The sequence below is a fragment of the Chiloscyllium plagiosum genome, unplaced genomic scaffold (genome assembly GCF_037043375.1).
Source record: "Chiloscyllium plagiosum isolate Xiang-an unplaced genomic scaffold, Cpla_swu_hap1 HiC_scaffold_48, whole genome shotgun sequence".
In the NCBI taxonomy this organism is placed as follows: Eukaryota; Metazoa; Chordata; class Chondrichthyes; order Orectolobiformes; family Hemiscylliidae; genus Chiloscyllium; species Chiloscyllium plagiosum.
Window position 1 is genome coordinate 45,239,646 of NW_028270186.1, and position 144,179 is coordinate 45,383,824.

The following is a 144,179-nucleotide window of genomic DNA, read 5'->3' on the forward strand; positions in this document are numbered from 1 at the left end:
AAGGAGAGCATTGGCCCATCAAATCCCACCGACCATCTGAAGAACATCCCACCCACTGCACTCCATCCCTGTAACACTGCATTTCCCATGGCTGATCCACCTAGTCTGCACATTCCTGGACACCATGGGCAATGTAGCACGACTGATCCACATAACCTGCACATCTTTTGACTGTGGGAGGAAACCAGAGGACCCACACTATCGTGGGGAGAATGTGGAAACTCCACACAGGCCGTTGACCAAGGCTGGCCTCTGACCTTGTACCTGGTGCTTTGAAGCAGAGGTGCTTCAATCCCAATATAAATCAAAACAGATGATCCCTGCTCATTGTCACATTGCTGTTGGTGTAGCCTTGTGCTCAGAGAGACATCCTGAGGTTCAGAAAGTGGCAATATAAATTCAGTCAACTCCAGCCCAGTTATTGTGGTTAACCCCAACAACAACATCAATACTCCAACATTGTCATCATGTACAAGGTCCACTCCTGATTCTGATTAAGAGTAACTGCAGAATCAGAGTCCTGCAGTGATGTGTGTACTCTACCCCACACGGAGCAGAGGGATGACCCCTTCCCTGTGTGCACTCACTGGTCTCTGTCATGTTGAAGATGCAGCAAATCCCTTGTCACACTGAGAGGTAAACAACTCCTACCCAGTGTGAACCCTCTGGTGTATCAGCAGGAGGGATGAATCACTGAAACCCTTTTCTCACACTGAGCATCTGAATGGCCTTTCCCCAGATTGGGCTCACTGGGGTCTCAGCAGATCAGAAGACTGGGTGAATCCTTTCCCACACATGGAGCAGGTGAATGGCCTCTCCCCGGTGGGAACGCACTGATGTCTCTGCAGGAGAGAGATTTGAATGAATCCTTTCTAACACATGGAGCAGGTGAATGGCCTCTCCCCGGTGGGAACGCACTGATGTCTCTGCAGGAGAGAGATTTGAATGAATCCTTTCTAACACATGGAGCAGGTGAAGAGTCTAAATCCTCTGTGCCCTCTCTGGTGCCTCAGCAGATTGCAAGAGTGAGTAAATCCCTTCCCATACATGGGGCAGGTGACCAGCCTCTTCCCAGTGTGACTGTGTCAGTGAGTGTCCCGCTGGGAGGGGTAAGTGAATTCCTTCCCACAATCCCCACATTTACACAACCTTGCCCTGGTCCTATCACATAGGTGTCTTCCCAAATCACATGACCAGTTAAATCCTCAACCACATGCACAACACGAATGGTTTCTCTGGGCTGGGAATGCTGCTTTCCCCTTCCGTATTATGTATAATGTTCGGGACCTGCGGAATTGGGTGTGTTAAATGTGATGTTAAAGCTGAGTTTCCCATCTGTGAACTCTCTCTGTAAAACAAATTTATCTCCTTCGTAACTACAGCTCCCAACACCAACTCTCCCTTTAGTTCTCCTGAAATTCTAAATTTGGACTAATGCAATAATGTGGCTTTCTCTCACTTGTTTCTGAAAGTAAATTAGGATGATTTTGAATAACTGGACTTTACTAGCCAAACTCGTTCCTACTCTATCATATACGACTTTTAACCCATGGGAAATGTGTTACCAGCTTCGATGACCGTTATAATGCTCTGACCACTTCTATGGAGTCTGTATAAGTTGATTCTAACAATTATCAATAGATTGTATCTGAACAGGATGCCCACACAACAGTAGGCGCTCTGACACTCAATGCCCGTAAGTTAAGTTATTTTTCTTAAAGTCCCATATGTGTCTGGCAATCTGGCAATACAATTGAAGATAGTTTATATAATAACCTTACCGTCTTAATTGCCAATTCCAATCCATGAAGCAGTCAGTAACATTCCCCAGTGAATTGAATTCTATTAGCAGCTGTTAGAAACGAAAATCGCTTCTCAATAATCGCTCTAGACAAATTCAGGAAAACAAAGTTGTGGAGCGGTGGTTGTCAGGGGAATCAATGCTGGAATAATCCTGTCCAGACTCTGCCACGGGGTCAACAATCCGAATACTGGAATTGCAGTGGTCCTGGTCCTTATGAGGGCGTCCCTGGGGTAAAGGAGTTGTGGGATGACGTTGTGAGGCAGGGAGGGCCTGCTCCAGATGGCCTATTTTGGATATGCGGTAATCAGGCATATTCCAAACTGCCCATGGGATGGGCTGGAGTATGCTTCCTGGGTCTAATAAGACCTGAATTCTTCCTATTACACCGGGAGGAAGGCGATGATTTGGGAGTTAAACTCTTTGACTCCCTGCGTAGGTCGCCAAGGGATATCCAAGTCGGTGATTGGGGGGATGAGTGGCCACCGGCCCATATTAACAAGTCAAGTCTGCAGAGTTGGGCACCCTTGAAGAAAAGGCGCGCTGAGGCTTACAAAGTCTCCCATTATATACAGTACAAGTCCATCCTCTCCTTGGCTCTAACAAGCCATGAGGTTCACATTCTTAAAAACATCATTATTCTTATCACAAAGTCTGCAACAAATGTCTCCAGAGTCTCTAAAGTTGTTGTTTTTCTCACCCTGTAGTCTTATTAGTCAAAGACTTATTCTTCTCTGTCTGTGCAATCTGTAACAGATGTCTCTCGAGTCGTTTCCCTATCCTGGAGTCTTATCAGTCAAGGACTCATCCTTCCCTGCCTGTGTTAATGGTTTCATCAATCAAGGGCCTGTTTGTTTTTACTCTGCTCACAAATTGTCAGCATTCTGCACAATTTAAACTATTCTACTTTTGAGTATATAAAATGTTCTAGAAAAGAAACAAAAGTTTTGTCTTTTATTATAGATCAGTCTGTGGTCCAGGCACATCTTAAAGTTTAAACCGAAATTACCTCTCACAATTCCACCCTTTTCTTTCTTTAAGATGTGCCTGACCAAGATAAGCCCCCCCTCCCTCAAGGGCCCGGGAAATCCTTGGTCTTTCGCAGCAACATCACTTTAAGTTCCCGCGTCCCATGTTGTGGAACCACCACTGCCTGGAGTCGGGAAATATTTTTCTGAATTAAAAACTGAATACAGGGAGTTAGGCAGGGTAATACGAGAAGAAGAATCATGCCTCCCCCAACCACCAGCAATGCCGTGCGCCACCAGCTACCACCTAGGAGACCATCCCACCATCCGATGCCACTAAGAGGACGCCAAGATTGTACTGGCACATGGGCCAATTTCCGAATTTCATCGGAAATTTTCAAAACCGCTTTACCATTATCGTCAATTTCTAGACAGCAGTTTGTCAGGTTAAATTTCCCGCGCACACCCCCCTCCGAGGCCAACAGATAATCCAAGGCAAGTCGGTTTTGATATATAGCAGCCCTCATCTGATCTTGCTGCTGAGCCAACAACTCTAGGGCCAGGGCAGTCCGGTTAGTAATGACCTCTACGACTGCTTGGAGCCTGATAATTCGATTTAACATATAGATAGGAGTACGATATCCCCATGATCCGTCCTGTGCCCACGTAGCCGGCCCGTAGTATTCAATAATCCGGGCCGGTGGCCACTCATCCCCCCAATCACCGACTTGGATATCCCTTGGCGACCTACGCAGGGAGTCAAAGAGTTTAACTCCCAAATCATCGCCTTCCTCCCGGGGTAATAGGAAGAATTCAGGTCTTATTAGACCCAGGAAGCATACTCCAGCCCATCCCATGGGCAGTTTGGAATATGCCTGATTACCGCATATCCAAAATAGGCCATCTGGAGCAGGCCCGCCCTGCCTCACAACGTCATCCCACAACTCCTTTACCCCAGGGACGCCCTCATAAGGACCAGGACCACTGCAATTCCAGTATTCGGATTGTTGACCCCGTGGCAGAGTCTGGACAGGATTATTCCAGCATTGATTCCCCTGACAACCACCGCTCCACACTCTTTTCATGCCATCGGAAGGGTCAGCACTTAGCTCGTAAGAGGAGGAATCAGAATGTAACCGAATGCAATTTTGATGATCTCGGTTTGCAATGTACCAAGCAATATTCTCAGGCCACCATACTCGCGTGGTTGCATCCAATGTATTCTGACAGGGGCTAATCCCTACCTTCACGGTCCCCTTGCCTTCAATACAGAACTGGCCCTCAGGGCTGTTTGTCAGTCTCCACCCCTGGCTTTTTCTGTCGTTGTCATGAGTCCAAGTGGTTTGCAGCAATTCCCCTATGTCTAAGCTTTGACCAGTCCACGGCCATTGTTCCGACATATGCGGCCCCCCACAGACCCAGCAATTGCTAACATTTAAAACAGTGGCTATTCTAGAGGTGAGATCAATAAACAGGTTTTGTGTAACATCAGGGAGTTCAATCTTTCCTTCTACCTCTGCGTATACAGATGGCACTTTAGGGAGCACGACCGTTCCCTGACGGTCTTGCTCTTTCCCCAACCCCCGATCAGTGATCTGTATCTTGGTCTCCTTGACTCTGTCAACCTGCTCCCTGAGCAACACGGAGGATAGGTCCCACCTCCCAGTTTTGCTAATACACACCCAGCGGTCATTTATAGGGCATCCATGGATTTTGCCACCGTATCCTTTATTATATATCTGATAATAGGGTCTCCCATCCTCCCAACATTCATGGCGTGCACTCACATCGTAACACCTATCGTCCACATAGGAATGGGACACAAATGATCCCGAATAGATTCGAATCCCAAGTCTTACTGTAGTTCGACATTTGTCACATCTCCCCTCACCCTCCCCCACATACAGGAGTAAACTGATCAATATCCCCACCAATACAGTCCAAGTAGAGTTCATTATTGCTGTCTTTTCAGTTTTACCGACAACGGCTTGTCCCCTTGCTCGCACGTCCAGGTGCTTTCTTCTTCAGGCGGAACAGGCCCCTTTATCCTTGATGTGTGGACCCACCCTTTTTCTTTCGTCCGAACAGCTGCTTCAGTTGTTAATAGAACCAGGAACGGTCCTTCCCACCGCGGCTGGAGCTTTTCGGCCTTCCAGGTCTTAACAAGTATCCAATCTCCGGGCTCCACCTTATGCAGGAGGAAGTCGAGCGGCGGAGTCTGAGCCAGGAGACCTTTCCTCCGGAGTTCTGCAAAAGAACGGGATAAGGCCAGTAAATAGGTTCGGATAAATACATCCCCCCCTTGTAGAGTGGGACATCCATCAACCTTACTCCAATACGGTAATCCGAACAGCATTTCATAGGGGGAAACCCCGACATCTCGGCGAGGTGCCGTACGTATCCTCAATAGGGCAATGGGCAGGCACTTTGGCCAGGGTAACTTAGTTTCTAACATCAGCTTAGTCAATTGGGTCTTGAGCGTGCCATTCATTCTCTCAACTCGACCCGAACTCTGAGGATGCCAGGGTGCGTGGAATTTCCATTGGATACCCAGGGCAGTACAGATCAAATGGTGTAGCTTAGAAATAAAATGCGTCCCGCAGTCGGAGTCGATAGATTCCATTATGCCATATCTCGGGATTATGTTCTCTAACAACAGTCGGGCCACGGTTGGTGCATCGTCTTTGGCAGTTGGGAAAGCCTCTACCCAGTGAGTGAAATGGTCCCTACTATTACTAGCAGATATTTCCATCTCTGTACTGGGGGTAATTCTGTAAAGTCGACTTTGATCCTCTGAAATGGCCTAATCGCGAGGGGCTGACCACCGGCTGGCATAGAACGCATGGCCTTCTGATTAATACGCCGGCAAGTGGGGCATCCGACTACCTCTTGTTGGGCTAATGTGTATATCCCCCTGCATACATAGTCTCTCAGGATTGTATCACACATGGCTTGCACCCCCCAGTGGGTCTGATGGTGTAATCGGTGCAGAATACCCCGGGTGATCTGTTTGTTCAGTACTTGTCTCCCATCAGGAACCGTCCACTTCCCGTTAGTATCTAGCCGGGCACCCAATTGATCCATTTTATCAATCACCCCCTGGGTGAAGACGGGTTGTTTCGCGAGCCCTTCCCTCAACGGTATTAACGTTAACAATTGGACGGATTTTTCGACCGCTGCCCGCTTGGCTTCCTCGTCTGCCAGCCGGTTTCCCACCGCTTCCGGTGTCGACCCCTTCTGGTGACCGGGTACATGGACTACTGCAAGTTCCGCAGGTAACGCCAGGGCTTCCAACGTTAGGCTGATCATTTGTTCGTGAGCTAATTCTTTTCCCCGGGATGTTATCAATCCTCGCTCTTTCCAGATTTTCCCGAAAGTATGAACGACTCCGTATGCATACTTTGAGTCAGTATATATGGTTCCCACTTTCCCTTCCAACAACTTCAGGGCCCTCTGGAGGGCGTACAACTCACAGGATTGGGCTGACCACTTCCCGGGCAGTCGTCCGGACTCAATCGCCCATTTCGTTGCACCATCTATGACAGCATAGCCACTGTATCGTACTCCACTGATGCACCGGGAGGACCCGTCGATATACAGTTCCTGTCCCTCACCCAGCGGGGCTTCTTGCAGGTCCTCTCGGCTCTTGGTCTGCAAGTCCACAAATTCCACACAATCATGCTCCTGTTCCCCATCTGCAGGACGTCCGTACAGAAACTGGGCTGGGTTGCAACTGAGATCTTTTGCAAAATTGAGATCGTTCCCGGTCATCAAAATCGTCTCATACTTCAGGATGCGAGAGTCTGTTAACCAGCGGTGAGCCTTTTGAGCCAGTATGGTACTAACCGAATGTGGGGAGTATACTGTGATCCTTCCTCCAAAGGTAAGTTTTCGGGCCTCTTCTACTAACATTGCCGTAGCTGCCACTGCCTGTATGCAGGTCGGCCATCCACATGACACAGGGTCTAACATTTTTGACAAAAATGCAACCGGCTGATGTTTCCCTGCCCGCAGCTGAGTAAGCACACCCTGGGCTATTCCGCCGGCGCTATTGACATATAACTGGAACGGTTCCTTCAGGGTGGGTAAAGCCAATACCGGAGCTCGAATCAGTTTATTTTTAATAATATTAAATCGCTGCTCCTCCTCATCTGACCAGTCCACCTTTTGTCCTTCTTGTCCCAGTTTGTCGTACAAAAATTTTACTAAAGTGGTGTAACTTTCAATCCATATCCGGCAATACCCTACTAGTCCCAGGAATTGTCTGACTTCCTTCTTCGTCCTGGGTATTGGCATACCCGTAATTCCTGATATTCATTCTGGCGTGATACGGCGGTGCCCCTTACTGACTTGATGGCCCAGATATCTTACTTCTCGCTCCACAAACTGGAGTTTTGTCCTGGAGACGCGTAGACCCTGTTTCTCCAGGAAGTTCAGCAGGGCAACGGTGTCTGCTCGTACCTCCTCTTCTCTTGGTCCTGAGAGTAAGAGATCATCGACATATTGGAGCAATTGATTCTCCGCGTTACACCGAAATCCTCCTAAGATCTGCTCCAGTATTTGTCCAAACAAATTGGGTGACTCCGTGAATCCCTGCGGCAAGACCGTCCATCTTAACTGTCGTTTTCGTCCTGTGAAGGGATTCTCCCATTCAAAGGCAAAAAGGTTCCGACTTTCTTCGTCAAGGGGGCAACTCCAGAAAGCATCCTTCAGATCTATTACGCTGAACCATTCATGTTCAGGGGGAATTTTACTCATTAACGTGTAGGGATTAGGTACCACCGGGTATCTAGCCTGGACTACTTCATTCAACCCCCGCAAGTCTTGCACCAGCCTATATGTCCCGTCCGGCTTCCTCACAGGGAGTATTGGAGTATTGAAAGGGGACATGCATTCCTCCAGTAGTCCATCTGTGATTAATCTTTCTCTCACAGGTTGTAACCCCTCCCGTCCTTCCATAGCAATCGGGTATTGTTTCCTTCTTACCGGGCCTCTTCCTGGTAACATGGTGATTTGGAGAGGTTTGATGTTTAGACCCCCTCTGTTCCCCTCTCGGTACCATACTTCCGGGTCTATTTGTTGATCATCTTCTTCAGTGAGGGCGAACAACCTTACCACCATTTCCCCGTTATTTGGTACCGTTCCGATCCCTAGTTTGACCTGCAAGTCTCTTCCTAACAAATTAAACCCCGCTGATGGCAGTAGAAGGAGGTCTCGTTTAGTAGTTCTGTTTTCAAACCCAATTTCCACGTCCTCCACCACTGGGACTTGTAATTTCTGTCCTCCGATTCCAGATACCCCCATAACTTTTCCTCCTGCTCGGGCGCCGGGGGGTATTTGGATTATACTTGATCTTTCGGCTCCCGAGTCCACCATAAATGTGATCGCCGATCATTGGGGCCCTACTTTCAAGATGACCAGGGGTTCCTGTCGATAGTCCTTTTGCCCCAAGGGTAGGAACCCCCGACCTCCCTAATCTTCCTCCATCAGGGCGTACGACCTCACCTCCCGCTTGTAGCGGGAGCACTCCCGTTTAAAATGTCCCTCTTCATTACAATAGTAACATCTGAGTATCCTCTTCGTTTCCCTGTCGCGGTCTCGCGTTCCTCCACTCTTCCTTTGTTCCGGCCATGGTTCTCTTTTCCTCTGCTCTTGCCACGACTCTTCCCTTTCTTGTTTCTGCCACGGCTCTCCCTTTTCCTTTCTTCCAGCTGTCATTTGTTGCACCGTTTGCATCATTATCTTTGTCGCCTTCCTTTGCTTCTCATCGTCCCTTCTCACAAACACCTTTTGCGCCTCCCGTAGTAGTTCACTTAAAGATTTACTATCCCAATCATCCATTTTCTCTAACTTCTTTCGTATGTCCGGCCAGGCTTTTGATACAAACTCTACCCGTATGAGTTGTTGCCCCACGTCCGTCTCAGGGTCCACCCCAGCAAACTGCTGCAAATTCTTCCTAATCCTGTCTAGGAAGTCCGTAGGGGTTTCCTCCGGGTTTTGATGATTACCAAAGGCCTTGGTAAAATTGTGCCCCTTCGGGGCTGCGTGTCTTATTCCTTTTATCCAATATTCCCGCATGTCTCTCATGTTGCGCCGTCCTCCCTCCGTGTTCTTATCCCACTCGGGGTCGGTGAGAGGAAACTTCTGCTCCCCTCCTTCTCCCCCCTCTCTCTCCCAGACCAAGAGCGCAGCTTGTCGTATCATCTGACGCTCCTGGCTAGAGAACAATGTTTTCATGATGGAACACATCTCTTCCCACGTGTAAGTATTCGGACCCAGGAACTGATCCAATTGTTCAGCAAGTCCCATGGGGTCCTCTAGTAGACCCTTCATCTCCCTCCTGAAATTCCGTACTTCAGTACTCGTCAAGGGAACGTTCACATATCCCGTCCTTCCCTCCTCGCCCCCCATGGGCACTTCCCGGAGTGGATTCATTCTTGCAATCGAGACAGGGTTTTGTCTGTGACCCTTTCCAGCTTGAGATCTGGTCTGTACCCCTGAGGTAGTTTGTGATTCCTCCCCATTTTCTTCCCCTTCCCCTGAATCGTCGTCACCCGAAGGAACATTTTGTGGGGCAGACGGGGTCACGTAGGGCGGCGGTAAGTGATCTAAAGGGTCCCATTCTTTCTGCCCTTTCGAGTCTTTATTAGTTACCTGCATTTGGCAAGATACCGTAACCGGTAGCCAACAAAGGGCATAATCACTTTCTTCCAGATTAACATCAGGTTTTGAATTGACATATAAAATGAGGGCTTGCCGGACCCAGCCTTCGTCAGTACCGAATCTAGGCCACCACACTGAGTCGCCCTGAATAGGTTTCTGGGACCACTTTTGACAGTATTTTACCATCTTCCTTTTAGATTTTCCCTTTCTTCCACCCTGATCCCAATTATTTAGCATTCTCCCTAACGGACTATCGTCAGGTACCCCGGGGTATGTGTCATTGTCCCTGTTTAAGCCTACCTTTCCCTTAATCGCCTTAGATCCCTTATTTCCCATTTCCGAGGACTTCGTATTTTTCCCGTGATAATCTATCACAATGTAGCCAATTCCCGGACCTTCAGTCCCGTGATCGCCCAGGTTCCTTTGCAGGCACCCCCGGTCTTTGGATTCCTGTGTCCTACGTCTCTGTGACACAAATCACAGGCACCCCGTATGTACACGTTCCTCCTCAAACACGGTCTCTGCAAAATCCCTCACAGGCGAGCCCCAGTCTCTAGATTCCTGAGTCCCACGTCTCTGTAGAAAAAAAATCCACAGGCACCCCGTAGGTCCCCAGTCCTCCGGAAACACGGTCCCCGCAAGTTTTTTCTTACCTGGGTTCGAAATTACTCGATCGTTAACCGTCCCCACTGCCTCGGGTACACCCCTCCTTTGTTTTCCTGAGCCTCCCGGATATCACTCGCTCAAGCCGCGCGGGGCGACAAGCAAGGAATCAGGGACTGCCGAACTCGGCAGGGTGCACCTTCTCCGATATCCTTCCTCAACTCCCCTTGCGGCCGGAGTGTTGATCCCGGATGACGAGCCCCCAAGTTGTTAGAAACGAAAATCGCTTCTCAATAATCGCTCTAGACAAATTCAGGAAAACAAAGTTTTATTAACAAGTCAAGTCTGCAGAATTGGGCACCCTTGAAGAAAAGGCGCGCTGAGGCTTACAAAGTCTCCCATTATATACAGTACAAGTCCCTCCTCTCCTTGGCTCTAACAAGCCATGAGGTTCACATTCTTAAAAACATCATTATTCTTATCACAAAGTCTGCAACAAATGTCTCCAGAGTCTCTAAAGTTGTTGTTTTTCTCACCCTGTAGTCTTATCAGTCAAAGACTTATTCTTCTCTGTCTGTGCAATCTGTAACAGATGTCTCTCGAGTCGTTTCCCTATCCTGGAGTCTTATCAGTCAAGGACTCATCCTTCCCTGCCTGTGTTAATGGTTTCATCAATCAAGGGCCTGTTTGTTTTTACTCTGCTCACAAATTGTCAGCATTCTGCACAATTTAAACTATTCTACTTTTGAGTATATAAAATGTTCTAGAAAAGAAACAAAAGTTTTGTCTTTTATTATAGATCAGTCTGTGGTCCAGGCACATCTTAAAGTTTAAACCGAAATTACCTCTCACAGCAGCTTTGTCCTGTCAGGAGAGATTGAGGATCATGAAGCTGTCTTCTCTGGAGGACTGAAATATGAAACACTTGAAATGAACAAAATTCTTCAAGAGCTCAATAGGATAGATATAGGACGATGTGCACCCTGGCTGATACGTCTTGAATGAAATAAGCACTAACTGCGGTGTCTTTACACAGCATCCCTTTTAGCTGCATAAATGTTCATGATTTATTTGCTGCGCTAATTCCATTCTCTTATTGAATCCCATTTGTAACTGCTGTAATGTTGGTTGCCATGCAAATTGGTAACATTTGATTCAATCTATCCTGAAACCTCTCTGTATCTGTGTCTCGCTTTTGTTCACCAAGACCCTCATTCAATCTGACCTCTTTACAAACCCTGCCCTGATATTTTCCTAGAGGGCTCAGAAATTAAATGTCCACAGAATTGTTACTGCACAAAAGGAGGCTGATTGGCTCATCAGCTCTCCAAAGGATCACCTCACCGAATGCTATTCTTCTACCTTTACCCCATAAACCTTTCCATTCGTCCTCTTCCAATAACTGTTCTGTTCAATTCTATTCTCTTCATTATACCTGGCTCCCATTGTACTCTTTGGCAGTGCATTCCTGACCATAAACTTTCTCTGCATGAAAACACTTTGTATCGTGTTACATGTGCTTCTTTTGTCAATCCCTTGACATCGGTGCCTCCTCATTATTGATTCTTTCATGAAAGAGAGCAGTTTCTCCTGGTCTACTCTCAATAGATCCCTTTTGGAGGTATCTTTACCCAGTATCCCTCGGGATGGTGAATATCATCTCTCCCGGTCACAGGAGACCAGTGCGAGACCATTCAGTTGCTTTCACTGTGGGGCTGGGTTCAGGACACCATCCAGCCTCACTGTACTCCAGCAAATATACACTGGGGAGAGACCATTCACCTGCTCTGAGTGTGGGAAGCAGTTCACTCAGATATCCAGCTTGATGAAACACCGGCGAGTTCACAAGTAACCACAGCGATTGGATTTATTTTGTTTGTTCATGAGATCACGGCATCACTTGCTGGGGCAGCATTTGTCATTCATTCTGACTGCCAAGAAGATGGTCCAGGGTCAACCCCATTATTCAGGGTCTGGATTCACATGTAGGCTGGTCAAGGTCAGAATTAACACAGTTTCCGAGACCCAGTGACATGAAGAGGGAAAACACTCAGACACTGACCAACCCATCTGATTGTTAACTCAGACAGAAAGAAAGATGCACATTTAGATAGCACCTTTGATGACCTGGGGCAATAAAACATGCTTCCATCCCAATGATTTCAACCACAAATCTCTGAAAACACAGGCACAAAGCTTCCTACTTGTACCAGGTTGTCTCTCAGCCTCCTCTTGAGAAAAGAGTTTTAAGCTGTTAAGACTTTCCTGGTGATTATAACCTCTATGTTCCTATAAGATTTGTGACTGAACCTTTATTTTCCTGTTCCTTGTGAGTGATGCCAGCAGCAGAAACAGTTCCTGACCTGTGCAGGTTTCGATTGGAGTATTTGTATTTAAAAATTCATTCTCACCCTCATGTACAGTGTGAAATTGCTGCAAAACAGAAGGAAGGGATTGAGTGAGAACCCACAGAAACACAAAGGCAGCGTGTGTACCTGAACTGAATGAACCTGGCATGAGGAAAACATGACGACAATCACAACTAGTTTGAATCACAGAATCTCGTAGGTGCAGAAAGAGGCTATTCAGTCCATTAAGCCTGCAATGAACTGCTCTCCCACCCTCCCTCCATAACCTCTCATTTACCATGGCTAACCCAACCCGCTAAACCTGCACACTACAGGCCATGTTAGCACAGCCAATAGAGCAAACGTGCACATCTGTGGGAGGGTCACAGATTACATCCAAATGCTAGGAATTGTGGATGGAGCCTCACGAGTATTTGACTCTGATTTTAAAATTAAAATCTGGGGGAAACTGCAACCAGAAAGATTTCCAATTATCTCTGGAGGAAGAGAATTCAAAACTCGTGCCATTGACCCAGGGAACACAGTGAAGTCACAGAGGTCTGGGAACCATCAGAAATGTAACAGATTGTGAGCAAGGTGGGGGTGAGACAAGGACAAACAGACAGTCTGTCACACGGGGGAAGGCAGGAGAGATTAAACAGCAGAAATGGTAGTCCCTCAAGGCCACAGGGAATAGAGTTCGGGCTGGGATTGAAACTCGGAAACAAGGTGTGCAGCTGTCAAAGAAATACATTGAAAAACAGATAATAAGAACATAGAGGGCAGAGTTCGCAGTCTGAAATTGTTGCTGTCAATGGTGAATACAGAATGCTGTAAAGCCTGGATAGTTCTATTACAGCCAACACATACAGGATGGGCCAAGTGGCCGCGATCTGTGCTGCAACTTTCTGATAAATTTATTCCGACATTTGGATATCAAGACTAATGATGCTCATAAATTCTCAAATTCGACTTGAGTTTAATATGCTGGAGAAATGTCAAATAAATCACATTGATCCCATTCTGCAGACTTTAGTTCGCAGCCCTGCATGTTCCAGCATCTCAGTTACATCCATAACCTTTTGTCCTAATGTGATGCTGGTTACTGCCTCTGCCACCCCATCAGTGACTCACCATCTCCGAGTGAAATGAAGTCTCCCCTCCCCTTCTTTCTGAGAATTAGTTTCAATCTAAAACCTTCAGTTTCTGACCTCTCTGTTAATGAATAGCTCCTCCCTATCCACTCGATCTGGATTCTTCAGCATTTTATCACTTAAATTAAATCTCAGCTCATCCTCCTCGGAAATCATCCCCAGCCTATCCAACTTTTCCTCAGAGCAGAAATTTCCAATCGGAGAAACATTCTGATCAATCTCCTCTGTACCCTCTCTGGTGTGATCACATCAACCCTGGAATGTGGGGATCAGAAATGTGTGCAGTACTTTAGCTGTGGTCAAACGAGTGTTCCTGACATTTCCCGTGTCACCTCCGTGTTCTTGTGGTTGTCGCTCAGACAAGAAGTGTCTTGGATTTCCCACATGGAACTGGATGTGCACTTCATGGGGCTGGAATTCCCTACCATGTGTTTATTTGTTAACTCATCCTAAATTAACTTCAGATTAAAACAAGATTATCAGCTACCCACCAGTCAACTTCTTCCATTATACTCAAGTCACCTTACTTGTTAAAAATTTCTTTAAAATTATTACTATCTAAACACAACAGGCTTTAATTTGCTGATCAAGTATTCAGATGTCTCCACTGTTACAATCACTTGAAGATTATCTTTACCTTCAGCTACATTTGGTGAATTGAACACTGATTGTAAATATATGAATATCAAAAGGACTTAAGTTTTATGATAATTAATCCAGTCTGACATTCTTGTTGGTTAATATCTTGAAGAGAACTGTCCTCAGAACTCCAGCTGTGCTCTGACTTCATTCACAACTGGATGTGGCTGGACTGCAGATCTTAGATCTGTTCTGTTGTTTCCCGGATTGCTTCACTCTGTCTATCACTTGCTGCTTCTGCTGTTTGGAACACAAGTAGTCCTCTTTGAGAACTTCATCAGGTTGACACTTCATTTTTAGGTATTCATGCTGCTTTTACTGTAAATTTTGTTGGAGTATAATTTTACTGCTGTTGGTGGAAGGAAAGAGCTAAACTCTTACACTGTCGGCCCCATACCCAAGAAGCTACATGCAGTATCATGAACACTGAAAGGCCAAGACATGAAATACGAGCAACACTGTACAATGATGCAGGATCACAACTGCAGCAAGGGGAGTTTAAGATCCAACCCGACATAGGAGTATGGAAAGAAGCAGCTGATCAGATTGTCTCATTCAGAGTCACAAAGAGACTCTGTGAGATTATTGTGCTGTTGGGGGTGAGATGGAGGAGGTTGGGGAGATGGAGAGCCCTTCAAAAGAAACTAATCTGCCTGAGAGTTATGGGATTGACTTGATTGCCATACATTTAACAGAAAGTTAATTGAAACTGTTTTTATCAACAATAGATAACAAGGCATCAGAAACAAACCCCAGAATACATGGTTGAGAGATGGATGTCAATAGCCCATCAACATCCAACTCTTGCAATGAATAAAGGAAAATGAAAGTCTCTACCCAGTGTTAATCTGTATGTTCAATGATGTTGTGAACATTTCCAAAACTAAGTTCTCTATATACAAAACTTTATGAACTGCCAAAACCATTGTTCATTACTTGGTGTGAACAAGAGAAAAAAAATCCTTCACCTTGTGGTTATGAGTAAATTGACTGGTGTCTCAGCAGGATGGATGCCTGAGTGAATCCCTTCCCACCCTCCCCCCCCCCCCCCCCCCCCCACCCCCAACCACACACTCACAGAGCAGCAGAGCAGGTGAACAGCTTCTCCCCAGTCTGACTGGTTTGGCCAATTTCCAGGTGGGATGGGTAAAGAATTCCTTTCTGGCATTCCCCACATTTCCAGAGTCGGTCCCTAGTGTGGCTTCACTGGTGTTTTGCCATTTCAGACAAATGCTGGCAGACTGTTATACACACCGTCACACCCCCTCCCCTCCCCCACACCCGAACCCAGTATAAAACAGTAAACATTATCTCCTGCTGTGGAGGGACAGCCTGTATTAGTCTGTGTAGGAACCCTGAGCAGATTTACCTCAATGACAATTTAATCGGTGACCAGAGCAAGTTAAGCAAGTCCAAATAAAATGCATTATAGCACAGAGAGAGGCCCATCAAATCCAAGCTGGCTCTCTGTAGCAGAATCCCATATTCTCGCTCCCTATACTTCCCCCAAACTCTGCAAGTTTACTTCCCTCAGATCGGATATAATTGTTTTTATCAATTATTCATCTTCTCCTCTGCCTGCACTACCATAATAGGCAGTATGTTCTGCATATTTCCAGCCAATACAGACAGCAGAAACACTGGCTTATCTCCCACTGTCTCAAAGTGGGGGTGGCGTTTTTGCCAGTTTGATGGTGAGTTTGGTGTTGGAGCGGACGGGGGTGGAGGTTTTTGTTGGTTTGATGGTGAGATTGGGGAGGCGCAGTGGTAGTTTGGCGCACTGATCTTTACACCGCTGAGGCTAAACGCCAGCTCACGGACACCTTCTCCTACTGCCCCCTTGACCATGACCCCACCACCCCCCACCACCAAACCATCATCTCCCAGACCATCCATAACCTCATCACCTCAGGAGATCTCCCATCCACCGTCTCCAACCTCATAGTCCCACAACCCCGCACCGCCCGTTTCTACCTCCTGCCCAAAATCCACAAACGTGACTGCCCCGGCTGACCCATTGTCTCAGCCTGCTCCTGCCCCACTGAACACATTTCTGCCTACCTCGACACGGTCGTGTCCCCCTTAGTCCAAGAACTCCCCACCTACATTTGGGACACCACCCAAGCCCTCCACCTCCTCCATGATTTTCGCTTCTCCGGCCCCCAACGCCTTATCTTCACCATGGACATCCAGTTGTTATACACCTCCATCCCCCATCATGAAGGCCTTCAAGCGCTCCCTTCTTCCTTTCCCGCCGACCCAATCACTACCATTCCACTGATACCCTCCTTCGACTGACTGAACTGGGTCCTCACTCTTAACAACTTCTCCTTCCAAACCTCCCACTTCCTCCAAACCAAAGGAGTAGCCATGGGCACCCGCATGGGCCCCAGCTATACCTGCCTCTTCGTCAGATATATGGAACAGTCCATCTTCCGCAGCTACACTGGCACCACCCCCCACCTTTTCCTCTGCTACATCGATGACTGTATCGGCGCTACCTCGTGCTCCCACGAGGAGGTTGAACAGTTCATCCACTTTACTAACACCTTCCACCCCGACCTCAAATTCACCTGCACTGTCTCAGACTCCTCCCTCCCCTTCCTAGACCTCTCCATTTCTATCTTGGGTGACTGACTCAACACGGACATTTACTATAAACTGACCGACTCCCACAGCTACCTAGATTACACCCCCTCCCACCCTGTCCCCTGTAAAAACGCCATCACATATTTCCAATTCCTTCGTCTCCACTGCATCTGCTCCCAGGAGGACTAATTCGAATACCGAACAACTCAAATTGCCTCCTTCTTCAAAGACCACAATTTCCCCTCCGATGTGGTCGATGATGCTCTCCACTGCATCTCCTCCACTTCCCGCTCCTCTGCCCTTGAACCCCACCCCTCCAATCGTCACCAGGACAGAACCCCACTGGTCCTCACCTTCCATCCCACCAACCTCCAGATACATCGTATCATTCTTCGTAATTTCTGCCACTTCCAGACAGACCCCACCACCAGGGATATATTTCCCTCTCCACTCCTATCAGCATTCAGGAGAGACCACTCCCTCCGCGACTCCCTCGTCAGATCCACAACCCCCACCAACCCAACCTCCACTCCCGGCACCTTCCCCTGCAACCACAAGAAGTGCAAAACTTGCGCCCACACCTCCCCCCTCACCTCCCTCCAAGGCCCCAATGGATCCTTCTATATCCATCGCAAATTCACCTGCACCTCCACACACATCATTTACTGTATCCGCTGCACCCGATGTGGTCTCCTCTACATTGGGGAGACAGGCCGCCTACTTGCAGAACATTTCAGGGAATACCTCTGGGACACCCACACCAACCCACCCAACCGCCCCGTAGCGGAACACTTTAACTCCCCCTCCCACTCCACCAATTACATGCAGGTCCTTGCCCTCCTCCATCGTCACACCCTGACCACACGACGCCTGGAGGAAGAGCACCTCATCTTCCGCCTAGGCATCCTCCAACCACGAGGGATGAATGTAGATTTCTCCAGCTTCCTCATTTCCCCTCCCCCCACCTTATCTCAGTCCCAACCCTCGGATTCAGCACCGCCTTCTTGACCTGCAATCTTCTTCCCGACCTCTCCGACCCCACCCCCTCTCCGGCCTATCACCGTCACCCTCACCTCCTTCCACCTATCGTATTCCCAGCACCCCTCCCCAAATTCCCTCACCCCTACCTTTTATCTCAGCCCGCTTGGCGCACTAGTATCATTGCTGCAGTAGGGCTTATGCCCAAAACATCGATTCTCCTGCTCCTCGGATGCTGCCTGGCCTGCTGTGTTTTTCCAGCACCACATTTTTCAACTCCCGCTGTCTCAAAACCTTACATCTGATCTTAATTCTTATGCCATCACCTATCGAATACAGATATTTTTGTCTGCTATATCTAGGTCTGTTGTAATCTTATACGCTCTATCAAAAATATATTCTACATCTTCACTTCAAAGAAAATAGCAATTTCTTCAAATCAATCCAGTGACAGCATTTTCTTCATCAGTGAACTACTCCAGTAAGTCTGTACTCTATACTCTGAAGATCACTCATATCCTTCATTGTTGATGTCTATTTTGTTCCACAAATCCAGACGACGCAAGTTTTCTGCACAACAGCAGTAGCTTTATTATTGGACAGCCGGCGAGAGCTTCAAAGCATCTCTAAAGTAGCTGAGTGTCTACTTGCAGAGGCTGTTCTTCCTGAATCTCTGCCTTACCCACAGAGACAGTATATTTAATAGGAATTAGACAAAGGCATATCAGTCACATGGGAGATTGTCAATAGATAGTTTAAAGTAGGTAATTATGACCTTACAAAGCTTGATGAATGACGATGTCCTGTGATAACGTGTGATGGATTACAGAAACTGATTATCGTATTGTTCATGTTTATGTGTTGATGGGAAGAGATTAAGGCAGAAGGGTTCTTCCTTCAGTTAATGGGGGATTCACTTATCTATGCTCATATGGAGGGGAGGTAAGACAATGGACCGGGAGGCAGTTTAACAGGCTTGTGCCCAGGACTCTCAGTCTTGTCTGGCAAGGGCCAATTCGTCTGTCTGGGGATATGGTGGAATCCACATGTCCTGAAAGAGAAGCAAATTATGGAACTGGCCCCTCTGTGGTATTTTAACTTCCTCATTCTGATCAGGAATCTGTTGACCAGAATTGGATGCAATGATTGTCTGTGACCTAACTAGAGCTTTGTCAAGGGTTAGCATCTTTTCCATGTATAAAGTTAAAAATCACACAACACCAGGTTATAGTCCAACAGCTTTAATTGGAAGCACACTAGCTTTCAGTGCGATGCTCCTTCATCAGGTTTACTAGATTAGATTAGATTACAGTGTGGAAACAGGCCCTTCGGCCCAACAAGTCCACACCGACCCGCCGAAGCGCAACCCACCCATACCCCTACATTTACCCCTTACCTAACACTACGGGCAATTTAGCCAATTCACCTGACCTGCACATCTTTGGATTGTGGGAGGAAACCGGAGCACCCGGAGGAAACCCACGCAGACACGGGGAGAATGTGCAAACTCCACACAGTCAGTCGCCTGAGGCGGGAATTGAACCCGGGTCTCCGGCGCTGTGAGGCAACAGTGCTAACCACTGTGCCACCGTGCCACCGTGCCGCCCTGGTGTTGTGTGAATTTTAAATTTGTACACCCCAGTCCAACACCGGCATCTCCAAACCACATTTTTTCCGTGAGTTTGTTATCATTCCCCCATTAATGAAGCGGAGCATCCCATATGTTTTCCTCAAAACAATTTATGTTCTCTCTCACCTTAATGATTTGTACACTTTGTTCCCCATTCCTGCTGTCACGCTCTCTGTTTCTGTGCCATTTAAATGATATATTCCCTTTCTACATTGCTTCTCTCAAAATGCATCAACTTACTGTATGTTCTAAAGAAGAGACATATTCCATTCAAAATATTAACTGTCACTCCATACATTCTACCGCCTGGAAAACAGAACAGCACAGCACCGGAATAATCAGCCCACTATGTCTGTGCGGATCATGATGCTATTCCAAACTAATTCAATCTCCCTGTATATGATCCATATCCCTGACAACCCATGCCCGCTTATGTGCCTGTCCAAATGCCTCTTGAACGTTGCGATTGTTTCTGCTTTTACCGACTCCCAGGAGAGTACATTCTAGTCACTCACCACCTTCTGCTCAAGAAACTTGTCTGACACAGCTTCCTTTAAACTTGCAAAGATGTTGTTGGAAATGCTCACCAGGTCATGCAGCATCTGTGAAGAAAACTCAGTTAATGTTTCGGTTCTGGTCACACTTCAACAGAAACGTTAACTCTGATTTCCCTTCACAGGTGCTGATAGAACTGCTGAGTTTTTTTCCAGAAACTTCTGGTTTACAGCATCTGCTGTTCTTTCGGTTTTCATTTCCTTTGAACTTGCCCCCTCTCCCCTAAAATCTATGGCCTCGAGAATTTATCATTTCCACCATGGAAAAAGATTCAGATTATTCACTCTGTCTGTGCCTCTCGGATTATTCCGCAGCCACTGACTTTCCAAAGACAGCAATTCAAGATTTTCCAACCTCTCCCAATCCAGGCAACATCCTGGTAAACCTGTTTCCACTCTCTCCAAAGCCTCCACATCCTCCTTATAATGTGGTAATCCAAACAGCACAAAATACTCCAAAGGTGGCCTAATGCCAGTTTTATATTCACTCCCCTGACAGAAGAAAGCTTTATTCCTGATGAAGGGCTTTTGCCCGAAACTTCGATTTTACTGTTCCTCGGATGCTGCCTAAACTGCTGTGCTCTTCCAGCACCACTAATCCAGCAGAAGGCAAGCCTGCCATCCACCTTCTTCACCACATTCAGGGAGCTGTGAACTTGCACCTGAAGATCCCTCTGTATCCCAATGCTGCTCAGGGCCCTTCCGTTTAGTGTACACATTCCTCTTACAATGAGCCTCCCAAAATGTATCACCTCACACTTATCTGAATTAAAATCTGTCTGCAATTTCTCCACATAACCTTCCACCTGCCCTCTTCCTTGCTGTATCCTTTGACAACATTCTTCATGTACCATGTACCATCGACAAACTTGCTAATTAAATCGTTTACATTTTCAAACTAATCATTTATATACATTACAAACAACAGATGTCCCAGTTCTGATCCTTGTGGAACAGCACTAGCCACAGACCTCCAGCCGGCAACTTGCCCCAGCACAACTGTTGTTGGGAGAAATATCAAAGAGGAGCCTTCAGTTCTGTGCTGTGCAGCATGACCAATGTTTATTCAGAGCTTACTAACGCATGATGGGAGAGTTCCCTCTCTGGCTCCCCCAACCAAATCCAGCATTCTGCTGCATTTCCTTCATACGTTCCGGTAATATATCCCCCCTGACCCAATCTCCTGGGTTTGGGATGTCAGCTTGGAGGTTTCTCTGCTCCCTTTTCCAGTTTCTGATTCTCTACCGTTCTGCAACTTCCCCTCTCAGCTCATGCAGTTGCTTATCCAGTTCTTTCACAAATTGTTTAACCCTATCCTTACCATTGCACATCTCGAGCCCTCCCACTGCCACGCCCTCTGGTAGCTGCATAGTCCATTCAGTCACTAATTCAAAGGTAAACAGTCCTGTTTCCTTTGCTGGGGTTGCCCTCAGTTTCATTGGGATGATGGGGAGTACTCTAACCATCCCTGCCTGTCTCTGTCAGGGCCTTAGTCAGACTAGCTGTCTGTGTCTGCTTCATTCCTTCTGCTGTACCTGAGCACTGGGGGTGGTGTGGGAGATGGGATTTCTGTTCAGTATCAAACAGGGCACAGATGTGTTTAACTATGTGTCCCTTGGTCAGAATCTGCAGGGGAATGCTTTCACTCACTGCGTAAACCTATTTATTAAGATCCAGCAGGATTTCCTTCCCTGGGCTTGGGATGGAGGTGTATGTAAAATCCATCTTAATTATTCCCATGTCTTTCTGGGTCTCAGCTGCTCGATCCACTTTACCCTGATTGCTTTCTCTGGCTCACACAGTGTACAGACTACACACCTTCGACAAAACCTCTCCCTGTTCCAGGTCACCCCGGTAGTAGGTCATCTGATATTGCATGTATCCTGCCCAATATGGTTCAGCCTATGATATGTTTTTAATAATGTTTGTCTTATACAGTGTAGTGGCACTGCTGGATCATCCAGACTCTGTCGTGTCCTATTATTGCCCCATCCTTTTCCTGTTCCTGTTTCTCCAGTTCTGTGACTGTTTCTAAGAATGTCTTTAAACTTTCCTTTCTCGCTTCTGTAGCTACTGTCACTGCCACTTCCCCAAATGTCTGCACTGTTTCAGTCAGTATTTTACCTGCCTTACCCACATACTCACTGCTCTGTTGGTGTGGAGTTTCTACTTTTGTGAGCTCTAATCTTCATCATTGTTGCTTCACTGGGAAATTTAGCTGTTTCCACTAAGTCTCTGACCTGTTCCTCATGCTCTATGTGGCCCCCAGAGGGTGATGTACCCTCACTGAGCCCAGGCCAACACATGGTCATGAACAATGTCAAAGGCATGCTGTGTACATGTTTCCTCCCTGTCCTCTGGCTAATGCCAGTGCTTCTTTCAGGGCTTTCGATGGCTCTACCAATTCTGGATATTACTTACAAAATTCCCACAGTAGTTAAACAATCCTAAGGTTTGCCTTACGCCCTTCACGGTGTGCGGGTGGACAGTTTTAATATCATAGTTTTTGGTTCTGCTGGGACTGTCCCCTCACGCTTCATGATTTGATCTCCCCAGTATGATATCCCTACCTCCCCAGTTGCACTCTCTGTGAGTTAATTTTAAGCCCAGCCTGGATGACCTGACCCAATACTCTGTTTAATATCCAGAGATGTTCTATCTCACCGACTGAGGTGATAAGGTGTTGGTAAGATCAATTTGACTAACTCCATCAGCCATATACCGGTGGGATATACTGGAATATTGTGGGATCCCTGAGGTAACTGGATCAAGGTGCACTGTTTCCTCAGACAGCTATCCGGCTTCTGTCAATTAGTAAGGGATACTGTCAGTCTGATGATTCTCTACTTCTCTCAATCTGTTACTATCACAATTACTGCCTCCTCAGCCCCAGCTTTAATGGGATCCTGTTTGTGTGGGGAGTGAGAGGGCCCTCAATCTTTACAGGATCTACAGATAATAACCCACATTCCTGTTTGGGTTACCCACACCGCTGAGTGGGTCCTAGCTGTAACTCCCAAGATTCCCTGACTGTCCCACTCTCCCTGCAATTCAGCTACTTTGGTGATGTCGCCTCTTATTTTCTTCCTGTCCCATTACTGGCTGGAGCGTCCCTATGTTATAGTCCAGGTCTCTACATCAATAGTTGCTCCTAATTGTTCTAAAATGGCAACTCCCAGAATGGTCCTTTCCTCAGTTTCACACTCCCATATCTGAATGTATTTTGTTATATTCCTGATCTACATCAGGATAGCTTCCTCCAGCTTCATCCAGCTTCCTCAGTTCCCACTCCGACTGCTCTCATTTTAGTAATTGAAAGGGTGAGGGGTAAATCCATATCAGTAACTGATATAGATGCTCCTGTGTTAACATCATGTGTTGCTCGAGCCCTAACAGCGTGTCAATAAATATTTATGGGCTATGCATGTGCACACGTGAACACAGGCCACACACAATGTGAACACCTATCTCCCTCTCTCTGCCTACGTTCCTTGTCTATATGCCCTTTTCTGCTTCCCTTGCAACATTGTGAGTCTGGTTCCCCTCCCTGTACTGCAGCTATTCCCTTGTGTTTCTGAGTTTGCCTCAGCTCTCATGGCCCAATTCAGAATTTGTTTAGAATTATCTCCCACTGGGAGTCCCATGTTTATAATTACAGTTACATGGGGTTTCATGTCATCTTTTAAATACATCAAACAAACTTCATCATCACAGGTTGACGTTTGGTATTCCCCCGTGGTCCTTATACACCTCAAGCTTCCTCTCTGCATGATCCTCGATATTACCCCTGGGCCCTGAGTCACTAAGGTTATTTTAGCCCATTCAGCCTGTCCCCTCCCCAGTGTGTCCCTGTAATATCTGTAAATGCTGGGAGCCACTGATCGGCTGTGCACTGGGGGGAACTGGCTCACACCCCCACCCTCTCATTGCAGCAACAGATTCTGCTGTACACGTCAGGGCAGCTTGGCCTGCAAGGTTTTGGCCTGACATCCTCATCAGTGAGATTGTGTACTTCAATTAATTCATCCATATTCTCCCAATAAGACCCATGATAACAATTTCTCTATCAGGCTGGGTGTTCATTCACCAACATCTGTCATTCAGCCAGGTAAACAGTTCAGGTTTAGTTTCTGTCAGTTCCCTTTGTTGCCCCCTCCTGTCTGTCCAAGTTTGAGTTTTGATGCCAGGTGGTGCCATAGACACGGCCTTCTGGACTTTACAGGGCGGTGGGTCATCCCACCCAATGCCAGCCCTCTCTCTATACATAGAGTCATAGAGACATAGAGATGTCCAGCATGGAAACAGACCCTTGGGTCCAACTCGTCTCTGCCGACCAGATATCCCTACCCAATCAAGTCCCACCAAACCTTTCCTATTCATATACCCATCCAAATGCATTTTAAATGTTGCAATTGTACCAGCTTCCACCACTTCCTCTGGCAGCTCATTCCATACACATACCACCCTCTGCATGAAAAAGTAGCCCCTTAGGTCTCTTTTATATCTTTCCCCTCTCACCCTAAACCTATGCCCTATAGTTCTGGACTCCCCAACCCCAGGGAAAAGACTTTGCCTATTTATCCTATCCATGCCCCTCAAAATTTTGTAAACCTCTATAAGGTCAACCCTCAGCCTCCGACACTCCAGGAAACACAGCCCCAGCCTGTTCAGCCTCTCCCTATAGCTCAAATCCTCCAACCGTGCAACATCCTTGTAAATCTTTTCTGAACCCTTTCAAGTTTCACAACATTTTTCCGATAGGAAGGAGACCAGAATTGCACGCAATATTCCAACAGTGGCCTAACCAATGTCCTGTACAACCGCATCATGACCTCCCAACCCCTGTAATCAATACTCTGACCAAGAAAGGAAAGCGTACCAAAAGCCTTCTTCACTATCCTATCTACCTGCAACTCCACTTTCAAGGAGCTATGAACCTGCACACCAACGTCTCTTTGTGCAGCAACTCTCCCTAGGACCTTATCATTAAGTGAATAAGTCCTGCTCAGAATTGCTTTCCCAAAATGCAGCACCTCGCATTTATCTGAATTAAACTCCATCACCACTTCTCAGCCCATTGGCCCATATCCTGCTGTAATCTGAGGTAACCTTCTTCGCTCTCCATTACACCTCCAATGTTGCTCTTATCTGCAAACTTAGTAATTGTACCTCTTATGCTCGCACCCAAATCATTTATGTAAATAACAAAAAGTAGAGGACTCAGCATCGATTCCTGTGGCACTCCACTGGTCAGAGGCCTCCAGTCTGATAATCAACCCTCCACCACCACCCTTTGAGCCAGTTCTATATCCAAATGGTTAGTTCTCCCTGTATTCCATGAGATCGAACCTTGCTAATTAGTCTCCCATGGGCAACCTTATTGAATGCCTTACTGAAGTCCATATAGATCACATCTATTGCTCTGCTCTCATCAATCCTCTTTGTTACTTCTTCAAAAAACTCAATCAAGTTTGTGAGACATGATTTCCCATGCACAACGCCATGTTGACTATCCTGAATCAGTCCTTGCCTGTGTTGGCTGTCATAGAACTACCCAGGCTTTACAGCATTCTGTATTCACCAATGAGAGCAATAATTTCAGACTCTGAATTCGGCCTTTCGTGTTATAACCTGTTTTTTCATTGACAGCTGCATACCATGCTTCCTTATTTGTTTCCCAGCCCTAACTCCATTCCCCGTGGCTTTGAGGCACTACCATTTCTGCTATTTAATCTCTCCTGCCTTCCCCCGTGTGACAGACTGTCATTTTGTCTTTGTCTCACCCCCACCTTCCTCACAACCTGTTACATTTCTGATGGTTCGCAGGCCTCTGTAACTTTCACTGTGCCCCCCGGGACAATGGCACGAGTTTTGAATTCTCTTCCTCCAGAGATAATCGGAAATCTTTCTGGCTGCAGTTTCCCCCAGATTTTATTTTCAAAAACACAGCATTTGCGTCAGTCAGGTATATGTGAGAATTCATCAACAATTCCAAGCATTTTTATGTAATCTGTGTGCTCTCCCACAGATGTGCAGGGTTGCTCTATTGGCTGTGCTAACATGGTCTGTAGTGTGCAGGTTAGGTGGGTTGGGTTAGCCATGGTAAATGTGGGGTTATGGGGATAGGGTGGGAGAGCAGGTCATTGCAGACTCGATAAGCTGAGTAGCCTCTTTCTGCACCTCAGGGGTTCGAACGAGTTGTGATTGTCATCACATTTTCCTGATGCCCGGTTCATTCAGCTCAGGTACACATGCTGCCTTTGTGTTTCTGTGGGTGCTCACTCACTCCTTTCCTTCTGTTTACATCAATTTCTCACTTTAGGTGAGGCTGAGAATGAATTTGTAAATACAAATATTCCAACCAAAACCACTCACAGTCAGGACCTGTTTCTGCTGCTGCCGTCACTCACAAGGAACAGGAAAATAAAAGTTCAGTCACGAAACTTACAGGAGCATAGAGATTATAAACACCAGGAAATGCTGAACAGCTCAAAACTCTTTTCTCAAGAAAAGAGGAGGCTGAGAGACAGCCTTTTACAAGTAGGAAGCTTTGTGTTTTTGTGTTCAGAGATTTGATGTGGGAATCATTGGGTCTGGAGCATGGTTCAATGCCCCAGGTCATCAAATTTGCTACCTAAATGTGCATTTTTCTTTCTGTCTATCTGTCTGAGTTAACAATCAGGTGGACAGGTCAGTATCTGAGTGTTTTCCCAAATCCCTGATTGAATCTTCCTCCCCCACAATCTCAGGTGCCTCACCACTCACTGGGTCACGGAGAAACTCTGCCGTTACAATGAGAACTGTCTTTGCTGTCGCCTCTCCTCGTGCTTCCGCTTAATCCCCACTTCCCTTCATTAACTCCCAGCTGCCTCTAGCCCACCCACATGGGCATGTTAAAGAGCATGACAGGAAAATGGATTAAACCGAGAGTTCAATAGCCAGACTGAAAGAGGAAGAAGGAAATAAACCGGGTTTGTGGATCCCAGGGGATACAGACTCCAGGCTGGGTCCTTTGTGGGCATTCCCGCAGTAATACGAGACAACATTCCATGATGAAAGTTAAACCCGGATGGCAGGAGAGGGAGCCACTGAACATTAGCAGGTTTAGCTCAAACACAGAAGTTTTGTTCAGTCAGTAAGTGTGTTAGACATGGAAGTGAATTGAGCAGTGAGGGGAAATGTTGCCGAAAGCTGCAGATGGGCAAATTTCATTGGAACAGGAGGAGGCTATTCAACCCTGCAACCCTGCTCTGCCAATCAATAGATCATGGCTAATTTCTGGCCTAACTTGCAATTTTCAAAACTCTCCAAACTCATCAATAAACTCCTCTGCAACAGACAAGACCAACATATAAAAACGAAACATCTGCAAATTCTGGGAAATCAGGAACAAAAACAGAAATTGCTGGAAAAAATCAGCAGATCTGGCAGCATCTGTGGAGAGTGAACCTTTGGGTCCAGTGACCGGTCAGGTGACCACCTGCAGCTGATCTTTCTGCCTTTTCTGCAACAGACAAGATCAATATTGAAAAACTAACGATCTGCAAATGCTGGTAAATCAGACACAAAAACAGAAATTGCTGGAAAAATTCAGCAGATTTGGTAGCATCTGTGGAGAGTGAACCGTTGGGGTCAGGTGACCAGCTGCAGCTGACCATTCTGCCTTTTCTGTAACACTATCTGGAACAGGTTGTCTGTGAGAGGGGGATGAGATTGTCAATAACAACTGAACAAACAGGAGGGCATGCTCAATTAGAATAAAACCCATTTTGAAAAAAGTGAGGACTGCAGATGCTGGAGATCAGAGCTGAAAATGTGTTGCTGGAAAAGCACAGCAGGTCAGGCAGCATCCAAGGAGCAGGAGAATCGACGTTTCGGGCATGAGCCGTTCTTCATTCCTGAAGAAGGGCTCATGCCCGAAACGTCGATTCTCCTGTTCCTTGGATGCTGTCTGACCTGCTGCAGTTTTCCAGCAACACATTTTCAGCCCTAAAACCCATTTTGGTCTTGCACTTTTAATTCAACTGCAAATATTATTCTTTATCATTTCCAAAATAGGATAATAGACCATAAATCAACTCTTAATGTCACTGGGTCTAGGAAACTGTTACTTCTGACCTGGTCCAGCCGGCATGTGAATCCAGACCCTGAATAATGGGGATGCCTCTGAACCATCTTCTGGGCAGTTAGAATGGATGACAAATGCTGCCCCAGGAAGTGATGCTATGATCCCACGAACAAACAAAATAAATCCGATCACTGTGGTTACCTGTGAACTCGCCGGTGTTTCATCAAGCTGGATATCTGAGTGAATTTCATCCCACACTGAGAGCAGGTGAATGAGCTCTCCCTGTTGCGTATTCACTGGAGTACAGCGAGGCTGAATAATGTCCTGAACCCAATCCCAGAATGAGAGCACCTGAATGGTCTCGCACTGCTCTCCTGTGACCGGGAGAGATGTAGTCACTATCCCAGGGTATGGTGCGTAAAGATATCTGCAAAAGGGATCTAGTGAGAGTAGATCAGGACAAATTGTTCACATGCATGAAAGAATCAATAATGAGGAGGCACCGATGTAAAGGGATTGACAAAAGAAGCACATGGGACATGAGACAAAATGTTTTCATGCAGAGAAAGCTTATGGTCAGAAATGCACTGCCAAAGAGTGTGGTGGAGTAAGGTACAATGAAGAGGATAGAATTGAACAGTCATTGGAAGAGGATGAATGGGAAGGTTTATGGGGTAAAGGCAGAAGAATCGCATTCAGTGAGGTGATCCTTTGGAGAACTGATGAGCCAATCAGCCTCCTTTTGCACTGTAATAATTCTGTGAACAATTAATTCTGCGCCCTCGAAGGAAATATCAGGGCAGGGTTTGCAAAGAGGTCAGATTGAATGAGGGTCTTGGTGAACAAAAGTGAGACACAGATACAGAAAGGTTTTGGGATGGATTGAATCAAATGTTATCAATTTGCACAGCCACCAACATTACAGCAGTTACAAACAGGGGTGATCAAGAGAGTGGAATAAGAGCAGCAACTAATTCTCAAACATTTATGCAGCTGAAGGGGATGCTGGGTAAAGATACCACAGTTAACGCTTATTTCATTCTAGACACACCAGCCAGGGAGCACATCCTTGCTGTCTTTATCCCATCGAGCTCTTGAAGAAGTTTGTTCATTTCAAGTGTTTCCTTTTAGATACTCCAGAGAAGACAGTTTCATGCTCTGCAATCTCTCCTGCCAGGGCAATGCTGCTGTTAGAATTCAATTCACTGCGGTTTGTTACTGGCTGCTTCATGGACTGGAACTGGCAATTGAGACTGTAAGGTCACTGTATAAAATATCTTCAATTGTATAGCCAGATTGCCAGACACATGAGGGGCTTCAAGAAAATAAATCTTAACTTACGGGCATTGAGTGTCCATTGTGTGGGCATCCTGTTTAGATAAAATCTATTGATAATTGTTAGAATTGACTTGCAATGGCTCCGGCAAAGTGGTCAGAGCATTATGGCAATAAACTTCCCCTGGGTTAGAACTCGTACATGATAGAATAGGTGTGGGTCCTTCTTGTAAAGTTATTCAAAATGGTCCTAATTTACTTTCAGAAACGAGTGAGAGAAAGGCACATTACTGAGGTCAATGCATTAGTCCAAAATTAGAAATTCAGGAGGACTGAAGTGAGAGCTGGTGTTGGGAGTTGTAGTAATGATATGGAGAAATTTTTAGTTTTACAAAGAGAAAGCTCCACATGGGAAACTCAGCTTTAACATCACATCAACTACAGGGTCGTCCAATTCCGCAGGTCCTGATCCTTATCGGTAATATGGAAAGGGAAGCAGCATGCCTAGAACAGAGAAATCATTCCTATGCTCTGCATGCAGTTGAATGTTTAACCGGTCATGTGATTTGCGAAGACACCAATGTGACGGGACCAGGGCTAGGGTATGTAAACGTGGGGACTGTGGGAAGGAATTCGCTTACCCCTCCCGGCAGGACACACACCGACAGTCACACTGGGGAGAGGCCATTCACCTGCCCCATGGATGGGAAGGGATTTACTAAATCTTACAATCTGCTGAAGCACCAGAGGTAGCACAGAGGATATAGACCCTTCACCTGCTCCATGTGTGAGAAATAATTCATTCAAATCTCTCACCTGCAGAGACATCAGTGCATTCACTGGGGAGAGGCCATTCACCTGCTCAATGTGTGGGAAAGGATCCACTAGGTCCACTGAAATGCTGAAACACCGAGCTCACTCTGGGGAAAGGCCATTCACTTTCTCACAGTGTGTGGGGAGAGATTCACTCAAATGCATCATCCCCCGAGACCCCACTGAGCCCACACAGGAGAGAGGCCATTCAGATACTCAGTGTGAGAGGGAATTCAGTGATTCATCCTGCCCCTGAGACCCCAGTCAGCCCACACAGGGGAGAGGCCATTCAGATGCTCAGTGTGGGAGAGAGGATTCAGTTATACATCCTGTCCCCTGAGACCCCAGCGCGTTCACACTGGGTAGGATCGTCTCTGCGTGACAAGGGATTTGCTGAGTCTTCAACACGACTGAGAGCCCAGTGAGTGGACACAGGAAAGTGGTCATCCACCTGCTCCGTGTGGGGTAGAGTTCACACATCACTGCAGGACTCTGATTCTGGAGTTACTGTTCATCAGCGTCAGAAGTGGACCTTGTACATGATGACACTGTTGGAGTATTGATGTTGTGGTTGTTAATCACATTAACTGGGCTGGAGTTGACTGAATTTATATTGCCACTTTCTGAATTTTGGGATGTCTCTTTGGGCAGTAAGTCTCCACAAACAGCAATGTGACAGTGAGCAGGGATCATCTATTTTGATTTAAATTGTGATTGTAGCACTGCTGCTTCACAGCATCAGGCACAAGGTTGGAGTCCAGCCTTGGTCAACGGCCTGTGTGGAGTTCCCACATTCTCCCCATGATAGTGTGGGTCCCCTCCAGTGCTCCGGTTTCCTTCCACAGACTAAAGATGTACAGGTTAGGTGGATCGGTCGTGCTAAATTGCCCACAGTGTCGAGGATTGTGTAGACTAGTGGATCAGCCATGGGAAATGCAGGGTTACTCTGGATTGGTCTGGGTGGGATGCTCTTCCGATGGTTGGTGGGATTTGATGGGCCAATGCTCTCCTTCCACACTGTCGGGATTCTATTCTATGATTGAGGATAAAGGCTACACAGCAGGGTGTCCTTGGAGAAGGAGCATGTGGTGTGTATCAATGTTCTCAATGCCTTTAGATAGAGGTGGGCACCCCTTTATCTCCAGCCCTGCCCCCTCACCCCCAACTCTACTTTGATTTCGTCCTTTCCCACTCTGCCACTCGTAATGGTTTGCTTTGCCCATAATGGGCTTTGTTTATAAATATTCAATTTGTTATTCAGGTGGTTTACTGCTATAATGGCGTAATGATGATTTTGATGGTGGGAGGTTGCTGTTATAACACTTCTGGGTCGGAGAAATGGGGAAAAAAGAAAACTCCACAGCTCACAGAACGAGAACAGAAAAGCAGTTAAATCAAACCAAAGGTTCAGTCAGGGGGGGAATATCTCCCTGGAATTTGAGTAACTGGAAAGTGATGGTGTCCGGGAGTCGTCGGGATTTTGTTTTATACGGCGTTGAAATTTTAAAACTGTTATATTCAGATCGTTTTGTTTCTTTTCTTTTCGTTTCATTTATCGTGGAATAAACTCTTACATGTTTTAAAACCAAATTTACAAACTTTGCATTAAAGACAAATGTTAAACAAAGTCCATCAAACCATCCCTCACTGAAAACTGATGTGGAAGTGCAATCTCCTGGAGAGTCCCTGTCCTGCCTACTCCTTCCTACCCAGGCTCCATGGTTATATACAGAGCTGGGAGATAGGGGCAGGAGGGGTCTTTCGGCTTTTCAATCCTGCGCTACCATTCAATGGGAAACAGCTGACCATCCAGCTCAGTCTCCTGTTCCTGCTGTGTTCCAATCCCCTTTGATGCCTTTACCTTTAAGAACTATATCTAAGTCCTCCTTTAGCTTCATTGCCTTTTGTTCCAGTGCCGTTGCTGAGTTACTGTGTGGGTATAGGCAGGGGTAATGTGATGGTTCTGCCTCCTGAAGCATGCACTCAGCATCCCTCATCATCCTGCAGTAACAATCAGGTTTCAGTAAAGAGAGATAGAAACCATTTCCAGCATATGGGCATCACTGGCTCAACCAGCATTTATTCCCCATCTCTAGTTGCCTAGAGAAGATGGTAGCGAGCTGCTGTCTCGAACCAATCACAGTCCATTTGGTGCTGATAGACTGACAATGCTCTGAGGGAGAGTGTTGCAGGACTTTGGCCGATTGACTCTCAGTCTTTGGTTCGTCAAATGCTGGTTAACTTAATCACAATCTGCACATGATTTTGAGATTTCAGTCTGTGAATCTTTACCATCTAGCACCCTGTATAAAGGAATATGTACAGATTAGAAATTCAGAACAGACAATTCTCGTTTCTCTGGAACATATTTTTCCTTGTCTTTCCCTAAACCTTAACCCTGCAGCCCACTTACTCTCTCCCTCCATTCTGACTCTGCTACCCCCTAATGTACACCCTCCACATTCTCATGGAGTTGCTGATAAACAGATCCATGCCACCACTTCCCGTCCCTGGTTAGACTCTGCACCCTTTCTGGGTTCACTTCCTTTCCCTTCAGTTGCTGCAAGTCAATAATGTAACAGCAGAATGAAACAAAAGGAAACAGACAGGGAGGTGGCAGATCCTGGACAGAAGAGGAACCTTCAGTCTGGGAGAATGGGTTAGATCATCCTTGGTTTCCCATTGGTCGATTCCCAAGCATTATGACGCATTGGGGATGGAACTTGGTCCCACGTGGGTGTGGTGACACCTTAACTCCCCGGCAGATCAACACTAAAAGCTGATATGTTACTCCTCCAGCCAATCACAGTGTGAAATACTTTCCGCTCGGTACCCCAAAGCACATGCTCCAAAATCCGCCCACATTCTGTACATGTACAGTGCCGGGTTTCCCCACACACGTGTGGTCCCTGCCTCAGGGACTGTGGGAGTTGTAGTCCCCAGGAAGCTACTTGAGCCCTGTCTCTGGAAAGTGAATGAAAAGTGTGGGCTGGAGGGTGTTGTCTATCAAATCCCCATTCAGACACACAGGACATATGGGCTGTCATTGGGTTTCATGGAGACATACGTTTCCACAACCTGATTTCTGACGTGAGGAATATAGATTCAGCAAATTGGGTGATAGAGAGGTTAATAAGGAGGAGCAGATTTTAAGCAGAGGTAGCTGAGTGGTCAGCACTGCTGCCTCACAGCGTCAGTGACCTGAGTTTGATTCCAGCCTTAGGCGACTGTGTGGAGTTTACACATTCCCCCCCATGTCTGTACGAGTTTCCAGCCGTGCTCCAGTTTCCTCCCACAGTCCAAATATGTGCAGATTAGGTGCATTGCCCATGCTAAATTAGAACATAGAACATAGAAGAATACAGCGCAGTACAGGCCCTTCGGCCCTCGATGTTGCGCCAATCCAAGCCCACCTAACCTACACTAGCCCACTATCCTCCATATACCTATCCAATGCCCGCTTAAATGCCCATAATGAGGGAGAGTCCACCACTGCTACTGGCAAGGCATTCCATGAACTCACGACTCACTGAGTAAAGAACCTTCCTGAAGAAGGGCCTGTGCCCGAAACGTCGAATCTCCTGTTCCCTGGATGCTGCCTGACCTGCTGTGCTGTTCCAGCAATAAAGTTTCAACTTTGATCTCCAGCATCTGCAGACCTCACTTTCTCCCCGAGTAAAGAACCTACCCCTAACATCTGTCCTCTACCTACCCACCCATAATTTAAAGCTATGCCCCCTCGTAATAGCTGACTCCATACGTGGAAAAAGATTCTCACTGTCGACCCTATCTAAACCTCTAATCATCTTGTACACCTCTATCAGGTCACCCCTAAACCTTCTTTTCTCCAATGAAAACAACCCCAAGTGCCTCAGCCTTTCCTCATACGATCTTTCTACCATACCAGGCAACATCCTGGTAAACCTCCTCTGCACCCGTTCCATGCCTCCATATCCTTCCTATAGTATGGCGACCAAAACTGCACACAATACTCCAGATGCGGCCGCACCAGAGTCTTATACAACTGCAACATGACCTCAGTACTCCGGAACTCAATTCCTCTACCAATAAAAGCCAGTACGCCTTATGCATTCTTCACCGCACTATTTACCTGGGTGGCAACTTTCAAAGATTTGTGTACATGGACACCAAGATCCCTCTGCTCATCCACACTACCAAGTATCCGACCGTTAGCCCAGTACCCCATCTTTTTATTACTCTTACCAAAGTGAATCACCTCACACTTAACTACATTGAACTCCATTTGCCACCTTTCTGCCCAGTTCTGCAGCTTATCTATATCCCGTTGTAACCGGCCACATCCTTCCTCACTGTCTACAACTCCTCTGACTTTCGTATCATCCGCAAACTTGCTCACCCAACCTTCTAACCCCTCCTCCAGGTCATTTATAAAAATGACAAACAGCAATGGTCCCAAAACAGATCCTTGCGGAACACCGCTAGTGACGGCACTCCAAGATGAACCTTTGCCATCAACTACTACCCTCTGTCTTCTTCTAGCCAGCCAACTCCTAATCCAAACCTCCAACTCACCCTCAATGCTATACCTCCGTATTTTTTGCAGTAGTCCACCATGGGGAACCTTATCAAACGCTTTACTAAAATCCATATATACCACATCTACTGCTTTCCCCTCGTCCACCTCCTTAGTCACCTTCTCAAATAATTCAATAAGGTTTGTGAGGCACGACCTGCCCTTCACAAAACCATGCTGACTATCCTTGATCACATTATTCCTATCCAGATGTTCATAAATCCTATCCCTTACAATTCTCTCTAAGATTTTGCCCACAACAGAAGTGAGACTCACTTCTCAGAAGGAGACTCAGAAGGAAATTGTCCAGTTTCCATGCATGTGCTGTTTAGGCAATTAGCCACAGGAAATGCAGGGTTACAGGGAATTGGTGGGTCTGACTGGGATGCTCATCATAGGGTTGGTGTGGACTCTGCACTGTAGGGACTCTATTCTATTCTCATGAAGAAGAATGTACTTATCTCAATGTGTTGTGAATCTGTGGAATTCCCTATTCAAAATGAGGTGGATGCCAGGGCAATGAGCAAATTTAATGAAGAAATACAGATTTTAAATTTGCAATGAGTTGAAGGGTGAGAGAGAGCAGCTGAGACCGAGGTGAGCTCAATGATCACCGTATTAAATGGTGGGGCTGGTTCAAAGGGCTGCATTCCCTCTCCTGTGCCCAGTGCTTATCTTCTTACGGTAATAACTGAAAAGGTGAATCCAAAACTGACCACCTTCGCCAAAGGAGATTTTCGGGAAAAGTAGGATAGTCAGGGGGATTAGCATTTCAAACTTAGAAGATGAGGAAGCGTGTGGGAGATAATGATTTTGCAATTTTAAACTGAGGGGAGACAGTGATTTATGGTTTTAGATTGTGTAGTAAATTCACACCATCCAGAATACTCTGTTGTGAATATCTATCCTGTACTTTATTACAAAGCCAAGGTCTCTGACAATGAAAACCAAAACACCCAGGTAACATCGTCTCACCTCGTAATCTGATAAAAGACTTGTGATAAGTCTGGTCAAATTTAGAATACAGTTGGAAAGCGGGAAGAATAAATCCAATACAGATTCTGTGCTTAAACAAAGGAGACTACAATAGGATGAGGAGGCAGTTGGCTAATGTAGACTGGAAGCAAAGACTTTACGGTGGGACAGTTGACAGACAGTGGAGGAATATCAAAGAATTTTTCATTCTGCTCAGCAAAAGTATATATCAGTGAAAAGGAAGGACTGTAGGAAAAGGAGTAATCTGCCATTGATGGCTAAGGAAATAAGGGAGTCTATCAAATTGAAATAGAAAGCATACAAATTGGCAAAGACCAAGGAGAAACTAGGAGATGAGAAAAACTTTAAAGATCAACAGAAAGCTAGATGGGATTGGGGGAGAAAAGTGATGAGCAGCTATCCCCAGGGCCAGAATAGCAGTTTACACTGCTAGAGGGGAACCGATTGTGTGGGGAACATATGGCCTCTGTAATTGTTGAAGCACTTAACTGTTACCATAGAGATAATCCTGATCAAGTTACAAATCCCAGCACACTCCTAAAGCCTGTACTTCCAAATAAACCTGTTGGACTATAACCTGATGTTGTGTGGTTTTTAACTTTGCCCACCCCGCTCCAACACCGGCTCTTCCACTTCATAATCCTGACAGATAACCCCACTGAAACTGAAGTGCCTATCATTTACCTGACTGAGCCACAGGGCCGTGGGGGAGGGGCATGTGGTTTAACCACAAAGTGTTGAGCTGAACTCGACTTTTAACTGCCATTGCCATGGAGATAATACTGAGAGACAGCGTCCATTCAAAACCACAAACCACAAAGGTATAAGAATGGGAGCGGCACATCGGACAGGTGGGGAGTTACCTGATGCTGCCTGGAGGTGTTCTGCATGTACACTATCCAGGTAACTGCTATGTCTCACCAATAAAGACTCAAAGAAGACCTCTCAGAGTTCTGTGCCTAGTTATTCCTATCCAGCAAGGTTCAGGAATATGAGTACACAGCAGTCAGTCTTCACAGTGGAGGATACGAAGAACATGCCAGTAATTGATAAGGAAACTGAGGAAGGTGAGAACCAAGAAACAATCATTATCACGAAAGTGTTAGAACTGGGCAATCTAATGGAGCTAAAGGTAGACAAGTCTCTTTGCCCTGATGGAATACATCCCAGGGTGCTAGCAGAGATAGCAGGAGAAATAGTAAATATACTTGGAGTCAGAGTCCTACAGCAGAGACAGGCCCTTTGGCCCAAACTGGCCCATGCCGACCAGAATGTCCATCCACGCTAACCCCATTTCCCTGCACTTGGCCCATCTGCTTCTGACCCTTTCCGATCCATGTATTTGTCCAAATGTCTTTTACATGTTGTTAATGTACCCACCTCAACCACTTCCACTGGTCCCTTATTCCATATACATACCACCCTCTGTGTAGGACTGTTGACCCTCAGGTTCCCTTTCATAATTTCTCCTCCGACCTTAAACTGATGTCCTCCACTCCTTGATTCCCTGGGAAAGAGACAGAGTGCATTCACCTTACCCAAGCCTCTTATGGTCTTATATACTTCCAGAAAAGATCACCCTCTATTTCCACTGCTGTAAACAAAAAAAAAATCCTCGCTTGTCCAACCTCTCCCTATAATTCAGACCCCTGAGTCCTGGCAAAAATTCTTGTAAATTTCTTATGCACTTTTTCCAGTTTAATAACTGAAACGTACACTGCACTCATCACATTTCCAGTGTTTCCCCATGGCACTGGAACCGACGTGACAACGCCAATGGAATACAAGCCATGATCGATAATTAACTCCTTCACAACAATCCTGTTTTCATAGCATTTTTCATGCTGCAGGTATCCTTGTGTCTTTCTGGTTGCATGGTTAATTCAAAATTTGTCCTCATACAAAACAAATCTGTAGCTTAATTGTTCCTGGGAAATGTGCCATGTTTCTTCAGACTTTTAACAACAAATGAACTCTCTCTCCACAGTCACCACACTAACATGGACTTGGCTGTGTCTCAGTAATTTTTCCAGACACACTGACATTTGAAATATTCACCCATGGACAGAATACACACCTTTCCTTCCACATGAAAAGGCCAAATGATATTCAGATCGGCACAGATCAAGTAACTCTCAAAACGGAACGTGAAGTTCAATTTGAATTTCTCATCCACAAATCCGCCCTTTCAGAACCCTACAACAGAGAAAACAGGTCACCACCGTTAACACAGGATGGAAATTCATAAGACAGTGAGAGTATTAAATTGAAGGTTCTTTGTTCCCCCAAAGCTTTAAATCTCAGTCTCACAATTGCTCTCTTATGTGAACTGAAATCCAAACCAATCTCCTCACGCTTTTCCTCCACACCCAGTTCTCACACACACTCTCTTCTCTTTGAAATCAGCTTCCTCGCTCCTGCCTGCAGACTAAGAACCAAAAAAAGGTCTCCTCCCACAATCCAAATATGCGCAGGTCAGGTGAATTGGCCATGCTAAATTGCCCATAGCGTTAGGTGCATTAGTCAGAGGGAAATGGGTCTGGGTGGGTTACTCTTCTGAAGGTTGGTGTGGACTGGTTGGGCCGAAGGGCCTGTTTCCACACTGTAGGAAATCTAATCTAATCAAATCAATGAGTCTGACTCGGAGCCTCCTGGATGTTGGTGAATCCTTCCCCCACCTCCCAGGTTTCCTTCCTGGTCAGAACCAAACTGATTTTTTTGGCCCAATCTGGAACATTTTATTTATTTCCCCCCACACGGACCCTCTGATGAGAACCATCCTGCACACACTGGCCAAGTCATATCTGATTGAACTAAGATGAACCAAATTAGAACTTTAATTGCAGGCCCATCTGTGTTCCTTTCCATAACATTCCTGAATCTTCACACGAGTTCTGATAACTTTCTGCAAAATGCTCCCCCCACTGATAGCCGACCACTTGTCACGATATCAGGGGCAGGGGCCATTTCCCTGGGTCCTGTTCCCAGAGGGAGGAAACTGCGAATGACAGATTAATCCCACACACGCACAGCCTCCCTCCTGGCCCTGACCAGCCCTGCACATACACCAACAATTGGCCAGAACTGCGCCCGTGCACTGGTCTCCCCTCCGACAGCACATGCTCCAGATCACACACGAAGCTGGGTGATTGACAGCAGCTGCTGCCCAATAGGGTGGAGGGGGCGGGGCTGGAGATTGTAAACAATGAATGAATGTGGATGACACTGGGGGGTGGACAGGTCAGTGAGGGACAGGATCAGTGCAGCAGTAGGAGGGGACCCTGGACAAAGTTAGCAATGGGAGAATCTGACAGGAGAGAAACTACAGGAAGGTTCTGTTTGGAGGCTCAGGCAGGGACAGCTGGGAGACAGTATGGCCTGGCGGCTTGGGCACGTTTTCCAATCAGCCTTTTCAAAGATGCTGTTATTCAACTCTGAGCCCGATCCTCCTGGTTCAGAGGTAAGGACACTACCACCATTTCCTGGTGGGCTAGTGGAAAGAAGGGAAGATTTTCTCAATCTCTCTCACATGGAAACTCCATGAGCTCCTCCCACTTACTGTTTATGGTGGGGATGGAAACAGAGCAGATGGGAGCGGGGTTCGGGATATAGGGACTGCCTTTCAAATGGAACTTACCTGTGTCGGTTATATTAACATGACTCAATACACAGTCACCAACACAAACCTGGTGTATGAGAACTTTATACAGAATATTAACACTCATAACTGGGTGATACAGATCCCAATGTACAGAGTTAAGTCCTGGATATTAATAACGGCTTTGTGTATGAGAAATCACGTCTCATGAACTTGAGTCAATTTTTTTGAAGTAACAAAGAGGATTAATGAGGGCAAAGCAGTGGAAATGATCTACATGGACTTCAGTAAGACGTTCAACATGGGAGACTGGTTATCAAGGTTGATCTCATGGAATACAGAGAGAACTAGCCATTTGGATATAAAACTGGCTCAAAGGTAGAAGACAGATGGTGGTGGTGGAAGGTTGCTTTTCAGATTGGAGACCTGTGACCAGTGGGGTGTCACAAAGGATCGGTGTTGGATCCACTAATTTTCATAATTTATATCAATGATTTGGATGTGAATATAGGAAGTATTGTTAGTAAGATGACACCAAAATTGGAGGTGTAGTGGACAGTGAAGAGGATTACCTCAGATTACAACGGGATCTTGATCAGAGGGTCGAATGTGCTGAGGACTGGCAGATGGAGTTTAATTTAGATAAATGTGAGGTGCTGCATTTTGGGAAAGCAAATATTAGCGGGATGTATACACTTACTGGTAAGGTCCTCGGGAGTGCTGCTGAACAAAGAGACCTTGGAATGCAGGTTCATAGCTCCTTGAAAGCAGAATTGCAGGTAGATAGGATAGTGAAGAAGGTGTTTAGTATGCTTTTCTTTATTAGTCAGAGCACTGAGTATAGGAGTTGGGAGGTCATATTGCGGCTGTACAGGGACATTGGTTAGGTCATGCTTGGAATATTGCGTGCAATTCTGGTCTCCTTCCTATCAAAACAATATTGTGAAAGTTGAAAGTGGCCAGAATAGTATTACAAGCACGTTGTCAGGGTTGGAGGATTTGAGCTACAGGGAGAGGATAAATACATTGTTTTCCCTGGAGTGTCAGATGCTGATGGGTGACCTTATAGAGGTTTATAAAATCAGTAGGGGCATGGATAGGGTAAATACACAAGGTCTTTTCCCTGCGGTGGGGAGGAGGCACAATGGGAGGTGGGAGACAGAGGGGGGAGACCGAGAGGGGAGGGTGACCGTTATTTTGTAGATCTACAACACAACCCTGTTCCTGTTTTCTCCGCATCCACTTCAATCCCTCTGAAGGGCTCAGAACAAGTGCACAGTCCCTGGAAAGTAGAGTTTCAGGGTGATCAAGTGCTGAAGGTTGTATTTGGGACGCTGACCTTTATTGGTCTGTGCACTTATCAATAAATGGACCTGGGTTCAGTTCAACTGTCCTGGATTCATGTCTGTGGCCACAGACGCGCCTGTCACTGACCCTGACTAGTGGATCCCCTGTCACTACAGCTCTGCCATTCTCCTTCCTCCCGTTCTGTGCAGCGGAGCTATCTGTGGTGTCATGTCATCATCTGTTGCTGATTTCCCCTGAGAGTCCACCCCCGTTATAGAATCCCAAGCGGTGCACAATATCTGTTTGAGAAGCGGAGCGATCAGTGGAGAGTCCTGCACTTCCTTCCTGAGCCTCTTACTTGATCTGATGGTCACCCATTCCCTTTCTGCCTGTGCAACCCTCACCTGCAGTATGATGAACTCACTAAACGTGCTGTCCATAACATTCTCAGTATTGCTCCACAGTGAGTCCACTCTCAGCTCCAGGTCTGAAAAGCAGTTTCCCGGTAGTTGCAGATGGGCAGTCTTCCTGCACACATTGCCGTCACGGACACAGGAAGTGCCCCTTATTTCCCACATTGTGCAAGAGGAGCACACCACTGGTCTGAGGTCTCCGATCACAATGTCTCTCTCGTTTCAGTTAGTTACTCCCATTAGGAGAATTTAAATGAGCTAGTAACCTTCCTTCTCTTCAAACATTTCCATTATAATCAAAAGTCCCGATGTTTACTTAAGCTGATATTTTATACTTTAAAAACTGTTTTAAAAAAAAACTCAGCAGGTATCGCTTACAACTTGGCTGTTCCCATTGGGACCATGTGAATTTCTGAATGGCCTGCACTAAAACTGAAGCTGTAGTTCACATTCTCCCTGTCTCCCCTCGCTCTGTTTACAACCAACTCCAAAACACTCTCTTTAGCCAATCAGCACCCACAGTGCAGCCCTATCATTTTCATTGTCTGCTCATACCTACATTGCCCCAGCCTCCTGTACTGTTCTAATTCATCTCAATGGGAGCTCAGGAACAGCATCTCATCTCTCAATTCAGCCCTTTGTAATCCCAGAGTCAACAAGGACTTCAGCAGTTTCTGAATGAACAGACAGTTGTCAGAACCTGGAACATTCCACCTGAAATGGTGCTGGAATTTGAGTCCATAAGGAATTTTAATGAGAAGTTTGCAGGAATTGAAAATAAGGAGTTTACAGATTAACATCATGAAGTGGGTGATTGGGTCTAAATCTGACAGTTCCTATAAAGAGACGAGGTGTAATTTGGATAAATCTGTGCTCCCTCTCAGGCCAATACCTCCTTCCACAGCTGCAGGGCCCAGAATTGAACACAAACCCCAAGGGTGATCCAACCACTAATTTGAACATCTTTCTGCTTTTTGCTTGAAATAAAAACCAGATACTTTCCCACAGACAGAACAGACACACCTTTCACCTTCCACAGTCAAATGCCAATGGTATTCAGATCCTGATGACCCTGCTGACGGTAGAATATTGCTTTTGGGATCCCTGTCTCAATTATTCTCAATTAATATCCTATAAAATGAATTGACAAAACAAAACTCACAGTCAGTGCAGGCTGAACAGTAAAGACAAATATTTCTCTTGGTATGTGTTTGATGTGTAAATGCTCCTCTTGAAATCACCCCGCCCCCACCCAGGAAGAGGACATGTCTATGCGCCTCTCTGTACCTTGCCCCCAATAAAGATGGCAGCCATAACCCAGGACCTATCACCGCCTGAGGGCCACAGCCATTTTCCCATTTGCTGTAAACGTGGGACCAAGAGTTTCTAATTCAGGCCTAACTACCTGTACAGAGTGTAATTAAACCCTCCCAGTCTAAACCGGATCCAACTCCCCTTTCCCGTTTCCTCCTCCTGCACACACCAAGGGTCATTCTAGATCCAGTGACCCTTCCTCAGAACTGACGGCAGCTGGGAAAATTAGAATCCCTACAGTGTGATAACAGGCCATTCGGCCCAACAAGTCCACACCCACCCTCTGAAGCGTTTCTCAACCAAACCCATTCCCTGACCCTCTTATTCTACATTTCTCCTGACTAATGCACCTGACCTATACATCCCTGAACACTACGGGAAATTTAGCTGGGCCAATGCACCTAACCTGCATATCTTTGGAGATAGGGATATAAAGAGTAAATAATAGGTGGGGATGGAGCCCAAAAGAGTCAGTAACATTTGGAAAGACAAAGGAGTGGATAACAATCTGCCTGGGAGGGTGCATAGCTGTTAATGGAGGGGACAGGAACCTGTGTCTGGCAGCATCTCAGTGGAGGTGCTGGAAATGGCAGCTGATGATCTACGTTCTGCTGCAAAACAGACCCCGAGCTTCCAGTTGCCTGTCACTTTAACACATGAGTCTGTTCCCTGGCCAACATCTCTGTCTCATGCTTACTGCTGTGTTCCAGTGAAGCTTGATGCAAGCTGGCAGAACACTCCAAAACATACCAAAACACCCCGTATTTCAAGGACTGCAATTTCCCCTCCCATGTGGTCAACAATACTCTCCAGTGTATCTCCACCACTTCCCACACCTCTGCCATTGAACCAAACCTCTCCAACTGCAGCAAGTATAGAACCCCCCCAGTTCTCACCTTCCACCCAGATACAATGTATCATCCTCCGCCATTTCCACCACCTACAATCAGATCCCACCAGAGATATATTTCCCTCTCCATTCCTTTCAGCATTCCACAGAGACCATTCCCTGTGAACTCCAAGTCAGATCCATGCCTCCCAACAACCCTACTCCCAGCCCCTTCACTTGCCAATGCAAGAGGTGTAAAACCTGTGCCCACACCTCCTCCCTCACTTCCAAAGGACCCTTCCACATCCAGCAGAGATTTTCCTGCACATCCAAACAACTCACCTATTATGGCCTTTGCTTTCGATGTGGTCTCCTCTCCACTGGGGAGTCAGGACACCAACTTGCGGAATGTTTCAGGGAACATTTCTGCAATGCATGCACCAACAAACCCCACCATCCTGTGGCCGACCACTTCAACATCCCCACCCACTCCACCAAGGACATGCAAGTCCTGGGCCACCTCCACCACCAAATCCCAGCCACCCGACGCCTGGAGGAAGAAAACCTCATCTTCCACATTGGGACACTTTAACCACAGAATCAAGGTTTCCTCATCTCCCCTCCCCTGCCTTATCCCAGATCCAACCCTCCAACTCGACACCACCCTCTTGAACTGTCCCACCTGTCCATCTTCCTTTCCAATTATCCACTCCACCCTCTCTCCAATACCCTCCACCTACATCTACCAATTGCCTTCCTAGCTCCCTTCCCACCAACCACACACATCCCTCTTATTTATCTCTCAGCCCTCTTACTACTCCCCCTCCCCCACCAATCCCGGTATTCCTGATGAAAAGAATATGCCCAAAATGTCAATTCTCTTGCTCCTGAGATGCTGCCTGACCTGCTGTGCTTTTCCAGCGCCATACGTTAATGCAAGCTGGAAGAACAACACCTCATATTCTACTTGGGGACCCTGCACCCCTCTAGCCCCAGTATCAAATCCAATAATTTTAGGTCCTGAACTCTCCAATTTCCTCACACCCTAGCCTTTTAACCCACATACCAGGCCTTGTTATCGCATAGCCTACCATTACACATTATCTATGGTTAGCCACTAACTGTCCCCATAAACAGTTATTCACCCTCCCCCAGCCAGATCTTTATCCACTCCTTTGTCCAACTGCTCCCATCTCTTTGGACTCTATCACCACCTATCATTTACTCCTTAACGCCTACTTTCTGCATATAAACCGACATTTCTTTTCAGTAACATCAGTTCTGAGGAAGGGTCAGCAGATCCAAAATGTTAACTCTGATTTCTCTTCACAGATGCTGCCAGACCTGCTGAGCTTTTCCAGTACCTTTTGGTTATTGAGAGAGATTTACAGCATCTGCAGTTCTTTTGGTTATAATTTACAAGGAATTTCTTATTCAGGTCTAGCAGCCTAAAACCGTGCATTTATAAACCCTCCCAGTCCACAATAGCTCCATTTCTTCCCCAGACTTTGCAGTCTCTCCCATTCCCTTCACACTCACTAGGTCCCCCCTCACCGTGACACTGTGCCTGCACAGCTTATGGCCACGTGTTGGCCTGCTGGACTCACCCCAATTCACTCCCATTGGCTGGAGGATGACGCCAATTCTTCTATTGGTCTGAAGCTGCTGTCAATCACCCGGGCCCCATTGTGACATGAGTGGGCTCCTCCCAAGGGCATCGGATGCTGAGGGGTGACCTCATAGAGTTTTATAAAATCCTGAGGAGTGTGGATGGGAAAAATAGACAAGGTCTTTTCCCTGGGGTGGGGGAGTCTAGAACGAGAGGGTGTGGGTTTAAGGTGAGAGGGGAAAGATTTAAAAGGGACCCTAAAGGCACCTTTTTTCACACCGAGATTGGTGCAAGTATGGAATCTTCTGTTCAGGGAAATGGTGGAGGCTGGTACAATTACACCACTTGGCATCTGGATGGGTATGTGAATAGGAAGGGTGTAGAGGGATACGTGCCAAGTGTTGGCAAATGTGACTAGATTAGTTTGGGATATCTGGTCGGCATGGACCAGTTCGACCAAAGGGTCTAATTCCATGCTATAGGTCTCTATGACTCTGTCCTGGGATGAGCTTCATCATTCACAGTGAATGGGGCAGTAACACAGAGCATAGGGGTTTGGGGCTATTCAGCCCATTGGGGCTGTACTCTCTCCCTCTGAGATGGTACCAGTCTATCCCAACTCACCTCCCATTTGTCTGTAGCCCTCCAAATCCTTCCTTAAAAAAGTTAAAATTCTAAATTTGTTTTGACAATAACTACTGAATCTGCATCCAGCTCTCGGTCAAACTGTTCCAGATGATCAGAACTTAGTGAGTAAAATAATCTTCACATTTTTAACCTGCATTATTTGCCAGTTACCTGAAGGTAGTTACTAAAAATTGTGACATTAATAATTTCTCCCTCTGTCTCTCTGTAAATTAAATATCCTGGAAACAAATCTGCTCCTGGTCGAAATCACTGCCTAACCTTCTCAGCTCCAAGGAGAATTATCTGATCTTCTGTTAACTCTCCATAAAAGAGAAACCCATCTTAATTTTATTAGTGCCATAAAGATGTACAGCAGAGAAACAGACTCTTCCATCCAACTTGTCCTTGCCGACCAGATATCCTAAATTAATCTCATCCCATATGCCAGCACTTGGCCTATATCCTTCTAAACTTTTGCTAATCACATACAACATCTCAAAGGCATAATTGGGTAATTGTACCAGCCTCCACACTTCCTCTGGCAGCTCATTCCATAAACGTACCATGTTCAGCTAGAAACATTACTCCTTAGATCCCTTTTAAATCTTTTCCTGTGAAGCCTGTGCCCCCAAGCTTTGGACTCACATATCCTAGGAATAAGACCCTGGGATTTCACCCTATCCATGCCCCTCACAATTGTATCCGATGCTCCAGGGAAAACAGCCCCAGCCTATTCACCCTCTACCTACATAGCTCAAACCCTCAACCCTGGCAACATCTTTGCGGATCTTTTCCGAACCCTTTCAAGTTTCACAATATCATTCCGATAGCAGAGAGACCAGGACTGAAAGCAGAATTCCAGAAGTGGCTGAATCAATGTGCTGTGCAGCCGCAAAATGGCGTCCCAACTCCACTACTCAATGCACTGACCAGTAAAGGCAAGTACACCAAACACCTTCTTCACTACCCTGCCTATGATTCCACTTTCAAGGAACTATGAACCTGCACTCCAAGGTCTGTTTGTTCAGCAACTATCCCCAGGACCTTCCCATTAAGTGTATAATTCCTGCCCTCATTGGCTTTTCCAAAATGGAGTATCTCACATTTATCTGAAATAAACTCGATCTGACAATCCTCAGCCCATTTGATTGAAGTCCCATTGTACTCTGAGGTAACCTTCTTCGCTGTCCAGTGCACCTCCAATTTTGATGTTTACTGTAAACCCACTAACTATACCTCATTTATTCACATAGAAATCGCTGATATAAATGATGAAAAGCAGTGGACCCAGCACCGATCCTTACACCATATTGCTCATCACAGGCCTCCAGTCCGAAAAGCACTACCCTCTGTCTCCAACCTTCCAGCCAATTTGTATCCAAACAGCTGGTTCTCTCCGTATCCCAAGGTGGCTAACTCGCTAACCAGTCTGTCATGTGGAACCTTTTTGAATGTCTTTCTGAAGTCCAAGTTAGTGATTTATGTACAAAGGCATGCTGACTATCCCTAATCACTTCTTGCCTTTCCAATTACATATAAACCTGTCCTTCAGAATTCCTTCCAACACCTTGTCTGCCACTAACTTCAGACTCCCCAGTTTATTGTTCCCTGGCTTTCCTCATCACCTTTCTCGCAACACCTCACCTGTGGCTATCAGTGATAGAAATATCTCAGTGAGGGCCTGGCAATCACTTCCCTAACTTCCCACAAAGATTTGGGATACACCTGATCAGGTCCCACAGATTTACTCAGCTTTATGTGTAAGACATCCAGTACAACCTCCTCTGTAATATGGACAGTTGTCAAGTTATCACTATTTATTTCTCCAAAGTCTCTAGCTTCCATATCCTCTTCCAGTAAAAGCTGACATGAAATCCTCAGATAGTATATCTCCCACCTTCTGTGGTTCCACAGACAGCCTTGTTGATCTTTGAGGGTCCATATTCTCTGCCTGGTTACTCTTTTGTCCTTCGTGTTTTGTAGAATCTCTTTGGATTGTCCTTAAACCTCTTTCCCCCCAAAGCTCTCTCATGCATGCTTTTTGCCCTCCTGTTTTCCCTCAAGTGTACTCCTACTGCCCCAAAACTCCGAGGGATTCACTCAAACCCAGCTGTCTGTACCTGCCATATCCCTCCTTCATCTTTTTGACCAGACCCTCAATTTCTCTAGACACACAGCATTCTCTACACCTACCAGACTTGGCAATAACAGGAACATACTGTCTATGTTCTCTTGTTGTCTCATTTTCACAGGCCTATGGAGGCAATGGCAGATGAGGACATGGAAAGAGTCATTCTCAGTAAAGAGGTAGTGTTGTGAAAGATAACAGCCCAAAAGTACATGGGTCTCCTGGCCATGATGGAATGCATCCCAGGGGACTAAAAGAGATGGTGAAGGGTCTATTGACCTTCCTTGCTAGAGGGATGGTTATGCTGCAGCTGTACAGGGTGCTGGTGAGGCCACACCTGGAGTACTATGTACAGGTTTGATCTCCTTACTTCAGCAAGGATGTACTGACACTGGAGGGGATACAGAGGAGGGTCACTAGTTTGAGTCAGGATTTGAGAAGGTTGGTGTATGTGGAAAGATTGTATAGACTGGGACTATACTTGTTGGGATTTAGAAGAATGGGAGGTTGTATTGGAAAAAAATAAAATTAAGAAGTGAATAGATAAGATAGAAGCAGGGAGGTTATTTCCACTGGAGGGGGGGGGGGGGGGGGCGTCAGCCGAGAGAGCATAGCGTCAAAATAAGGGGGTATCTGATTTAGGACAGAGTTGAGGAGGAACTTCTTCAGCTAAAGGGTTATGAATCTGTGGAATTCCCTGCTGAGTGCAGTAGTTGACATTATCAACTCGAATGCCTTTAAGGCAAAATGTAGATTTGCCAACAGGAAATGAATTAAGGGTTATGGTGAGGGAGCAGGAAAGTGGAGCTGAGGCCATGAGAAGCTCAGCCCTGACCTTATTGAATGGCAGTGCAGGCGTGAGGGACCAGATGGCCTACTCCTGCTCCTATTCCTTCTGTTCTTATGTTCCCACTTTCCAGCCGTCCCTTTACCTGGGGGTTGCAAAGAAATATTGAAATTTCTCGCCTTGTACCGTCAAAATTCACCTTTGTCCAACTTCGAACACCAACTTTTAGATCTGGTCTATTATTTTCTGCAACTATTTTAAAAGTAGTAGAATTATCGTCAGAGAATCCCAAGTGTGGAAGCAGGCCATTCGGCCCATCACATCCAGACTGACCCTCTGAGCCTCCTATCTTACCCCTGTAACGCTGCATTTCACATGGCCAATCCCCCCAACCTGCACATCCCTGAACAATATGGGCAATTCAGCCTGGATTATCCACACAACGTGCACATCTTTGGACTGTAGGAGGAAATCAGAGCACCCGGACGAAACCCACACAGACAACCTCAATAAGGTGATCATCCTGTTCCTATTTCCCAGTTCCACCCAAGTAATTTCACCGGGCGAACTCCCATGAATATCCTCCCTAAGCACAACAATAATGTTATCCCTAATCAAAAACACCATTCCACCTTCTCTCTTATTCCCCCTTTCTATCCTTCTTCTTACATCTATTCCCTGGAACATTAAGCTACCTGTCCTGTCCAACCTAAGCCACGTTTCTGTAATACCCACTATATCCCAATCCCATGTTCAAAACCATATCTTAAACTCATCTGCTTTCCCTGTCAAACCTCTTGCACTGAAATAAATGCAGTGCAGTGCTATCAAAAGGACAGACTGATGGGCAGAGTGGATAAGATGGCCCTGTTGGTGAGGGATGACGTTCAGTCCCTTGCGAAGGGGGAGACACAGAATCAGGAGATGTAGAGTCAGATTGGAGGGTGGCTAATGATTAGATTAGATTACTTACAGTGTGGAAACAGGCCCTTCGGGCCAACAAGTCCACACCGACCCGCCGAAGCGCACCCACCCAGACCTAACACTACGGGCAATTTAGCATGGCCAATTCAACTGACCTGCACATTTTTTTGGACTGTGGGAGGAAACCGGAGCATCCGGAGAAAACCCACGCAGACACGGGGAGAACGTGCAAACTCCACACAATCAGTTGCCTGAGGCGGGATTTGAACCCGGGTCTCTGGCGCTGTGAGGCAGCAGTGCTAACCACTGTGCCACTGTGCCGCCCTAATGTTGTCCCACTTTTCAAGAAAGGTGGGAGAGAGAAAACAAGGAATTATAGACCGGTTAGCCTGATGTCAGTGGTGAGAAAGATGCTGGAGTCAATTATAAAAGATGAAGTTACAGCTCATTTGGAAAGCAGTAATAGGATTCGTCAGAGTCAGCATGGATTTACAAAAGGGAATATACTGACTTGGATTGAAAATTGGCTGGCTGACAGGAAGCAAACAGTAGTGATAAACGCTTCCTTTTGGAATGGCAGGCAGTGACTAGTGGGGTACCACAAGGTTCGGTGCTGTTTACAATATACATTAATAATATAAATGAACATATTAAAAGTAATATTAGCAAATTTGCTGATGACACAAAGCTGGGTGGCAGGGTAAAATGTGAGGAGGATGTTATGAGAATACAGGTTAACTTGGACAGGCTAGGTGAGTGGACGGATGCATAGCAGATGCAGTTTAATGTGGATAACTGTGTGGTTATCCACTTTGGAGGTAAGAACAGGAAGGCAGATTACTATCGAAAAGGAGTCAAGTTTGGTAAAGGGGAAGTACAACGTTATCTAGGTATCCTTGTACATCAGTCAATGAAAGCAAGCATGCAGGTACAGCAGGTAGTGAAGAAAGCTCACTGCATGCTGGCCCTCATAACAAGAGGAATTGAGTATAGGAGCAACGAGGTCCTTCTGCAGCTGTACAGGGCCCTGGTAAGACCGCACCTGGAGTATTGTGTGCAGTTTTAGTCTCCACATTTGAGGAAGAACATTGTGGCTATTGAGGGAGTGTTGGGTAGGTTCATGAGGTCAATTCCCGGAATGGCGGAATGATCACATGTTGAAAGATTGGAGCGACTGAGCTTGTATACACTTGAGTTTAGGAGAATGAGAGGGGATCTGATTGAGACCTCCAAGATTATTAAAGGGTTGGACACTCTGGGGACAGGAAGCATGTTTCCAGAACCAGAGGACACAGTTTAAAAATAAGGGAGAGGCCATTTAGAACAGAGTTGAGGAGAAACGTCTTCACCCAGAGAGTAGTGGCCACATGGAATGCTCTGATCCAGAAGGCAGTGGAGGCCAAGTCTCTGGATACTTTCAAGAAAGAGATGGATAGAGCTGTTAAAGATAATGGAATCAAGTGTTACAGAAATAAGACAGGAACAGGATACGGATTGTGGATGATCAGCCATGATCATAATGAATGGTGGTGCTGACTCAAAGGGCAGCATGGCCGATTCCCGCACCTATTGTCTATTGTACCTTGTCAGTCCTACCTCATTCTGTGCCTTGCCCTTGCCTGCCTTGCCTGTCTAACTTCTCAACTGTACCAGTCTCAGACTTACCTCCTTTCTCACTACCTCTTTAGGTTTACCCCCCACTCCCTCACTGGTTTAATGCCTCCCGTGTAGGACTAGCAAATCTCCCTGCTTGGATATTAGACACCTTCCAATTCAGGTCTAATCCATCTTTCTTATGCAGAGATTCCAATGATCCAAAAATGTGAATCCTTGTCCCCTGTATCAGATCCTTGGCCACGCATTCATCTGCCGTACCCTGCTAGTCCTATTCTCACTAGCATGTGGTACCGGGAGTAATCCAGATATTACTACCGACAAGGACCTGCTTATTATCCTACAGGCTAATTTGATTAGATTAGATTACATTACAGTGTGGAAACAGGCCCTTCGGCCCAATAAATCCACACCGACCCGCCGAAGCGCAACCCACCCATACCCCTACATTTACCCCTTACCTAACACTATGGTGTAATTTAGCATGGCCAATTCACCTGACCTGCACATCTTTGGACTGTGGGAGGAAACTGGAGCACCCGGAGGAAACCCACGCAGACACGGGGAGAATGCGCAAACTCCACACCCGGAATTGAACCCGGGTCTCAGGCGCTGTGAGGCAGCAGTGCTAACCACTGTGCCACCGTGCCGCCCACACTTTGCTATATTCTCTCTTCAGGACTTCATCCTTCTCTCTTACGTCATTAGTACCAATGTACAGCGACCTCCCACTGATCATTCTCCCCTTTCAGAATACTCTGCACCCTCAGAGCCATCCTTCACCCGGACAGTAGGGAGACACCACCCCATTCTGATGTCTCACTGTTAGCTATAGAAACTGCAGTCTGTACTGCAGACGAGAGAGCCCCCTATCACCATCGATTGTGTGGAACTGGATATACCTCACATTACACTAGATAGATCTATTACACTAGGAACTTGGCTGTCAGTGCGATAGTCCCCTGAGAGTCTGTGACCCCCGACGCTTTCCAAAACAATATACTTGTTTGAGATGGAAATAACCACAGGAGACTCCTGCACTACTTGCCCTCCACTTCTCCCTTTCCGAGAGGAAACCCATCCACCTGACTGGATCGGCAGTTTTCCTACCTTTCTGAAACTGCCACCTATCACACCCCCCCGGCTCCAGTAAGTTCTTCATTACCTTTAACCATCGCTCCATCTGATCCATGAAATCCTACAGGATTTGCATCCTCACTTCCTGCAGACAATCAGGATCACTGAAACTTTCCTTAATCTCCTACATCCAACAGGAAGAGCACATCACTGTACAAATGGCCATCTCTGCACCTTAACAGTCCACAGACCCAGAAAAAGGCACACAGTCTTACAGCTTTACAAAACACTACTCTAGAATAAATTAGTACCAATATTTTATATTAAAAAACTTAATCAAAGTATCATAAGATGTGTATTTAAAGAAATAAACCATCACCCTATTGAATGTTGTAGCTTTACTAAAATAAAACAGACTAAGATTTATCTTTGAAGAGACCGAAACCCACTGAGCTGTGAGTCACAGATGAACAGCACTAAACAGAACCTTCGCTCAAATTTATCCATGTCGACCAGATATCCGAACCTCATCTTATCCCTCTTGCCAGCACCTGGGCCATATCCCTCTAAATCTTTCCTATTCATGTCAAGTATCCAAATGCCTTTAAAATGCTATAATTGTCAGCCTCCACCACTTCTTCTGGAAGCTTATTCCATACACGCACCACTCTCTGCGTGAAAAAGTTGCTCCTTAGTTCCCTTTTATATCTTTCCCCTCCCACCCTCAACCTATGCTCTCTATTTCTGGACTCTCCTACTCAGGGAAAAGACCTAGTCTGTTTACCCTATCCATGCTACTACTGATTTTATAAACCTCGACGGAGGTCACTCCTCAGTCTCTGATGCTCCAGGGAAAGAAAGCCACAGCCTTTTTGCTCTCTTCCTGCAGCTCAAACCCTGGCAATATCCTTGTAAATCTTTTTTGAACCCTTTCAAGTTTCACAACATCCTTCCGATTGACGGAGAATATTTGCACACAATATTCCAAAAGTGGCCTAACCAATGTCCTGTACATGACCTTCCAACGTCTATACTCAATGCTCTGATCAATAAAGGAATGTATTCCAAACACTTTCTTCAATATCCTATCTACCTGCAACTCTACGTTCAAGGAAATATGAACCTGCACTGCAAGATATCTTTGTTCATCAGCACTATCTAGGAATTTGCCACTAAGTGTATCAGTCCTGTTAAGATTTGCTTTTCCAAAATGCAGGACGTCACATTCATCTGAATTAAATTCCATCTGCCACTTCTCACCCATCTGAACAACCTCCTTATTGTAATCTGAGGTAACCCTCTTTGCTGTCCACTATACCTCCAATTTTGGTGTCATCTGCAAACTTACTAACTATACCTCCTATGCTCATATTTAAATCATATATATAAACGACGAAAAGTGGTGGACCCAGCACTGATCCTTGCGAGACTCCACTGGTCACATGCCTCCAATCTGAAAAAACAACCCTCCACCACCACCCTGCCTTCTACATTTGAGCCAGTTCTGTACCCAAACGGCTTGTTCTCCCTGCATTCCATGAGATCTAACCTTGCTAACCAGTCTACCATGGGGAAGCTTGTCGAGCGCCTTACTGAATTCCATAGATCATGTCCACCTCTCAGCCCTCATCAATCCTCTTTGATACATCTTCAAATAACTTAATCAAGTTTGTGAGACATGATTTCCCACGCACATAGTCATGCTGACTATCACTAATCAGTCCTTGCTTTTCAGAATACACGCGCATCGTGTTCCTCAGGATTCCCTCCAACAACTTGCCCAGCATCAATGTCAGGCTGACCGGTTGATAGTTCCCTGGCTTGTCCTTACCACCTTTCTTAAATAGCGGCACCACGTTAACCAACCTCTAGTCTTTCGGCATCTCATCTGTGATAATCGTTGATACAAATATCTCCACAAGAGGCCCAGCAATCACATTCCCAGCTTCCCAGGGTTCTAGGGTACACCTGATCAGATGCTGGGGATTAACCAAGCTTTAACGGGTTACAAGACACCCAGCACATCCTCCTCTGTAAGATGGACATATTCAACATGTCGACATCTATTTCCCCACATTCTATATTGCCCATGTCCTTCTCCACAGTCAACACAGATGCAAAACATTCAGTTAGTATCGCTCCCATCTCCTGCAGCTCCACGCATAGACTACCTTACTGATCTTTGAGGAGCCCTATTCTCTCTCGAGTTACCCTTTTGTTCTTAATGTATTTATAAACACCCTTGGGATTATTCATAACCCTATTTGCCAAAGCTATCTCATGTCCCCTTTTTGCCCTCCTGATTTACCTCTTAAGTATACTCCTACTGTCTTTAATGCTCAGGGTTTTTGGGAATTTTTGGATTGGAATAAATGCAAAATATTACATCTTGATAAAACAAACAAGGGCAGACTTACACTAATTAAAAACAGGGCCTCGAGTAGTGATATGGAACAAAGAGGCCAAGGGGTTCGGGTCTTTCACGTCTGTGTCACATGTAGACAGGGTGGTTAAGAAGGTGCCGAGCACACTTGCCTTCATTGCTCAGACCTTTGCGTACAAGAGTTGGGACATTATTTTGGATGTTGGGGAGGCCTTTTCTGGAATTCTGTGTCCAGTTCTGGTCATGCTGATATCGGGAGGACATTATGTAGTTGGAGCGGATTCAGAAGAGATTTACCAGGATTTGATGGGAATGGATAGTTTGAATTATAAGCAGAGACTGGATAGGCTGCGACTTCTTTCACTGGCGTGCAGGAGGCTGAGGAGTGACCTTATTAGATGTTTCTCAAATCATGGAGGGGTGGTATCAGTAATGTGAACAGCAGGTGTCCTTTCCAGGAAGGGACGCGATTCAAGACTGGGTACATACCTTTTAAGGTGACAGCACAACAGCTTTAAAAAGGCGTTCGGGAACTTTTTTTTTATTTTTGTTCAGATAATGGTTTATGTGTGGAATGAAATATCAGAGGAAGTGGTAGTTGTGAATCAAATTACAATTTTAGGGTGGCACAGTGATTAGTACTGCTGCCAGGACCCCAGGTTCAATTCCAGCTTTGGACAACTGTCTCTGTGGAACTTGCACATTCTCCCAGTGTCTGCATGGGTTTCTTCCAGGGGCTCCAGTTTCCTCCCTAATGACAGAGCAGCTCTATGGTCTGGTAGGACAATGCTGCCTTTACCTTTTACACAGCGATGCCACTGTGTCTCTGGGGTGGGGAGAGGGAATGCTGAAGGTGGTGGATGGGACACCACTCAGGCACAGTGCTTTGTCCTGGAGGATGTTCACTTTCTTTAATAGTGTTGGGGGGTGCACTGATGCAGGCAAGTGGAGAATGTTCCAACACAATCCTGATGTGTGCCTGATAGAGAGCAGACAGACATTGGGGAATCAGGGGTTTGGGGAAACTGAGGTGTTCTCCTTGTAGCAAAGGCAATTGAGAGGAGCTGTGACAGAGGGGTTTAGAAAAGTTACCCGTTATAATAATAAACCTTACACCCATCAGCTCATTATACAAGGATTACAGGACACACATTAAAGGTTTGGGAAGATTCAAAGGAGAACTTTTATGTAGCAAATGGGATTTGGATGGAATACAATACTCACACACAATGAGAATATCCAAGTCCTGATGAATTGAGTAATTCAATCAGAGTTAGGTGTTACAATGACTGAGATTACCATCTGAATGTCCACCTGTAGTATCCTGTAATACAAGTTTATAAAATCCATCACTGTCAGTTCAGGTTAGAAACTCGCACCATCCCCTCCTCCTGGCCCAGGATGACTGGACACATTACCCCTTGTGGAGGTCAGCAGTCAGTTCAGGTTGAAATCTATGTGGGTTTCTAGGAGTTTCCACCTTGGAATTTCATGTGATTGAACAGGGCAGATCTTTGACACATGGGACAGAATATTCCAAGAGTCAGTGAGATGTGGAGAGCAGGATTTGCTTCTTTTTTTTTCCTTCCGTGCTGCCGCTGTGCCTCATCAATAAGACATGGGGGGTGAAAGGCTCATGCAGTTCGATGGGCAAGTTTTTTCCATTCTGACCAATGGGCAGCAAGCTCCTCCCATAGAGTATCTCTAAAAACAGAGCAACTCTGCATGCTTCACACTGCCCAGTGCTCCCAGTAAATGTTTAGAAGGGGGGAGGGGAACTCCTGGAAAAGGCATAACTGTAAAGTCCTAAGAGATTTGTGAACAGAGAGAGATGCACAGGAGAAGGGGGCAACAAGTTGCCAGATGGAGTATAATTTGGGAAAATGGGAAGTTGGTCATTTTGGAGGGGATAATAAAAGAACAGAGTGCTATTTAAATGGTGGAAACTGTAGAAAGCTGCACCACAAAGGGACCAGGGTAATTGTGCAGGAAACACTGAAAGCAGCAGATTCTGGGTCAGTCACGAATCAAGGGTTCATTTCAGATTCATCAAGTTTAAGGTAACACCGACACGGGTAAGGGGTTTCAGTAGCAATGGAGCTGGGGTGAGGTGGAGACAAGCAACATTTGAGAGTTTGGAATTCCTGGTGTTTGAGATTGCGTAGATGTCTGATCAGAAGGTCACCTTGGGGTTACAGATATGACAGCAAAGTTGTGAAGTCTAGTTCTATCTCAGACTGCACCCAGTGAGAGGGAGGGGCTCAGCAGTAAGGGAAAGGAATTTGTAATAGCAACTGAGGGTAATGGATTTAACCGTAACAATGTCTCTTTGGAGGAAATTGCAGTGGGAACGTGATAAGCAGTTTGGTAACTGAGTAACAGTGGAGCAATGGAGAGGGATGGTGGGGAGGGAGAGCTGGGCATTGTCAGTGTACATGTGAAACCTCACACTGTGCTTTTGGACAATGTCACCTCCTGGCAGTGCGTAGGTGAGAAACAGGAGGGACCAAGGATAGATCCTTGAGGGACACCAAATACAAGAATTCAGAAAGGAAAGGGAGAGTGGAGATGGAGCAGGATTTACAAATGATGGTGAGGTCAAATGTTAGTTTTTTTTTTGCAGAATGGATGAGAAGAACATAACCAGAAAAGACAGACAGACAGAACAAGGAACAATACCTGTGAATTGGCGAGGGGGAGTGATGAGGAGGAAACAGAATTGGAATGTCTGTAGTTTAGTGAGACTAGTAAAAGATCAAGGTGAGCTCTGATAATGCTTGACAAGAGACTGGAGAAAGGTGTAAGTTTGGGACAAAAATCAGGAACACCATGTGAGGCAGTTTGTCTCGGTGGGCTAGTGGGAGGGAGAGAAGCAGAAGAGGCAGCTGATCGGATTGTCTCAGTCTTAGTGACAGAGAAACTCAATGTGCTCCTTGCTCTTGTCGTTGGAGGGAAGGATGAAGGAGACAGGATGATGGACAGTGTTTTACAAAGAAACAAAACCAGGGTTAGTGATATTTAAAATGAGTGAACAAACCTAATATATTTAACTTTTATCCAGAATATTAAAATGTACAACTGAAGTCCTTGCTCGCATCCCAGCTCGGCAGACGGTGGAATCTGAATTCAAGAAAAAAATAACTGGAATTAGGAATCTCCTGATCTCCATGGAACCATTGTCAATGGTGAAAATAATCCTGACAACCTGACAGCAGCCCATCCAGCTACTCACTGTATTAATCACTGCAAAGTCTCAACACAGGAATGAAACTGGATGGACCACTTGGCATCTAACAAGGCATTAGGAAATACAACCACAGAATCAGCCCTCTCGACTCTGCAACATTCTGCTCACTAACATCTGGGTTTTTTTGTGCCAAAACGTGGTGAGCTGTCTCACAGACTAGTCAAGGAACAGCCTGACATAGTCATACTCAGAGTAACCCCTTACAGATAATGGCCAGACACCACCATCACCATCCCTAGATAGACAGTGTGATGATGGAAAAGCACAACAGGTCAGGCAGCATCCGAGGAGAAGGAGAATCGACGTTTCGAGCCGAAGCCTTTCATCAGCCTGACCTACTGTTTTTTTCCAGCACCACACTCTCGGCTCTGATCTCCAGCATCTGCAGTCTTCACTTTCTCCTGAAATCTCTGGATATGTCCTGTCCCACCAGCAGGACAGACCAGGCAGAGGTGATGGCACAGTAGTGTATACACAGGAACCATTTGCCCTGGGAGTACTCATGGACACCAGGAAGTCTCATGGCTCCTGCTGATTACCACGTACCGTGCTCCCATGGCTTATGAATCAGTGCTCCTCCATGTTGAATAACACTTGGAGGAAGCACGGAGACAATAAAATGGTGACAAGCCTACTCTGGGTACAGGATTTCAATGTCCTCCACCAAGAGTAGCTCAGCAGCAGGATTACTGACTGAGCTGGTCGGGTCCTCAAGGACATAGCTGCTCAACTGGGTTTGCAGCAGGCGGTAACGGAACCAGCAAGAGGGAAAAACATAAAAGATCTTATCAGTATGAATCTGCCAGCTGCAAACGCATCTGTCCATGACAGTATCGGTAAGAGCGACCATCCCACAGTCTTTTTGGAGACAAAGCCTCACCTTAAAGTTGAGAAAAACCTCCATTGTGCTGAGTAGTACAATCACCGTGCTAAATGGGACAGATGTAGGAACTCAAACTGGATCTCTCTCAGGCACTGTGGGACAACAGCAGCAGCAGAACTGTACTCCAGCACAATCTGTAATCTCATGGGTTTGTACTGATAGCTTGTGCTCCAGAACTTGCCACTCACCAAGCTACGTACCGCTCCAGCACTGTCATCGACCGACAATGTGGAACATTGCCCAGGGATGTTCAACACAAAAACACAGGGCAATCCAACCCAGGCAATTTCCCTCTGTCAGTCCACACTCGATCAGCAGTAAAGTGATGGAAGTAGTCATCAACAGGGCTATCAAGCAGCAGCTGCTCAGCAACAGCCAGCTCAGCGACACTCACTTTAGGCTCCACCAGGGCCACTCAGCTCCAGATTGTGTTACCGCCCTGATTCACAATCTGGCAACCAGCTGAATCCCAGAGGTGAGGTGAGAGTGACAGCCCAGTCCCACTCCAAGATCACTAATTCTAGCTGGTTCCACCCTCATCTCAGCTCATATACTGAAACTCTCATCCATCGTGTGTTATTTCCAGACTTAATTATCCAAACACACTCCTGGCCAGCCTGTAATCTCAAGAAAAAAAATGAAAGGTCTATCGTGCACGTGCTCACTTCTCCCCAAACATGTTCATCAGTCAAAAGGCTCCTATTCACAAGCAACAACAATTTAAAATTCTCATTCTTGATTTGATTCCTGGCTGTAATCATCCCTAGCTCCCTGCACCACACATTCTTTGTCGAGGTCTCAACCCATTTTCTTTGAGACTCCCAACGATTTGTTAATTCATTACTTCAACTGTGTGGCTGATTCTACAGTTACTAAAGCAACATGGTCTGGAATTTGCAGAAAAAACCTCACAGGTCTGCTTTCTACCTTTAAGACATCCCTCAAAACCTGCTTTTTGGCAATGCTTTTGGTCACCTGACCTAATATCTCCATCTCTGGCCTTATATCTAAAGTTCTCAATAGTATTTTTATGAAATTATAAGTATGACAATAAAACTACAAACTGTTGTTGATTTGGACATTATCTTCAGATCTTTACTGTTGCTGTAATGAATAATCTGTAACATCTCTTACCCAACACATTGTGGGAGCACCTTCACCACACAAACTGCAGCTGTACAAGAAAGTCAAACATCACCCTGTCCCCAGGCAACAGGGCTTTGGCATTAATCACTGGTATCTGTGGAAGGAGAAACACAGTTGATGTTTCAGGGAGTGCAAAATGGATTCCAGGGAATGAAAAAGAAAAAAGTAATCTGATAATAGAGCAGCACATGGTCAGGGGCTGGGCCTCAGTCAAAAACTCATTTACAAAGGGTCTATAAAAGTAATAATACAGTAATAAACAGACCAAAAATACACCCATGGTTCGAGACTGAGGAAGCTAGATATTGACAAAGTGGTCATGAGGGAGCCCAGAGGTGAATCAGAGCTGTATGGGCTGATGTGATCACAATGACTCTCTACCAGAGAAAGGCTGCACATGCGCCTGGCTGCACCTTGCCCCCTACAAAGATGGCGGCCGCGCACGTGTCCAGTGAATCGTTGTCCCGAATAAAGATGGCGGCGCTCACTCAGGCCTGCAGCCGCGCTGAGGCAATTCCCCATTTACTGCAAACACGGGACTGGGACGTTCAAATTTGTATTTTCCGACATACACAATTTGTTTGTAAAACCTCTCCGCTCATGGCAATACAGTTTTTCTCCCGTTTCCCTGTTTATTTCTTTCCTTACCGTATCCTTTCTCTCCATAACTTCCCGAGCATTCATTACAGCGACTCTGCGCCGCGCGCGAGGGTGATCACATGATTTAGTTTAGCTCCGCCCTTCATTCACGTAGATTGGTTGGAGGACCAACATCCCGCCAGGTCATCCAGGTCCGCCCACCGTCCTTTCATTGGTCCGGTGCTGACATCAATCACCCGGAGTCCCTTTGTTGGCGAGAACATGTGCAGTGTGCCCTGCTTTAGCTGATATGTTGGGTCATGTAATGGGAGAGTTTACTGAGGGTAAGAATTCCCTTTGTGTGAGCTCTGCAGTAGATTTCCTCTATTCATGGAGGGAATTGCCTTCCTCGTCATGACTGAATAGCTATGATTGATGAATCAATGCCATCTGAATCAGTACATAAACACCCCATTTTCACAACATCTGAGATCTTTAGCACATTGTATCACGCTCTTCTTTGGAAACAACAAAAAAAAACATAAAATGGAGCCTCCAGGAATCGGAGCAGGAGTAGGGCATTCATTCCCTTCAGCTTGTTCCCCCATTCTATCAGATCATGGCTGGGCCAACCCAGACCTCAACACCTCTTTTATGCTTGATCCGCATAGCCCTCAACTGCTCAATATTTCAAAAATCTATCTGCCCTCTTTTAAAATAATTTGAAATAGAATCATAGATTCCCTACTGTGTAGAAACAGGCCCTTCAGCCCAACAAGCCAAAACAACCCTCCGAAGAGTACCCCAACCTTTCCCCTCCCACATGTAACTTTCACAATTGTTTGGGTGAGAAAATTCTACCCATTCAGAGAGAAAAAATTCTTTACTTTTTCTAAAATGAATGTTCCCTTATGTAATGTCCCCTGGTTTGAGACTTCACTGGTGCTAGAAGATCTAGTCAACATCTACTCTGTCAAGCTCCTCAGAATCTTGTTTCCATAAGATCACCCCTGCTTATCTATTCTTGATAGGTCAACCCTTTCGTCCTCGAAGCACCCAAATGAATCTTTTTTGAATGGTTTCCGATGTTAGTTTATCCTTTATTAAATATGGGAGCTAACATTGTATACAACACTGCAAGTGAGGACTCACCAACAGCCAGTGTGGTTAACCAATCCTCAATCCATGCTAATACATTACGCCGATACCATGAGCTCCTAAATTGTGCAAATAACTTTTATGTAGCACCTTATCATTTGCATTTTTAAAATCCAAAGACAGAACATCATTGGATTGCCCTTTATCAGCCCTTCTTGTTATCTCCTCAATGAACTGTTGCAAATTTGTCAAATATAGTTTCTCTTTCACAAAACCCAGTCTACCATGTTTAATGATAAGCTTTCCTAAATGTCCTGCAATTTCTTACTTAAATATTCTGTAGATTCTTTCAGTAGATTTGCTAAGTACTTAAATCCATGCGGACTCTGCCCAATCCTGTCACTGTTCAGTAAGAAACTTGACTGTACTCCAATGTAATTAGTAAATGTATCTGTATTTATTTTTAAAAATAGATTACTTATAAATGCTGGACCCATGCAATATCAATAAATTAGTGACTCTGAATTTGGGTTATAATGTTTTTTTCAGTTAATTCCTTTTCGTACTGTGTTATGCAGACAGCACCAAGTGAACACTCTTAATTGTGAGTAACTTTGAAAATAATATAATTGAAAAATGACATCCCAAAATGCTGCCTCATTATTGTGCAAGGAGGATTTTGCATTCAATAGTTTGCAGATAAAATTGAACAGCTTTTTGCTGCAATTTGGCCAGACTGCAGGTTACACCAAAGTGGCAACTCTGCTCTCAAATTCTTACTTGACACTGCCCAAGGCGATACTGATGGGACTTCACTTTGCCATTCTTGTTCACCAGCTTTATTTCCAGGTTTAATTCTATAATCATTCTAGAGCTTGTAATTTTAGACAACTTCTCTTTTAGGTACATATGTAAATATCATCCTGAAATGTTGCACTGAATGGTACCAAATTTGAAATTAGTCTCTAATCTGATAGTAACGTGCTTTGACCCTTCTACGTATGTATTGGCATAAGTTTATGCCAGTTATTTTTCTGAAGCCTGTGATTCCTGATGAAGGGCTTATGCTTGAACCATCAACTCTCCTGCTTCTCGGATGCTGCCTGACTTGCTGTGCTTTTCCAGCATGACACTTTTCGATTCTGATGTCCAGCTTCTTTGGTCGTCACTTTCTCCTTTGAGTAGATTAAACCAAGAATAATTTTTGTTGATCGAAGTGCAATAGGAACCAATTCATGAAATTCAGATATCTCACATTTACCTTAACAATGTGAAGGCGAAGACATTACTAAATTATTGTCAGTAATTGAAACCGTGCTGACAAACTTGTGCAGTATCAGTGCCTCAGCTTTAGAGTGTTCCCAGATATCGCGCAGCTGCAGTATTTTGTTTTGCACTCAGCTATATGTATCAGACTGAACTGAACCTTTAGCAAGATGTGGGATGTTTCCCACACATTTTGTTTAAAAAAGCAAAGATTATGCTCTAAGATTTAAATGTTCAATCAGGTTTAATAAAAATCCTTCTAAAAATTGAGAGTTTGATTTCAGCTCCTTTAAAGAGGCATGTTCTCAGCCTTCAATTTTGTGACATGTGATCATTCTTTGGTAAAGGTGGCTGTGTGCAACACTGCAGGATGTTGTGCTGAAGTGCCTCATTGGGTGGATGAGCTTTATTACTGGTGTAATTCGGCTAATTTTGAGATGGAATGTTACTCTGAGTTAAATCTTGTTTTTAAACTGAGGCGTGCTTCTGTAACTCAAGTGTGGAAGCTATGCTCATGTTTGCAATGAACCTTTCACTTTTGGAGATTAGTATTTTCCGATCTGTTTTGTAAATAAAGTTCACTATAGAAAGCACAGTGCTGGAGAACCGCAGGCCCTGCAGCCTCTCTGAGGGGGGAAAAAAACATTGTAAGTTCAAAGTTTCATGACCATTTGTCCGTTCAGATGAAGAGTTAGTGAACTTGAAATGTAACATTTTTTTCACTTCACTGATGCCCTCAGAACTGCTGAGTTTCTCCAGCACTTTGTTTCTGTGGTTCAGATCTCCAGCACCTGCAGTTTATTTTTTTATACAGTTCCTATGATTTGACTTGGGGAGCAAGAAGCAGCAACTGTGATACACGAGGATAAAACTCCCCAACCATGGAAAACAGTTCTTTATACTTTGCAAAACACAATTGTAAATAAGAAATGCAATTAAGCTAAGTGCAAGGTGACATACCACCGGCCTTGTCTCAAACTTGCTACTCACCTTTGAGGACTAATCTGTCAGAATGGTGTTTGCTCACTTCCTTTGAGATCACAGTCCACAAATGTCCAGTTCCTGGGCCAGGCCAGGTTACCACATTGCAGTGGGGTGGGGAGCTTTGTGTCAGCCTGAAGTTTTTGTTAAGAGCAACATTGCAGGTTGAAGTTGACGGTTTTGACTAGTATTGAGTCATCAAACTTGGAGGAAATCCTTCCGAATGTATTGATTAACTGGATTGAGCCTGTTTACATGCAGCCCTGTTAGTAGTGCTGTAATATTCTAAGTTAAGAATCACACAACACCAGGTTATAGTCCATCAGGTTTAATTGGAAGCACATTAGCTATCGGAGCGACGCTCCTTCATCAGGTGATTGTGGAGGGCACAATTCTAAGGCACAGAATTCATAGCAAAAATTTACATTGTGATGCAACTGAAATTATGCATAAAAAAAAATCACAAACCCTGTTTTTAAAAGTTGCATTCCTGACAATGGCCCACCCAATCACTCACTGTATTAATCACTGCACAGTCTCAACAAATGAAGGAAACTAGATGGACCATATTACATCTCCCAATGCACTGGAAAGTACAACCACAAAGTCAGTCCTCTTGACACTGCAACTTCTGCCTCACTGTGGGCCAAAAACAGCAGCAGAACTGTACTCCAGCCCAATCTGAAAACTCATGGCCTGGTATATCCCCCACTCAACCAATAACATCAAGCCAGGGGATCAGCCCTGGTTCAATGGAGAACACAGGACGACATGCCAGCAGCAGTATCAGTACATAAAATTGAGGTGCCAACCTGGTGCAGCTACCAAACCTGCACGCCAAACAGTGCAAGCAACACCAAATAGAACTATGTGATCCCACAACCACTGGATCAGATCTGAGCTCTGCATTTCTGCCACACCTCGTCATGCTTGGTGATGGACAATTAAACAACTCACTGCAGGAAGCATCACAGATATCCCCATCCCTACAGACAGAAGGGTCTCAATCATCCATGTAACAGATACGACAACAGCATTTGCAGCAATCTTCAGCCAGCAGTGCCAAGTGAATGAGCTTCCTCATTGGGCCCTGACACAGATGTGAATTGGATTAGTTGAAAACTCATTTCAAATCAGATCAAGAAATGGACAAATAGTGTAAAAGCTCTGGGCCCTGCCAGCATTGTCGCAATAAGACTAATGGCTGTGCTCCAGAACTTGCTGCCCACCAAGACAAGTGCTGCTCTAGCACTGGCATAATATTCTCCATCTTTAGCCTTTTGTCAAAAGTTCTCAATAATGTTTTTGTGAAATTAAAAACATATTGATTTTTACCGGTATCTTCTACTCTTCACTATCGCTGAGTGAATAATCTGTTCTGTCTCTTACCCAACCACGTTGTGGGAGCACCTTCACCATCCAAACTGCAGCAGTACAAGTCGTCAAATATTACCCTCTCCACAGGCACCAGGGCTTTGGCATTGATCACTGGTACCTGTGGAAGGAGAAATACACATGATTTTTCAGGGAGTGCAATATGAATTATAGAGAACGAAAATGGTGCAGAATTTGGCTGTTAGAAATAGAAGGAAAATTTACTCGCTTATTGGAAAAAAGAATTCTTGACTATCAAAGATATTGTGGGAAAAAAAACCTGATAATGAGAAGCATATGGTCATGAGTTGGGCAGCAGTAGACAATTCATTTACAAAAGGGACTGTGAACATAATAGTAAAATACTAAACAGAACAAAAATACACACGAGACACTGAGGAAGCAAGATAATGAACAAATGGACATCAAGGAGACCAGAGGAGAATCAGAACAGTGTTCACTTTTATGATATCACAGTCAGAGATGACTAGCACTGAAACAGACTCTTTGGTGCAACCGTCTCTGCCAACCAGATATTCTAACCTAATCTATTCCCATTTGCCAGCATTTGGCCAACATCCCTCTGAACCCTTCCTATTCAAATGCTTTTTAAGTGTTCCAATTTTAGTTGCCCTTTAGGCTCCTTTTGAATCTTCCTCTCTTAACCTAAACCTATATCCTCTAGTTCTGGGCTCCACGAACCCAAGGTAAACATCTCGTCTATTTATGCTATCCACGCACCTCATGATTTTATAAAGCTCTATAACATCACACCTCAGCCTATGACACTCCAGGGAAAATGGACCGAGCCTATTATGCCTCTCCCTGCGACTCAAATCCTCCAACTCGCAACATCCTTGAAAATCTATTCTCAAACCTTCCATGTTTCAGTTCCTCCTTCTGATAGGAGGGAGACTAGAATTGTAAACAATATTTCAAAAGTGGCCTAACCAATGTCCTGTTCAGCTCCATTACTCAATGCTGTGACCAATAAAGGAAAGCATACTAAACAACTTCTTCACTATTCTATCTACTTTCAAGGATCTATGAACCTGCACTCCAAGGTCTATTTGTTCAGCAAGAATCTCCAAGACCTTACAATTCAGTATGTGTCTTGCTCTGATTTGCTTTTCTAAGATGCATCACCTCACATTTATCTAAATTAAACCCTATCTGCCACTCCTCAGCCCATTGACCAATCTGATCAATATCCCATTGTACTCCGAGATATCCTTCTTCACTGTCCACAATACCTCCAATTTTGGTGTCATCTGCAAACGTACTATCTGTACCGCCTCTCTTCACATCAAAAATTTTTAAATGAATGACGAGACATATCCAGAATAAAAAGCATCCATTTCCCTGGGTTTGAATGTGCTCTGTGTAAATCCTGCCCCATGACTCTCTATCAGGGAGAGCTGCACATACACCCCTCTGAACTTTGCCCCCGACAAAGCTGGCGGCCGCGCGCGTGTCCAGTGAGTCGTTGCCCCGAATAAAGATGGCGGCGCTCACTCGGGCGGGATCGCTCGATGAGGCATTTTCCCCTTTGCTGCAAAAATGGGACTGTAAGTTTCAAATTTGTGTTTTCCGATGTGCACCAAATGTATGTAAAACCTCTCAGCCCATACCAACACCATTACCCTCCAACTTCCTGCTGTTTATTTCTTTCCTTACCGACAGCTCTCCAGCCACACGTCCTGAACATGCGCGCCGACGGCGTGGATAATCACGTGGTATAGTCTAGTCCCACCCCTCATTTACTCTGATTGGTTGGAGGACCAAGTCTTCCAGCTCTGCCCCTGTCTTTCTATTGGTCTGCTGCTGACATCAATCACCCGGGGCCCATTGTTGGTTGGAGCATGCGCACCGCTTTGTTGCTTCTGCTGCTGTTCATAACTTACGAGAGGGACAATGTTAAAAATCACACAACCACCTGATGAAAAAGCAGCAAAGTTAGTGCTTCCAAATAAACCTGTTGGACTCTAAAGTGGTGTTCACTAAATTATAATTTTGTCCATCCTAATCCAAAACCAGCACCTGCAAGTCACGAGTGAGGGAGGAATGCATAATATAAGAACAAAAGAACTAGGAACAGGAGAAGGCCGTCCTGCCCTTCGAGCCTTCTCTGCTGTTCAACAAGATCATTTTGTGGACGCAGAACCATTTACCCGCGTTCTCACCACATCCCTTAATTGATTATTTCTTTTTTAATAAAAATCTACCTTAGTTTTAAAAACGTTTATTGAACTAGCATCAACTACTTTCCTGTGCAGTTAATTCCATAGTGGTTAAGAAGTTCCTTCTCAATTCAGTGCTAAATTTGCTGCCTCTAATCTTGAGATGATGCCATGTTGTCCTCGCTTCACCTGCCAGTGGAAACATTCTCACTACTTTTGTTTTATTCATTCCATACATTATTTTATATGTTTCCATTCTTCTGAATTACAATGAATATAATCCTGTGGGATATAGGTGAAACAGTGTTTTACTGTCCTCCTGCGAACATTGAACAGCAAAATTGAGTACTAACTTCAGTGTATAATTGTGGGATTTAGATAAATAATTACTAACTTTAGTATATAATTGTGGATAATTGAGTAACTTTAGTGCATAATTATTCTTGCAAATAATTTCTTCCATCATGATAGTTTAAATAATTTACAATTTCAGTAAAAGAGCTGAGATAGCTGAAGCGCATAAACTAGGCAAGAAAAGACATATTGTTAAAATGTATTTAAAAGGACTGGAATGTACCTATGAACAATAGAAGATGTTACAAGCAAACAGATAAAGTGAAAAGAACATCAAGATCGAGGTTTAGCAAAATCTCCCTTATGTCAGCACTTACAGAGGGGAGGGTCGCCAGCTTGGATAAGGGGAAAGTAATAATGGCAGAGCGCACCTGGGTAGTGGCAGAACGCAATAAGGGAGATTGATAGGTATGAAGACCTATGAGGTAAACGGGGAATACCGAAAATTAAAACTGTATATATTGTAAAGCAATCCCTGAATGTGTGTGCCCACTGGTCACCCCTTCTTGCAAGAAGGTTCCAATAAAATTCGCTGGTTCAGATTTTGACTAGGACTGAAATTTATTATACTGTGAGTTTTATTTCTCACAATCCCAATCTACTCAGTCTCTGTTAAGCCAACCCTCTCAACTCCAGAATCAACCTAGTTTACCTCCTCTGCACGCCCTCTAGAGCCAGTATATCCTCTCTCACGTAAGGAGATAAAAACTGCATGCAGTACTCCAGGTGTGACCTCACCCAACACAGCTGGAACATAATCTTTACATTTAAACACAATCCCTACAGCAATGAAGGACAAAATTCCCCCATTTGCCTTCTGAATGGATCGTTGTACCTGGTGACCGACCCTCATGCAGAAGGATACCCTGGTGCCTCTGCATAGCAAATGGTGCAACTATTTAAAAGTCAAGTAATAATCTTTGTAATGTTACTCCAAACAAACAGTATGACTTTACGTTTATGAACATTGTATTCCATTTGCCAGACCATTTCCTACTCGCTCAATGTATCTATGTTCCTCTACAAAGTTTCACAGTCCTCCGCACACTTTGTTCTGCTACTCATCTTAATCTCATATGCAAAATTTGACACCCTACATGTGGTCCTCAACTCCAAATTATCTGTATCAATTGTATATATTTGCAGTCCCAACACTGATTCCAGAAGCACACAACTAGTCACTGATTGCCAGCCAGAATAATACTCATTTATCCCCACACTTTGCTTCCTTTTATTCAACCAATCTTCTATCCATGCTAATACTCTACCCCTAACACCATGCACCCTTATATCATGCAACAGCCTCTTGCACAGCACCTTGTTGAAGGCCTTTTGGAAATCCAGGTACTCCACATCCATTGGGTCCCCGTTGTCCACCTTGCTCGTAATGTCTTCACAGAATTCTGAAATATTTGTCAAACATGACCTGCCCTTCATGAACCCATGCTGTGTCCGTCCAATGGGACAATTTCTATCGAGATTCCCTGCTATTTCTTTCTTGATAATACACCCAAGCATCTTTCCCACTCCAGAGAATAAGCTAACTGGTTTATAATTTCCCATCTTCTGTCCACTTCCTTTTTAAAATAGTGTCGTCACTTTTGCTGCTTTCCAATCTGCTGGGACTGCCACAGAGTCCAGTGAATTTTGGAAAAGTATTGCCAGTGCATTTGCTATTTCTCCTGGCATCTCCTTTAGTTCTCTGGGATGCATTCCATCAGGGTCAGGAGACTTTTCTATCATTAGAACAATTACCTCCAACAGTCAAAACTAGCTGTTCCATAATAATGATAATTTCCAAATCCACACCTACCGTTGTCTCTTTGTTAATTACTGGCAAGATATTAGTGTCCTCCATTGTGATATCCAATAACTAAATGCTTCTTCTCATTTTCCAAGGGACCAACATTTACTTTAGCCATTCTTTTCTCAAAATTATTTATTTATTTGTTATTTATATGAAATTTTGCTCTGACTTTATAGTCTGTGCTAGTGTATTTTTCTCCTGTTCTATCTTACTATTTTTTCATAGCTCTGCTGTGGCTTTCTGTTGACATTTAAAGTTTTCCCAGTTCAAGTTTCAGTCTGTTTTTGGCCACTTTGTATGCCTTCTCTTTCAATTTGATCGCTTTCCTTAGATACTCATCGCAGAGTATGCCTTTTCTTACAGTCCTTCCTTTTCACTGGAATATACCTTTACTGAGCACTTTGTAAAGTGTCTTTGAAAGTCTGCTGCTGGTCATCAATAGTCCTACCATAAAATCATTGTTTTCAGTCCACTTCATCCAGGTTCTCCCTCATTCCATTGCAGTTCCATGTGTTCAAGCACAGGACCCAGGCCTATTAGATTTTACCTTCACACTTGCCATATCTATTCTAAATTCAACCATACAGAGATCACGTCTTCCAAGAGGTTCCATAACTCTGAAGTCATTAATCATTCCTGTCTCATTGCACAGGGGCCAGATCTTGGATAGCCTGCTCCCTTGTCAGTTCCATTTCATACTGTTCAATGAAACGGTCACAGATACACTTAACAAACTCAAGGCTACCCTGACTGAGCTGGTTCAACCAATCTACATGTTGATTAAAATCACCCATGATAATAGCCGTACCATTTTTACAGGCATTAGTTATTTCATTGTTTATTGCCCATCACAATGTGATGTTATTATTTGGTGACCTACACACTGCACCTATCAGTGACTTTCTTGTTATAATTTGGAATGCATCATTCCTGTTTCTCCTAATGTACGGCAATAACAAAAACTACTTGCTTTGCATGGAATCTTTCAGAATGGCAAATCTCCTAAGGTGCTTCATGGATGATCAAAACATTGATTAAAGAGAATGATTTTAAAATGCATCTTAAAAGGAGGATAGAGAAGGTTAGGGAGGCTATTCCACAGTCTTCTGGCCTTGACAGCTCCAATTCTGGAGTGATGCAGATGGGGTGGATTGGAAAAGGAATGTCTAAAGGAAAATGGAGGAGCACAGGCAGTGCAGATGGTCTTAAGGACAGAGGAGGTTCCAGACTGAGTCTGCCTGTCCGAGGGTATGGCTGCCTCATGAAGTTTGAAGCTCTGCAATGGGTCCATGCATGTCACATTAGTCGAGGAGAGTATAACGGTGGCTCAGAGAACTTTTGATGAGGACAAGTCTCCTGAGGTAGTGTGGGCCGAGATTAAAAACAGGAGAGAAGAGGTCACACTGCTTGGAGTTTTTTATAGGCTTCTGCAGAGTTCCAGAGAGGGGGAAGAAAGGATTAGCAAAATTATTCTGGGTAGGAGTGAAAGTAACAGGGTGGTAATTATGGGGGCTATAACTTTCCCAACATTGACTAGAAATGCTATAACTTTAGTATGTCTGATGGATCAGTTTTTGTCCAATGTGTGTAGGAGGGTTTCTTGACACAGTATGTCGAAGGGCCGACAAGAGATGAGGCCACATTGGATCTGGTCCTTGGTAATGAACCAGACGAGGAGTTTGATTTAGTTGGAGGTAAGCATTTTGGAGAGAGTGATCATAATTCAATTACATTTAGTTTAGCATTGGAAAGTGATAGGTACATGCCACAGGTCAAGATTTATCAATGGGGCTGGGGCAATTGTTATGCGATTCAGCAAGAATTAGGATGCATAGAATGGGGTAGCAAAATGCAGGGGATGCAGACTATTGAAATGTGGAGCTGGTTTAAGGAACAGATATTGCGTGTCCTTGATAGGTGTGTCCCCGTAAGGCAGGGAGGAAGTGATCAGGTAAGGAAACTGTGGCTTACTGCAGAAATTGCATCTCTTGTTAAGAAGATGTAGGAGCTTATGTGTTGATGAGGCAAGATGGTACAGATGAGGTGATGGAGAAGTACATATCAGCTAGGAAGGATTTATAGAGAGAGTTAAGAAGAGCAAAGAGAGGACACGAGCAGTCTTCAGCAAATAGAATAAAGGAGAACCCTAACGCATTCTATAGGTATGTGAGGAATAAAGGGATAGGGTAGGAATAGGACCAATCAAAGACAGAAGTGGGAAGTTGAGTGTGGACACAGTGGAGATCGGAGAGGTGCTAAACGAACATTTCTCATTGGTTTTCATTCAGGAAAAAGGAAATATTGTGGAGGAGAAGAACGAGGTAAGAGATGTTAGACTGGAAAGGATTGAGGTTAGTTATGAAAAGATGTTATCAATTCTAGAAGGAGTGAAAGTAGACAAGTCCCCTGGGCTGGATGGGATTTATCCGAGGATTCTCTGGGAAGCTAGGAAGGAGACAGCTGAGCCTTTGGCTTTGATATTTAAGTCGTCATTGTCTACAGGTTTGGTACCAGAGGACTGGAGAATTGCAAATGTTGTGCCCTTGTTCAAGAAGGGTAGTAGAGATGACCCAGGTAATTATAGACCAATGAGCATTACTTCTGTTCTCGGAAAGATATTGGAAATGATTATAACGGATAAGATTTATAATCATCTAGCAAACAACAATTTGATTTCAGATAGTCAACATGGTTTCATCAAGGGCAGGTCATGTCTCACAATCCTCTGAGTTTTTTGAGAAGGTGAACAAGCATGTAGATGATGGTCAGGCAGTTGACGTGGTATACATGGACTTCAGTAAAGTCTTTGATAAGGTTCCACATGGTAGGCTGTTGGAGAAAATGCAGCGACATGGAATTGAGGGTGATTTAGCAGTTTGGATTAGAAACTGGCTTTCTGAAAGAAGGCAGCGAATGGTGGTTAATGGAAAATATTCAGCCTGCAGTCCGGTTACTAGTGGTGTGCCACAAGGATCTGTTTTGTGACCACTGCTGTTTGTCATTTTTATAAATGACTTAGATGCAAGCATAGGTGGATGGATTAGTAAATTTGCAGATGACACTAAAATCGGGAGAATAGTGGTCAGTGTGGAAGAATGTTACAGGTTGCATGGTGACATGGATAAACTGCAAAATTGGGCAGAGAGGTGGCAAATGGAGTTCAATGCAGCTAAATGTGAGGTGATGCACTTTGGGAAGAATAATAGGAAGGCAGGGTACTGGGTCAATGGAAAGATTCTTGGTTGTGTGGATGTGCAGAGGGATGTTGGGGTCCATGTACATAGATGTCTGAAAGTTGCCACCCAGTTGGATAGTGCTGTTAAGACGGCATACGGTGTGTGAGGTTTCATTCATAGAGGGATTGAATTCCTGAGCCACAATATCATGCTGCACCTATACAAATGCTGGTGCGGCAATACTTGGAATATTGTGTGCAGTTCTGGTGCCCATATTTCGGGAAGAATGTGGAAGCATTGGAAAAGGTGCAGAGGAGATTTACGAGGTTGTTCCCTTGTCTGGAGGGAAGGTCTTATGAGGAAAAGTTGAGACTTGAACCTGTTCTCATTGGCAAGAAGGCCAAGAGGGGATTTGATAGAGACATACAAGATGATCAGAGGCTTAGATAGGGTAGACAGTGCAGGTCTTTTTCAAGGATGATGACATCATTGTGTATTAGGGCGCAGAACTACAAATTGAGGAATGATAGATATAAGACCAATATCAGAGGCAGGTTATTTATTCAGAGTGGTTAGGGCGTGGAATGCACTACCTGCTAATGTAGTTAACTCAGCCACATTATGGAGATTTAAACAATCCTTTAGATAAGCACATGTGTGATTTTGGGATAGTGTAGGGGGTTGGCCTGAGAATAGTTCACAGGTCGGCGCAACATCAAGGACCAAAGGGCCTGTTCTGCGCTGTATTGTTCTATGACTATAGTGCTACAAGAGATTTCTGATGTCTTAAACAGAGTGACAAATCTTGTATTGTGGGCTTACAAAATGTCACTGATATCTACCAAACATGTACGAGGTAGGATCTGGGCAATAAAAAGATGCTGCAACAGGAGGGGAACAGGTAACTCCATACAAAACCCTACTCCTTCTCACCTCTTATCACCTCCAAAACCGAACGCCTTTCAGAAAAGCACCTCTATCTCCCACCACAACACTTTGACACACAATTGTGGTATTTGGCTGTGCACTAGAAGGAGTGTAACAGTCTGAACTGGGACCCACTGGGGCCCTGAAACACTTGGCAAAGACTAAAATTATCTGAGCATTGAGAGTCCCACCATATTGCATGGGTTTTGTTATTGTTTTAGTGCTGTTCCGGACTTCCCTTGTTTTTCCTAATGAACCTGTTCAAAGATGTTATTACAAACCTGCACAAGTTGTGAATTAATCTCTGGCCTCTCGGTCCAAGATTCAGGATATTTTCACCGCATCAGAAGGCATCGACTCTAACTTCCCTTGTTCCTTAATGATTCTTTTGCTTGGCCAGTTGAATCAACTCTGAATTGGGAGGAAGGGGCGGAACTGGAGAACCGAGCAGCGTCCGGTCTTCCAACCAGAGTGAGTGAGGAGCGGGGCCAAAGCATTCTCGGCGAGTGAACGCTTCAGGATTGGTCTGAAAGCAAAGTGTTTTGCACGATTGATCGTTCTCACTACATGGTACAGCGTTAAACCTCTCTCATAAATCTATGTGACATTTTAAGAAATAGTTGGGATGTAAATCTGATAACATACATATTTCCAATCGATTTACACAACTCGAGTAAGAAACTTATTTTCAAATTCCCAGAACGATTGGTAATTTATATACCTGGCCGGTATGGTTGAATTGGAACGAACAATTTATTGGCAAGCTAGACATGTCTATGACTGTAAGTCGACAGAGCAATTGTTAATGACTAATATTTCACCCATGATCCTGTGCAGATAGGAATATTATATATCAACTCACCGATAACCTCAGACGCACGCGCAGTTTGGTTTCTATGCAGAGCATGCGCAGTGTCACATTCGTCATGACAGAGAGAGACATGGAGCTGCTTTCTCCGGCAGCGGCTGCGATCGGCTTCAGAGAGCGGCGCTCAGAGCCGGTGTGTGGGAGCCTCGCTGGGAGAAAGGAGCGGAGAGATTTCACAAATCCCGGATACACGTTAAAAATAACTCGAAAAAGACCCTCCAGGCCCGGGTAAGGAGGCGGCGGTCCCTGATCAGGGAAGCGGCCCAGGTTCACGGCCGCCATTTGTTTGAGGGAAGAGGGAGCGCGGGCCTCAGGGCCGCCATCTTGAGAAGGTCAAGGTGCAGGAGGGCGGGGCTCTCGGGGTCTGGAGAACAATCAGAGGAAAGGGAAGACCCATTGTTACTGATTAATCCCACGGACACAGCGTCACTGGGCGGTCCCGCAGGAATATCCTCTCTCAGTCCTGCTGGGATGGTTCACCCAGTCAGAACCAGCAGCTCTCCTCCTCTCTCAGCTCCCCTTCTGTCCTTCCTGCAGCATCTGTCCCCTGGAACATTGAGCTGCCTGTCCTGTCCCTCCCTCAGCTGTTGTTTCTGTAATATTCCTGTCCCATCTTAGGTTACTTCACTAAAGACATGAATGCACCCGATGGATTTTTCTTAACATCAGCAATTGTTTAATACTCATTTACAGGTTTTTAATTACATCGTTTTTGAAGCATTTACTTCACATTCCATCATTTGCAATGGTGGGATTTGAACCTGTGTCCAGAAAACACTTGCTGAGTTTCTGGATAAACTGTCTCACAATAATGCCACTAGGCCATCACTTCGCCTGCTCACAGTTTGTATATCCCGGTGCAACATGAATCAAAACCCTTTCTTCCTGCACAATTGTTTGACCCGGCACTCTGGTGATGTGACTCAGTACCTCTCCATGTGGTATCCCTCACTGTGTGGCTCTGATTGCTGCCTCTGTCAGCGTCTCTCACTTTTGAAGCTACTCCAGATCATGAGCCAACAGAATTCTCCACTCCAGAGAGATGAGGCAGCACAGGTCAGGAATGGAGACTGGGATTTTCCAGATCTCTGTGGGTTCCGTGCCATTCTATATGTGTAACCCTCACAGCATCAGTCTAATTTCCCATTCTGCCTGTTTATGTGTCTTCTACATGTACTCTTGGAGTTCCTGACTCAATAGACTTGCCAACTGCTGGTTGGAACGATGGTTGGTCAGCCAGAAAGAAAAAGTCAGGGAGGTCGGGAGTCTTCAATAAATCCTGGTCCCAGGTAAGATCATTCCAGTGCACAGAGCAGAAAGTAATTAGGGGGATCCAACCATCAGCTAACAAGATATGACATAGAGAAAGTGCTGGAGGGGGAGCACAGTACAGACACACCCCAGGCTCAATCACCACGCCTGCTGCAAGTTTTATAATAATGAGACAGCGTCGGCAGTTCCCAGTTATCAGTCCATGCCTGTGCTTTCTTAGGGAGCATCAGAACAACTGAGGGGAAAGCAGGCCTCCCACGCGACGGTGGTAATGCTGCCTGGGATCTTTCTGTTCCCTATTCCCTCTCCAACACTGTATCTATGGCTTGTATTGAGGACCAGTGTCTTCAATCATTCTAACTCCTGTAACAGTTCCTATCTCTGTCATCTCCTCCCCTCTCACCAATTATTTCACATATTTGAAACCTCCAGTCCAGATGACCATCCGTATCGCTGTAACTTGCTTCAGTCTCTACAACATGCCTTGTCTCGATAGTCTCCTCCTCCAATAACTGGGGACATCGGGTCTGTTTCTGTGCGGCATGACTCTTCGGCCGAGGTTTCCTAAATGGAATGAGTTGCATTTGCCTGTGTTTGGCTCATATCCCTTCAAACCTTCTCCTTTCCATGTACCTGCCCGAGTGTCTTTTCCATGTTGTAATTGTACTTGTTTTTACCATTTCCTCTGGCGGCCCGTTCCGTCTATGCACCATCCTCTGTGGATAATGTTGCCCCTCCGCTCCCTCTTTAAATCCTTGCTCTCTCACCTCACATTTATGCCTTTAGCTTTGGACTCACCTACCCTCGGCAATTCACCTTACTTAAACCCTGTATGGTTTCATAAACCTTTATAAGGTCACCCCGTGGCCTACTCTGCCCAGGAGAAATATAGACGACAATGTTACCAATATCTCCAACTCATGTACTCAATGTTCTGACCAATGAAGACAAGTGTGCCAATTGCCGCTTTCAACACCCTGTCGCCCTGTGATGCCAGTCCAAGGAATAATGTAACTGCACCCCTTGGTCTCTCCCTTTTCTACAACACTGTCCAGGGCCCAACCATTACCCGTGTTAGTCTTCCCTGGTTTGTCTGAACTAAATCCAACACCTGAATTAAACTCCATCTTTCATTCCTTGGCCCACTGGCCCAGTTGATTAACATCCCCTTCGATAACTATATTCCCTGCCCACTCTTCCACTAATCTTGGTATCCGAAAACATACTAACAGGGACTCCTATATTTTCACTCAAATTGTTTATGTAAGTGGTGCACAACAGTGGTCCCAGCACCAATCCTTACAGCACACTGCTGGTCAGAGGTTCCAGTCCAAACAACAACCCTCTCCCACCACCCTCTGTCTCCCACTGTCATCCCATTTTGTTTCCAGTTGGCTAGCTCTCCCTGATCCCTTGTGATCTCCCCTTACTAACCAATGTATCATGTTACACCCTGAACAAGGGTTTGCGGAAGCCAGAAACAACGTCTGTTGCTCTGCCTTCATCTATCTTCTTGGTCACATCTTGAGCAAACTCCAGTCAAGTTTGTGAGACATGTTTTCCCACGCACAAAGCCATGCTGGCTGTCCGTAATCAGGCCTTATCTTTCCAAATGCATGTAAGGCCTACCTCTCAGAATGACCTCCAACAACTGACCCACCCTGATGTCTCGCTCATCAGTCTGTAGTTCCCTGGCTTTCTCTTGCAGCCTTTCTTAATTAATGACGCAACATTATAATCATAGTCAGAGTCATACCGCACTGTTCGGTTAACGCTAACCATACTCTTCAAACGGATCTCATCCCACCTGCCTGTTCCTGGATCATATCCCTTCAAACCTTTCCTATTCCTGTACTAATCGAAATGTCTTTTAAACATTGTAATTGTCCCCATGTTCACCCCTTCCTTGGGAAGTTCATTTCACACACAACCCACCCTCTGTGTAACAATGTGCCTCTCGTGTCTTTTTTTTTAAATGTCTCTCCTCTAAACTTAAAAATATAGTGCCTTGTCTTGAAACTCCCCTGTCCATGGGAAAAGACAACTCCCATTAACTCTATCTATCCCCCTAATGATTTTATAAACTTCTATGAGGTCATCTTTCAACATTCAGGTTTCAGTGAAAAATACCAACCTATTCAGCCTTTCTTTATACTGAAGCCTTTCGTACCCAGCCACATCCCAGTAAATCTTCTCCCAACCCTTTCCAGCTTAATAATATCCTTCCTATAACTGGGCGACCAGAACTGGACACAGTATTCCAGAAGAGGACTCACCAATGGCCTGGATAATCTCAATGCGACTTCCCAACTCCAATATCCAAAGGACTGAGCAATGAAAGCAAGTGAGGCAAGCACCTTTTTTGAAACTATCCTGTCTCTCTATGTTGCAAACTTCAAAGAATTATGTAGCTGAACCCTGCATTCCCTCTGTTCTACAACAGTACCGAAGGTCTTGCCATTAATTGTATAAGTCCTGCCCGTGTTTGTTGTCCCAAATGCATTACCTCACATTTATTCAGATTGAACTCCATCGACAGTTTTTCAGCCGTTCACACATTTCATCAGGATCCCTCTGTGATCTCAGAAAACCTTCTTCACTGTCCACAATGCCACCCTCCAGTCTAACAGCCTATCACACATCGCTCTCTATGGTACAAATATCTCTGCTCGGGGCCCTACAATTTCTTCACCAGCTTCCTACAATGTCTTGAGATACATTTGATCAGGTCCTGGGGATTTATGTACCTTTGTGTTTTAAACCCTCCAGCCCTCCTTTTCTATAATGTGGACTCATTTCAACACTTTGAGTCATAGAGATGTACAGCACGGAAACAGGCCCTTCGGACCAACTCCTGCATGGCGTTTCTAGTCGCATTTGCCACAATTTTGCCAATATCCCTCTAAACCCTTGCTATTCATACACCCATCCCCATGCCTTTTAAATGTATTTCTATCAGCCTCCACTATTTGCTCTGGCAGCTTATTCCATCCACTCTGCGGGAGCTAGTTGTCCTTTAGACCCCTTTGAAAAGTTTCCCTCGCCTGGGGAAATGACCTTGTCTATTGACCCTGTCGATGACCATCATGATTTTAAACACCTTTTATCGGTTAACTCCTCAGCTTCCCAGGTTCAACTGAAAACAGCCCCAGCCTATTCAGGCTTCTCCCTGAAGTGCAAGCCCTCCAACCCTGGCAATATCTTTGGTCATTTCTTCTGAACCCTTTCATGTTCCACGACATCCTCCCGATGACATTGAGACCAGAATTGCACACAGTATTCCAATAGTGGTCAGGCCAAACACTGTTTTGTTACCTGAGTGCCCCAGTCTTCATCCACAGTAAGTTCCAAAGTGAAATATTTGTTTCGGATCTTGTAGTTTCACACATCGTTGGCTTCATTGATCATTAAGGATACCGGGTTTGTCCCGAACTCTTCTTTTGCTTTTAATACACTTGTCGAGTCTCTTTGAATTTTCCTTAACTTTCTCTGCCAAAGCTATCTCGTGTCCCCTTTTTACATTCCTGATTTCCATCCTAAGTGTATTTCTACAGCCCCGATGCTCCTGAAGGGATTCCCTTGAGTCAGCCAGTTATACCTTACATGTGACCCCTTTTGTCTTGACCACAGCCTTGAAACTCAGCCAGTGTTTCCTAATTCTGTCAGCATTGAGCTGCACACTCACAGGAACACGCTGGCGCTGAACGCTCCTTTTATCTCGGTTTTACAATATTCCTACTTACCAGACTTCCCTTTATCTGCAAATACCCTCCCCAGATCTACTTTAAAAATTCATGTCCAATACTATCTTGCTCCATTGAATAACTTTAACTGGTGGACCAGGCCTGTCCTTTTCCATCGCTATTTTCAAACTAATACAATTGTGGTAACTTTCCAAAGTGTTCCCCCACTAACACCTCAGTCCCATTCCCTACCTTGTTTCCCAAGGGGAGGTCAGGTTTAGCCCCATTCTCCAGTTGGGCCACTTACATAATGACTGGGAGTTTTTGGAAGACACTTAACAAATTCCTTCCATCCAAATGCTTAGCTTAGTAGCAATCCCAGTCCAGGTTTGGAACAGTTAAGATCCCCTATCAATACAACCCTATTATTCTAAGAGACATTTGAAATCTCCTGACATATTTGCTCCTTCATCTCCCATTGCCTATCACTGTAGTACGACCATAGAAAACTAATGACCAATTTTTATTTCTCAGTTCCACTAATATCGCTTAACTGGGCGATCCTGCATGAATACTCCCTCTAGGTACTGCAGGTAATTTTTCCCCCAATCAAAAGCACCAGCTCTCCTCCTGTTTTGCCTCCTGTTCTATCCTTCCTGTAGCATCTGTCTCCGGAACATTGAGCTGCTGGTCCTGTTGCTCCCTCAGCTGTGTTTCTGTAATACTTCTGCTATCCCGATCCCATGTTCCCATCCATGCTCTGGGTTCATCTGCCTTATCTGTCTGGCCCTTTGCATTGAAATAACTGCAGTTTAATCCACCAGTTTTCCCTCATTGTCTGCTATGTTCTTGCCTGCCTTGTCTACTTATATTGTTCTCTTGAACATTTGTACCAGCCTCAACTTTCTTTCTGGCCTTACGACTCTTTGGGGTCACACAGCCCTGCCAGTCGAGTTTAAATCCTCTCGAGCAGCTCTAGCAACATTCCCCACCAGGATGTGGGCCCCCCTCCTGCTCCCAGTTCAGGTATATTCCCCACCCTGTCTACCTGTGCTGACACCTTCAGACATCCAGGGACTTGCCCACCAAGGTCCCTGTGTTCCTCAGTACTCCAGGAGGACCTACCATTCATGATGTATATCATTCATTTATTAGACTTCCCACAGTGTATTACCTCACAGTGATCAGAAGTAAACTCTGTCTGCCATTACTCTGCTCAGTTTATCATCTGATCGATATCAGACTGCAGCCTGAGTCCATCCCCCTCACTGTGGACAATACCCTCACCTTCCATGTTATCTGCAAACCTACTAATGTTACCTTCTGCTTTCACATCTGAGTGATTAATGTCCATAATGAACAGCAATGGTTCCTGCACAGATCCCTGTGGTACACCCGCTGGGCAAAGGCTTTCAATCACAAAACCAACCCTCCACCAATTGTGGAGCCAATTTACCAACTTACCTTTGATCCTATGGGATCTTCCCTTTTGGACCAGCCTTCCGTGTGGGACCTTGTCAAAGACCTTAATGAACTCCATATAAACCACATCATCTGCACGGCCCTCATCAATATCAGAGGAGAGTCGTCAAGCAAATCCATACAGACAATCCCTAATGAAATTGTGGGGGTATCCGTTTTTGGCGAATACACTGTAAATGTATTCTTCTTCCTCTTTTTGCAGTTCTGGTGTACTGCAGTGTGTTGTGGCCCTTTTGAACAGTGTCTTGATGCAACTTCTTTTGTGTGTGTTGGGTGGTTGCTTTTGTAGTTCAGAAGTCGGTCTGTGTGTGTGGCTTTCCTGTATACCTTTGTGGTGAATTCTCCATTCGGTGTTCTCTGTACCATCACGTCTAGGAATGGGAGTTGGGTGTGTTGGGTGTCCTTTTCTTTCTCTCTAGTCAATCAGATTCCTGTGAGTGTGGTGTTGATGATCCGGTGTGTGTTCTCTATTTCTGTGTTTTTCATTATTACAAAGTTACCATCCACATATCTGACCCAGAGTGCGGGTTGAATTTGCGGTAAGACTGTTTGTTCTAACCTTTGCATTACCGCTTCTGCTATGAGTCCAGAGATGGGTGAGCCCATTGGTGTGCCATTGATTTGTTCATATATTTGGTTGTTGAATGTGAAGTGTGTTGTGAGGTACAGGTCCAGTAGTTTGAGTATGCAGTCTTTGTTGATAGGTTCACCGTCCTGTTGTCTGTTCTGTATGTCCAGCAGGTTGGCTATTGTTTCTCTGGCTAGGGTTTTGTCGATAGAGGTGAACAGTGCCGTTACATCGAATGAGACCATAGTTTCTTCCTTGTCTATGTGTGTTATTTCTGATGATGTCCAAGAATTCCTGTGTTGACTGTACAGAATGTCTGGATCCACAGATCAGGTGTTTCAGTTTCTGCTGTAGTTCTTTAGCCAGTTTGTGTGATGGTGTCCCAGGTAGTGATACGATGAGTCTGAGTGGGATGTCTGGTTTGTGCACTTTAGCTAGTCCATAGAATCTGAGGGTGTTGTTGCTTTCAGTTTTCATTCTCTGTAGGTCAGATCTGGTTATCTGTCTGTTTTTCTTGCAGGTTTCTCACTGTGTTGTTGATCCTATTGGTGAGCTGTGGGGTGGGGTCAAACTCCACGCAATTTCATCCACAGATGCCTCAGGGAAAGACAATGGAATGAGGACATGCCAAAACCCAAAGGACTAGCCACACTACCATACATCAAGAACATTTCTGATCTGACAGCCAGACTACTGCCATCACTAGGACTCATAACGGCACACAAACCAACAGCCACTCTCAGACAACAACTCACCAGATGAAGGACCTGACACCCAGCATGAGCAAAACCAATGTAGTGTACAAAATCCCATGCAAGGACTGCACATAACACTACATAGGACAAACAGGAAGACAGCTAACGATCCGCATCCATGAACACCAACTCGCCACGAAACGACACGACCAGCTATCCTTAGTAGCCACACACGCAGATGATAAGCAACGTGAATTCGACTGGGACAAAACTACTATTATAGGACAAGCCAAACAGAGAGCAGCCAGGGAATTCCTAGAGGCATGGCACTCATCCACAGATTCAATCAATAAGCACATCGACATGGACCCAATATACCGACCACTGCAGCGGACAGCTGGAACTGACAACCAGAAGCTCCAGTAACGTTCTTTAGTTGCTGCAGGTCTGCCTTGCTCCCCAGATAACCTGTTTCATCCCCTACAGCTCCCTCAGTCACTGTAACTCCCTCTGCTCTGTCTAATCCTCCTCTTTCCCACTGTCCTCCAGGCACACGGCGATCCTGTAAGAGAGCAGTGCGGAATGGGATGTTATAAATCTCAACTGAGGCTTGATGCCGACCATTACCTGGGAGTAACAAGGGGAGAGACCCTGAGCGAGTGCAGCACAGAGCGGGTGAAGATACATCAGCATCGAGGGTCAAGGCCGACTGGGACCTGGATTTGGATAAAAAGCAGAGCAGGAGGCTCCAAATCAGCACCAAGTCACAGAGGGAGTGACCGTGTGAGGGAGCAACTTGGAGCAGGAGCTTGAGGCTGACTCACACCTGGGAGAATATAAATCAGCACTGAGGATCGCAACCTAGTTGTACCTGGGAGTCACAGAGACGGTGACCCTGTGAGGGAGCAGACTGGAGTGAGAGCTGGACGATTACACGTCCGAGGAGACACATCACTGTGTGTGCACGTGTCCCTCCCTTGTTCTGTGTTTGTGTGTGTATGCGTGTGTGTCCCCTTCCCTCGCTGTCTGTGTGTGTGTAACTCTCCTCACGGTGTGTGTGTGTGTCCCCTTCCCTCGCTGTGTATGTAACTCTCCTCACTGTGTGTGTGTCCCTCCCTCACTGTGTGTGTGTTTGTGTGTGTGTTTGTGCATATGTCTGCGTGTCACCCTCCCTCACTTTGTGTGTGTGTGTGTCCCCTCTCATTTTCTGAGCACATGTCCCACCCTCGCTGCGTGTGTGTGTGTGTGCGTGCACACCTCTAGCTGTGAGTGTGTGTGCCCCTCTTGCAGTGGGTGTGTGTCCTCCCCTCGCTCTGTATCACTCACTCACTGTGTGTCTGTGTGTCCCTCCCTCGCTGTGAGTGTGTCCCTCCCTCGCTGTGAGCGTGCGTGTCCCACTCTCGCTGTGAGCGTGTCCCTCCCTCGCTGTGCGTCTCAGCAAGTCCCTCGCTCGCTGTGCATGTCCCTTCCTCGTTGTATGTGTGTGTATGTGTCACACCCTCACAGCATGTGTTTGTGCGTGTCCCTCACTCGATGGTTGCGTGCGTGTCACTCCCTCTCACTCTGTGTATGCGTCTTCCTCCCTCACAGTGTGTGTGTGTGTGTGTGTCTCCATCCCTCCCTCTCTGTGTGTATGTGCGCGTGTCCTTCCCTTGCTGTGTATGTGTGTGTCCCTCCCTCGCTCTATGTGTGTGTGTGCGCATGTCCCTCCCTCGCTGTGTATATGCATGTCCTTCCATCGCTGTGTGTGCATGTCCCTCTCACTGTGTGTGCACGTGTCATACCTTTGCTGTGTATGTGTGTCCCTCCCATGTGTGTATCCCTCCCTTGCTCTTTGTGTATATCCCCCTCACTGTATGTGCACATCTCCACTCGGTATGTGAGTGCATGTCCCACCTTGCTGTGTGTGTGCGTGTCCCTCCCTCGCTGTGTGTGCGCGTGTCCCTCCCTCGCTGTGTGTGCGCGTGTCCCTCCCTCGCTGTGTGTGCGCGTGTCCCTCCCTCGCTGTGTGTGCGCGTGTCCCTCCCTCGCTGTGTGTGCGCGTGTCCCTCCCTCGCTGTGTGTGCGCGTGTCCCTCCCTCGCTGTGTGTGCGCGTGTCCCTCCCTCGCTGTGTGTGCGCGTGTCCCTCCCTCGCTGTGTGTGCGCATGTCCCTCCCTCACTGTGTATATGCATGTCCTTGCCTCGCTGTGTGTGCATGTCCCTCTCTCACTGTGTGTGCACGTGTCATACCCTTGCTGTGTATGTGTGTCCCTCCCTTGTGTGTATCCCTCCCTTGCTCTTTGTGTATATCCCCCTCACTGTATGTGCACATCTCCGCTCGGTATGTGAGTGCATGTCCCCCCTTGCTGTGTGAGTGTGTGTCCCTCCCTCGCTGTGCCTGTGCGTGTCCTCTCTCGCTTTGTGTGCATGTGTCCCTCTCAATTTCTGTGCACATGCCCTCCCCCTTGCCGTGTGTCTGCTTGTCCCTCCTTCCCTCGGAGTATGCGTGTCCCTCCCTCGCTGTGTGTGTGCGTGTCCCTCCCACGCTGTGTGTGCGCGTGTCCCTCCCTCGCTGTGTGTGCGCATGTCCCTCCCTCGCTGTGTTTGCACGTGTCCCTCCCTCACTGTGTGTGCGCGTGTCCCTCCCTCGCTGTGTGTGCGCGTGTCCCTCCCTCGCTGTGTGTGCGCGTGTCCCTCCCTCGCTGTGTGTGCGCGTGTCCCTCCCTCGCTGTGTGTGCGCGTGTTCCTCCCTCGCTGTGTGTATTTGTGTATGATGCTCCCTCGCTATGTGTGTGTGTGTGTGTGTGTGTGTGTCACTCTCTCACTGTGTGCGTACGTTTCACTCCCTCGCTGTTTGTGTGTCCCTTGCTCGCTGTGTGTGTGGGTGTGTCCCACTCTCGCTGTGTGTCTGCATGTACCCCCTTAACTGTGTGTATGTGTGTGTGTGTGTGTCCCTCCCTCGCTGTCTGTCTGCGTGTATCCACTTAACTGTGTGTATGTGTGCGTGTCCCTCCCTCGCTTTGTGTGTGTGTGTCCCCCTCTTGCTGTATGTGCGTGTCACTCCCTCGCTCTGTGTGTGTGTGTATGTGTGTGTGTCCCTCCCTTGCTGTGTCAGTGCGTACCCCTCTCACTTTCTGTGCACATTTCCTCCCCTTCGCCATGTGTGTGCTTGCCTCTCGCTGTGTGTGTGTCGCTCGCTCGCTGTATGTGTGTGTCCCTCCCTCGCTGTGTGTGTGTGTCCCTCCCTCGCTGTGTGTGTGTGTCCGTCTCTCGCTGTGTGTGTGTTCCCCTCCCTCGCTAAGTGTGTACACGTGCATGTACTTCCCTCACTGTGTCTGTGTTCCCCCTCGCTGTGTGTGCGCATGTCCTTCCCTCCCTCACTGTGTGTGTGTGTGTATGTGTGTGTCACTCTCTCACTGTGTGCGCACGTTTCACTCCCTCGCTGTTTGTGTGCCCCTTGCTCGCTGTGTGTGTGCGTGTGCCCCACTCTCGCTGTGTGTCTGCATGTATCCCCTTAACTGTGTGTGTCTGTGTGTGTGTCCCTCCTTCGCTTTGCGCGTGTGTGTCTTCGTCCCTCACAGTGTGTGTGTCCCTGCTTCGCTGTGTGTCTGTGTGTAATCCCCTCACTGTGTGTTTGCGTGTCCCTCCATCGCTGTGTGTGTGTGTGTATCCTCCCTCGCTGTGTGTGTGCATGTCCTTCCCTCCCTCACTGTGTGTGTGTGTGTGTGTGTGTGTCACTCTCTCACTGTGTGTGTACGTTTCACTCCCTCGCTGTTTGTGTGTCCCTTGCTCGCTGTGTGTGTGGGTGTGTCCCTCTTGCTGTATGTGCGTGTCACTCCCTCGCTCTGTGTGTGTGTGTATGTGTGTGTGTGTCCCTCCCTTGCTCTGTCAGTGCGTACCCCTCTCACTTTCTGTGCACATTTCCTCCCCCTCGCCATGTGTGTGCTTGCCCCTCGCTGTGTGTGTGTGTGTCGCTCGCTCGCTGTGTGTGTGTGTCCCTCCCTCGCTGTGTGTGTGTCCCTCCTTCGCTGTGTGTGTGTGTCGTTCCCTCGCTAAGTGTGTACACGTGCATGTACTTCCATCACTGTGTCTGTGTTCCCACTCGCTGTGTGTGCGCGTGTCCCTCCCTCGCTGTGTGTGCACGTGTCCCTCCCTCGCTGTGTGTGCGCGTGTCCCTCCCTCGCTGTGTGTGCGCGTGTCCCTCCCTCGCTGTGTGTGCGCGTGTCCCTCCCACGCTCTATGTGTGTGTGTGCGCATGTCCCTCCCTCGCTGTGTATATGCATGTCCTTCCCTCGCTGTGTGTGCACTCCCTCTCTCACTGTGTGTGCACGTGTCATACCTTTGCTGTGTATGTGTGTCCCTCCCATGTGTGTATCCCTCCCTTGCTCTTTGTGTATATCCCCCTCACTGTATGTGCACATCTCCGCTCGGTATGTGAGTGCATGCCCCCCCTTGCTGTGTGAGTGTGTGTCCCTCCCTCGCTGTGCCTGTGCGTGTCCTCTCTCGCTTTGTGTGCATGTGTCCCTCTCAATTTCTGTGCACATGCCCTCCCCCTCGCCGTGTGTCTGCTTGTCCCTCCCTCGCTGTGTGTGCGCGTGTCCCTCCCTCGCTGTGTGTGCGCGTTTCCCTCCCTCGCTGTGTGTGCGCGTGTCCCTCCCTCGCTGTGTGTGCGCGTGTCCCTCCCTCGCTGTGTGTGCGCGTGTCCCTCCATCGCTGTGTGTGTGTGTATATCCTCCCTCGCTGTGTGTGTGCATGTCCTTCTCTCCCTCACTGTGTGTGTGTGTGTCCGTCACTTGCTCTGTGTGTGTGCATGTCCTTCCCTCCCTCACTGTGTGTGTGTGTGTGTGTGTGTGTGGGTGTGTCACTCTCTCACTGTGTGTGTACGTTTCACTCCCTCGCTATTTGTGTGTCCCTTGCTCGCTGTGTGTGTGGGTGTGTCCATCCCTCGCTGTGTGTCTGCGTGTATCCACTTAACTGTGTGTATGTGTGTTTTAAAAAATTCTCAAGGTCAGGTTCGTAGGAGAGTAGTCTGACACAGAACAAACGACCAAGAGGCGAGTCTGCTAGAATATGGGCATTTTATTCCCCGCAGCGTCGCCACAACGGGTCTGGCTTATACTCACTCTACATGTTACCGGAACTGGGAGCCGTCAGTTCTCGTAGAGCGGTTGCCAACAACCCACGCTCGGCGGTTAAACGTAACCCCGGAGCAGACTCACCGAACTGGAGACTTTTCCAGCTGATATACTCTTTTCCAGATATAAACATTCATGTGAACAGCAGAGCAAGGCTAAAAAACACATTCCATTCTGGTTACATACAGATAAGAAGATTCACACGGGGAGGTGTGTAATAAGATTCACACGGGACTAAGCAACACCTCCATTCCGGTTAGATTCACACATGTATTGGGACATAATTTTTAACCGTTTCACCACATTCCACTGCTTGGAATTTTACACCACAATGTGTGTGTGTCCCTCCCTCGCTTTGTGTGTGTGTGTGTCCCTCTTGCTGTATGTGCGTGTCACTCCCTCGCTCTGTGTGTGTGTGTATGTGTGTGTGTCCCTCCCTTGCTGTGTCAGTGCGTACCCCTCTCACTTTCGGTGCACATTTCCTCCCACTCGCCATGTGTGTGCTTGCCCCGCGCTGTGTGTGTGTGTCGCTCGCTCGCTGTATGTGCGTGTCCCTCCCTCGCTGTGTGTGTGTGTCCCTCCCTCGCTGTGTGTGTGTGTCGCTCCCTCGCTAAGTGTGTACACGTGCATGTACTTCACTCACTGTGTCTGTGTTCCCACTCGCTGTGTGTGCGCGTGTCCCTCCCTCGCTGTGTGTGCGTGTGTCCCTCCCTCGCTGTGTGTGCGTGTGTCCCTCCCTCGCTGTGTGTGCGTGTGTCCCTCCCTCGCTGTGTGTGCGCGTGTCCCTCCCTCGCTGTGTGTGCGCGTGTCCCTCCCTCGCTGTGTGTGCGCGTGTCCCTCCCTCGCTGTGTGTGCGCGTGCCCCTCCCTCGCTGTGTGTGCGTGTCCCTCCTTCGCAGTGTGTGCGCGTGTCCCTCCCTCGCTGTGTGTTCGTGCATCCCTCCCTCGCTGTGTGTGTGCGCGTCCCTCCCTCGCTGTGTGTGTGCGCGTCCCTCCCTCGCTGTGTGTGTGCGCGTCCCTCCCTCGCTGTGTGTGCGCGCGTCCCTCCCTCGCTGTGTGTGCGCGCGTCCCTCCCTCGCTGTGTGTGCGTGCGCGTCCCTCCCTCGCTGTGTGAGCGCGCGTCCCTCCCTCGCTGTGTGAGCGCGCGTCCCTCCCTCGCTGTGTGAGCGCGCGTCCCTCCCTCGCTGTGTGTGCGCGCGTCCCTCCCTCGCTGTGTGTGCGCGCGTCCCTCCCTCGCTGTGTGTGCGCGCGTCCCTCCCTCGCTGTGTGTGCGCGCGTCCCTCCCTCGCTGTGTGTGCGCGCGTCCCTCCCTCGCTGTGTGTGCGCGCGTCCCTCCCTCGCTGTGTGTGCGTGCGTCCCTCGCTCGCTGTGTGTATGTGTGTGTGTGTCCCTCGCTCGCTGTGTGTGCGCGTGTCCCTCCCTCGCTGTGTGTGTGCGTGCGTCCCTCGCTCGCTGTGTGTGTGTGTCCCTCGCTCGCTGTGTGTGTGTATATGTGTGTGTGTATGTGTCCCATCCTCACTGTATGTGTTTGTGTGTCTCCCCTTCACTGCGTGTCCCTCACTCGCTGTGAGTCTGCATGTATCCCCTTAACTGTGTGTATGTGTGTGTGTCCCTCCCTCGCTGTGTGTCTGCGTGTATCCCCTTAACTGTGTGTGTGTGTGTCCCTCCCTCGCTGTGTGTCTGCGTGTATCCCCTTAACTGTGTGTATGTGTGCGTGTCCCTCCCTCGCTCTGTGTGTGTGTGTCCCACTCTTGCTGTATGTGCGTGTCACTCGCTCGCTCTGTGTGTGTGTGTGTATGTGTCCCTCCCTCGCCGTGTCAGTGCGTACCCCTCTCACTTTCTGTGCACATTTCCTCCCCCTCGCCATGTGTGTGCTTGCCCCTCGCTGTGTGTGTGTGTCCCTCCCTCGCTGTGTGTGTGTGTCCCTCCCTCGCTGTGTGTGTATCCCTCCCTCGCTGTGTGTGTGTGTCCCTCCCTCGCTGTGTGTGTGTGTCCCTCCCTCGCTGTGTGTGTGTGTCCCTCCCTCGCTGTGTGTGTGTGTCCCTCCCTCGCTGTGTGTGCGTGTCCCTCCCTTGCTCTGTGTGTGTGTGTGTGTCTGTCTGTCCCTCCCTTGCTGTGTATGTGCGTGTCCCTCCCTCGCTGTGTTTGTGAGTTTTCCCCCTTGCTCTGTGTATGTGTGTGTGTGTCCCTCTTGGTGTGCGTGTGTGTACTTGCCCCTCCATCATTGTGTGAGCATGTGTCTCCCCCATCTCTGTGTGTGCGCGCGTCCCTCCCTCGCTGTGTGTGCGCGCATCCCTCCCTCGCTGTGTGCGTGCGCGTCCCTCCCTCGCTGTGTGAGCGCGCGTCCCTCCCTCGCTGTGTGAGCGCGCGTCCCTCCCTCGCTGTGTGAGCGCGCGTCCCTCCCTCGCTGTGTGTGCGCGCGTCCCTCCCTCGCTGTGTGTGCGCGCGTCCCTCCCTCGCTGTGTGTGCGCGCGTCCCTCCCTCGCTGTGTGTGCGCGCGTCCCTCCCTCGCTGTGTGTGCGCGCGTCCCTCCCTCGCTGTGTGTGCGCGCGTCCCTCCCTCGCTGTGTGTCTGCGTGCGTCCCTCGCTCGCTGTGTGTATGTGTGTGTGTGTCCCTCGCTCGCTGTGTGTGCGCGTGTCCCTCCCTCGCTGTGTGTGTGCGTGCGTCCCTCGCTCGCTGTGTGTGTGTGTCCCTCGCTCGCTGTGTGTGTGTATATGTGTGTGTGTATGTGTCCCATCCTCACTGTATGTGTTTGTGTGTCTCCCCTTCACTGCGTGTCCCTCACTCGCTGTGAGTCTGCATGTATCCCCTTAACTGTGTGTATGTGTGTGTGTGTGTGTGTCCCTCCCTCGCTGTGTGTCTGCGTGTATCCCCTTAACTGTGTGTGTGTGTGTGTCCCTCCCTCGCTGTGTGTCTGCGTGTATCCCCTTAACTGTGTGTGTGTGTGTCCCTCCCTCGCTGTGTGTCTGCCTGTATCCCCTTAACTGTGTGTGTGTGTGTCCCTCCCTCGCTGTGTGTCTGCGTGTATCCCCTTAACTGTGTGTATGTGTGCGTGTCCCTCCCTCGCTCTGTGTGTGTGTGTCCCACTCTTGCTGTATGTGCGTGTCACTCGCTCGCTCTGTGTGTGTGTGTGTATGTGTCCCTCCCTCGCCGTGTCAGTGCGTACCCCTCTCACTTTCTGTGCACATTTCCTCCCCCTCGCCATGTGTGTGCTTGCCCCTCGCTGTGTGTGTGTGTCCCTCCCTCGCTGTGTGTGTGTGTTCCTCCCTCGCTGTGTGTGTATCCCTCCCTCGCTGTGTGTGTGTGTCCCTCCCTCGCTGTGTGTGTGTGTCCCTCCCTCGCTGTGTGTGTGTGTCCCTCCCTCGCTGTGTGTGCGTGTCCCTCCCTTGCTCTGTGTGTGTGTGTGTGTGTCTGTCTGTCCCTCCCTTGCTGTGTATGTGCGTGTCCCTCCCTCGCTGTGTTTGTGAGTTTTCCCCCTTGCTCTGTGTATGTGTGTGTGTGTCCCTCTTGGTGTGCGTGTGTGTACTTGCCCCTCCATCATTGTGTGAGCATGTGTCTCCCCCATCTCTGTGTGTGCGCGTGTCCCTCTCTTGCTGTGTGTGTGCGTGTGTGGGTGTGTGTGTGTGTGCGTCCATGTCCCTCACTGGCTGTGTGTGTGAGTGCCCCTCTCTCGCTGTGTGTCTGTGTTTGTGTGCTTGAGCATGAGCGTGTCCATCTCTCGCTGTGTGTACGTGTCCCCTCTTGCTGTGAGTATGTGTGACCCTTTTACAGTGTATGTGAGTGTCCTTCCCTTGTTGCATGTGTGTGCGTGTGTGTATGCGTGTCACTCCCACACTGTGTGTGTGTGCCCCCTCTCATTTTCTGTGCACATTTCCTCCCCCTCGCCGTGTGTGTGCTTGCCCCTCCTTCCGTGTGTGTGTGTATCCCTGCCTCGCTGTGTGTGTGTGTGTGTGTGTGTCTCTCTCTCTCTCTCTCTCTGTGCGTGTCCATCCCTCGCTGTGTGTGTACGTATGTGTGTGTATGTGTGTATGCGCGCACGTGTGTCCTTCACTTGCTGTGTATGTGTGTGTCCCTCCCTCGCTGTGTATGTGTGTGTGTGTGTGAGTGTATCTCCCTCGCTGTGTATGTGCATGTCCGTCCCTCGCTGTGTGTGCGTGTCCCTCCCTCGCCGTGTGTACATGTCCCTCCCTGGGTGTATGTGCGCGTGTCACTCCCTTGCTGTCTGTGTGTGTCCGTCCCTTGTGTGTGTGTGTCCCTGTATTGCTCTTTGTGCATATCCCCACCATTGTGTGTCCGCATCTCCCCACGGTGTGTGGGTGCACATCCCCCCTTGCTGTGTGTGCGTGTGTCCCTCCCTCGCTGTGCCTGCACGTGTCCCCCCCTCGCTGCGTGTCTCAGCACGTCCCTCCCTCGCTGTGTGCGCGCATCCCTCCCTCGCATTTGTCAGCAAGTCCCTCCCTCGCTGTTTGTGTATACGTGTCACCTCCTCACTATGTGTTTGTGTGTCGCCCCTTCACTGCGTGTCCCTCACTCGCTGTTTGCGTGTGTGTGTGTGTGTGTATGTGTGTACGTGCATGTCCCTCCTTCTGTTTGTGTGTCTGTATGTGTAAGTGTGTCTCCCTCCTATGTTGTGAGTGTTCGTGTCCCCCTTGCTGTTGTGTGTGCGTGTCCCTCCCTTGCAGTGTGTGTACATGTCCCTCCCTCGCTGTGTATGTGTGAGATCGCCCGCCTTGCTGTGTGTGTGTGTGTGTGTGTGTGTGTGTCCCTCTTGCTGTGCGTGGCCCTCCCTCGCTGCGTGTGCATGAGTCTCCCCCTCGCTGTGTGTGTGCGTGAATCTCTCTTGCTGTGTGTGTGTGTGTGTGTGTGTTGTGTGTGTGTGTGTCCCTCTAGATGTCCACGCGTGTGTGTGGCCTTCCCTCTTGTGTGCGCGTGTGTCTCCCCCTCGCTGTGTTTGCGAGTGTTCCTCTCTTGCTCTGTGTGTGCGGGTTTGTGTGCGCATGTCCCTCCCTCACTGTGGGTCTGTGTGTCCCTCTCACGCTGTGTGTGTGTATGTGTGTCTGCCTCGCTGTGTGTCTGTTTGTATCCCCTTAACTGTGTGTATTTTTGCGTGTCCCACCCTCGCTTTATGTGTGTATATGTCCCTTTTGCTCTAAGTGCGCATGTCTCTCCCTCGCTCTTTGTGTGTGTGTGTGTGTGTGTGTGTGTGTGTCCCTCCATTGCTCTTTGTGTTTATCCCCTCACTGTGTGAGTGCTTCTCCCCCGCTGTGTGAGTGCATGACCCCCTTGCTATGTGTGCGTGTCCCTCCCTTGTCGTGTCTGTGCGTGTCTTCTCTCGCTGTGTGTGCATATCCCTTCTCAATTTCTGTGCACATTTCCTCCCCCTCGCCATATGTGTGCTTGTCCCTCCTTCCCTGTGTGTGTGTGTGTTCCTCCCTTGCTGTGTATGAAGGTGTCCCTCTCTCGCTGTGTGTCTTTGTGCATGTCCTCCCCTCACTGTGTGTGCGTGTACTTCCCTTGATGTGTCTGTGTGTGTGTGTGCGGGTGCATGTCCCCCCCTTCGCTGTGTATGTCAGTGTCCCACCCTCGCTGCGTGTGTGCGTGTCCCCCCCTCGCTGCGTGTGTGCGTGTCCCCCCCTCGCTGCGTGTGTGCGTGTCCCCCCCTCGCTGCGTGTGTGCGTGTCCCCCCCTCGCTGCGTGTGTGCGTGTCCCCCCCCTCGCTGCGTGTGTGCGTGTCCCCCCCTCGCTGCGTGTGTGCGTGTCCCCCCCTCGCTGCGTGTGTGCGTGTCCCCCCCTCGCTGCGTGTGTGCGTGTCCCCCCCTCGCTGCGTGTGTGCGTGTCCCCCCCTCGCTGCGTGTGTGCGTGTCCCCCCCTCGCTGCGTGTGTGCGTGTCCCCCCCTCGCTGCGTGTGTGCGTGTCCCCCCCTCGCTGCGTGTGTGCGTGTCCCCCCCTCGCTGCGTGTGTGCGTGTCCCCCCCTCGCTGCGTGTGTGCGTGTCCCCCCCTCGCTGCGTGTGTGCGTGTCCCCCCCTCGCTGCGTGTGTGCGTGTCCCCCCCTCGCTGCGTGTGTGCGTGTCCCCCCCTCGCTGCGTGTGTGCGTGTCCCCCCCTCGCTGCGTGTGTGCGTGTCCCCCCCTCGCTGCGTGTGTGCGTGTCCCCCCCTCGCTGCGTGTGTGCGTGTCCCCCCCTCGCTGCGTGTGTGCGTGTCCCCCCCTCGCTGCGTGTGTGCGTGTCCCCCCCTCGCTGCGTGTGTGCGTGTCCCACCCTCGCTGCGTGTGTGCGTGTCCCACCCTCGCTGCGTGTCTGCGTGTATCCCCCTCACTGTGTGTGTGTGTGCGTGCATGTCCTTCCCTCGCTGTGTGTCTGCGTGTATCTCCCTCACTGTGTGTGTGTGTGTGTGTGTGTGTGCATGTCCTTCCCTCGCTGTGTGTCTGCGTGTATCTCCCTCACTGTGTGTGTGTGCATATCCTTCCCTTGCTGTGTATCTCCCTCACTGTGTGTGTATGCATGTCCTTACCTCGCTGTGTGTCTGCGTATATCCCCCCTCACTGTGTGTGTGCATGTCCTTTCCTCGCTGTGTGTCTGCGTGTACCCCCATCGCTGTGTGTATGTGTATGCATGTCCTTCCCTCGCTGTGTGTCTGCGTATATCCCCCTCACTGTGTGTGTGTGTGCTTGTGTGTGTGCATATCCTTCCCTTGCTGTGTGTCTGTGTATCTCCCTCACTGTGTGTGTATGCATGTCCTTCCCTCGCTGTGTGTCTGCGTATATCCCCCCTCACTGTGTGTGTGCATGTCCTTCCCTCGCTGTGTGTCTGCGTGTATCCCCATCACTGTGTGTATGTGTATGCATGTCCTTCCCTTGCTGTGAGTCTGCGGGTATCTCCCTCACTGTGTGTGTGTGTGCGTGTGTGTGTGCATGTCCTTCCCTCGCTGTGTGTCTGTGTGTATCCCCCTCACTGTGTGTGTGTGCATGTCCTTCCCTCGCTGTGTGTCTGCGGGTATCTCCCTCACTGTGTGTGTTTGCGTGTCGCTCCATTGCTGTGTGTGTGTGTGTGTCCAAAATTTGCACTGTCAGTGAATTGGCCATCATAAATTAACTGTGGTATTCAGGAATATGTGGTTTAAGTATGTTCACCACGAGAAATGCAGTGTTTAATGTACAGGTAGAAGAGTGGGTCTGGGTAGGATACTCTTCAGAGTTTTGGAATGGACTGGTTGGGCCGAATGGCCTGGTTGCACACTATGGCGATTCTATTCAAGTTATTGTCCAGCCCTGTCCACCATCCCCGTCTCTTACACTTGGCCTGATCCCCAATATTCTCCTAAACACTGTCATCTCCTCCAGACTCTAAAACCCTCCTTGGCGAGGTAACCTTCTCCAGTCCTTACAAAGATCGATATGTCCATCACCTCTTCCTGCTTTTAGAACCCTCCCTATAACTATTACCATTTGGTACAGCACTCCCAATCATTGTTCCCTCTTGAAACTCCCATAAATATTTGTATCTCTGAAAACCCAACTGGACTGTCTCAACTTCCCTTTGACAGTTACGTGCTGAGACCTGCTCTATATCAGTGAAGTAATTAACTCTTGGCAACACTCACTGTTATAACCTCCCTCCAGCCTTACAGCACTGAGGATCTGTAGAAGCTCTTTTCAACCCGACAGCCATCTCTGTGTCTGTAATCTCCTCCACTCCCCATAATACATTCTCTCTGAGCTCCTCTGTAGTTCACTAAATACTCCCTAACACTGTCTGTATCATTGTAACCTTCTCCAAAAATACAACCTTCCCTATCTGTGTAAATCCCTACACCGGTCCTTGTCCCTCTCAGCTCCGTCTAACAATACAACCCTCCATGTCTGTGTATTCACCTTCAGTCCCTACTCACCTCCCTATCTGTGTAACCTTCCCCATGCATTTTTGCTTCAGTCTCTTCAACTGTCCCTGTCAGTGTAACCTCTTCCAGACGCGATTAATCTCCTCTTTTTGACTTACTCAGACCACACAACCCTCACTATCTATAACCTACTCCTGTCTGAGAAACCTCTCTCTGCAAACTGCTCCAAATCTTCAACTCTCCATAAGCTCCTGCAGCTCTTACATCCCTCCCTATCTACCAAGTCTCTTCCATTCCCTAAACACCAACAGTCTGTGGAGACCCGCCCACCAGCTCTATCAGTGCAATCCACTCAGGTCTCTGCAGTAATCCTGATCTGTTGAACTCACTCTATGCCTGTGCCTCTCCCAATCCAGTCCCTACAAAACCCACTATCTATTTAACACCCTCCTGTCACTATAACCCCCATGTCAATGTAAGCTCCTCCTGTGTCTCCACCATCTACCCATCTTCATAACCTTGTCCAGCTCTTACACCACTTTCTGTTTAAACGTCACCCTCCCCGACAGCTTCCTCCTGTTTGTGCTATGCTCCCTTATCTGTGAAACTGTTTCTGACCAAAATTGTTATCCCAGTCTCTGAAAAGAAATCCATATTCCACAGCCTCCATAATCCCCAGAGCAGCCTTCCTATGTCTATAAACATCTTCAGTCACGACTACCCTGCATACCTCTGTTTGTTCTTCCAGTCAATACAAACATCTTTATCTCTGTAATCTGCTCAGCTCCCTAAAACAGTCCCTGTCTGTGATCCAGCCCTGGCCTACAAACATCCTTATCCCTGTAAACTTCTCCATCCCTCACAACATTCCCATCTCCATGAACCCCTGTCAGCCCGACAGCTCTCCACATTTCTGTAACCTCCTGTGGGTCTATGGTCCTCCCACCCTATGAAACCACCTCCAGTCCCCACATCTCTCCCAATCTGGGCCCTCTGCTCCAGATCAGACCATTGCTGTCTCTGTAAACACCTGCACTCCTGACAACTCTTCCCATTTGTGTAACCTCATTCAGACCCCATACTCTCCAGCTTCCTGCATCCTCTTCCTGCATTGCAACCAAAACCACATGTTTCTGTAATATCCACCAGTGCTTACACCCTCCCAAACTCAGTCACCACTTGCAGCCCTAACAAAACACCTAAACTGTGAAACATTTCTTTCCCTACAATCCTCCCTCCCTCCCTCCTCAAATGCCTTCATCACCATGAAACCTCACTGAAGCCTCCTTTTGGCACTGCAACCCTCCTAATGTCTGCAAAATCCTCCTGTCCTGATATCCCTCTCTATCTCTGTAACCCCCACCACCCTCCAGTGCCATTCTGGGGAACATGGCAGAGGAGGGAAGATTTGTAAAGTCCGAGCCATGTTACGGAGGTAGAATTCTGGGAATTACAGATTTGGTCGAATGTCTGTGGTGTGCAGATTATTGGTGAGAACTTGAAAGACAGGATTTATGACTACTTGGAAAACCATAGTTAAATTAGCCACAGTCAGTATGGGTTTGTGAGGGGTCAGGTCATGCCTCACAAACCTTATTGAATTCTTTGTGGATATGGCAGAATACGTTGATGGCTCATTCAAAAAAGAAGGATGATTTTGGATACATGGAAATCTGTCTGTCTGGATACAGGATTGGATACCCCAGAATAGACAGGGTATGGCAGCAGATGGACAGTATTGAGCCTGGAGCTCAGTGGCCTGTGGTTTTCTGTAACCATCGGCTCTGGGACTCTGCTCTTTGTGATTTTTTTTTTTAAAAAAGATGTGCATGTGGATGTTGGAGAGTGGATTCGTAAGTTTGCCAATCACATGAGGGTTGGTGAAGTCGTGGGGAATGTGGAGAGCTGTTGTAGGTTGTGCTAGGATATTGACAGGACGCAGAGCTGGGCTGGAAGTGACAGATGGAGTTCAATCTGGAAAAGTGTGAAGTGATTCATTCTGGAAGGTCGAATTTGAATACAGAATACAGGGTGAAAGGCAGAATACTTGGCAGTGCGGAGGAACAGAGATCATGGGGTCCGTGTCCATAGATCCCTCAAAATCGCCACGCACGTTGGTAGGGTTGTTAAAAAGGCATATGTTGTGTTGGCTTTCCTTAGAAGGGGATTGACTGTAAGAGCTGTGAGGTTTTACTGCATCTTTATAGCGTCCTGGTGAGACCATACTTGGAATATTGTGTTCAGTTCTGGTCCCCTGTTTACAGGAAGGATGTGCAAGTTTTAGAGAGCGTACACAGGAGATTTACCAGCTTGCTGCCTGGAATGGATGGCAGTTCTTACAAAGAAAGGTTGAGGGAGCTAAGGCGGGGCGACTTTGTGGAGGTGAACAAGATGAGGAGAGGCACAGAGTGAGTGAATAGTCAGAGACTTTTCCTCCTATCGCATAAATGGCTATTGCAAGGCGGCATAATTGTAAGGTGATTGGAGGATGGATAAGAGGATAGAGAATGGTAGATGGTTGGATGGACTGTCAATGGTGGTAGTAAAATTAGACACATCTGGGATATTTAATAAACTCTTGGACAGACACATATATAATAGTAAAATGAAGGGTATGTAGTGTACTTTGATCTTACAGTTGGATAAAAGGTTGGCATGAAATAATGGCCGAAGGGTCTTGGGCTGAACTGTTCTGCCTTCTGTGTTCTGTCTGATAAATTGGGTAATAAGCTCAGATCAGTGTAAAAGGGTATGGCATTCAGGAGGAACGAGGGAACTGGATACAAAATTGGGCTTGATGGTAGGAGACAGAGGGTGATGGGAGGCATGTTGTCTTTCTGACTGCAGGCATGTGACCAGCGGTGTAGTGGGTCCCTGTTGTTTGTTATTTGGATAAATGGTTTGGATGGGAATATTGGTTTCCTGGTAAGTAAGGTTTTTGGGTGACACTGAAATTGGTGGTAAAGTGGACAGTGAAGAAGGTTATCTATGATACAGCAGGATAAACAGTACTGCTGGGATAGTGGGCTGAAGAATAGCAGATGGAGTTTAATTAGATAAATATGAAGTGTTCCATTTTGGTGAAACAAACCAGGGCGGGACTTGTACAGTTAATGTTCGGGCCCTGGGTAGTGTTGTCAGTCAGTGACCCAGTGACCCAGGTACACAGTTCTTTGAAAGTGGTGTCACAGGTAGACAGGCTGGTGAAGCAGGTGTTTGGGATGGTTACCTTCATTGGGAAGAGCATTAAGAGTAAGAGTTGGGATGTCATGTTGTGGCTGTAAAAGACATTGGTGGGGCCACCATTATAACATTGTTGAGCAGTAGGAAGAACTCATCTAGTTCACTATCCTCCTTTAGGGAAGGACATCAAATATTCTAACCTGGTCTGGCCGACATGTGACTCCAGACCCAGAAATATGGCTGACTCTGAGCTGCCTTCTGGGTAATTAACAGTGGGGTCAAAGAACGTTGTTCCAGGCAGTGACACCCATATCCCATGAATGAATATATAAAAATACATATGTCCCTCCCTACCTCTGCAAACTCCTCCAGCGGCAGAAATTCATACTGGCTTTGTAACACCCTGACCACTCTCTGTAACACTCTCACCACCTCCAGCACCTTCATCTCTCCCTTTTCCTATCGTGTCAATGAACCCTGACCGTGGCTCCCCTTCCCACAGCCCTCCTCCTGCGAGCAGACCCATTACAATCCATTAACATTTATTCCTAAAAAACACACTCACTTCAGGATTTTAAGTTTTCTTTGGTGATCTTCTCAGCCTCATAATCTAGTATGATTCCTTTTGTCCTGAGTGAGGGATCAGTGTGAATTTCTTGCTGAGGTTTTTTACCGTTTCAATTGAATGTCCTTTTGTTGAGTATTTTGCATTGTCCCTTCAAATGTTTTCCACTGTTCATTTACAGGCACATATTTCAGTCTGTTTAGCCTGTTTACCTTGCTCAGTTCTCTCAAACTCATGTAATTGGCTATTTTTGTTTCTAGTTGTAGCTTGTCCTTTCTGTGATTCACTTTAAAACTTTATATTTCTTTAAACTGCACTTTATCGCAATTTCCCGAAGGATCTCTGCAGGTGACATTACTCATTGACTGAGTTTCATTACACGGTCCCTCTGCAATAGTTACGTCCCTTAACAGTTGCACAATGTGTTTTTCAAAGAAACACTGAAAAAAAAATTAACCAAACTCCTCTTCCAATATCAATGTTGTCCATGTGATTGTCCCAGATTATACAAATATTGAAGATTTCCAAAATTATCACAATGCCTTTGTTAAAAAATTCCAATGAGTTCCTGTTTATTGCAGTGATGAGCAATGGAATGCTGTTCGGTGGCTAAAACTGTTCTGCTGCTTGTGTCCTTGGCAAGTAGTAGCCAGTATTTACATTCAGACTGAATCTATTTCATGATCTGAGACCAAATGCTTTCTCTGTGATGCCTTTCTTAGTGTTACCCATTTTGCCTGAGTTTCCGCAAGGTTGTGATCCATTGAATATTTATGTCCACCTTTTGTTCACCCTGTAACCATATCTCTCTGGTGTCTAAACCTTTTATCTCAGTGTCACAAATCCATCTGCCTTATTGATAAGTCTTCGTCCATTCAAAATAAAACATAATTTACTCTTTCACACAATTTCCTGTCACAAACCTGTTCACTGATGTACAGTTTTAGTTAATCGCTGTCCCATCCTGTTCCTTTCTGATTGCCTTCAGTCACATCCCCATACTGTTCCGATGCTTCACCTTTTCTCTTTGGATTTGGAAAGCTCCTTTCACCTGGACCCTGCCCCTGCATCCTCTCTGTCAGTTTAAAGCCCTGTCCTTAAACCTACTGACATGATTGGCCAGGACACTGGTCCCAGCACGGTTGCAGTGGGAACATCTTATTGGATTTTCTTATAAATCAGGTCGGGGATGTGGGTGTCTCTGGCTGACCAGCCTTTATTGCCCAGCCCTAGCTGCCCATGAACTGAGTAGCTTGCTTGGCCATTTCAGAGGGCAATTGAGAGGCAAACACTTTGCTGTGGGTATGTCATGCGGACCACGTGGTGATCAGACAAGTGGGCGGCACGGTGGCTCAGTGATTAGCACTCCTGCATCACAGCACCAGAGTCCTAGGTTCGATTCCAGCCGCGGGCGACTGTATGGAGTTTGCACATTGTCCCTGTGTCTGCGTGAATTGCCTCTGGATGCTCCGGTTTCCTCCCACAGTCCAAAGACGTGCAGGTCAGGCGAATTGGCCATGCTGAATTGCCCATAATGTTAGGTGTATTAGGTCGAGGGAGATGGGTCTGAGTGGGTTACTCTTTGGAGGGATGGCGTGGACTGGTTGGGTCGAAAGGCCTGTTTTCACACTGTATGGAATCTAATCTAAGGGATTGGGATTTTTGTACATCAGCAATGGTTTCATATTTGTTTATGGAGTGTTAATTGCTATTTTTAAAATTATTGATTTTAAATTACACCATACCTTATGATGGGATTTAAACCTTCCTCCCCTGAGCATTAGCTGAGATTTTGGACAAATGCCCTAACAATAATGTTACTAGGCCATCACTTCACCTGCTCACTGGTTGCTCATCCCTGAGCACTGACACATGAAGCTAAACCCATTCTTCCAACATGACTGTGTGATCCTGAAGTCTTCCAGCACTCCAGTGATATCACTTAGTCTCTCTCCATATGGTATCCCTCACTGTGTGTGTCTAATTGCTGCCTGTGTCAGCGTCTCTCACTCTTCAAGTTACTCCAGATTCTGAGCTAACAGAATTCTCCACTCCAGAGAGACGCAACAGCACAGGCCAGGGATGGAGTTTGGGATTTTCCAGATATCTGTGTGGCTCATTTCCATTCTCCTTGTGTAATCCTCACTGCATCAGTCTAATTTCCCATTCCGTCTATTTCACTGTCTCCTGTAGGTACTCAGGACGTTGCTAATTCAATAGACTTCCCAACTGCTGTGTGTCTCATCCATCACCTCATTGAAGATGGTTGGTCAGTCAGAGAGACAAAGGGCAGGGGGTTCTCGAGCCTTCAATAAATCCTGCAGTGAGGTAAGATCACTCATAGTGCACAGAGCAGGGAGCAATGAGAGGGCTCCAAACATTGGCCATCAAGATATGACATAGATACAGTGCTGGATGGGGAGCACAGTATAGACACACCCCATGCTCAATCACCATGTCTACTTTAACTTATGTTGCACTGAAACAGCATCGGGAGATCATAGTTATCAATCCAGGCCTGTGCTGTCTTAGTGAGCATCAGTACAACAGAGGGGAGAGTAGGCCTCTGATGAGAGGTTGGGAATGCTGCCTGGGATCTTTCTGTTCTATGTTCTCCGTCCAACACTGTACTAAGATTCATTACTCTGCAACACTGTATCTGTGGCATGGCTTGTGCACCAGTGTCTTCAGTCATTTTTAACTCCTATGACAGTAATTGTCCCTGTAACTTGCTCCATTCCCGATAGTCCCTCGACATAGTCGGAATGTACTGCATTCCAGACTACCATCCCTATTGCTGTGACTTGCTTCAGTGTCTACAACATGCCTTATTTCGGTACTGTAATCCTCTTTAGCTTGATACAGAGTGATACAGAACGGAAACAGAACCTGCCCATGTGACCTAAACTGAACGAGTTTCATTTGCCTGCGTTTGGCCCTTATCTCTTCAAACCTTCTCCTCTCAATATACCTCCCCAAATGTCTTTTCCATGCTGTAATTGTTCTTGTTTCTCCCATGTGCCTGAGGCAGTCTGTTCTGTCTATGCACCATCCCCTGTGGATAATGTTCCCCCTCAGCTCCCTCTTTAAATCCTTGCTCTCTCACCTCCCGTTTTTCTCCTCTAGTTTTGGACTCACCTACCCTTGGTTATTCACCATTCTTAGGGTCACCCCGTGGCCTCCTCTGCCCAAGGGAAATATTGAGGACAATGTTACAAATGTCTCCAACGTATGTAACAAAGTGCTGGCCAATGTCGGCAAATGTGCCAAATGTCGCTTTCCCCACCCTGTCCACCCGTGATGCCACTTCCGAGGAACAATGTAACTGGCACCCCCTAGTCAAAACCCTTCAATTTATTTCTCAGTCATTTTGTTGTTTCAAACTGTTAATTGTTTTCATTGGAATTGCTTCTCCACATCATATGACTACTGGAAAAGTAGAATTTTTTTTAATCTTAAATTTTACTCAAGATTTGTTAGAACATATATATGTATGCTGTCTCGATCTCTGATTCTCCTATTGCAAATTTCTTAGAAACCAGTAATTTTTTTGTTTTAAAGTAAAAAAAAATGGTAATCCCAGTTATTTGCTGAAATAAAAAGCCACAAGCTTTCACAGTTTAGAACGTAAGAGTCAACCAGGCAAAGTCAAAATAGTATCAGTCCTAAACTCCAGTTACGTATCGGAGTTAGGATGTTAGGTGGAGGTTGTACAGGACATTGGTGAGGCTTTACCTGGAAAACTGTATTCAGTTCTGGTCGCCCATTTATAGGAAGGGTTATTGAGCTGGAGAGGGTTCAGAAGTGATTTATCAGGAAGGTGTGAATTATAAAGAAAAGCTGGATAGGCTGGGACTTATTTCGCTGGAACAGAGGAGGTTGAGAAGTGACCTGATGGAAGTTTGTAAAATAATGAGAGGTATAGATGGAGTTGATGGTGGTTGTCTTTCCATAAAATGGGGAATTTTAAGACACAGGGGCGTATTTTTCAGGTGAGAAGAGGGAAAGTTTGAAAAGACATGAACCAATGTTCACTTGTGGAATGAACTTCCTGAGAAAGTTGTAGATGAGGGCATAACTATGACGTTTAAAAGACATTTGGATAAATACATGAATAGGAAATGTTTGGAGGGACTTAGACCAGGATCAGGCAGTGGGACTAGTTTAGTTCAGGATTCTGTTCGGCATCGAATGGTTGGACCGAAGGGTCTGTTTCCGTGCTGTATGACTCTATGACTCTATTTAGGATTACCTTGAATTAAACAGGAAGTAACAAGCAAATTATGGATGAATACGATTTGTAAAAAAAGCTTTGCAAATTGGCTATTTATTACAGTGTGCCACACATCTTTCAACTGTCTTTCCCACAAGGAATTTGAACTCATCTATTTCTGGGAGGTAGTCTAATCCACAGTCAACTGCAACTTTACTCCATATAGCATGGTCTTCATCCAGCAAATGACAGATGTTTTTAGAACCTGCTCAACTTGATTTGCATGGTGGGGATCCATCACTGTTATCTTTAAGAATGAGAAGCAGCTGTGGTTACTTATTATTTTTGCTTATAGTCAATTTCTGGATTTCTGTCTGTCTCTCTCGCTCTCGCTCTCTCTCTCTGTTCGACAACCCTGGCCAGAGCCCTTCCATTAACTGTGTTAGTCCTCCATGGTTTGTCTTAACAAAATCCAACACCTGGATTAAACTCCATCTTTCATTCCTTGGTCCACTGACCCAGTTGGTCACGATCCCCTTTGATAACCGTACTTACTGCCCACGACACCATTCATTTGATCATCAACAAACTTTCGCACAATCACTCCTATATTTTCCATCAAATTATTTATGAAGATGATGCACATCAGTGGGCCCAGCCCTGATCCTTTCTTCAATAATGGAATAAAACCATATTCTTGTCATAGAGCCATACAGCATGGAAACTGACCCTTCAGTTGATACCCACCATAATCTAAAACTAAACTCTTCCCAGCTGCCTGTTGCTCGCCCATATCACTCCAACCCTTCCCTCTTCACCTGTTTATCCAAATATCTTTTAAATGTTGTAATTGTACCCACATCAACCCCTTTCTCAGGAAGTTCATTCCACACTCAAATTGCCCCGTATCTTTTTTTTGAACATTTCTCTCCTCTCACCTTAAAAATGTGGCCCCTCCACTTGAGACTCCCCAATCCTGAAGAAAAGGCAACTACCATTAAATCGATCTATATACCTTATTTTTTCCCATAAACCTTTATAGCATCATGTCTCAACCTCCAGGCTCCAGTGAAAAAAGACACAGCCTATCCAGCCATTTTTCAGAACGCAAGCCTTCCATACCCAACAATATCCTGGTAAATCTCTTCTGAACGCCCTGCAGCTTAATAATATCCTCCCTATTAACTGGGCAACCAGAACTGGACAGAGTATTGCAGAACAGGCCTCACAAATGTCTGTGCAATCTCAACATGACGTCCCAAATCCTCCACTCAATGAACTGAGCAATAGGCAGGCATGCACAGCACTGTCTTATCCATCCTGTGACGCAAACTTCAAGAATTATGTACCTGAACCCAGAGGTCCCTCTGCTCTAAAACACTAACCGAATCCTTAACATTAATTGTATAAGCTCTACCCTTGTTTGTTTTACCAAGTGCATTACCTCCTATTTACTCCGATTGAATTCCATCTCTAGCTTTTCAGCCCATTCACTCCCTTCATCAAGATCCCTTTGTAATCTCAGAAAACATCCTTCACTGTCCATGATGCTACCCTCCAGCCTGCCAGCCCATCACACATGGCTGTCAGTAGTACACATACCTTTGCTAGGGGCTCCACAATTTCTTCCCGAGCATCCCACAGTGTCCTGTGATACACTTAATCAGGTTCTGGGACTTGCCATAGCTTTGAGTTTTAAAACCTCCAGCACCACCTCTTTTATAACATGTGCTGTTTTCAAGTCATAGAGATATACAGCATAGAAACAGACCCTTCGGTCCCAACTCATCCATGCTCACCAGAAGATCTAATTAAATCCATTCCCTTTTCCAGCATTTGGCTCATATACGTCTACACCCTTTTAGATTAGATTACTTACAGATTAGATTAGATTACTTACAGTGTGGAAACAGGCCCTTTGGCCCAACAAGTTCACACCGACTCGCCGAAGCGTAACCCACCCATTCCCGTACATTTACCCCTTTACCTAACACTACGGGCAATTTAGCATGGCCAATTCACCTGACGTGCACAACTTTGGACTGTGGGAGGAAACTGGAGCACCAGGAGGAAACCCACGCAGACACGGGGAGAACTGAGGTGGGAATTGAACCCGGATTTCTAGCGCTGAGGCAGCAGTGCTAACCACTGTGCCACCGTGCCGCCCACCCTTACTATCCAGATACCTTTTAAATGTTGTAATTGTATCAGTCTCCATTACTTTCTCTCTCAGCTCATTCCATACACACATCACCATGTGTGTGAAGAAGCTGTCCCTTCAATCCCTCTGTAAACCATTCACCTCTAACCTTAAACTTATGCCCTTTAGTTTTGGACTCCCCATCTTCTGGAAAAAGGCCTTGAATGCTTACCCTATCCATACCGCTCATGTTCAGATGAACCTCTGTAAGGTCATCCCTCTGTCTCCGATTCTCCAGTGACAGTAACCCCAGCTTATTCAGCAACAACCCAGGCAATATCTTGTTAATCGTTTCTGAGCCCTTTGAAGGTTCACAACATCCTTCCTATAGCAGAGAGACTGGAATTGCAGAGAACTCCAATTGTGGTCTAATGTATTACTCTAGTTCCCTGAGTTCCCCAGGCTTTCTCCACAGTAAGTTCTGGAGTGAAAAAATTGTTTACGATCTTCGCAAATATCCTGCAGTTCCACACATCGATGGCCTCATTGATCTTTAATGGACACTATTTTGTCCTGAGTTACTTATGCACTCTTAATATACTGAAACAATCACTTTTGGATTCCCCTTTCCTTCTCCATTCCTGTTTTCCACCCAAAGTGCATTCCTACAGCCCCTGTATATCCTCAGGGATCCCCTTGATCCAGCTGGCTATACCTGACATGTGACCCCTTTTGCTTGACCAGACCCTCAATAGACAGCCAGTGTTTCCTAATGCTGTCAGCATTGACCTGCACAACAACTGGAAAATGCTGGCGCTGATCGATCAGTTTATCTCACTTTTAAAATATTCTCACTTGCCAAACTGCCCTTTCCCTGTAAATAATTCCCTTCCCCAATCCCATTTTGAAAGTTCCTGGCTAATACGATCAAGATTGGTCAGGCCCCATTTTATAACTTGCACTTGTGGACAAGGTCTGTCCTTTTCCAAAGCTATTTTCAAACTAATAGAACTGTGGTCACTTTGGCAAAATGCTTTCCCACTCACACCTCAGTCCCTTTCCCTACCTTGTTTCCCAAGGGGAGGTCAGGTTTTGCCCCTTTCTCTTTTCAGGCCATTTACATATTGATTGGGAGTTTTCTGGTACACAATTACCAAATTCCTCCCTTGCAAACGCTGAACACTGGCAGTCCCAGTCTAGGTTTGGAAAATTCAAAAACCCCAACCATAACAGCCTTATTATTATGGTTGATATTTAAGATGTCCCGACATATTTGTTCCTCAGTCTGCCACAGATTTTTGGGGTCAGCAGTCCGATTGTATCAGAGTGATGACCCATTCTTATTTCTCTGTTCCGCTAACATAGCTTCACTGGGTGATCCCACAGGAATATCCTCTCTAAGTACTGCTGGGATGATTCATGCATCAAAACCCACCACCACACGTCCTCTCTTGCCTCCCCTTCCTGTAGCATCTCTACCTTGAAACAATGAGCTGCCAGCCCTGCCCCTCCCTCAGCTGTGTTTCTGTAATAACTATAATATCCCAGTCCCATGTTCCAATCCATGCCTTGAGTTCATCTTCCTTAGCTGTCTGGCCCCTTTCATTGAAATAAATGCAGTCTAATCATCAGTTTTCCCCTATTCCCTGCTATGTTCTTGCCTGCCTTGTCTGCTGAAATTGCTGTCTTTAACTCATGTACCAGCCTCAATCTTCTTTTTGGCCTTATGTCTATTTAAGATCCAACACCCTGCCAGACAGGTTATATCCTCTGAAGCATCTCTAGCAATTCACCCCACCAGGATATGGGTCCCTCTCCTGTTCCCAGTTGAGGTGCCTTTCCCACCCTGTCTCCCTGTGCTGGCACCTTCAGGGATCTATGGATTTGTCCACTAAGGTCCCTGTATTCCTCAGTACTCCGCAAGGACCTACCGTTTATTATGTCTGTTCTTCTCGTATCGTACCTCCCACAGAGTATTACCTCACTTCAATCAGCACTAAACTCTGCTTAGATTATCATCCGATCGACATCGGACTGCAGACGGAGACCATCCCCCTCACTGTGAACAACACCCTCACCTTTCATGTCATCTGCAAACCGACTAATGATAACTTGAATGTGAAAGCAGAAGGTATTAATGTTCAATGGTTCCTGCCCAGATCTCTGTGGTACACCCGCTGGTGAAAGTATTCTATCCACCAATTTTGCATCCAATTTGCCAACTTGCCTTGGAACCCAGTCCTTTTGGACCAGCCTTCCATTTTGCATCTTGTCAAAGGACTTATTCAAGTCCATGTAAACCACATCATCTGCACAGCCCTCATCAATATACTTAAGCACCATTTCAAAAAAACTGAACTGAATTCCTCAGACAGTATCTCCCTCTGCCAAATCCGTGATGACTAAACCGAGTTGATCCTTACCTTTGCAAGTGTTGATTCATCCTCACAATTGTTCCCAATAATATCCCTCCCCCTGCTGTCAGACTATCTGCTCTGTAATTACCTGGCCTACCCCTGCTGCCCTTCTTGAACAAAGGAACCACATTAGCGAGCCTCCAGTCATTCGGCACTTCACCTGTGGCCAGCAAAGTATTATATATATCCACCAGGGCCCCAGCAATCTCTTGGTAATTAGCATGGGGTCAAAGAACGCTGGTTCAGGCAGTGACACCCACATCCCATCAATAAATAAATAAAAATACACATGTCCCTCCCTACCTCTGCAAACACCTCCAGCTGTAGCAATTCTTACTGGCTTTGTAACAGCGTTCAGAACCTGACCATTCTCTGTCACACTCTCACTACCTCCAGCACCTTCATCTCTCCCTGTTCGTATCGTGTCAATAAACCCTGACAACGGTTCCCCTTCCCATTGCCCTCCTCCTGCTAGCAGACCCATTGCAATCCCTTTAAAAGTTACTCTAAAACTCTCTCTCACTTCAGGATTTTAAGTACTTTGTGGTGATCTTCTCAGCCTAATAATCTAATATGATCCATTTTGTCCTGAGTGAGGGACTGGTGGGGATTTCTTGCTGAGTTTTTGTCTGTTTCAGTGGAATGTCCTTTTGTTGAGTGTTTTACACTGTTCCTTCAAATGTTTTCACTGTTCATTTCCAGACACGTATTTCAGCCTGTTTAGCCTGTTAACCTTGGTCAGTTCTCCTCTCAAACCCATGTAATTGGCTATTTTTGTTTCTAGTCCTTTCTGTGATTCACTTTAAAACTTTATATTTCTTTAATCTGCACTTTATCACAATTTCCCAGAGGATCTCTCCAGGTGACATTACTCATTCACTAGGTTTTATCACACAACAATCGCTCTGAGACAGTTACGTCCCTCGCCAGTTGCACAATGTGTTATTTTAAGAAACACTGAAAATAATTCTCTGAACTCCTCTTCCAATATCACTGTTGTCAGTGTGATTGTCCCAGACTTTGCGAATATTGACGTTTCACTAAATGTTCACCATGCCTTTATTAAAAATTCCAATGAATTCCTATTGATTGCAATGAAGAGCCATGAAATGCTGTTTGGTGCATCAAACTGTTCTGCTGCTTGTGTCCTTGGCAAGTAGTAGCCAGAATTTACATTCAGACTGACTCTACTTCATGATCTGATGCCAAATGCTTTCTCTGTAAGGCCTTTCTTACCCATTATTGTTAGCGTCGTCCACTTTGCCTGAATTTGCACAAGGTTGTGAACCATTGAATATTTGTGTTCCACCTTTTGTTCGCCTGACACTGACCTGGTGCTGCTCTGATAGAAAACACTGTCTGTGCATTGTGGTAACCTCCAGATCTACATGACTGACCACAGCTCACTTAATCAAAGCCTTCATTTAGAATGTTCTTTATTTTAATATTTTTAAATGGCAGTTATGTGAAATGCAGGAATTGAGGAGTTGTGATTTTTAAAAGAATGAAACTTTTGTTATTGACCCTGACCCATGCAATGGGGATTTGTGGATGCTGTAGTTCTCTGCAGACAATCACTCAGAGGGTTGTATCACCAGGGAATCTGAGTGCAGATAATCTTTGCTTGGTAGAGTGTCAATTTACCATTTATGTCGGCTAGGACACAGTGTTTCTGGAGAATGTATAACTGTGTAAATACCTCACTGACAGGTTTAGGGGTGAGTGCACTGGGCCCTGAGCACCAACAGCTGGGAAACCTCATGCTGTTGTATGTCGCAAAAGTGAGAATTGCAGATGCTGGAGATCATAGTCTCGATTAAGTGGTGCTGGAAAAGCACAGTAGGTCAGGCAGCATCTGAGGAGCGGGAAAATCGACGTTTTGCCCAATGTCAATTTTCCCGCTCCTCAGATGCTGCCTGACCTGCTGTGCTTTTCCAGCACCACTCTAATCTTGACTCTGTTTATGGGGCTGGGCACAGACTGGGTGAGAGCAACTCCATAAATAAATGACAGGTATGGAGCTTAGGATCCTCCTGCTCTGTTTGACCTTGTGCCATATCGTCATCTCCCTCTCATGAGTGAGCGTGTCATGTTTCCCAGTCCTGACAGTGTCCACTCCCTGGAAACCCTTCCAGCTGTTGAACATCTCCCTTCTGTCTCACTGCCTCCAGTCCCTCCAACCTGGCCTTGGTCTTGTACCTCCTGCAGTCCCAAATGACCTTGCTCTTTGTTATCGCACTGCATTCCTTTGAGCTGTGTGGGAACAAACCTGAAGGAGATTTGGGCCATTGGAAGAAAAAGACAACTCCCCCTTCTCCACCTTTGTCAAACAGAGTCTGCTTGTTTGTCTCTCTCCCATAAGGGGAAGTGGGCATCCTTTCAGCATCCACCCTGTCTATTCCCCTGAGGATCTGTACATTTTAATGAGGACAACTGTCCTCCTGATGACCCGCAGTGGCACAGCACCGAAGTGACAGGTATATGTTCCTATAATGTTTACGACCACTTCCTTTGCTCGACCCCTTCATCATTCTGAAACCTCCCTCAGTCTGGACAGTGCTCCAAACCAATCATTACTGAGAATGCTCCACCCTCCCTACCTCTTTAGACTCCTCACTCTGCTACAATCCTCCTTGTCTGCGTGAACCCTTCCAATTTTCCACAGTCCATCCAACTTATTCCATCTCCTACAGCCCTCACCATCTCCATATGCTCCAGTTACTACATTTCTCCATGCCTCTGTAAATCTCCCTAGCCCCTCCAAATCTACCTATCTCTTCAAGGTCCAACAGTTCCAAAAACCATCCCTCTACCTGGAACTTCCACCAGAGACCACTAGCCTCCATATCTCTCTAATCCCCTGCACTTCTCTCTATCTCTGTTTCCAGCTTCAGTCCCTATAACCCTACTTCCATGTACAACATCAAGTCCCTGCAATCCTCCCGAACTGTGGAACCTCCGAAAGACCTTACAATTCTATCTCGGTGTCTGACTGCCTGCAGTGATTTGAAACTTCGGCAATTAGCGTCAGAGAATCATAGAGATGTACAGCATAGAAACAAACCCTTCGGTTCAACACGTCCATGCCAGTCCAGTCGCACCAACCAGCACCCAGCCCATATCCCTCCAAACACTTCCTATTCATCTACCCTTCCAGATGCTTTTTAAATGTTGCAATTGTGCTAGTCTCCACCACTTCCTCTGGCAGCTCATTCCAAACATGTACCACCCTCTGTGTGAAAACGTTGCCCCTAAGGTCTCTTTTATATCTTTCCCCTCTCACCCTAAACCTATGCCTTCTAGTTCTGGACTCCCCAAATCCAGTGAAAAGACTTTGCTTATTTATCCTATCCATGCCCCTCATAATTTTGTAAACCTCTATAAGGTCAACCCTCAACCTCTGACGCTCCAGGGAAAACAGCCCCAGCCTGTTCAGCCTCTTCCTATAGCTCAGATCCTCCAACCCTGTCAACATCCTTGTAAATCTTTTCTGGACCCTTTCAAGTTTCATAACATCCTTCCGATAGGAAGGAGAACAGAATTACACACGGTATTCCAAAGTTGGCCTAACCAATGTCCTGTACAGCCGCAACATGACCTCCTAACTCCTGTACTCAATACTCTGAATAATAAAGGAATGCATACCAAGTGCCGCCTTTGCTATCCTATCTACCTGTGACTCTACTTTCAAGGAGCTCTGTATTTCATTTGAAAAATTGGAGAGACAGATGGAGTGGCCTGAGGTCTTGTGGGTAAAGCTAGTTCAGTCTAAACTGTTAGGCAGAGCCAGTAAGGTATTTGCAGTGCTGTTTCATGAGTGGTAAGGAGGTTATGAGCATGTCAAACAGGCTATTTTAAGTGCTTGTGGATTAGTACCAGAAGTACTATTCGTGCCATTAAAAAAGAGAAAGTGCTAGAAAAGCTAAAAGGTCTAAAATTGATAAATCTCCTGGCCCCGATGGGCGACATCCGAGAGTTCTGAGGGAGGTGGCTGAGGAAATAGTGGAGGTGCTGGTTAAGATCTTTCAAAAGTCACTGGAGTCAGGGAAAGTCCCAGGTGATTGGAAGATCGCTGCTGTAACCCCCTTGTTCAAGAAAGGATTCAAGACAAAAGATGGAAAATTATAGGCCAATTAGCCTAACCTCGGTTGTTGGTAAAATTCTAGAATCCATCATTAAGAATGAGGTTTTTAAATTCTTGGAAGAGCAAATTCTGAATAGAACAAGTCAACATGGATTTAGTAAGGGGAGGTCATGCCTGACAAACCTGTTGAAGTTCTTTGAAGAGGTGACAAGTAGTTTAGACCAGGGAAACCCAGTGGATGTGGTCTATCTAGACTTCCAAAAGGCTTTTGATTACGTGGCACACGGGAGGCTGCTGAGTAAGGTGAGGGCCTATGGTGTTCGAGGTAAGCTACTGGTATGGATTTAGGATTGGCTGGCTGACAGAAGGCAGAGAGTTGGGACAACAAGTTCTTTTTTCTGAATGACAGCCAGTGTTGTGGCCGCTGCTGTTCACATTATATATTAATGATCTGGATGAAGGGACTATGGACATTCTAGCAAATTTTGCCGATGATACAAAGTTAGGTGGATAGGCAGGTAGTACTGAGGAAGTGGGGAGGCTGCAGAAGGATCTAGACAGTTTGGGAGAGTGGTCCAGGAAATGGCTGATGGAATTCAATGTGAGCGAATGCGAGGTCTTGCACTTTGGAAAAAAGAATACAATCATGGACTACTTTCTTAACGGTGAGAAAATTCATGAAGCCAAAGTACAAAGGGATCTGGGAGTGCTAGTCGAGGATTCTCCAAATGTAAACATGTAGGTTGAGTCCGTGATTAAGAAAGCGAATGCAATGTTGTCATTTATCTCAAGAGGGTTGGAATATAAAAGCACCGATGTGCTACTTTATAAAGCTCTGGTTAGGCCCCATTTGGAGTACTGTGTCCAGTTTTTGGCCCCACACCTCAGGAAGGACATACTGGCACTGGAGCGTGTCCAGAGGAGATTCACACGGATGATCCCTGGAATGGTAGGTCTAACATATGAGGAACGGCTGAGGATCCTGGGATTGTATTCATTGGAGTTTAGAAGATGAAGGGGAGATCTAATAGAAACTTACAAGATAATACATGGCTTGGAAAAGGTGGACGTTAGGAAATTGTTTCCGTTCGTCGAGGAGACTAGGACCCGTGGGCACAGCCTTAGAATTAGAGGGGGTAAATTCAGATCAAAAACGCGGAGATATTTCTTCAGCCAGAGAGTGGTGGGCCTGTGGAATTCATTGCCGCAGAGTGCAGTGGAGGCCGGGACGCTAAATGTCTTCAAGGCAGAGATTGATAAATTCTTGATGTCACAAGGAATTAAGGGCTACGGGGAGAATGCGGGCAAGTGGAGTTGAAATGCCCATCAGCCATGATTGAATTCGGAGTGGACTCGATGGGCCGAATGGCCTTACTTCCACTCCTGGGTCTTATGGTCTAAGCGTATCGACAGCGGTTCAAAAACATAAAGAAGGAACCAGTACAGACTTATGTAGAGTTCTAAAGCATTAAACATAGTAATCTTTCTGCAACATCTCCAGTCTCCATGCCCCTCCCTATCATGTTGAACTGCTCCATACCCCCACAAGCTTTTCTGCCTATGTACGCGATCAAGTTGATACAACGCTTCAGATTTCTGTTGTGTCCTGCAGACCCGTTTTTTGTGAATTCTGCCGATCACTAATACTTTCCCCATCTGTGTAAATGTTTCCAGCCATTACAATTCACTTCACTGTGCAGCCTCCACCAGACCTGACAGCCATCACTATCTGTCAAAGCTACTTCTGGTCTATATCCTCCGAATTGTTGAAACCTGCTCTCACCATTGCACCCCCCATTATTTCCTAACGTTGTTGTCTCTAAAACTGTCCCTATCAGGTTATCTCCTCCACTGCACACAACACTCCCAGTCTGTGTAATCTCTTCAATTCCTTCAGTTCCTATATACCTATGTATTGGTGTGACTGCTTTTCTGCAAAAGGCTCTGCTCACTGTCACACATCCTATGTTCATAAGTGAACCTGACTCTCTCCTCCAGTCTCTACAAGCTTCCCTATCCCTGTCGCATCTTGCAGCATGCACACCACTCTCTCTCTCTGACACTCCTTCCAGAACATAAAATCATCTCTCCTTCTACCTTTATCCATTCTACAACTTCCTCCCTCTCCCTGCAACATTCCCCAGTGTATATCAGCGTCCATGTGGTTGCAACATTCTCCAGTCCAAACCATCCTCCCTGTCACTGTGATATTCTCCAGATCCCACAACTGTTGTTAAATGTACGACATCCTGGAATCATGTGAATGTATCTACACCCTGATCAACATCGACCATGTTACGATCCACAACCCTACACACGTCCCTCTCTCTGAAGTCTAATCAAAGACGCTTTATCTCTCTAAAAGTTTTCTCCTGTGAACATTCTGTAGCAACTGTAACTATGTTTAACCCTGCAACATTGTTGCGCCCCCCAAACATCCCTCCCACTCTGTGACCTCTATCCATCCCTCAAAGGCCCTCTCTCGGTGACACGCACCATGCATTTGCAACAAGGCAGATGGAATGATCGGATTAACTGAAGGGAACAGATATGATCGAACTGTATTTGTGGAGGCGTGGCTGCAGAATGATCATGACAGCAATGTGATTATTGAGGGGTTGTAGGGATTTAGGCAGGATCAGCAAACAACCAAACAAGGTCCCGTTTTGTTGTGAAGAAAGGATGCAGTCAGTGCATTAGTGAGACAGCCAATTTAATCTGGGAATCAAAATATAGAGTCATTTTGCATGGACAGCTTCCAAATAGCAAGGGGGACCTGGAAGATCAAATCACAATCCATGCCCGTTGTTAAGTTGGATACAATATTTTCTTGGTGATAGGAGACAGAGACATGTGCAGTGGTCACTTTCTGATTGGACGTCTGTGGCCAATGCTGTTTCACAAGGATCAGTGCTGCGATGTCTGTGTGTAATTTACATCTGTGATTCAGATGAAAAGGTCAGCAGTTTGATTAGTATTTTGCAGACGACATTTGGAAAGGCATGAAATGATCAGGGATAGTTAGGGGAATTGTGGATAGTGAGGAAGAGTGTTAAACGTTGCAGCACCATGTAGATCAGCTGGAACGCTGTGCAGAGAAATCGCAAATCGAATTTCATCGGGACAAGTGTGAAGTGATGCATTTATGAAGTCAAATGGAAGAGAGAAGTGCACTAATTGACTAATTGGAAACATTGATAAACAGATGACCTTGGATGCAAATCCGTAGCTCCCTCAAAATAATGACACAGTAGGATGTGGTGGTAAAGGAGGAGTATGGTAGGCTTAGCTTCATGGGTCACAGTATTGAGTACAGACGTTTCCATGTCATGTTGTGACTGAATGAAACTTCATTCGGCCATGTTTGGAATGTTGCGTGTCGTTCTCATTGCCACACTACAGGAAGGATGTGGAGGCTTTGAAGAGGTTGCAACAGAGGGTTGGCAGAATGTTGCCTGGATGAAAATGTGTTTACTGTAAGGAGGTTGGGCGCAGTTGGATTGTTTTGCGAGAATATCGGAGACTGAGGGGTGACCTGGTACAGATATATAGCATTAGGAGAGGCTATATAGTTGGATAGTTGCAATCCTTCTTCCAATGTAGAAATATCAAATACTGGTGCGCCTCGGTTTAAGGTGAGAGTGAGAAGTTTTAACAGGGATGAATGAGGCCAGTTTTCTTTACCGAGAGGGTGGAACTGCTCAGGAGATGGGAGAGGTGGTAATGAGCGCAAAGTTTTGAAGTGGCATTTAGACAGAAACATGAACAGGCAGAGAATAGAGGGATATCGCCCATGTGCAGGCAGGTGGGATTAGTTTAGAATAGCATAATGGTCAGCACAGCCTTGGTGGGCCGAAGGGCCTATTACTCTGCTGTTCTGTTCTATTTTCTAACTTAACGGCATCTACCTGTGAAAGCCCCTCCGAATCCTGGATGTTTCATTCAATTTCTCTCCCATTCTCTAAAACCCCAATGGGTTCTAGGTCAATCTGATCATTATAACCGAGGTGTGGTCTGACTTGTACCTTGCATTGTTTTAGCAAGACCTCCCCATTTTTAGACTCCGTTCCCTTTGTAATAAATGCCAGCACTTGATTTGCCTTCTCAGTTACCTGCTGATCCTGTAAGCTACCTGTTTCAGATTGATACACAAGAATTCCCAAAATCCTTTGTGCAGTCAGTCTGAAACCAAACGGTGTTACCCTGACAGTAAGTCGGGAATGTGCTGGAATGTGTTATAAAGGTTATGACAATAAATGGTAACTGGATGCTTAGAAACAATGGGAGATGCATGATTTTATAAAGAGGGAATATTTTTAAATCTGTTGGATTCTATATTTTGGTGTGACTATAAATGGCAGAATACATAAGGGTGGGGGAGTCTAGTTGCGGTAGAGGGATATTTGAAATTTCAGAAGCATTCTGACAAGTTTCAACAAGGGCTAAAAATTAGCTTGGGAGAGAATAGGGCCCCTGAAAGGTCAATGATGTTGTCTGTGTAGAATCACTGCTGATGGGTGAGATACTGACCAAATATTTTACGTTCGGATTTACTCTGGAGAAAGACATGGAAGCTCGGGAACTTGGGAAAATACACAGTGATGTCTTGAAAAGAATGCGCATATGAGAACAGGAGATGCTGAATGTCTTAAAATGCAAAAAGTTAGATAAAACCTTGGGACATGATCAGATGTATCCCAGCGCCTTGTGAGAAACGAGGGAGGAAATTACAGGGCCCCTTCCAGAGATATTTGTATCATCGACAGCTACTATGGACCAGTGAGATTGATGGCGGGGGTGGTAAGTTGTTGGAGGAGATTCAGAGAGAAAAGATAATCGTGCTTTTGGAAAGGTAGGGACAGATTAATGATCATCAGCATGGCTTTGTGCATGGGAAATCATGACTCAAACCTGAGTGTGGAGGTAGACAAGTGACAGATCAAAGCAGAGCAGTACATGATCTCCACATGAACTTTAGCAAGGCATTTGACAAATTTCTGCATGGCAGGCTGGTTAATAAATTAAGATCACACATAACCAGGGAGCACTCACCAACTGGATACAAAACAGGATTGACGGTAAGAGACAGAGCGTGTTCATAGAGGGTTGCTGCTCAAACTGCAGGCCTGTGACCAACGGTGTGCCGTTAGGTTCGGTGCCGGGTCACTGTTGTGCACCATTTATATAAACAGTGTGGATGATAATACAGGAGTCATGGTTAGCAAGTTTGTGAGTGAAAATGAAATGGGTGATAAAGTGGACAGTTAAGAGGATTATCGAAGAGTACAATGGATCAACAGTAGTGCTGGAACAATGAGTTTATGAATAACAGGTCGAGAAATGCAAGATGTTGTATTGTGGTAAAGCAGACCAGGTTCGACTTGTACAGTAAATGTTCGGGCCCTGGGCTGTGTTGTCAATCAGTGACCCAGTGATGCAGGTAGACAGTTCTTTGAAAGTAGCATCATGGGTAGACAGGCTGGTGAAGCAGGCGTTTGGGATGGTTACCTTCATTGGGCAGAGCATTGAGAGTAGGAGTTGGGATGTCATGGTGTATCTGTACAGGACATTAGTGAGGCCACTGTAGAAGCATTGTTGATTATCTGGAAAAAATCAACTTGTTCACGTATGTCCTTTAGGGAGGGATATCTGACATTCTTACATGGTCTGGCTAACATGTGACTCCAGTCCCACAGCAATATGGCTGACTCTGAGCTGCCTCTGGGCAATTAGCAGTAGGGCAATGTATGCTAGTCCATCCAGTGACATCCTTAGGCTGTGAATAAATCAATAAAAATACATATGTCCATCCTGACCTTTGCAAACAGCTCGAGCTGCAGCAAATCGTACTGGCTTTGTAACATTGTTCAGGCCTTTGCCCCTCTCTGTAACACTCTCACCACCTCTAGCGCCTTCACCTCTCCCTGTTCCGATCATCTGATTAAATGCTCACAATGTTTCCTCTTCCTACTGTACTCCTGCTAGGAGAAACCCTAGCGATCTCTTTAACAAATGTGTCCACGTTTCTAAACATTGGCTGCTTCAGAATTGATCGTTTTTTTCATAGAACATAGAACATAAAACAGTACAGCACAGAACAGGCCCTTCAGCCCACGATGTGCCGACCACTGATCCTCATGTATGTACCCTTAAATGTCTGTGACCATATGCATGACCAGGAGTCTCTTAAATGTCCCCAATGACCCTGCCTCCACAGCTCCACATCTCTTAATCAAATCTGTTAAGTCTTGGCCCAAGACCATCCGAAGTGGGGAAGGAGCATTGCGAAGGTGTCAAACTCCTTGAGACTTGCTGTGGGGAAAATGGGAATCCAGGAGAAAACAGCACAAGGAGCGTGCTGTCACACCAATGCCCCACCCACCCCCTTCCCATGTCCACCTTCTGCCCCAAGTATAACAGAGTCTGTGGAAGGCCACATTGGTCTGTACAACCAACTTCAGACTCCTGCCCCACCCCCAACAGAGAGTGGGAGAGAGCCAGCCTCGTCTGTGACCCACCGCCAAAGAGATGATAAGATACCAAGGTTGAATCCCCTCACAATTATCCCAGTGCTTTTGTTACAACTTCAAACAAATCCCTGCTAATGCAGTGTCTAATAATGTGATATCACTCAGTATCTCTCCATGTGGCATCCCTCGCTGTGTCGGTCTATTTGCTGCCTCTGTCAGCATTTCTCCCTCTTACAGATGGTCTGAGATCCTGAGTCAACAGAATTCTCCACTCCAGAGAGATGCAGCAGCACAGGCAAGGGATGGAGACTGGGATTTTCGAGATCTCTGCTGGACTCAGTGCCACTCTGCATGAGTTATCCTCATTGCATCAGTCTAATTTCCCATTCTGTCTATTTCTGTCTCATGCAGGTAATCAGGATGTTCCTAACTCCTGTCTCATCCATCGCCATTTTGAAGCTGATTAGTCAGCCAGAGAGAGATGGAGAGGGAGATCTGGAGCCTTCAGTAAATCCTGCAGCCGGTAAGATCACTCACATTAAACAGTACAGGGTGGGAGTAGTAGACTTCTATATTCAGACACGGAAGACAGGACATGGATACAGAGCTAGGCAAGGAACAGCAACATTCTAGGCTTCATTTCCACCACCTTGTGAGGGTCCTGCTTTCACCTTTGCTGTACTGGTCCTCAATGCAACAGCAAGGCATCAATCCTAGCCCATACTGTGTTAGTAATCTCTATAATATTCTCCAGTCCCAATAATCCTTCCTCTGTTTGGAATCTCCACACCATTCTCCCTGTCTCTGTCTCTCTCAGGTTCTCCAATCCCTAAAACATTAATTCCTAAACGTCTGCAGTAGATCCTAAATTCCTTCATGCCTGTAAACCCTGACAGTCCTGTCTATCCCTGTAAGATCCTCCCACCAATACCACCCTCCATGTCACTGTATTTGTCTTTAACCTCTCCATCAGTCCCTAACTAGGTAATCTTCTCCAGCTCCTACAACACTTCCTTAGCTGTGAAAAAATTGTAATCTTCTTATCCTTCTCCAATTCTTTGATCTTTATCTTGTTAAATCTCACCCTTATTCCCGACACCATACCCCTCGCGACCGGAGGAACCTCTTTCAGTTTGTGCAACCCTCCCCATTAGTGTAACTGTCTCCAACCCAGTAACCTGGCATTCTCCATTGCCTTCCTGTCTATGTAGCCTCCAGAGCCTAGAAACCGCCTTATATCTGTAAACGTCTTCAGTCACGACAACCTTCCATATCTCTGTTAGTATACACAATACTCTCCAAGATGAAACAGCTCCCTGTCTGTGCCTCTCAGTCGGCCTACCTCTTCCTTTCTCCATCCCTATCCCTATCTCCAGAATCTAATCTAGCTCCCTCTATCTCTGTAAATTCCTCCAATCCCCAAACCCCTTTGTCCCGCTGACATTCTTGACCAGATGTAACTCTGTTTAACTCTAAGATCCTCGAGCCCCTGTAAGCCACCCTATCTCTGTAACCTGTACCCATCTGTTCAACCTCCCCACTACTGAGGAATGACTCCCTGTATTCGCCATAAGGCAGATGGAATGACAGTGAAGAGATATTATGGAACTATCTGTTAGCTGCAGAATGACCATCGCTGGGAGGTGAATACTGAAGGGTTGTTGGGATAGAGCCATAGAGTCAGAGAGATGTACAGCATGGAAACCGACTCTTCGGTCCAACCCATCCATGCTGAGCAGATATCCCAACCGAATCTAGTCCCAATCGGCAGACTCGGCAAAAAGCCAACAAGTTGTGAAGGAAGGATGAGGTTAATGCATTAATGAGACAGTCATATGGATCTGAATATGAAAAGTGGAGCTGAGAATAAAGAAACAGCAGCAACCGTTAGTAGGAATTCTTTTGTAGGCACCAACCAGTGATGGGAATGTCAATATGGTTACAGTCAGGACACTGAATGTACTTATGGCAAGGGCAGTACAGTAACTGTGTGTGACAGTGGTCTCCATGCCAACTGATACAGCAATGAGTATCAGTGCTGTAATGGATAGAATCCTGGATTGTATGTGAGATAGTTTTTTCTATATCATCATATCATATTTGTAGATCAAATGCTGTGTACTAATAAATATCCAATAATCCCATTATAAAGGAGTTTTGTGAGCAGAGACCCATAATATTATGCAGGACATATTGAGTGTGTGCTCAGACTATGAGATGTAGGAGGGGAATGAGGCCATTTGGCCCATTGAGTGTGTTCTGTCCTTCAATCAGTTCATGGCTGACCTGATACTGTTCAACTCTACTTTCCTGCCTTTTCCACAAAACCCTTGTTTCCCTGATTCATTAAAATCTGCAGGAGTTTACAGAACAGTTGGAGAGATAGACAGAAATAGCAAATTGAGTTTAATCTGGACAGTGTGAGCTGATGTCAAATTCAAGAAGAACGTTAGGTTACTGAGGGATATTGATTTGCAGAAGGATCTTGGTGCAAGTCAGTAACTCCCTGACAATGGCAACAGAAGTGTTTCAGATGGGAAGGAAAGCAAATGGAGCACTAGCCTTCATCGGTCACAACGTTGGGTAAAGTGGTTTGCATCTGATGCTGTAATTGTATCAAATGTTTGTTTGGCCACATTTGGAGTACTGCGTGCAATTCTCATCTCGACAAAATAGGAAGGATGTGGAGTCTTTGGACAGGGTATAAAAGTGCTTTATCAGCACGTTACCTGTGTTATGATTTTAAGGGTGTCTTAGGTGTTAAGTGGCAATTAAACAAAGTTGGATTGCTTTGTGAGAGTATCAGAAGCTGACAGGCGACCAGGTACAGGGATATAACATTAGGACAGGGATAGATAATGTGGATAGTCAGAATCTCTTTTCCACTGTGAAAGTTTCAAATACTAGAGCGCAGAGATTTAAGGTGAGAAAAAGAAAGTTTAAATGAGATGTGTGAGGCAAGTTTTTTTTACAGAGAGTGGAAGTTGCCAAGCAAGGTCATAGAAACCGAAATGTGAGTAAAGTTTTGAAGTGGCATTTAGACATGAACGGACAGAGAGTAGAGGGTTATGGACCCATGTGCAGGCAGATGGTATAAGTTAGAATAGTATCTTGGACAGCATAGACGTGGTGGGCCGAAGGGCCTCTTGCTGTGCTCTACTGTTCTATTTTCTAACTTCCCAGCATCTGCCCCATCAGAGCCCCTCAGAATCTTGGATGGTTCATTCCATTTCTCTCTCATTATCTAAACTTCAATGGGTTCAACCTCAACCTACTCCACCTCTTCTCATTAGAAACTCCCTCCATTCCCAGGATCAGCCGAGTGACCCTTCTCTGGACTGCCTCCAATGCGACAATATGTTTCCTGCGGGCACTCACACTATTAATAATAGTCGAGATGTGGTCTGACTTGTACCTTGCATAGTTTTAGCGAGACCTGCCTATTTTTAGACTCCATTCCCTCTGTAATTTATGGCACCATTTCATTTGCCTTCTCTATTACCGCTGACCCTGTGGGCTACCTTTTTCAGATTGTTAAACAAGAACTCCCTCAACCCCTTTCTGCTGTCAGTCTGAAACCAAATAGTGTTAGCCTGACAGTAAGTCGGGAGCATACTGAAATTGTTAGAAAGGATATGTCAATATACAAGAACTGGCCACTTAGAAACACATGTGATAAAAGAGAATTTGTTTTTGAGCCTGTTGGGTTTAATTTGTTGGTGTGAATATAAATGGCAGGTTTGAAAGGGTGTAGAAGGGGTGGAGTGATATAGGGGATATGGTGTATTTGAATTATCAGAAGCCTTTACGCAAGTTTCAATAAGGGCTAAAGAATAACTTGGGAGAGAATAGGGCCCCTTAAAGATCAGTAAGGTCGCCTATGTGTGGAACCCGAGGAGATGGGTGAGATATTAGACAAAATAGTCCTGTCAGTATTTACCGTGGCGAAAGACATGGAAGCTCGGGAACTTGGGGAAATAAATAGTGATGTTGTGGAAAGAATCCTCACCAGAGAAGAGAAAGTGCTGGAATCTTAAAACAAATAAAGGTCGATCAATCCTCAGTAGCTCATTAGGTTTATCCTAGAATATTGTGGGAAGCTAGGGAAGAGGTTGCAGTGTCCCTTACAGCGATATGTATATTATCAACAGACGCAGTGAGGTGTCGGAAGACTGGAGGGAACATTATGCTGTTCCATCACATAAGGGCTGCAGGGAAAAGCCAGGAAATTACAGTCCAGTGAGCCCAGTGGTGGGGAAGTTGTTGGAGGAGATTCTGAGAGAAAGGAGCTATGTGTATTTGGAAAGACAAGGGCTGATTAGAGATGGTCAGCATGACTTTGTGAGTGGGAAGCTGTGTTTCACAAACTGGATTGACTCTTCAAGGAGGTGGCCAAGAGATCGATGAAGGCAGAGCAGTCAACATTGTCCACATGGACAGAAAAGCATTTAACAAGGTTGAAAGAGATGTAGAACATCTAGCCAAAGGAAGAAGGAAGCTTATTTAAGTTTGAGGAAGCAAGGATCAGATAGGTTTCTAGAGGGTAACATGGAATAGCACGATGGCCCAGTGGTTAACACTGCTACCTCATAGCACCACGCACTCCATTTCGATTCCAGCCTCAGGTGACTGTCTGTGTGGAGTTTGCACCTTCTCCCCGTGTCAGCATGGGTTTCCTCCAGGTGCTCCGGTCTCTCCCACAGCCCAAGGATGTGCAGGTCAGGTGACCCAGCCATGCAAAATTACCCATATTATTCATGGACGTGTAGGTTTGGTGCATAAGTCGGGGCAAATGGAGAGAATTAGGTTGGGGGATGGTTCTGGTTGGGGTACAGTTTGGAGGGTGGATATGGAGTTGTTGGGCCAAATGGCCTGTTTCCACACTGTAGGGATTCTCTGAAGGTACCAGGAACGAACTGAAGAATGGACTTAGGACAGCTAGAAGGGGGTATGAAAAAGCTTTGTTGGGAAGAATTAAGGAAAACCGCAAGGCATTCTCCACTTATGTGAGGAACAAGAGGATGGACAGAGTGGGGTTAGGGCCGATCAGGGATAGTGGGGGGAACTGTGCCTGGAGTCACAGCAGGTAGGGGATTTCCTTTATGCAGAATGTGCTTCAGTATTCACTGTTGATAGGGACCTTGTCATTTGTGAGGATAGCGTGAAACAGACTGATATATGTGAACAGGTTGATGTTAAAATGAGGATGTGCTGAGTATTGTGTAAAACATAAGGATAGATAAGTCTATTGGACCAGACGGGATGTGCCCAAAGTTACTACACGAAGTGAGGGGAGAGATTGCTGTGCACTTGGCGATGACCTTTGTGCCCTCACTGTCCACTGGAGTTGTACCAGATAATTGGAGGGTGGCAAATGTTACTGCCTTGTTCACGAAAGGGAATACCGATAACGCTGGGAATTTCAGACCTGTCAGTCTTATGTTTGTGGTGTGCAGATTATTGGAGAGGACTCCGAGACAGGATTTATAATTCCTTCGAAAACCATAGTTTGATTAGAGATTGTCAGCATGGCTTTGTAAGGGGCAGGTCATGCCTTACAAATCTTATTGAGTCCTTTGACGATGTGACAAAACACCTTTATGGCTCATTCAGAAAGTATGGAGACATGGGAAACAGGGAAACCTGTCTGTCTGAATACAGAATTCCTGGCCCAAAGAAGATCGAGGGTGATGATGAATGGAAAGCATTCATCCTGGAGCTCAGTGACCAGTGGTTTTCTGCAACGAAAGGTTACAGGGCCTCTGCTCTTTGTGGTTTTATAAATGACTTGGATGTGAGTGGAAGAGTGGGTCAGTAAGTTTGGCAATGTCATGAAGGTTGGTAGAGTGGCTGATGTAGGTTGCAACGGGGCAATGACAGGATGCAGAGCTGGACTAAGAAGTGGCAGATGGAGTTGAATCTGCAAAAGTGTAAAGTCATTCATTTTGGAAGACTGAATTTGAATGCAGAATGCAGGGTTAAAGGTAGGATCCTTGGCAGTGTGGAGGAAAAGAGGGATCTTGGGTTCCAAGTCCAGAGATCCCTCAACGTTGCCACACAAGCTGATAGGCTTGTTAAGAAGGAATATATTGTGCGGGATTTCATTAGTTTGGGGATTGAGTTTTAAAGCCGTGAGGTTATGCTGCAGCTCTATAGAGCTCTGGTTAGACCCCACTTGGAATATTGTGTTCAGTTCAGGTTCCCCCATTACAGGATGGATGTGGAAGCTTTAGAAAGGGTAAAGAGGAGATTTACAAGGATGCTTCCTGTACTGGAGAGCATGTCTTATGAAGAAAGCTTGAGCAAGCTAAGGCTTTTCTCATTGGAGTGAAGAAAGATGAGTGGTGACCTGGTCGAGGTGAACAAGATGATGAGAGGCACAGAGAGAGTGAATAGTGAAAGACATTTTTCACCCTGACAAAAATAGCTATTACAAGGGGGTATAATTTTCAGGTGATTCACGGATGGTGAAGGGGAGATTTCAGAGGTAGGTTCGTTACATATAGAATTGTGGGTGAGTGGAATGCACTGCCAGTGGTGGCAGTAAAATTAGATGCATTCGGGACATTTAATATACTTCTGGATAGGCATATGGATGATAATAATATGAAGGGTACGTAAGTTAGTTTGATCATATAGTCGGATAAACGGTTGGCATGGCATCATGGCCGAAGGGTCTTGTGCTGCACTGTTCTGTGTTCTGTGTCTGTATGGTAAACTGGGTAATAAGCTCATATCAATGTAAAAGGATATGGAATTCAGGAGGAGCTGGTCAACTGGATACAAAATTGGGCTTGATGGTAGGAGACAGAGGGCAATGGGAGACATTTTGTTTTTCTGACTGAAGGCATGTGACCAGCGGTGTAGTGGGCCCACTATTGTTTGTCATTTGGATACATGGTTTGGATGGGAATATTGGTTTTGTGGTAAGTAAGTTTTTTGAGTGACTCTGAAACTGGTGGTAAACTGGTCAGTGATGAAGGTTATCTGTGATACAACAGGATGAACAGTACTGCTGGGATAGTGGGCTGAAGAATAGCAGATGGAGTTTAATTAGATAAATGTGAAGTGTGCCATTTTGATGAAACAAACCAGGGTGGGACTTGTTCAGTTAATGTTTGGACCCTCGGTAGTGTTGTCAGTCAGTGACCCAGGGATGCAGGTACACAGTTCTTTGAATGTGTTGTCACAGGTAGACAGGCTGGTGAAGCAGGCGTTTGAGCTGGTTACCTTCATTGGGCAGAGCATTGAGAGTAAGAGTTGGGATGTCATGTTGTGGCTGTACAAGACATTAGCAAGACCACCATGAAACCATTGTTGATCAGCAGGATGAACTCATCTAGTTCACTTACCTCCTTTAGGGAAGGACATTTGACACTCTAACCTGGTCTGGCCTACACGTGACTCCAGACCCACAACAATTTGTCTGACTCTGACTTACCATCTGGGCTATTAGCAGTGGGGGGAAAAAGATTGATGGTCCAATCAGTGGCAGTCTCATCCCATGAATGAATAAATAAAAATACCTATGTCCCTCCCTACCTCTGAAAACCCATCCAGCTGCAGCAATCCATACTGGCTTTGTAACATCGTTCAGGCCGTGACCATTCTCTATAACACTCTCACCACCTCCATCACCTTCAATTCTCCCTGTTCCTATCGTTTCAATATGCCCTGACAATATTACCCCTTCCCAATGCCCTCCCCCTGGTAGCAGACCCGTTGCAATCCCTTTTAAACTTACTCCTAAAACACTCTCTAACTTCAGGATTTTAAGTACTTTTTGGTGATCTTCTCAGCCTCATAATCTAGTATGATCCCTTTTGTCCTGAGTAAGGGACCAGTGGGGATTTCTTGTTGAAGTTATGTCTGTTTCAGTGGAATGTCCTTTATTTGAATGATTTACATTGTTCCTTCAAATGTTTTCCACTGTTCATTTACAGACACACGTTTCAGTCTGTATCGCCTGTTTATTTTGGTCAGTTCTCCTCTCAAACACATGTAATTGGCTATTTTTGTTTCTAGTTGTAACTTGTCCTTTCTGTGATTCACTTTAAAACTTTATATTTCTTTAAACTGCACGTTGTCACAATTTCCCTGAGGATCTCTCCAGGTGACATTACTCATTCACTAAGTTTCATCACACAACGGTCGCTCTGAGATAGTTACATCCCTAGCCAGTTGCACAATGTGTTATTCAAAGAAACACTGAAAAAGATTTCTCTGAACTCCTCTTCCAATATCGCTCTTGTCAGTGTAAATGTCCCAGATTTTGGGAATATTGAAGTTTCCCAAAATTATCACAATGCTTTTATTAAAAATTCCAGTTGATTCCTATTCATCGCAGTGATGAGCAATTAAAAGCTGTTCGGTTGCTGAAACTGTTCTGCTGCTTGTGTCCTTGGCAAGTAGTAGCCAGAATTTACATTCAGACTGATTCTACTTCATGATCTGATGCCAAATGCTTTCCCTGTCGTGCCTTTGGTATCCATTGTTAGCGTTGCCCATTTCTCCTGAATTTCCACAAGGTTGTGAACTATTGAATATTTATGTTCCATCTTTTGTTTGTTCTGGAACCATGTCTCACTGCTGTCTAATTCTCTTTTATCTCTGTGTCACAAGTCCATCTACCTTATTGCAGAGACTTTGTCCATTCCAAACAAAACATAATTTACTCTTTCCCACAATTTTCTGTCACAAACTGATTCACTAATGTACGGTTTTAACTAAACTTTTTCCCATCCTGTTCCTTTCTGTTTGTCTTCAGGCACATTCCCATGCTGTTCCGATGCTTGCCGTTTCTATTTGGATTTGGAAAGCTCCTTTCACCTGAATCCTGTTTCTGCATCCTCTCTGTCAGTTTACAGCCCTGTCCATAAACCTACCAACATGATTGGCCAGGACACTGCTCCCACCATGGTTCCAGTGGGGCCCAGTGCAACGGGATTGTTTTTATTAACTCATGGGATATTGGTTTCTCTGTCTGACTTGCTATTCTTTCCCAGCCCGAGCTGCCCTTGAACTGAGTAACTTGCTCGGCCATTTCAGAGGGTCATTGAGAGACAAACACTTTGCTGTGGGTATTTTGTGCAGACCACGTGAGGATAGGCAGATGTCCTTCTCGAAATGACAAGTGTTTGTACTTTTTGTACATCAGCAATTGTCTCATAGTTATTTATGGATTATTAATTATTACCTTGAAAAGTATTGTTTTCAAATTCCCCCATTTCTGATGGTGGGATTCAAACTTGTCTCCCCTGAACATTAGCTGAGGTTTTGGATACATGCTCTAGCAATAATGCCCCTAGGCCATCACTTCGCCTGCTCACTGGTTGCTCATTCCTGACCAGTTATACCATCATGAAAGCAGAACCCCTTCTTCCCACACAATTGATTGATTGATTCTGAAGCCTTCTGACAGGATTGTTTGAACCTGATACCTTCCAGCACTCTGGTGATATCACTCAGTCTCTCTCCATGTGGTATCCCTCACTGTGTGGATCTAATTGCTGCCTCTGTCAATGCCCCTCACTCTTATAGCTACTCCAGATCCTGAGTCAACAGAATTCTCCACTCCAGAGAGACGCGGCAGCACAGGCCAGGGACGGAGTCTGGGATTTTCCAGATCTCTGTTTTACTCAGGACCATTCTCCATGTGTAACTCTCACTACATCAGTATAAATTCCAATTCTGTCTATTTCTCTGTCTCCTGTCAGGAAGGTCCTGACTCAATAAATTTCACAGCTGCTGGGTGTCTCGTCCATCACCACATTGAAGATGGTTGGTCAGCCAGAGAGACCAAGGGGAGGGAGATCTGGAGCCTTCAATAAATCTTGCAGTGAGGTAAGATCATTCACGGTGAACAGAGCAGAGAGCAATGAGAGGGCTCCATATATCGGCTAACAAGACATGACATAGATACAGTACTGGAGGGGGAGCAGAGTACAGACAAACCTCAGGCTCAAACACCACCCCTGCTGTAAGTTTTGTTGTACTGAGACAGTATCGGGAGTGTCACAGTTATCAATCCAGGCCTGTGCTGTATTAGCGAGCATCAGTACAACAGAGGGGAAAGCAGGCTCCCAAGAGAGGGTGGGAATGCAGCCGGGGATCTCTCTTCTGTATTTTCCTCTCCAATATTGTATCTATGGCATGTCGCATGGACCAGAGTCTTCAATAATTTTTAACTCCTATAACGGTTCATGTCCCTGTAACCTCCTCCCTTCCCTATAGTCCCTCCACATATTTGAGATGTACTGCATTCCAGACTATCATCCCTATCACTGTAACTTGCTTCAGTGTCTACAACATGCCTTATCTCGGGTCGTGTCTTCCTCCAATGACAGAGTCATGCAGCACGGAAACAGAACCTTTGCTTTGATCCAACTAGTCGATGCTGAACACGGTTCCTGAACGAGTCGTGTTTCCCTGCAATTGGCCGGTATCCCTTCAAACCTTCTCCTCTCCATGTATCCACCCAAATGTCTTTTCCATGTTGTCATTATGCTTCTCTCCATCACTTCCCCTGGCAGCTCATTCAATGCTCTCTGTGAAAAATGTTCTCCTCTGATCCCTTTTAAGCCTTCCCTCTCCCACCTCATATTTCTGCCCTCTAGTTATGGACTCCTCTACCCTGGGGTAGAGACCTTCACTATTCACCCTACCTGTACCACTCATGGTTTTATAATACTTTATAAGGTCACCCCTCAGCCACCTACACCCAATGGAAATACGAAGGACAATGATATAAATATTTCTGTTCGTGTCCCTGCCACTACTTTGCTACAATGTTCTGGGATAAAGTTGTTCAGGACCTTGGGCTTTTTCTACATTTGTGTTCTAAGACCTCCAGCACCATCTCTCCTATAATGGGGACTCTTTACAAGCCATCACTGTGTCTTTCCCTTTGTTTCCTAATCTTTGTCCACAGTACGTTCTGACATGAAACGTTCATTTAGGGTCTCGCCCATCACCTGAGGTGCCTTATTGTCTCTCTAGTTGCTTTTTTGTACTTGTATGCCGTAGAATTTCCTTGCATTCTCCTTAACCTTATCTGCCAAAACTATCTCATTCTCACTGTTGTGCTTTCCAGCTTATCCACCCTGTCCTTGGAAGTCAAACCCTCCAGTATCAGTAACATCTTCATCAATCTTTGCTCCGTGTACAGTTTCAGAAAATGCTTCCTAAATCGGGAAAAACAGGATTCTACACAGTACTCCAACTGGGAACCCAGCAATATCTTGTACAGCCGTATCATGATGTACCAGCTCAATGCTCTGACCCATGAGTGCAAGTGTACTTAATGTGCTTTCCCCACCCTGTCCACCTGTGACACCACTGACCAGGAACAATGTCACTGCACCCCTTGGTCTCACTGTCTGTTCGACAGCATTGAACAGGGCCCTACCATTAACAGTGTTAGTCGTGCCTGTTTTGTCTCAACAAAATCCATTCATTAAAATCCATCTTTCATTCCTTGACCCACTTGTCCAGTTGATCAAGAGCCTCTTCGGTAACTGTCTTCACTCCCCACTGTAACACTTATTTTGTTTACTAACGATGATTCCTATATTCTCGTTTATGTAAATAATGCACATGTGGCCCCAGCACCAACCCTTATGGCACACCGCTGGTCAGAGCCTCCAGTCCACACAACAACCCTCTCCCACTACCCTCTGTCTCCTCCGGTCAAGATCATTTTGTGTCCGTTTGTCTCGCTCTCCCTGATCCCATGTGATCTAACCTTACTAACCAGTGCACCTGGCTAAACCCTGTCAAAGGCCTTGCTGAAGTCAGGATGGACAATGTCTACTGCTCTGACTTCATCTATCTTCTTAATCACCTCTTCGACAAACTCAGTCAAGTGTGCGAGACACTACTTTGCACACACAAAGCTGTGCTGACTATCCCTAATCAATCCTTTCCAAATGCATGTAACTCCTGCCCTACCAAATCGCTTTCAACAACATTTGCACCACTGACATCAAACTAAATAGTGTTTAGGTCCCTGGCTTTCCCTCACAGCCTTTCTTAAATACTGGCACAACATTACTGACCCTCCAGACTGCCAGCTCATTACCTGAAGCTGTCTTTGATAGAAATATCTCTCTAAGGGACCCCGCAATTTCTTCCCTAACCCCCCTCCTCCCCAATGTCATGGGATACACCTGATTAGTTCTGAGTGAGTTGTCTACATTTTATGCGTTTTAAAACCGTCAGCACCTCCTGTTCGCCAATGTGGACATCACTGTTTCTTTCCCTGACTTCCCCAGAGTTTCTCCACAGTACGTTCTGACGTGACATTTATGTTCAAACTGATGGAATTGTGGTAATTTTGCCAAAGTGCTCCCCTACAGACACTTCAGTCCCTTTCCCTACTTTTGTTTCCCAAGGGGAGGTCAGGTTTTATCCCTTTCTGCAGTCAGGCCATTTCCATATTGACTGAGACAGTTTTCTTGAACATACTGAACAAATTCCTCCGATCCAAGCTGTATACATTATGGCAGTCCCAGTCTAGTTATGGAAAATTAAAATCCCCGACCATTACAACCCTATTATTCTTGGATATCTGAGATCTCCTGATACATTTGCTGTTCTATTTCCTGTTGACTGTTGGGGGCCTGTAATACAGTCATATCAAAGTGATGACTCATTCTTATTTCTCAGTTCCACTAAGAGAATTTCACTGGATGATCCCCAGGCAAACCCTCTCTAAGTGCTGCAGTGATTTTTTTCACTAATCAAGAACTCCATTCTCCCTCCACTTTTGTTTCCTGTTCTGTCCTTCCTCTAGCATCTGTCTCTGGAACATTGAGCTGCCGGTCCTGTCCCTCCCTCAGCTGTTGTTCTGTAATACCTGTGATATTTCAGTCCCATGTTCCCATCCATGCCATGCGCTCATCTGCCTTATCTGTCAGGCCTTTTACATCAAAGTAAGTGCAGTTGTATTGATCGGTTTTCCCTCATTGCCTGCTGTGCTCTTGCCTGCCTTATCTTTGAAATGACTCTTTGAAATTCAGTCCCAACTTCAAACTTCAGACTGTAGCCTGACACCATCCCCCTCACTGTGAACAACACCCTCACCCTTCATGTCATCTGTAAACCTTCTGCTATCACATCCAACTCATTAACATACATAAAAAACAGCGATGGTTCCTGCACAGATCCCTGTGGTACATCCGCTGGACAAAGGCTTTCAATCACAAAACCAACCCTCCACCAATTGTGGAGCCAATTTACCAACGTACCTTAGATCCCATGGGATCTTCCCTTTTGGACCAGCCTTCCATGTGGGACCTTGTCAAAGGCCTGAATGAACTCCAAGGAACCCACATCATCTGCACTGCCCTCATCAACATTTTTAATCGTAATTTCAAAGAAAACTCCGCTGAATTCATCAGACAGGATTTTCCTTTGCCAAATCCGTGCTGACTATCCCTAATTGCTTCCTGCCTTTCCAGTTATTGATTCAAACTGTCCCTCAGAATTGTTCCCAATAATTTCCCTCCCCCTGCTATTAGACTGTCTGCTCTGTAATTACCTGGCCTATCCTTTGGATCCAGTGACCACAACTGTCTTCGTTTTAACATTGTTATGGAAAAAGATCAGACAGGTTGACAGATTAAGGTGTGAAACTGGAGCAGGGCCAGATTTGGGGCCATTAGGCAGGATCGAGCAGAGATAGATTGGGTGAATTAAAAATCACACAACACCAGGTTATAGTATAACAGGTTTATTTTGAAGCACTAGCTTTCGAAGCGAAGGTGATCATCCCAAAAGATGAAAGGCTGAAACTAAATTTGTTTGATATTACATTCCATGACACTGCAATCCTGTTGCTATAAATTCTGAGCCTTATGATTGTGCTGCACAACTACCTGATGAAATAGCGCTCCGAAACCTAGTGCCTCCAGATAAACCTGCTGGGCTGTAAGCTGGTGTTATGTGATTTTAACTTTGTACACCTCAGTCCAACACCGGCTCCTCCAGATTATAACTACCATCGATTGGGTGAGTCTGTTTGAAGGAAAATGAATGACTGGCAAACGGGAAGCTTTTAAAAGTGTGATCTCAAGAATCCAGGGCCAGTATGTCCCTGTTAGAGTGAAGGGAAAATCTGGCAGGTTCAGGGATCCCTGGCTGATGAGGGATATTGTGGCTCTGTTCAGGAAAAAGAAAACAGCGTACATAGAGTTTAAGCTATTCGTATCTTCTTCCAGTCCTAAAGACATGATCAATCTGTGGAGACCCTGCAATCCTCTCAGGTCCCTGCTGCACTCCTGATCTGTAGATCTCACTGCAATGCCTGTGACTATCTGATCCAGTTCCGAAAAGACTCACTATCTATGTAACATCCTCCGTTACCTATCATCCATCCTGAAAATGTGTTGCTGGAAAAGCGCAGCAGGTCAGGCAGCAGGGCTTATGCCCGAAACGTCGATTCTCCTGTTCCCTGAATGCTGCCTGACCTGCTGCGCTTTTCCAGCAACACATTTTCAGCTCTGATCTCCAGCATCTGCAGACCTCACTTTCTCCTCAAAGATATCATCCATCCTGTCAATGTCAGGTCTTCCAGTCTGTCCATCATCCACCCATCTCCATAACCTTCTCCATCTCTTACACCCCTATCTGTGTAAATGTCACCTTCCCTTACAAACTTTCCCACTTTGACCAAACTGCAGGATATTACAAATGCTCCCTTATCTGTGAAACTGTCTCCAACCAAAATGGATGTCCTTATCTCCTGGTAAAATTATCAGACACCACACCCTCTATACCTAAATAACCTGCAGAACCTAAGCCTTTCAATAACAGTAAACATCTTCAGTCACGACTGCCCTCCACATAGCTGTTTGTTCTTCTAATCTATAAAACCATCTAGATTTCTGTAATCTGCTCCATTCACCTAAAACACTCCCGTCTGTGCAAACCACCCCATCCTACCAACATTCTTATGCCTGTAACTGCTGCATCCCTCCCCAGCTCCCCATCTCCATGAACTGTTGTAGACCCTACAGCTCTCCACATTTCTGTAACACCCTGTGGCTCTCTGGTCCTCCGTCCCTGTGAAACCACCTCCAGTCTCCACACCCCTCCCAGTCTGGATCGTCTGCTCCAGGTCAGACCATTGCTGTCTCTGTTACCTCCTGACAATCCTAGCAACCCTTCCTATTTGTGTCTCTTCATTCAGATCCCATCTCTCCAGCTTTCTGAAACCTCTTTGTGCCATTGTAAGCCTCCTTATTTAGAATATAGAGCGGTACAGCACAGTGGAGGCCCTTCGGCCCTCGACGTTGCACTGGCTTTTTATCCTACTCTCAGATTAAACTAAACTACAAACCCTACATTTTACTATCATCCATGTGCCTATCTAAGTGTTGTTTAAATGTCCCTAATATATTGGACTCCACTACAAATGTTGGCGGTGCATTCCATGCATCTGCCACTCTATGCGTAAAAAGAAATCCCTTTCACATTTCCCGTAAAACTTTCTCCAATCACCTTCCATTTATGTCCCCTCGTTATAGCCATTTGAGCAATGGGAAAAGTATCTGATTATCCTCTCTATCGAGGTCTCAAATCATCTCGTTCACTTCTATCAAGTCACTGCTCGTCCTTTTTCATTCCAATGAGAAAAGCTCTAATTCTCTCAACCTTTCTTCATTAGACCTGCACTCCTGATAAATCTCCTCTGCACCCTCTCCAAAGCTTCCACATCTTTCTGATAATGAGGCAACCAGAACTGAACACAATATACCAAATGTTCTCTAACCAGGGCTCCATACAGCTGCAACATATCTTTGTGGAACTTAAACTCAATCCCCCTGCTAATGAAAGCCAACACACCAAACACCTTCTGAACAAGACAATCACCTTGAGTGATAACTTTGAGGGATCTATGGACGTGGACATCAAGATTCTTCTGTTCCTCCACACTGTCAAGAATCCTGCCTTTCACCCTGTAAAGCTTGTCTGTGGAATCCTGCAATCTTAAACCCTCCCTAACTTGGTAACTTCCTCTGATCCCTACAACTCTCGCAAACAGTGAAACCTCTTCAAGTCCCGACAATCCTCCTTCGCTCTGAAACCTCCTTTGTTAGCATCAACCCTCTAAAGTCCTGAAGCCTGTTTTTCTTTACCACAGCAGTGGTAATATCAACACTCTCCCATCCTGATATCATTTCCTGTCTCTCTAACCCCCATCACCTTCCAGTCCCCTCTCGGCAACATTGCAGACGAAGGAAGAGTAGTAGAGTCCGGGTTATGTTACGGAGGTAGGAAGGCCTGCAGAACCTGGAGGGTGGTACAAATCTAGGAAGGGACGTGGATCCTGCAGGAGGCTAGAGGGAGCGGGATTCATTGAACCTGCAGGATGGGGACCGAGATTGGGCTGTGGAATCTGAAGGATATTACAATTTGAATGACGAACTCTTTTTGTTCGGAATATTGGGCTGATCTCGCTGTCCTATTCATGCAGACATTTACCGTAATGGCTGTGCACTGTTTCAGATTCCCAGGCTGGGAGATGTGAGCTCAGATGTGAATCTATTTGCCCATTCTGTCTGTGTACCTGACACTGACCTGGTGCTGCTCAGGTAGAAAGCACTCTCCGTGTATATGGTGACTTCCAGATCTATGTGACTGACCAGAGCTCGCCACATCAAAGCCTTTGTTTGGAATGTTCTTTATTTTTTTCATTATTTTCAAGTGGTAATTCCGCGAGATGCAGTAATTGGGGAGTTTCCATTTTGAGAGAATGAAACCTTTACCATTAGAAATTGGGAAGCCTTCTAAAATGAGATAACGGCAGTCCAGAGACAGTATACAGTATTCCTGTTAGGGTGAAAGGAAAGGCTGGTAAGGTGTAGGAAATGCTGGATGATTAGAAAACAGGTACAGACAGGAGATCCCCCGACATATTTGTTCCTCAGTCTGCCACAGATTATTCAGGGTCAGTACACTCGTACCAAAGTGATGTCCCATTCTTATTTCACAGTTCCATTAACACAGTGGCCAATCCCATAGGAATGTCCTCTCTAAGTATTGCTGTGATGTTTCTTGCAATCAAAACCCACCAGCACGCGTCCTTCCTCTGTTGCCAACCCTTCTATGCTTCCTGTGGTCTCTCTACCTGGAAACAATGAGTTGTTGGTTCTGTCCCTCCTTCAGCAATGTTTCTGTAATGATTAGATTAGATTAGATTAGTTTACTTACAGCGTGGAAACAGGCCCTTTGGTCCAAAAAGTCTACACTGACCCTCCGAATATAACCCACCCAGACCCATTCCCCTACATTTACATCTTCACCTAACACTACGGGAAACTTAGCATGGCCAATTCACCTAACCAGTACATCTTTGTGACTGTGGGAGGAAACCAAAGTACCCGGAGGAAACCCACGCACAAAAGGGGAGAATGTGCAAACTCCATCCCAGACAGTCGCACAGATGATAACTATCATCTCCCAGTCCCATATTCCCATATATCCCCTGTGTTCATCTTCCTTAGCTGTCAGGCCCCTCGCATTGAAATATATGCAGTTTAATCATCAGTTTTTCCCTATTCCCTGCTATGTTCTTGCCTGCCTTGTCTGTTGAAATTGCTCTCTTTAACTTGTGTACCAGCCTCAATCTTCTATCTGTCTTTATGACCGTTTAAGGTGCAACAGCCTGCCAGACTAGTTTATACACTCTCAAGCCGCTCCAGTAATTTGCCCCACCAGAATGTTGGTCCCCATCACACCCCCAGGTCAGGTCCATTCCCCACCCTGACTCCCTTCAGGGATCTATGGACTTGTCCACCAAGGTCCCTGTGTTCCTCAGTACTCCACAAGGACCTACCATTCACTATGTCTGTCCGTCGCTTCTCTTTCCTCCCACAGGGTATTATCTCACTTCGATCACGACTAAACCCTGCTAAAATTATCATCTGAAAGACATCGGACTGTCGACTGAGATCATCCGCCTCACTGTGGGCAAAACCTCACCTTTCAAGTCATTTGCAAGCCTACTAATGGTTCATTCTGCTTTCACATCCGAGTTGTTAATGCACATAATAACCACCAATGGTTCCTGCACAGATCCCTGTGGTACACCCACTGGTGAAGGAATTTCAAACACGAAGCAGTCTGACCATCAATTGTGGATCCAATTTACCAACTTGCCTTGGAACCCAATGGCTCTTTACTTTTGGATCAGTCTTCCGTGTGTGTACTTTTCAAAGGCCTTATTCAATTCCATGTAACATTTGCATTGCCCTCATCAATACTTTTAGACACCATTCCAAAAAGCTCCACTGACTTTCTCAGACAGTATCTTTCTGTCCCAAATCCGTGAGGATTGAGCCGAGATGATCCTTACCTTTGTAAGTGTTGATTCATCCTCAGAATTGTTTCCAATAATTTCCCTCCGCCTGTTATCAGACTATCTGCTCTGTAATTACCTGGCCTATCCCTGCTGCCCTTCCTAAACAAAGGAACCACATTAGCGAGCCTCCAGTCATTCGGCACTTCACATGTGGCCAGAAAACTATTGAATTATATCCACCAGGGCCCCAGCAAACCTCCTCCCTTACCTCCCATAACAGCCTGGGATACATTTTTTTGGGCACTGGGGATTTCTCCAGCTTTATGCCTATGAAAACATTTAATACCTCATCCGTATTGATCTTAACATGTTCTCGAAACTCACCATCCCAATTAAAATCCCTGGCTCCTGTGTGAATACAGATGAGAATTATTCATTGAAGACCTCACCTACTTCCCATGGCTTCATGCACAGATTGTCTCTTTGGTTTCTAACAGGCCTCACTGTTTCCTCAGTAATCCTCTTATTCTAAGCATACTGATAAAATACCTTGTGACTTTTCCTTAATAGTATCTGACAAGGATATTTTATGGTCGTTGTGTGTCCCTCATTTCTAAGGATATCCTTGCAGTCCCTATACTTTTGAATGGCTTCACCTGGTTTTATTGCACTGTGTTTTCTTTATCAAACTCACGATGTCGCTTGATCAGTATTCACTGGATTTGCTGCCTTTACTATTCCCTCGTCAGGAACACACTGGCCCTGAATTCTCACTGTATCACTTTAACATACTCCCACTTTCCAAATATGGACAAACTGCAGATAGTCTTCCCAGTGTATGTTTGTCAGATCCTCTCTAATGATAGGGATACCGATAGGAGACTCAATTGTGAGGGGGGACAGACAGGAGACTGTGTGGCTGCAGAAGAGACCCCAGGATGGTGTGCTGCCTCCTGGGAACCAGGGTCAAGGATGTCTCTGAGCGGTGACTGAACATTCTGAAGGGGAGGGTGAATAGCCAGAGGTCATTGTGCACATCGGTCCACATGACAGAGGTAGACAATGGGATGGGGTCCTGTGAAATGAGTATCAGGAGTTAAGTAAGAAGTTAAAAAGCAGGACCTCAAGGGAAGTGATCTCCAGATTGCTCCCAGTGCCACCTGCCCCAGTGAGGACAGAAATAGAAAGATAGGCCAGATAAATGTGTGGCTGAGGAGCTGGGGAGGGGAGTGGGGGTAAGGTTTGGATCATTGAGATCTCTTTTGAGGTAGAGGTGACATATACAAGATGACGGGTTTGACTTGAACCAGAGGGACGCCAGTATCCCAGCGGGGAGATTTGTTAGTGTTATTCGGGGAGGGTTTAAAAAAGTTTGGCAGGGACTCTCAATAAGGGAGTGTCATGAAAAATGCATCAGCCATCGAGAACAAGTTTGCTATTCTGGATATCCAGGGGCACAGACAAGGGAGGGAAAAGACTTTTGGTTTAACATGCATTTATTTCAATGGACGAGGCCTGACTGGTAAGGAAGACTAGCTCAGAGCATGGATTTGCTCTGGGGACTGGGATATTATAACCATAACAGAAACATGGCTGAGAGAAGGGCAGGACTGGCAGCTCAGTATTCCAGGATACAGAAGCTACAGGTGTGTCAGAAGGACAAGTAAGTGAGGAGGGGGAGCTGCCCTTTTGATAAGGGATGGCAGAACAACAGCGCATCGAGAGGATACTCTTTAAGAGTCATCAAATGAGGCCATATGTTGAGACGTTAGAAACAAAAACGGGATGGGCACTCTGTTGTGACAGTGTTCAAGATTCCCAAATAGCCAGCGGATACTAGAGGAGCAGATGTGTAGAGCGATTACAGGGTATCTAATGAAATAATAATGTAGTATTGGTTGTAGATGTTAACTTCCCCTGGATGGACTGGGCCACCCACAGAGTAAAAGGCCCGTACGGAGTGCAATTTGTCAAATGTGTCCAAGAAATTTTCTTAAATCAAGATGTAACTTGAACAAGGCCTAACTCTACTCAGGCGGGTGCAACACTGGACCTCCCCTCAGACAACATGGTCAGGCAAGTCACTGAATAGTCAGTCAGACAGCACTTTCGATCCAGTGACCACAACTGTCTTAGTTTTAACTTCGTTATGGAAAAAGATCAAACAGGTCCACAGAATAAGGTGTGAAACTGGAGCAGGGCCAATTTTGAGGCTATTTGGCAGAATCGAGCCGAGGTTGATCGGGTGAATTAAAAAATCACACAACACCAGGTTATAGTCCAACAGGTTTATTTTGAAGCACCAGCTTTCGAAGCGCAGGTGATCATCCTAAAAGTGGAAAGGCAGAAACTAAATGTGTTTGATATTACATTCCATGACACTGCTATCCTGTTGCTATAAATTCTGTGCCTTATGATTGTGCTCCACAATCACCTGATGAAGCCGTGCTCTGAAACCTAGTGCCTCGAAATAAACCTGCTGGACTGGAAGCTGGTGTTGTGTGATTTTAAACATTGTCCACCCCAGTCCAACACCGGCTCCTTCACATTATGATTGCCATCGATTGGGCGAGTCTGTTTGAAGGAAAAGTAATGACAGACAAATAGGAGGCTTTTAAAAGTGTGATCTCAAGAATCCAGGGCCAGTGTGTTCGAGTGAAGGGAAAATCTGGCAGATTCAGAAATCCCTGGCTGCTGAGGGATATTGAGGCCCTGTTCAGGAAAAAGAAAGCAGCATACATTGACTTTAGGCTATTCGTATCTTTTTCCAGTCCGAAAGATACAATCAATCTATGGAGACCGTACAATCCTCTCAGGTCTGTGCAGTACCCCTGATCTGTAGAACTCACTCCAATGCCTGTGACTATCTGATCCACTTCTGAAAAGCCTCACTTTATGTGTAGCATCCTCCTGTGGCAATCACCCATCCTGTCAATGCAAGCTCCTCCAGTCTCTCCATCCAACTACTCATCTTCATAACCTTGTCCAGCACTTACACCACTATCTGTGTAAACGTTACCCTCCCTGACAACCCTTCCCACTTTGGCCAAACTGGAGGAGGTTACTATTGCTCCTTTATCTGTGAAACTGTCTCCAACCAAAATTACTGACCTTACCTGCTGGTAAAAATGTCCACCTCCACAACTTCTATACCTAAATAACCTGCAGAACCTTAGCCTTTCTATAAGTATAAACATCTTCAGTCGTGACTGCTCTCCACATAGCTGTGTGTTCTTCTAATCTATAAAAGTCTTGATTTCCATAATCTGCTCCAATCTCCAAAAACACTCCTGTCTGTGTGAAACACCCCATCCTACCAACATCCTTGTGCCTGTAAACTGCTGCATCCCTCCCAACCTCCCCATCTCCATGAACACCTGCAGGTCCTATAGCTCTTCACGTTTCTGTGACACCTTGTGGCACTGTGGTCCTCCCTCCCTGTGAAACCACCTCCAGTCCCCGCACCCCTCCCAGTCTGGGTCATCTGCTCCAGGTCAGACCATTGCTGTCTGTGTTACCTCCGACAATCCGAACACACCATCCTATTTGTGTCTCTTCATTCAGTTCCCATCCTCTCCAGCTTTCTGAAACCTCTTTGCGCCATTGTAATCCTCCCAATTTAGATCGGAGAACAGTCCAGCACAGCGAAAGCCCTTCGGCCCTCAATGTGCCAATCTTTTATCCTACAGACCCTACATTTTATTATCAGCCATGTGCTTGGCTAAGAGTTCATTAAATGTCCCTAATGTATTGGACTCTACTACCACTGTTGGCAGAGCATTGTACACACTTGCTACACTATGTGTAAAGAATCCACACCTTGACATCTCCTATAAATCTTCCTCTGATCACCTTCAATTTATGTCCCCTCGTTATTTCCATGTTTGCAACGGGAAAAGTATGTGGTTATCCTCTCTATCTAAGCCTCAAATCATCTCGTTCACCTCCAATAAGTCATCTCTTGTCCCTTTTCATTCCAAAAAGTAAAGCTCTAACTCCCTCAACCTTTCTCCGTAAGATCTCCCCTCCAGTCTAGGCAGCATCCTGATAAATCTCCTCTACCCCTCTCTATAATTTTTACATCTTTCTGATGATGAGGCAACCAGAACTGAACACAATATACCAAGTGTTGTCTAACCAGGTCTTGATAGAGCTGCAGCATAACCTCAAGGCTCTTAAACTCAATCCCCCTGCTAATGAAAGCCAACACACCATATGTCTTCTGAATAAGGCTAACCAATTGAGTAGCAGCTTTGAGGGATCAATTGACGTGGACACCAAAATTCTTCTGTTCCTCCACACTGTCAAAAATACCGCCTTTCTCCCTGTAAAAGTTTTCCACGGAATTCTTCAATCTTAAACCCTCCCTATTTTGGTAACTTCCTCCAACACTCGTAAACTGACCTGGTGCTGCTCTGGTAAAAAGTATTCTCTGTGCATCTGATAACCTTCAGATCGATGTTACTGACCAGAGCTCACCTCATCGAACCCTTTCTTTGGAAAGTTCTTTGTTATGTCATTATTTTCAAACGGACATTTCGCGAGATGCAGGAATTGGGGAGTTTCCATTTTGAGGTTTAAGTTTTGAAAAAGAAGTAAACATATCTCAGGAGAGAGTGTGAATCCTTACGAGAGTATAAAGGCAGTAGGAGTATAGTAAAGCGGGAGATCAGGAGGGCGAAAGGGGGACATGAGATAGCTTTGGCAAATAGGGTTAAGGAGAATCCAAAGGGTTTTTATAAAAATCTCAAGGACAAAATGGGCTCCAGGGAGAGAATAGGGCACCTTGACGATCAGCAAGGCAGCCTGCACCTGGAGCTGCAGGAGGTGGGGAGATATTAAACAAGTATCTTACATCAGTGTTTACTGTGGGGAGGACATGGAAGATACAGAATGTAGGGAAATAGATGGTGTCAACTTGCAAAATGTCCATATTACAGAGGAGGAGATCCTGGACATTTTGAAATGCATAAAGGTGGATAAATCCCCAGGACCTTATCAGGTCATAGTCATAGAGATGTACAATATGAAAAATAAACCCTTTGGATCATCCCGGCCATGCTGACTAGTTGTTCCAATCCAACCTAGTCCCACCTGCCAGCACCTGGCCCATATCCCTCCAATCCCTTCCTGTTCATATACCCATACAAATGCCTTTTAAATGTTGCAATTGTACCAGCCTCCACCACTTCCTCTGGCAACTCATTCCATACACGTTCCAACCTCTGCATGAAAAAGTTGCCCCTTAAGTCTCCTTTATATGTTTCCCCTCTCACCCTAAATCTATGCCTTCTAGTTCTGAACTCCTCGACACTAAGGAAAAGACTTTGTATATTTATCCTATCCATGCATCTCATAATTTTGTAAACCTCTATAAGGTCACCCCTCAGCCTCCGACGCTCCAGGTAAAACAGCCCCAGCCTGTTCAGCCCCTCCCTATGGCTCAAATCCTCCAACCCTGGTAACATCCTTGTAAATCTTTTCTGAACCCTTTCAAATTTTACAACATCTTTCCGATAGGAAGGAGACCAGAATTGCATGCAATATTCCAACAGTGGCCTAACCAATGTCTTGTATAGCCGCAACGTGACCTCCCAACTCTGATACTCCATACTCTGACCAATAAAGGAAAGTATACCAAACACCTCCTTCACTATCCTATCTACCTGCGGCTCCACTTTCAAGAAGCTATGAACCTGCACTCCAAGGTCTTTTTGTTCAGAAACACTCCCTTGGACCTTACCAGTCCCTGAGCAGGTGTACCCTAGAACTCTGTGCGAAGCTAGGGAAGTGATTGCTGGGCCCCTTCCTGAAATATTTGTATCATCGATAGACACAGGTGAGGTACCAGGAGACTGGAGGTTGTCTAACGTCATGCCACTATTTAAACAAAATGCTAAGGAAAAGCCAGGAAACTACAGACTGTTTCGCCTGACGTCACTGGTGGGCACGTTGAAGGAAGGAATCAGGGGGTACACGATTTGCATGTGTTTAGAAAGTCAGTATCTAATTAAGGATAATCAGCATTGCTTTGTGCGTGGGAAATCATGTCTCAAGAAATTGACTGTGGTTTTTGAAGAATAAACCAAAAGGATTGATGAGGGCAGAGCGGTCAATGTGAGCGATATGGAACTAAATAAGGTGTTTGACAAGTTTCCACCATGGTTAGCAAGGTTAAATCTCATGGAATGCAGGGAAAACCAGCCAATTGGATACAGAACTTGCTCAAAGGTAGAGGACAGAGGGTGGTGGTGGAGGTTTGTTTTTCAGACTGGAGACCTGTGACCAGTGGAGTGCCATACGGATCGGTGCTGGATCCACTATTGTTGTTATTTATATAAAGATTTAGATGTGAACATAGGAACATATTTAGGATGTGAACATATTTAGTAAGTTTGCAGATGACACCAAAATTGAAGGTGTTGTGATAGCAAAGAGTGTTACCTCAGATTACAGCGGGATCTACATCAGATGTGCCAATGTGCTGAGGCAGATGGAGTTTAATTTAGATAAATGTGAGGTGCTGCATTTTGGGAAAGCAAATCTCAGCAGGATTTACACACTTAATGGTATGCTCCTAGGGAGTGTTGCTAAACAAAGTAACGTTGGAATGCAGGTTCATAGCTCTTTGAAAGTGGAGTCGCAGGTAGACAGGATAATGAAGAAGGTTTTTGGTATGCTTGCGTTTGCTGATCAGAGCATTGAGTAGAGGAGTTGGGAGGTCATGTTCTGGCTGTACAGGACATTGGATAAGTCACTTTTGGAATATTGTGTGCAATACTTGTCTCCTTCCTATGGGAAGGATGTTGTGTAAATTTAAAGGTTTCAGAAAAGATTTACAAGGATGTTGCCAGGATTGGAAGATTTGACCTACAGGGAGAGGTTAAATGGGCTGGGGTATTTGAGGCTGATGGGTAACCATACAGAGATTTATAAAATCATGAGGCATGGATAGGTTTAACAGACAAGATCTTTGAGGTAGTGGAGTGCAGAACCAGACAGCCTAGCTTCAGGGTGAGAGGGGAAAGATATAAAAGGAACTTAAGGGACAACGTTTTCAGACAGAGAGTGATGCGTGTCTGGAATGAACTGCCAGATGAAGTGGTGGAGACTGGTACAATAACTGCATTTAAAAGGCATCTGGATGGGTATACGAACAGGAAGGGTTGAGATGGATTTAGGGGCAAGTGCTGGCAAATAAGACGAGATTATGGTAGGATATGTGGGTGGCGTGAACGAGTTGGACACCGAAGGCCCTGTTTCTGTGCTGTACATATCTATTTTCTGTAAATGTTTTCCACTGTCCATTTCCAGCCATACACATCACTGTTTCCCCTGTTTACCTTGGCCAGTTCTCCTCTCAAACACATGCAAATGGCTTTGGTTGTGATTGTAGGGTGTGCTTTATGGTCACTTTAAAAATCCATCATCTCTTTGAATTCCACTACACTACAATTTCCCAGAGGATATCTTAGTGTGACATTACTCCTTCACTCAGTGTCATCACCCAACGGTCGATCTGAGACAGTCACGTCCCTGGCCATTTGCACAATGTGTTATTCAAAGAAACACTGACAAAAACATTCGGAGAGGAGTTCGGAGAATATCATTTTTGACAAAGATTGAAGTCTCCCAAAATTTGCTTTACACAGGAATTCATTGGAATGTGTAACAGGGATGAGCAATTAAATATTGTTAGGCAGCCTAAAAACTGTTCTCCTGCTTGTGTTTTTGACACGTGTTACCGAGAATCTGCATCAGGCTGATTCAGCTGCATCATCTGATGCCAAATGCTTTCTCTGTAATATCTTTGTTCCCCATTACTGTCAGGGTTACCCATCCTGCACTCCCTGAGACCCCTCAAGGATGGGTACAATTGAATATTTATATTCAACCTTTTGTTTCTCCTGTAACCGCATCTTTCTGGTGACCGAATATTATTTATCTGTGTCACAAGTCTATTACCTTATTGCAGGTACTTTGTCCATTCCAAAGAAAGAACATTGTAATTTACCGTTTCCCAGAATATCCTGTCACAGC

The 144,179-nt window shown here is 46.0% G+C and overlaps 2 protein-coding genes and 1 long non-coding RNA gene across 5 annotated transcripts; all 3 read right to left on the reverse strand.

Annotated features, from left to right (window-relative positions):
• Positions 1 to 1,687: 1,687 nt before the first annotated feature.
• Positions 1,688 to 10,925, reverse strand: LOC148135900 (endogenous retrovirus group 3 member 1 Env polyprotein-like). The gene is made up of 3 exons (XM_087984433.1): positions 10,881 to 10,925; positions 3,018 to 5,016; positions 1,688 to 1,741 (listed from the first exon to the last, which is right to left on the reverse strand). The coding sequence occupies exons 2-3, from the start codon at positions 4,722 to 4,724 to the stop codon at positions 1,688 to 1,690; spliced, it is 1,761 nt and encodes a 586-aa protein (XP_087840559.1). The 5' UTR covers positions 4,725 to 5,016; positions 10,881 to 10,925.
• On the reverse strand, positions 5,012 to 10,874 carry LOC148135901 (uncharacterized). Its single transcript, XM_087984421.1, has 2 exons — positions 10,086 to 10,874; positions 5,012 to 9,423 (listed from the first exon to the last, which is right to left on the reverse strand). The coding sequence occupies exon 2, from the start codon at positions 7,063 to 7,065 to the stop codon at positions 5,473 to 5,475; it is 1,593 nt and encodes a 530-aa protein (XP_087840547.1). The 5' UTR covers positions 7,066 to 9,423; positions 10,086 to 10,874; the 3' UTR covers positions 5,012 to 5,472.
• Positions 10,926 to 31,980: 21,055 nt separating the features above from the next.
• Positions 31,981 to 60,252, reverse strand: LOC148135902 (uncharacterized). Of its 3 annotated transcripts, none has more exons than XR_015754864.1 (6): positions 60,149 to 60,252; positions 59,489 to 59,594; positions 57,262 to 57,344; positions 55,449 to 55,548; positions 37,712 to 37,830; positions 31,981 to 32,386 (listed from the first exon to the last, which is right to left on the reverse strand). It is a non-coding gene; the product is annotated as an uncharacterized LOC148135902 (long non-coding RNA). The 3 variants fall into 3 exon arrangements; XR_015754863.1 differs by lacking the exon at positions 60,149 to 60,252 and adding an exon at positions 59,766 to 59,840; XR_015754862.1 differs by lacking the exon at positions 60,149 to 60,252 and having other exon boundaries at positions 59,489 to 59,814.
• Positions 60,253 to 144,179: the final 83,927 nt, after the last annotated feature.

What these genes read in the sequence shown, in the direction of transcription:
- LOC148135901 (XM_087984421.1), bottom strand. Translation starts at nt 7,065, where the DNA reads ATGCCAATACCCAGGACGAAGAAGGAAGTCAGACAATTCCTGGGACTA.
- LOC148135900 (XM_087984433.1), bottom strand. Translation starts at nt 4,724, where the DNA reads ATGAACTCTACTTGGACTGTATTGGTGGGGATATTGATCAGTTTACTC. An exon ending in GAGGCATGATTCTTCTTCTC is followed by an intron (nt 1,742 to 3,017) that starts GTATTACCCTGC and finishes TTGTATTGCCAG; the next exon opens with ATTGCCAGACACATATGGGA.